This window comes from Hyperolius riggenbachi, chromosome 1, assembly GCF_040937935.1.
Source record: "Hyperolius riggenbachi isolate aHypRig1 chromosome 1, aHypRig1.pri, whole genome shotgun sequence".
Lineage (NCBI taxonomy): Eukaryota > Metazoa > Chordata > Amphibia > Anura > Hyperoliidae > Hyperolius > Hyperolius riggenbachi.
Genome location: NC_090646.1, coordinates 429,514,271 through 429,658,449, shown reverse-complemented (window position 1 = coordinate 429,658,449; position 144,179 = coordinate 429,514,271). Strand labels below are relative to the sequence as shown.

General features: G+C 44.8%; 1 protein-coding gene across 1 annotated transcript; it reads left to right on the top strand.

Annotated features, from left to right (window-relative positions):
- Positions 1–34,956: 34,956 nt before the first annotated feature.
- ISCA1 (iron-sulfur cluster assembly 1) lies at positions 34,957–88,000 on the top strand. The gene is made up of 4 exons (XM_068237184.1): positions 34,957–35,188; positions 66,371–66,424; positions 68,949–69,054; positions 87,705–88,000. Exons 1-4 carry the CDS (start codon positions 35,108–35,110, stop codon positions 87,851–87,853), a joined length of 390 nt encoding a protein of 129 aa, XP_068093285.1. The 5' UTR covers positions 34,957–35,107; the 3' UTR covers positions 87,854–88,000.
- Positions 88,001–144,179: the final 56,179 nt, after the last annotated feature.

The window sequence follows — 144,179 nt, the reverse complement described above, 5'->3', positions numbered from 1 at the left end:
CGGGCTCCACGGGGGTTGGATTAGGCTCATACCGGGTGACTAACCGTCCCAGGTCAGTACCCAGCAAAACGTTGGTGGGGATTTTCAGTTACCCCAACTTCTTTCAATCCGCTGCCGGCCCCCCAATCCAGGTGGACCAAGGCGGTGGGTATTGCAGGGGTGACACCCCCAACTCCTCTGACAGCAATCATTTTCCCAGGTATGTACTGCTCCGGGTTCACAAGCTGGGGATGTATGAGAGTCACTTCTGCTCCAGTGTCTCTCAGCCCAGTGGCAACTATACCCCCAACCGTGACAAGCTGCAGATTCTCTGCATAGCCAGTGGCATTCCTGGTAGCACACAGTCGTTGGGACTTCACTGGGGTTTGAGGCCTCACTGGATTTTGGGGCCTCCCTCTTCCTCTCTGAGCAAGTCGAGCTGATATGACCCACCCTGTCACATACAAAGCATTTCCGAGTGTCAGTGGTTGGTTGCCTGAATCCAGGAGACAGCAGTGCTTGCCTCCTCTGGGTGCTGGGTGACACAGGTTTAGCACTCTGTTCTCCCTTCCAGCTGGGTGTAGTAGTCCTCCGGGACTCAGGTGCTCTATGGGCGGTGTAGGAATCGGCCATTTCCGCAGCCTCATCCACTGTCTTTGGTTCTCGATCCAGCACAAACAGCCGGACCTCAACAGGACAGGTGTGTAGGAACTGGTCTTTTATCATCAGCTCCTGCAGGGCATCCAAGGTTTTGACTGACAGTCCTTTTAACCACTGCTGGAAGGCAGTGCGCAGGTTGCAAGCATGATCCAGGTAGCTGTCATTAGGACCTCGCTGCACTGTCCTGAAACGTTTTCGATACACCTCTGGCGTGAGGTGGTATTGCGCAATAATGGCTTTCTTAATCGCCTCAAAGTCTGTTTCTTCCTCCTGGGGGAGACTCACAAACGCCTATAGGGCCTTGCCTCTCAGCCCTGGTGTGAGGTATCTTGCCCACTGCTCACGGGGCACCCCATACTGCCGACAAGTCCTTTCAAACCCCTCTAGGAAAGTGTCTGTCAGAGTCCTTGTCCATAGCGGGGAACTTATCCAGGGGGATTCTGTGGACTCGCTCACCTTCACGTTCTGTGGGTCCAGCAGACCGGTTCTGCTGCTGAAGTTTAGCCAGCTCCAGCTGGTGTTGCCGTTCAGCTCTTCCCTCCTCTGCCCGGAGTCGCTGGGCAGCTTGTTCCCTCTCTGCTTGCCGATGTTCCAGGATCAGCTTTAGGCGCAGTTCGGGCTCAGCCGAACCTAGTAGCTGTAGGTCGGCTTCCAGAGATGTCATCTCCGTGTTCGGTGGATCATCCAGGACATCGTCTCTACTCGCATTCTGTGGCGGGAGTGATTCCTCCTCTGGCGTGTCGTGAGCTGCATCCGCTGACGTTTAAGGACGGGCTTGCTCTGCCTCATCATACTCCTCGAGCGCACTAACTGCTCCTTAGTCTGGCCGCTCACCGTCTCGATGCCTTTGTGCTCACACAGGTTGAGTAGTATCTCTTTGTTTTGCCTTGCATAGCTGGATGCTTTCTGAGCCATCGTGTTGCAAAAAATAAAAAAAAAGGGGGGGGGGGGGGGAGGGAAAGCAAAACACCAAGTGTGTATCTTTGAACAAAAAAAAAAGTATATAGATTCTGCACTGAGTAGACTTCTGTAGGCTAGTTGCTTCTAGCAAGCTTCCAGCCTTTAGTACTCAGAATAGCGAGCTAAACTGCGTACTAATGTACTAAACGTTCCCACCACTGCCAGCCAATTATGTCAAGAACCGGCCCGCGGCACGCCTGCGTATATGGTTCCCGACTGCGAGTTTGACCAGATTAAGCGCGGAACAGCCTTATTTAAGCTACAAACAAGGCTGGAACCCCTCAAACACTTCCCACTGCCACCACTAGCGTTGCTAGACACGTCCCCTCAGCTGTCGAGGGCTAAACACGCAATCTGCGTTTTCGTATTTGGGTCAGCTTTGCGCATAGGCCGAATACGAGAGCGCCACGCACCCACACACACAGTACAGTTGTACAGTAACGCAGCACAACCAGACAATGATTTGTAATGCAAGTTACACGGTCGTGCAGCAAAACCACTAACAGTCGTTCCGAACGATACTGTTAGACTTCTCACTCGGCTGTCGAGCGCAGAAGTGCCCCATACACACAATGCAATTACAATTTCATATGGTAGTGTTGCTCAAACATACAATTAGGCACGGACTTATACACAGCTACACTGCAGTCTCCTCTAGGCTATGAGTGTTAGTTTAGTACTGCAGAAGTCAAGCTTATTAAATAACGATTTAATATTCCATAAAAACATAGAACAATGCAGAAAATAATATATACAGAAGATGTACAAAAAACAAAGTAAAAAAGTTACAAGATAAAAGTTACAAAAATAAGAGGTTACAAAGATACACACAAAAGCGATTTGCTTACCAAATACAGGGATCCAGATAGAAGAATCTTGGACTTTTGTGGACGGACACAGTTCTGGCTTTGACCAGGAGCCCCTTAGCTTGGGCCGGGAGACCAGCTGCCGCTACCATCAGAAGAGAACTGATTTGAGGTAGCTGTCCCCCGGTTTTTATAATGAAATATTTGCCTCGAGGCTGTAAGCCTGTGTGGACGGGGGGAGCTAGATTTAATTACATCCTCAGTCATAATTGGATCTCCAGAGATCTAACATCCACCTGTGAAAAATGTACAATAGCCCACATACATGAAAAGACTTCCAATAGATGTAATTTACAGGGTATAGTTTGCACCTCCAGCAATAATTCAATTTCCTCACAATGAAATAGTGTTTAACACACATGTCAACTTTTGGTGCAGCTACTCTTCCTGACTTAGCCTACAGTTCTTCACTTCCTCAACAGAAGTGTAAATGTTTCAAGTGTCCAGGACTTCAACACTTCACTTCTGCCATTGTCTGATTACCCAAGCATTATTCACTGAAGTCCTCTTTAGATGCAAATGTAGGTCTTTGAGGTTCCCTGACTATGTCCTGATTTGTATAATGGGACAATAGGGCTTCTAATTAGCTCCCTGCTCTCAGAGGAACTGAGGGTAATTGTATTCCACACTGTCACACAGACAAGTACAGCTTCCCCAAAACCAGATGATGACCCATACATACGCATCTGAAGTACATAGCAGACAGGAAACTGAAAATATTATCCTTACATCATAAGCACCCCAGTATATTCCTGACAGTCTGGCTTAAAGGCATGCCCATGAGAGGTGCTTGGAGTTCCTTAACAACCGCCTAACGCCGATAGGCATCGGCAGGTCGTAAGTGGTATTACATGGCAGTGGCCTTTCCATGTCAGTTCACGGAGGGTGTCTGCGAGCCGCCGATCGCGGCTTGCACGCGTAATGTAAACACACGGGGAAGAAATCCCCGCTGTTTATATCATACGGCGCTGCTGCGCAGCAGTGCCGTAAAGGAGATCTGCGATTCCCGGCCTCTGGCCGGGGATCGGTGCCGCCCTGATAGGCTGAAGCCCATAGCCTGCGGGAGAAGCGGGTATGGGCAGAGAGGGTGGAAATCGCTGCGGAGGGGGGTTTTGAGGAGTCCCCACCCCGCAAATCACATGCAGCCGGCGGTGATCAGACCCCCCCCCCCCAGCAGGACATCCCCCTAGTGGGGAAAAAGGGGGGGGGGGGGGAAGTCTGATCGCCATGCTGAAAACCTGATCTGTGCTGTGGGCTGGAGAGCCCACGCTACACAGATCAGGCAAATTAGGCCTGGTCCTTAAGTGGTTAAAGGGGGCCCAAAGTAAAACTTGCACTGGGGTGCCTAGCTCTTTAGTTTGTTTTTTTTGTTTTTTTTTTGCACTGCTCACTTTCCAAAAGAGAATTACGGTAATCAAGATTACTGTACTTGAATTAACTTCTGCTGTACTATGAATTAAACTTATGTGCTGCCACACACACCAGGTATGAAGAAGACTCAAAGAATTACTTGAAATTTCTAGTGTGGTTTGCCACGCTCAGGACTTCTGTTAAACATTGCCACAAAGAAGCCTTGTGCTAACTGTAATAAGAATAAACTACAAACTGTCCCTGAAAATTATTGCTCAATTTTAAGTAAGATATTTACTATACCACCATAAACGACTGTAATTTTCAAGCTATTCCGCAATAATCTATATGTATAGTAGGCTTGCAGATGCCATTGTAGTATGGGTAACGCGTACATACACACCTCTTCCCTCCTTTTAATCAGCAGCAAATACCTCCTTTCCAATGAGAAATCTCTACCTTCTCGAATAGAGCAAGGGGGTCTGTATGGCTGATATTGTGGTGGATCCCCTCCCACAGTATGTCAGGACAGTCTGTGAACTTTTATTTCATACTTACTTAATCCTGTGTCTCCCACTGGAGCAAAGGGCCTCAACAAATGTATGCCACCGATTTCTGTCCTGGGTGATTTTTTTTTTATTTTATTTTTTTTTCTATCTCAGTCCATGATATCCCTGCCTTCATTATTTCTTCCTCCACACTTCTTCTCCAAGTTGTCTTTGGTCTTCCTCTTTTTCTGCTGCCTTCAGCATTTCTTTTTAAGGCTCCTTTCTCAATTTGATTTATCCTTGCGAAGAAGAGTATGGCCAATCCATCTCCACTTTCTGCATTTGATCTTCAAGTCCACTTGTTCTTGGGTTCTTTCCCACAACTCTTTATTTGAAATTACATTTGGCCACCAGATGTTTATTATTCTTCGAATATGAAAACCTTTTTGTTGTGTGTGGGCACACTATTCAAAGGTCGGGTGCTTGGTATTGTGGCATAGGCTATGCCCAACCGCTTCAACGAAATCAAATATACCAGCACACCGTGTGTATTCTTCGAAGGCAGCACTTTATAAAGGTTTGACGGCTTTTTGTTATCTCTGCTGTCATATTCCATGTCTCACATCCATACAGAAGTGCTGTCTTCATGTTACTCTGGAATATTCTCAGTTTGATTTTTGTGAAAATATCATGGGATCTCCAAATTTGATACAGTTGTACAAAGGCTGCATTCGCTTCTAGATTCCGCTTTTAACATCAGCACTGGCACCACCATCGATTGTCATCAAGCTGCCTAGATACTGAAACTCAGTCACAGTAGTGAACTTAATTGTATTGTGGGAAATAATGGCTTTTTCCAATTGCCAAGCAAGCCATATCTCCCTCTGTGCAAACAACTCTCTCAGTAACGAACATTTCATACAGATCACCTGACATAACTAAAGATGTCACCACCAGTGATACATTTCAGAATGTACGTCATGGACAGGAAAGATTGTACAGTGGGCAAACACCAACTAATCTAAAAAATGAATATTGTAAAAAATAAGCAACGTTAATTATTTTCATTACAGTTGCTCTTTAAAATATTTCCTGACAAATTTGATATTGAATTTCTATGAAGGTAACCTATACATAGTATCTACCTTTAGTATATTGCTATGAAATTCAAAATGTATAAATAGAATACAACAAAATCTTTCTGTTTGGCAAAAGTCAATACCATTACAAATGCAATACTGTATGAATTTGTACTATTCCAAAATCTACTTACCATTACTATCAGGCAAATACCTTTACCACTCTTCCCATAAGATACGTTGCATGGCATTCAATGCTCCGGCGCCGCTCCGCCTCCTGCATAGAGCAGAACATGTTGCTCACTTGCAAGCGAGCGACGCACCTGCTCAGCCTCAGCCCAGCAATGTTGTCTGAGGAATCGAGGTTCCGAAATGGGCTAATTCGAAACATGTCAGATCTGAGGCCACTAAATACAATCCTGACCCGAAGCTCAGGTTTCAAATAAGATATTAACCTGAAGAAAGTGAAGCCTCAGGATCCTATTGAGGCTTCCCTCGATGGTGCGATGTGCCCCATCGCTGAGCGTGGCCCCCCTCAATGTTGGGTCCGCGCTCATCCTCTTTATGAGCGTAGCCGTGCATATGTGGCTCCAGCTTACTGCACATTGGCAGGCGGGCGTGTACACTCAGCTGCTGCGTGGCCACGCTGAAGGAAGAGAAGGTGTGTGACTCCGATATGATTAGCAACAATGCGGTGTCGCTAATCGTCCGGGGGCCCCGCTCAGTGACTGGAGACATCGGAGCACTGAGAGAAGTTTCAATAAGATTCCAAGGCTTCCCTTTCTTTAGGTATCTAATTTTTGTACCCGAGCTTCGTGTCATGTACACTTTAAATACTTGCTATAAGTAATAGCAACATACCCGTACAATCATGTTTATATCACTGTTCACAGAGAAATCTACATCTTAGATGTATGTATTTACATGTTTAAATGTATTGTAACTTTTTTTTTTTCCAACGATGGTGGTTTTTTTTTTTCAAATTCTGAACCCCCACCACCTTGGCACTATATGCACAGGGGCACTATGGCGAAAAATTGTAAAATTTAAACTATGTGCAAACATATACAAATAAGTACATTTTTCTGTTATACTTTTGTTTATTGAAAAATTTTGAGCATACAGATGATAAGCATTGGATAATACAGAGAAATCGTTTCATTTATAGACAGGGTTGATAACATGAATCGTCTCCAGTTTGTTTATAGACATATAATGAGTAGTTATTAGAAGAGACCAGATTCCGTATAGGTTGGAGGTCCAATTAACTAGATTTAGATTGCTTTAGTGTCTAGCTCAGTGTCGGGACAACCAGAGGTTTCTGTCTAGATTGTAGAGTGTTGAACATAGAATGTTACATATTAAGTGGATATAATCTGCTTCTATAGATATACAGGTTCTGTTAACCAAAGAACCTGTATAGGTAACTGGAAACGGGTCACACCAATGATTGACGGCTATCTAAGTACAGGCCTATAAGTAGTAAGTAGGTAGAGGGTCCTGACAGGCCTATACGCGGAGGGGGGGATTGAAGTGGGGGATTGCAAGGGCTTGTTTAGTAATAAGTGACAAGGTGAGAAGCCTTGTATGGGCTAGTTTTATCCACATGATTGGGGGAGGTTGGCTAGACTAACATAGTTAGGCTCCTGGTTAATATCAAGGAGGCATGAGGTCTGGTGAGAATGAGGACCAAGGATTCCAGACCTTATGAAAGTGAGCTTCGGTGCCTCTTAAAGATGCCGTCATTTGTTCCATTTCTTTAGTCCATTCAATCTTGAGTTTAACATCTGATAGCGTTGGGAGGGGCGATATTTTTCCAGAAGGTAGCTATTGTCAGACGTGTAGCTGTTAGAATGTGGGTAATCAAGCGTGTAATATGCCTAGGAATGTCTGGGGGGGGGGGGGGGGGGGTTACCTAACACCATGTAGACAGGGTCAAGAGGCACTAGTATACCTGTTTTTATCGTGATAAGGTGTTGGACATTGGTCCATAGTGGGGTGATTAAGGGGCATGACCAGAAGATGTGTTCAAGGGTGCCCTTTTCATTACAACCTCTCCAGCAAAGGTGGGAGGAGTCTGGGTAAATTTTTGATAACCTGTCAGGAGTAAGATACCATCTAAATATAATTTTGTAGATATTTTCCCTTATTTGTATACACATAGATGAATGTTTAGCATTCTCCCAGATCTCCTCCCAGTCCTCTAGTGGAATTGGCTGGGAAAGGACTAAGGCCCATTTGGACATATGAGTGAGCTGGTGTATAGAGACCAGATTTAGTATGTAGCAAGTGGTAGATCTGGGAAATCAGACCTTTTTGATGTCCCTGTGAGTTGCAAATATGTTCAAAAGGTGTTAGGGGCGGTATGGAGGGTGAATCTCGTAGTAGAGATTGAAGGAAGTGTCGTATCTGGATATGCTCCATAGTGTAAATAGGAGTAGAGGGAATTCTTTCTTCTAGGGCATAGCTAGGTAGGGTTAATCCTGTGAGTGGATTCTTCCAATCCAGTAAGTTAAAAAATTTTAGTCTGTGCCATCTATCCATAAAGTCCTTAGATAGTCCAGGACGGAAAGTAGGGTTGCCCAGGATTGGCGTTAATGGGGAGGGGGAAGATTTTAGACCAGCTATGACCGATGCTGAGCGCCAAACCTGTAAGGTGAAATTTATAGTGGGCAAAAGTTGAGCTGGGAGTAGTTTTGGGGGGGAGTTTGACCATATCAAGGAGGCCAAAGCAATAGGGAGCATACTGACTGCCTCAATGAGACCCCATTTGGTGTGTACTGTAAATTTGGACCATTCTCTCAGCTGACGTAGATGAGCTGCTTGGTAATAATAACGGAGATGGGGTAGTCCTAGGCCTCCTTGCTCTCTAGGAGATAGGAGAATTGAAGCTCGAATTCTCGGTCGCCCGTGATTCCAAACAAATTTAGAAAAGGCGGATTGGAGTTTCGACAGCTGAGAGGAGGGGACCAATACCGGGAGGGTTTCAAAAAGGTAAAGCAGTCTGGGGAGTATATTCATTTTTAACGTGTATATTCTTCCTAACCAGGAGATCTTGTAGGCAGTCCACTTATGCAGATCTTGCAGAATTTGTTGGATAAGAGTAGGGAAATTATGTTTGTAGAGAGTGGAATAAGTGGGTGTAAGGTAGATACCTAAATATTTCAGGGAGTGGTTTTGCCATTTGTAGGGAAAATTGTGCTTTAAGGAGGCGAGAGGTTCAGGTGGAATTTTTATGGGCATTGCTTCAGTTTTATCTTGATTAAGACGGAATCCTGATAAGGATTCGTAAGTACTTAAGGTGCTGTGTAGAGCAGGTAGGGAGATTAGAGGATTCGTGATGGTAAGTAGGATGTCGTCTGCGAATAAAGAAATCTTGAATTCATGCTTATCTACTTGGACGCCTGAGATGTTAACGTTTAGTCTTATAGCACTGGCGAGGGGTTCAATACTAAGAGCGAAGAGGAGCGGGGAAAGAGGGCAACCCTGTCTAGTACCATTGTGGATCTGGAAGGGAATAGGGGAGGCCAGGGGAAGTTTTACACAAGCTGAAGGAAATGAGTAGAGGAATTTAAGAATGGTCAGAAAGGATCCATTAAAACCTTGATGTTGGAGGACATGGAAGAGGAAAGGCCATGCTAGACGGTCAAAAGCCTTCTCTGCATCTAGACTAAGTAGCAGAGAAGGTTTACCTATACGGGACATGTGGGATATAAGGTCTATCGCTCGGCGGGTATTATCACCTGCCTGCCTGCCTGTTTAAGATGAACCCCACCTGGTCATTGTTAATGAGCCTAGGCAGTATAGGGTTTAATCGATTGGCCAGAGTTTTAGTAATGATTTTGAGGTCAGAATTTAGGAGAGAGATGGGGCGGTAACTTTGTGGAAGCTGTGGGTCTTTTCCTTCTTTGGGTATAACTGTTAATAGGGATTTTAAGAACGAAGATGGAGGAGATTCCCCTCTCATGATCTTGTTTGCTAGTGAGGTTAAATGGGGTGAGAGAACCTCCTGGAAATTTTTGTAATAAGAGTAGGGGAGTCCATCTGGGCCAGGGGATTTAGAAGAGGGGAGTGATTTGAGGGTTGCCACTGTTTCGGTGATGGTGATTGGTGCGTTGAGGGAAATGCATTCCTCTTCAGTTAATTTAGGGAGTTGGAGTTGTTCTAGGAAGGAGGCTACCTTGTTTGAGTATGAGGGATCTAGGGAGGGGTCTGGAAGATTATAGAGTTGTTCATAATAGGTGTTGAATAGTTGTGCAATCTTTGATGGGTTGTAGTGGGTAGTACCGTCGCTGTCTTTCATGGCATATACCGCCTGAGAAGATCCCTTGGGGTTTAATTTGCGGGCAAGGATAGTGTGTGGCTTATTACCCCGTTCAAAAATTAATTGTCGTGACCATTTCAGGCTTTTTTCCAGTTGGGCAGATTGGAGGGATCTAATGTCCAGTTTTAGTTTTTGAATGTTGGCAAAAGATTCTTGGGTAGACCGCTGTTTGTAAGAGGCACAGGCATCTCCGAGGGCTTTGGTAAGTTCAACTAGTTTTTGTGAGGAGGTTCGCTTTCGCTTAGAGCCCTCAGCGATGAACAGTCCACGTACAAAAGCTTTGTGTGCCTCCCATGTCATTCCCAATGAGGTAATTGAGGGGATATTGGTGGAGAAGAAGGATTGGATTTCGTCTGTCATTTTGGATATAAATGTTTTATCTCTTAGAAGGGATTCGTTTAGTCTCCAATGTATAGGTTTGTGAGGTGTATGTAGCCAATCTAGTTCTATTGAAACAGCATGATGGTCTGACCAGGCCGTCGGATGGATATCTGCTGTAATTAGAGATGTAAGGGTAGGTAATTTGGAGAAAAAATAATCGATGCGGGAATGTGTTGCATGGGGAGGGGAGAAAAAGGTGTAATCTCTGGACGTAGGGTTGGAGATTCTCCAAAGGTCGAGGAAGCCGTATTTACGTGTCAGGGCCCTAAATTTTCTGGAGAGTCTTTCATGTGATGGGAAGGATTGTGAGTCCAAAGATATGGACCTATCAGTTATAGAGGAGAAGGCCAGATTAAAGTCACCTCCTAGTAGAAGGGTACCATTAGCCACCTTTTGTAGTTTGGTAAAGAATTTTGTGAGGAAGGGGATTTGATTAATATTCGGGACATATACATTTGCTAAGGTTATTGGTTTACCTGCTAGGGAACCTAATAAAATAAGATAGTGTCCTGCGGGATCCTTTATAGTTTTGGTTATTTGGAGGGGGAGTCCTTTTTTATATAAGATCGCTACACCTGCTTTTTTCTTAGGCCCTGAAGCTAAGAGGACCTCAGGGTATGCTTTAGAGCAGAGACGTATGGAATCCTGTATAGAAAGGTGTGTCTCTTGAAGAAAAGCAATGTCTATGGCAAGATTCCGTAAGTCCCTGAGCAAGGAGCTTCTCTTTTGGGGGATGTTTAGACCCTTGCAGTTTAAAGTATATAGCTTAACCATTATCTCTAAAATCAGCATAAATTACATGTAAGACATCAATCAATTGGTGTGGAACATAAACATACGATAAAATAAAAGGCAAAATAAACAGCCATGCCTTAAAAGAGACATGGCTATAGGCAATGATGAAACACAACAGCGGGAGGTAGAACAAACCACTGAGAACATCGTGGTCACAAAGTGTTACAACTAGAAATAGTTGTATCAGTGAGAGCTGGAAGAGAGTTCCTGGAGCCTCCCAAGTCCAGGGGTCCTCTAGAACAACTCTCCGGAGGAGCATGAGAGCAGTCCAAGAAGGTCGACTCAGACACCAAAACCAGGTGCCCCAAAGGTATGTAAAGTTGAAGGCCTGGATCCCAATGTTAGTGAAGCCTAAGGTCTAAATTCCCCGAAGGATATCTTTTTAGATATGAAGAGACACTGTTCAAGAGACATGGGAGTCCATCCTTTCAGGCGAAGTGGGATAGGTGAGACTGCGTATAGGTGCATGTGAGGAGTGAGAGATATGGCGGAGCTTTCTGGGAGGAGAAGTCTCAGAAGGTGAACGGGGGTGAGTATTGGAGATACTTGTGGGAAGGCGAAGGCCCATTTGTTTCAGAAACATAGGGGCGTTATCAATGTCCGAAAGCGTAAATACAGATCCGTTGCGATTCACTATAAGGCGAAAGGGGAAGCCCCATCTGTAGATTATTTTAGCGTCTCGGAGGAGTTGGGTGACCGGCTTGAGGGCCCTGCGTTTCGCCAGGGTGATGAGTGACAGATCATTATAGATGGTGAGGTCGTCTCCTTTAAAGGAGATTGGTGAGGTGTTACGTGAGGCTTTTAGAAGTGCCTCTTTTGCCTCATAATAGTGCATACGGATGATCACATCCTTGGGCCTCTGTGATGTTGTCTGTCTTTCACCTAACGAACGGTGGGCACGATCTATCCTCCAGAGTTCATCTGCGATGTCTGGGGATAGTGATTTAAAAAGTTCAGTTAAGTGAGCGGTTAGTTTGTCAGGGGTCACCGAGGTGGAGATACCTTTAACTCTCAAATTTTGTCGTCTGTCCCGGTTCTCTTGGTCTTCTTGCGCAGATCGCAAGTATTTAATGTCTGACTGCATCAGTTTTTGTTCCTCCTCCAAGTCTTTGTGCTGTATATAGAGAGTGTTCATTTTCTCCTCTAAGGTGGTGGTGCGCTCCCCTAAAGTGTTTAAGTCCTTTTTCAAGTCATTGACTGCTGTAATGATAACCTGTTGCAGTGAGTCATGTAGAGAGCGATAATGTCGCTCCAGCGTGGCTTCCAGCAGTTCTGCCGTCAGAGGAGCGGGTGATGGGGACAGAGGGGTTTGCTGGGTTGGAGCTGCGTCAGGCTGCGGAGTGAGGCCGGCGCCATCTTGGCTGTCTGTGTTGCGCAGGAAGCGCTCCATCGCGCCGGCTTGCGCGGACGTTTTGGGTGCCGTTTTTGAGGCCATCAGGTCGCCTGTGTGGTCTGGCGGGGATCCCGGTACCGAGCCGCGATTCAGTTGCGGAGAGGAGGCTTTGGGCGGCGGTAAGCTAAGCGTGAGGGGCCGGAGCTCTGTGCCTAAGCGGCCATCTTGGCGTAGCCGCGCATGCGTCCTCACAAATAAGTACATTTTTCCAGAGTAAAATGAGACCTAAATTACATTTCTCCTATGTTGCTGTCACTTACAGCAGATAGTAGAAATCGTGACAGAAGCGACCGGTTTTGGACTAGTTCATCTCTATATAGGGGATTCTCAGGGATTTATTTATTTTCAAAAACACTTAGTGAATGGCAGTTGCTCTGTCCAACTGCCAAAAAACTGTGTAGCGAGCAGGGAAGCTGGCCAGCATCATTGTTTAAATCATTTTTAGGGAATATCTTTATAAAGAATAAAAGCCTTGCTGAGAATCCCCTATGAAAAGATGGACTAGTCCAAAACCTGTCACTTCTGTCAGATATCTACGATCTACTGTAAGTGACGGCAACATAGGAGAAAAGTAATTTATGGATTATTTTACTCTGGAAAAAAAGTATTTCTTGTTTGTTTGCACACATTTTACAATTTTCCACTGTAGTGCCCCCTTTAAATTTACTAGAAGGGATTTGTTTGCTTATCAGTGCAGGCATAAAATCCAATGGATAAGGCCTTATGTTGGTAATCACCTACATGCTTCCTCCACATTAGTGTCCGATGTTCAGTAGTATGCTAGTCTGTACATGGGATCCTGGATTAGGACTTCTCTACCCTCACTTCTCTATGTTGCTTTAAAGACAGTCTTTAAAGCGAACCTGAACTGAGTAAAATTATTGAAAATAAACACATGACGTAGCTGCAAATGAATATTACATACCTACCTCACTATCAGTTCCTCTCAGAAGCTCACCATTTTCTTCTTACAGTGATCCCTTCCAGTACAGACATTATTTTGTCAGAACTGAAATATACCAGTTGCTGACAGTTATATAGCAGCAGCTGTCAGTTACAACTGAATGTGCAAGGTAATTTTCTATGGCTCAAGTGGGTGATATTACAGTTTAACAGTGTGCTGACCAGGAAGGGTAATAGCCATTTTAAAAATGGAGGACTGAGAATTTCATTGATCACAGTGGAAAAATGGGACGCAGGGGATGAGAAAGACATTGAGGAGTAGACTACACAGGAGGGAAGTATGACCTGTGTATGGTTATTTAGACTTTTTATTTTCAGCTCAGGTAATCAGGTTATCTCTATAGGTATACTTAAGCCGGCTAAAAAAAAAAGATTCACTTACCTGGGGCATCTACCAGCCCCATACAGCTGTCCTGTGCCTGCGCAGCCACTTACCGATGCGCCGGTCTCCCACCGTGGGTTAGTTTAGTTTTCACCTACTGGGAGTTGCCTGCGCAGCTCTGGCTACGCTTATCCTTCCCGCCCGCAATAGCGTCCTGTGTCTGCGCAGGATGCTGTTGCAGACAGTAACGTGACTGATATGCGTGGCCAGAGCTGCACACGTGCAGTTGCCGACTTACAGTCCGCGAAAACTAAACTAATCCGTGGTGGAAGACCAGCATTGGTGAGTGGCTGATCGGGCACAGGACGGCTGCAGGGAGCTGGTAGAAGCCCCCAGGTAAATGAATATCATTATTTATTAGTTTTATTTTTTTTAGCCAGCTTAAGTATACCTTTAAAGTGTACCTAAGGTGACTTAATGAGATAAACGTGTGTACAGTGCAAAACATACAGTGGGATGCAAAAGTTTGGGCAACCTTGTTAATGGTCATGATTTTCCTGTATAAATCGTTGGTTGTTATGATAAAAAAAGTCAGTCAAAGATATACACCCGCACACTACAGAAAGTGCACAATAATTGTTTAAATAAAATTAGGCAGGTGCATAAATTTGGGCACTGTTATTTTATTGATTCTAAAACCTTTAGGCCTCTTTCACAGAGTGACGTTAAAGTCGCACGTTATAAAATATTATAACGCAGAGTAACGCACCGCAATGCAAAGTCTGTGTGATGTTCACAGTGTGTAACGTGTAGTGTTATTAAAAAGTGCTGCAGGCTGTGCGTTTAGCAATGTATCTGCTGCGTTATGCGTGTTGCACATGCTCAGTAATGTGTTGTTGTGTTTTTTAAATGTAACGCATGTGCCGTTTTCGTTCCATCAGTATGCAACGAAAATGGCGCACCAAGAGACACACAACGCAGTGCAAAATAACATCCAATTTCATAACCTACATGCTCTGCGTTAGGGGCACGTTGTGCAACTTTAATGTCGCATCAAACGCAACGTCCCACTGTGAAAGAGGCCTTAAAATTAATTATTGAACTAATCAGTGACCCCTGACCTACATACATAAGTGAATCCAATTATGAGTACGAGTATTTAAGGGTGTCAATTGTAAGTGTCCCTCCTCTTTTTTTTAATTTTCTCTGAAGAAAAGCAACATGGGAGTCTCAAAACAACTCTCAAATGACTTGAAGACAAAGATTGTTCACCATCATGGTTTAGGGGAAGGATAGAGAAAGCGGTCTCAGAGATTTCAGGTGTCCGTTTCCACAGTTAGGAACATATTGAGGAAATGGAAGACCACGGGCTCAGTTCAAGTTAAGGCTCGAAGTGGCAGACGAAGAAAAATCTCAGATAGGCAGAAGGGATGAAGAACAGTCAGAGTGAACCCACAGACCAGTACCAAAGACCTACAACATCATCTTGCTGCAGATGGAATTGCTGTGCATTGTTTAACCATTCAGCACACTTTACACAAGGTGATGCTGTATGCGAGAGTGATGCAGAGGAAGCTTTTTCTCCGCCCACACCACAAACAGAGCCTCTTGAGGTATGCTAAAGCACATTTGGACAAACCAGCTTCATTTTGGAATAAGGTGCTGTGAACTGATAAAACTAAAATTGAGTTATTTGGGTATAACAAGGGGCATTATGCATGAAAGAAAAACCCAGCATTCCAAGAAAAACACCTGCTACCTACAGTAAAATATGGCGGTGGTTCCATCATGCTGTGGGGCTGTGTGGCCGGTGCAGAGACTAGGAATCTTGTCAAAGTTGAGGGACGCATGGCTTCTACTCAGTATGAGCAGATTCTGGAGACCAATGTCCAGGAATCAGTGACAAAGCTGAAGCTGGGCCGGGCCTGGATCTTTCAACAAGACAAAGACCCTAAACAGGGCAGTTTCTAGGTTAAAATACAGCCAGGGCGAGGGTTAAAATTGCGCCCCCCCCCCCGCGAAGCCAGGTATACATGTCCGCAGTGTAGGTTAGCCAGGTCTAGTTGCACTCAGTATAGGTAGCCAGCTATAGGTCCCCCCAGTATAGGTAGCTAGGCATAGTATAGGTAGCCAGGCATAGGTGCCCCAGTATAGGTTAGCCAGGTAGGTGCCTCCAGTATAGGTAGCCGGTATAGTTGCCCCCAGTATAGGTTAGATAGGCAGGTGCCCCCGGTATAGGTTAGATAGGCAGGTGCCCCTAATATAGGGAGTCAGAATAGTTGCCCCCATCCTAGGTTAGATAGGTAGGTGCCCCCAGTATAGGTTAGTTAGGTAGGTGCCTCCAATATAGGTAGCCAGTATAGTTGCCACCAGTATAAGATAGGTAGGTAGGTGCCCCCAATACAGGTTAGATTAGGTAGGTGCCCCCAGTGTGGTTAGATTAGGTAGGTGCCCCCCAGTATAGGTTAGATTAGGTAGGTGCCCCCAGTATAGGTTAGATAGGTAGCTTCCCCCCAGTATAGGTTAGATTAGGTAGGTGCCCCCAGTATGGTTAGATTAGGTAGGTGCCCCACAGTATAGGTTAGATTAGGTAGGTGCCCCCCAGTATAGGTTAGATTAGGTAGGTGCCCCCCCCCCCAGTGTGGTTAGATTAGGTAGGTGCCCCCCTGTATAGGTTAGATTAGGTAGGTGCCCCCCAGTATAGGTTAGATAGGTAGGTGCCCCCCAGTATAGGTTAATTAGGTAGCTGCCCCCCAGAATAGGTTAGATTAGGTAGGTGCCCCCCAGTATAGGTTAGATTAGGTAGGTGCGCCCCCCCCCCAATATAGGTTAGATTAGGTAGGTGCCCCCAGGGTTGTTAGATTAGGTAGGTGCCCCCATGTATAGGTTACATTAGGTAGGTGCCCCCCAGTATAGGTTAGATTAGGTAGGTGCCCCCCCAGTGTGGTTAGATTAGGTAGGTGCCCCCCAGTATAGGTTAGATTAGGTAGGTGCCCCCCAGTGTGGTTAGATTAGGTAGGTGCCCCCCCCCCAGTATAGGTTAGATTAGGTAGCTGCCCCCCAGTATAGGTTAGATAAGGTACGTGCCCCCCAGTATAGGTTAGATTAGGTAGGTGCCCCCCCAGTATATCTTAGATTAGGTAGGTGCCCCCCCCCAGTGTGGTTAGAATAGGTAGGTGCTCCCCAGTGTGGTTAGATTAGGTAGCTGCCCCCCAGTATAGGTTAGATTAGGTAGGTGCCCCCCAGTATAGGTTAGATAGGAAGCTGCCCCCCCATAATGGAGGGGGGAGCCGCAGCCGCGGGGAGGGCAGCCCGATCTCTCCCTCCCTCTCCTCTCCGGGCGCCCCCCTTCGAGTGTGACTGCACAGGAAGCGCTGTGTACCAAGTGCATTAGCGCAACTCACCTCCCTCCCTGGTTCCAATCGCCACCGGTCTCCTCTTCTGTCTTCTCCTCATAGCCGCTCATACACACGCTGCTTCCTGTTTACCCGGAAGCAGTGTGTCAGCGGCTATGAGGAGAAGACAGAAGAGGAGACCGGCGGCGATTGGAACCAGGGAGGGAGGTGAGTTGCGCTAATGCGCTCTGTACACAGCACTTCCTGTGCAGTCACACTCGGAGGGGGGAGCACGGAGGGCGCCCGGAGAGGAGAGGGAGGGAGAGGTCGGGCTGCCCTCCCCGCGGCTGCGGCTCCCCCCTCCGTTACTGCGCCCAGTCCTTCGGCGCCCAGGGCGCTCGCACGGGCCGCACGGCCCTGGAAACGGGCCTGACACTAAACACTGCTCAAAATCCACAGACATTCATGCAGAGGAACAAGTACAACATTCTGGAAAGGCCATCTCAGTCCCCAGACCTGAATATAATTGAAAATCTGCGGTGTGAGTTAGAGAGCTGTCCATGCTCGGAAGCCATCAAACCTGAATGAACTAGAGATATTTTGTAAAAACGAATGGTCCAAAATACCTACAACCAGAATCCACACTCTCATAGGAACCTACAGGAAGCATTTAGAGGCTTTAATTTCTGCAAAAGGAGGATCTACTAAATATTGATTTCTTCTTTTGTGGTACCCAAATTTATGCACCTGCCTAATATTATTTAAACAATTATTGTGCACTTTCTGTAAATCCAATAAACTTCATTTCACTTCTCAAATATCACTGTGTGTGTCTCCTATATGATATATTTAATTGGCATTTTTTATCGTAACAACCAACGATAAATACAGGAAAATCATGACGATTACCAGTAACAAGGTTGCCCAAACTTTCACATCCCACTGTATTAACCTGCTGGGCGGTCTGGACGAGCTCAGCTCGTCCAGTACCGCCGGAGCCTGCCGCTCAGGCCCTGCCGATTTGGCTCAAATAAAAAGCAGCACACGCAGCCGGCACTTTGCCAGCCGCGTGTGCTGTCTGATCGCCGCCGCTCTGCGGCGATCCGCCGCGAGCAGGGGCGAAAGAGGGTCCCCCCAGCCGCCTGAGCCCAGCGTAGCCGGAACAAAAAGTTCCGGCCAGCGCTAAGGGCTGGATCGGAGGCGGCTGATGTCAGGACGTCGATGACGTCACTCCGCTCGTCGCTATGGCGACGATGTAAGCAAAACAAGGAAGGCTGCTCATTGCGGCCTTCCTTGTTTATTCTGGGCGCCGGAGGCGATCGGAAGAACGCCTCCGGAGCGCCCTCTAGTGGGCTTTCATGCTTTCAGTTGGCTGCATGAAATAGTTTTTTTTTTATTAAAAAAAAACCCTCCCGCAGCCTGCCTGGCGATCTTAATAGAACGCCAGGCAGGTTAATAACTAGATTGGGTTTCTTTTTCTTCTTTTTTCTGCCTGAGATAAACTTCAGACATGCAAGTGACAGTTTCTCTCCCTTGTCAGATTGTAGTGTAACCCTCACTAATAAGGAATTACAGCCATACAGTTTTCTAAGTGCAGGGGATAGATAAAAAGAGGATCAGTACCGTAGTTCAAATATTTTAGCTCTGGAGCACTTAACCACTTCCCGACCGCCGTATTGACAATTGTCGGCCGGGAAGTGGACCCCGCAAGGACCGCCGTATTGACAAATGGCGGCGGTCCTTGTAGGGGCATGGGTGGAGCGATCGCGTCATCCGTGACGCGATCCTCCGCCGCCACCTGGCTCTGCTCACCCGCCGCAACATCCCGCCGGCCATACGGAAGCGTCGGCGGGATGTTAACCCGACGATCGCCGCATACAAAGTGTATAATACACTTTGTAATGTTTACAAAGTGTATTATACAGGCTGCCTCCTGCCCTGGTGGTCCCAGTGTCCGAGGGACCACCAGGGCAGGCTGCAGCCACCCTAGTCTGCACCAAGCACACTGATTTCCCCCCCCCCCCTGATCTCCCACAGCACCCCTCAGACCCCCCCTGCCCACCCCCCAGACCCATGTTTACACCCAATCACCCCCCTAATCACCCATCAATCACTCCCTGTCACTATCTGTCAACGCTATTTTTTTTTATCCCCCCCCCCCCTGCCCCCTGCTCCCTCCTGATCACCCCCCCTCAGATTCTCCCCAGAGCCCCCCCCCCAGGCCCCCCCCCATGTACTGTATGCATCTATCCCCCCTGATCACCTGTCAATCACCCATCAATCACCCCCTGTCACTGCCACCCATCAATCAGCCCCTAACCTGCCCCTTGCGGGCAATCTGATCACCCACCCACACCAATAGATCGCCCACAGATCCGACATCAGATCACCACCCAAGCGCAGTGTTTACATCTATTCTCTCCTCTAAACACCCACTAATTACCCATCAATCACCCCCTATCACCACCTGTCACTGTTACCCATCAGATCAGACCCTAATCTGCCCCTTGCGGGCACCCAATCACCCGCCTACACGCTCAGATTGCCCTCAGACCCCCCCTTATCAATTCGCCAGGGCATTATTTACATCTTTCAAAAACACTTTATATCAAATTCAATTCAGGTATAATCCTGCTTGCAGTAAACCAGGTGCAGACACTGGCAATATAAACCATAGACAAAAAACCTCCAACTACCAAGCCAGTATATGTCGCACACTATTAGCATAGAAAAAAAATTTCTTGCCATACACATATTGCAAAAATAGAAAAATATTTTATTCAGAAATAGTAAAGCTAATATTAGCATATATCAGTGAGTGCCAAGCCAAACATGGAGTGCACCTGTATCACCCATTCCATAATGAGGGAAAAACCCCAGCCATTCCTATCATAGACTATAGTGGTACTCCACAGAGACTCCTGTAAGTAACATGAGGTATCCTGAGTCCTCCCCAAATGGGATTTGACCAGGTATATGTCTGTATTTCCAGTGATACTGCAGATCACCGGTAATCAGATCCTCTCTGTGTTACACCGATCATTACAGGACCCCTTAGCGCAGTTAGGCTGCAAAAAAAGTGCCACACATGTGGTATTGCCGTACTCGGGAGAAGTAGTACAATGTGTTTTGAGGTGTATTTTTACACATACCCATGCTGGGTGGGAGAAATATCTCTGTAAATGACAATTTTTTGATTTTTTTTTTTTTTTTACACACAATTGTCCATTTACAGAAAGATTTCTCCCACCCAGCATGGGTATGTGTAAAAATACACCCCAAAACACATTGTACTACTTCTCCTGAGTACGGCGATACCACATGTGTGGCACTTTTTTGCACCCTAACTGTGCTAAGGGGCCCAAAGTCCAATGAGTACCTTTAGGATTTCACAGGTCATTTTGCGGAATTTGATTTCCAGACTACTCCTCATGGTTTAGGGCCCCTAAAATGCCAGGGCAGTATAGGAACCCCACAAATGACCCCATTTTAGAAAGAAGACACCCCAAGGTATTCTGTTAGGACTATGGTGAGTTCATAGAAGATTTTATTTTTTGTCACAAGTTAGCGGAAAGTGACACTTTGTGAAAAAAAAACAATACAAATCAATTTCCGCTAACTTGTGACAAAAAATAAAATCTTCTATGAACTCACCATACTCCTAACGGAATACCTTGGGGTGTCTTCTTTCTAAAATTGGGTCATTTGTAGGGTTCCTATACTGCCCTGGCATTTTAGGGGCCCTAAACCGTGAGGAGTAGTCTGGAAATCAAATTCCGCAAAATGACCTGTGAAATCCTAAAGGTACTCATTGGACTTTGGGCCCCTTAGCACAGTTAGGGTGCAAAAAAGTGCCACACATGTGGTATCGCCGTACTCAGGAGAAGTAGTACAATGTGTTTTGGGGTGTATTTTTACACATACCCATGCTGGGTGGGAGAAATCTTTCTGTAAATGGACAATTGTGTGTAAAAAAAAAATATCAAAAAATTGTCATTTACAGAGATATTTCTCCCACCCAGCATGGGTATGTGTAAAAATACACCTCAAAACACATTGTAATACTTCTCCCGAGTACGGCAATACCACATGTGTGGCACTTTTTTTGCAGCCTAACTGCGCTAAGGGGTCCTGTAATGATCGGTGTAACACAGAGAGGATCTGATTACCGGTGATCTGCAGTATCACTGGAAATACAGACATATACCTGATTATTGATGATCTGCAGTATCACCGATAATCAGATATGCAAGCTAACCTCTGGACACCTGAGTAGAGTGTTTGGTGCAAACAGTAATAATGAGAGGACTGGGCCTCAGAGCAGTAAGGAGTACTGCACAATTCCTTCTGGACTCTCCCGGAGGGAGGAGTCAGGCTGAGAGAAGGAGTGACAGAACGAGAGTGACACTCTAGAGGAAGTGTCACTATCAGGACTGGGAACCGCCTCTAACAGTAAGGTCGGTTCTCGAAGTCGGACAGATCAGGTCGTAACCACATGGACAGACAAGGTACAGATTCAGAAGGCAAAGGCGGAGTCTAAAGTACAGGCAGGGTTCGGCAACAGGGTATCAGAAATATCGGGGTACAAAATCAGAAGGCAGATGCAGAGTCTATGGACGAGCCGGGGTTCGGCAACAGAGTATCAGAATGACAAAGTACAGGATCAGAGTTCAGGAGAATGGTCAGGCAGGCAGAAGGTCATAACAGATAATCACAATCAAACTAGTACTTTAAACTATCAACAGAATCTAGCTAAGTGTAGGATTACAGCTCCAGCTGGTCCCGGCACACTTTCGGATCTGACTCAGGTCTGCGTGCTACCACGTAGTGATCACAACGCCAGACAAAGAACAACTGAACAGCCAGCAGTATATATACCAGAACACTCTCCAGGCCCCTCCCTAATTGCTGGACCAATGAGAGGTGTAACAACTGTCAGCTGACCGGCCTGGTCAGCTGACTCACTTCTGGCTGTTATATAAGCTCTGCCAATGCGGATTCCGCCGCTCTGTCTATGCGGCGGTTTTTCCGCGTTGTGACGCCATGCTGGACGCGGAAACAGACGCCTCACCCTGAGAAGCGGCGGCGGCTTTTCCGCGTTTCTTCACAGGTCCAAAGTCCAATGAGCACCTTTAGGCTTTACAGGGGTGCTTACAATTAGGCACCCCCCAAAATGCCAGGACCGTAAACACACCCCACAAATGACCCCATTTTGAAAAGTAGACACTTCAAGGTATTCAGAGAGGGGCATGGTGAGTCCATGGCAGATTTCATTTTTTTTTGTCGCAAGTTAGAAGAAATGGAAACTTTTTTTTTTTTGTCACAAAGTGTCATTTTCCGCTTACTTGTGACAAAAAATATGGGACAAAAGATATCCCCAGATACCCTTCGGTGGTGTAACCCTTTGAGTCCCTGTTTGAATATGCAAAGATGCAAGTGGTGAAATCACCAAGCATGGCATTTGTAATGTCTCCAGGAAGTTTATCTATGTTGTGGCAAATAAGTAAAATGTTAAGAAACACTGATGGACAGATTCAGAGCAGCAGAGGCAGTATAAGTAACAGTAAATATAACACACGTTTACATGTAAAGGGATGTCTGGATGCCTTCTATTGTTATCAGCTTGTAACAACACAGAGACATTCCAAGCTGCTCTGCACCACTCTGCTGTTATCGAACAGCCTTTGATGAACTGAAGCCGTAGTACTTCGGTAACTTAACAAACTTCTACCACACATGTGAAAATATTGATGAATTGGCACAGTGAAGTGTAAAATACCGAATGCGGTATTTTAAGGACTGGGATTTTGTTATCGAACACCCTTTGATGAATTGAAGCCAATATCTTTTATGAACTCACTATGCCTCTCAGTGAATACTTTGGGATGTCTTCTTTCCAAAATGGGGTCATTTGGGGGGTATTTATACTATCCTGGAATTCTAGCACCTCATGAAACATGACCATGGGGTCAGAAAAGTCATAGATGCTTGAAAATGGGAAAATTCACTTTTTGCACCATAGTTTGTAAATGCTATAACTTTTACCCAAACCAATAAATATAGGCTGAATGGGTTTTTTTTCATCAAAAACATGTTTGTCCACATTTTTCGTGCTGCATGTATACAGAAATTTTACTTTATTTGAAAAATGTCAGCACAGAAAGTTAAAAAAAAATCATTTTTTTGCCAAAATTCATGTCTTTTTTGATGAATATAATAAAAAGTAAAAATCGCAGCAGCAATCAAATAGCACCAAAAGAAAGCTTTATTAGTGACAAGAAATGGAGCCAAAATTCATTTAGGTGGTAGGTTGTATGAGCGAGCAATAAACCGTGAAAGCTGCAGTGGTCTGAATGGAAAAAAAGTGCCTGGTCCTTAAGGGGGTTAAAGCCCACGGTCCTCAAGTGGTTAATAGACTGCTATTAAGAGACAATAAAACATTAAAGTAAACCTGAGATCGGCGTTGTGAGATTATTTATACTTACCTGGGGCTTCCTCCAGCCGCATTAGGTGCGTGGGGGCCCTCGCCATCCTCTCCCGCTGCTCCGTTCTTTGTAAATTCCCCAGTAATCTGTACAGCAACGCTCTTCTGCGCATGCTCAGCTCGGGCATGCACACACCCCACGTTGCACTCCCACAGCCAGGAGAGTTCTGGACCTGCGCACAATGCTCCCAAGCATCAGAACGTGGCGTCCTCTTCAGCCAGCCCGATCCAGCATTGACAGCCTCAAACGATCATATCAATAAAAGCAATAACAGTGAGATACAGTGGCATAATAATGCAGAGTTGTTTATAAGGAACTGAGCGTTCCTTCATTTGGATGATGTAGTTGTCATGGAAGTTAATGTCAAAATGGGTAAACGAAAGATTTAAGTGACTTTGAGGGCTCATTCACATGGGCCAACATACCTCAGCATGAGTATCAGCATCTTGTTGAATACATTGCAAGAAAAATAACGGCTGTGATCAGAGCTAAAGGTGGACCAACTCGTTATTAGACGGTGATGGTAATTTGTTGGCCACTCAGTGTATAGAGGTGACCATACATCTAGAGATGTATGGACATATCGACCAAGACAGATCTCTCTCCGATTTGAATCTGATCAGAGAGAGATCTGTTGGCTCCCATACACGACAGGCGCATTCCCTATCCATTTCAGCATGAAATCTTTCAGGAATCTGCCTTGTGATGCTGCCTCACTACACAGGCCGCTGTACAGCGGACACTTGGGAGCAGCGAACATGTAAACTGTTTTCATGCACGGGCACTGGGGGTCACATCAGTGGCGGACACAGGCAGCAGTGGGCCCCTGTGCAAAATATCAATTGTGGGCCCCCTGACCTGCGGCGCGAAGCGCGCCGCGTCAAAAAATGGGTGCAGCTATAACCTGCGTCAAAAAATGGGCGTGGATAGAACCTGCGGCGCGTAGCGCCGCGGCAAAAAATGGGCGTGGCAATGACCGGATAAGGGCGGAGCTAACTGTAATTTAAAGTGATCCCGGGGTGAGAGTGATATGGAGGCTGCCATATTTATTTCCTTTTAAACAATACTAGTTGCCTGGCGGCCCTGCTGATCTATTTGGCTGCAGTAATAAACTGAATTACACCAGCAACAAGCATGCAGCTTAATCTTCTCAGTTCTGACAATATTGTCAGAAACCCCTGACCTGCTGCATGCTTGTTCAGGGTCTATGGTTGAAAGAATAAGAGGCAGAGGACCAGAACGGCAACCAGGCAACTGGTATTGCTTAAAAGGAGAGAAATATGGCAGCCTCAATATTATTCTCACCTCAGGTTCCCTTGAAAAGTGCAACGCAAAGACAGTGGGCCCAAGTTTTGGTGACCCTTTCCCCAGAAAATTCACATAATTGTGCAGGTTTTCTCAAGAAAATACACATAATGTGAGCAGATTTGCCCAGAAAATACATTCAATCATGTCGGCAGATATGCCCAGAAAATACGTGCAATGATGTCGGCAGATATGCCCAGAAAATACGTGCAATGATGTCGGCAGATATGCCCAGAAAATACGTGCAATGATGTCGGCAGATATGCCCAGAAAATACGTGCAATGATGTCGGCAGATATGCCCAGAAAATACGTGCAATCATGTCGGCAGATATGCCCAGAAAATACGTGCAATCATGTCGGCAGATATGCCCAGAAAATACGTGCAATCATGTCGGCAGATATGCCCAGAAAATACGTGCAATCATGTCGGCAGATATGCCCAGAAAATACCTGCAATCATGTCGGCAGATATGCCCAGAAAATACGTGCAATCATGTCGGCAGATTTGCCCAGAAAACACATGCAATCATGTAGCAAATTTGCCCAGAACATACATGCAATCATGTGGCAGACCTGCCCAGAACATACACGCAATCATGTGGCAGACCTGCCCAGAACATACACGCAATCATGTGGCAGACCTGCCCAGAACATACACCTGCTAAAATAAATAATAAAAAAAAACCATTTACTCACCTGCAGCAGCAGACCTCCTGTCCCAGCCTCCATCCGGCGCGCAGCTCCCATGGGTGGTTGGGTGGATAGGTAGCCTGGTGGGTAGGTAGGCAGCCGGGTGGGTAGGTAGGTAGCCCTTAGCCGGGTGGGTAAGTAGCCTGGTGGGTGGCTGGGTAGCCGGGTGGGTAGCCTGGTGGGTGGCTGGGTAGGTAGCCTGGTGGGTGGGTAGGTGGGTGGTTAGGTAGCTGGGTGGGTGGGTAGGTAGCCTGGTGGGTTGGTAGGTAGCCGGGTGGGTAGGTAGGTAGGTAGCCTGGTGGGTAGGTAGGTAGCCGGGTGGGTGTGTAGGTAGCCGGGTGGGTGGTTAGGTAGCCGGGTGGGTAGGTAGCCGGGTGGGTAGGTAGGTATCCGGGTGGGTAGGTAGCCGGGTGGGTGGGTAGGTAGCTGGGTGGGTGGGTAGCCAGGTAGATAGCCGGCAGGGTGGTTAGGTAGCCGGGTGGGTAGGTAGCCAGGTAGATAGCCGGCAGGGTGGTTAGGTAGCCGGGTGGGTAGCTAGGTAGCCGGGTGGGTAGGTAGCCGGGTGGGTAGGTAGCCAGGTAGATAGCCGGCAGGGTGGTTAGGTAGCCGGGTGGGTGGGTAGGTAGCCGGGTGGGTAGGTAGGTATCCGGGTGGGTAGGTAGCCGGGTGGGTGGGTAGGTAGCCGGGTGGGTAGGTAGCCAGCAGGGTGGTTAGGTAGCCGGGTGGGTGGGTAGGTAGCCAGGTAGATAGCCGGCAGGGTGGTTAGGTAGCCGGGTGGGTAGCTAGGTAGCCGGGTGGGTAGGTAGCCAGGTAGATAGCCGGCAGGGTGGTTAGGTAGCCGGGTGGGTAGCTAGGTAGCCGGGTGGGTAGGTAGCCAGGTAGGTAGCCGGCAGGGTGGTTAGGTAGCCGGGTGGGTAGGTAGCCGGGTGGGTAGGTAGCCAGGTAGATAGCCGGCAGGGTGGTTAGGTAGCCGGGTGGGTAGCTAGGTAGCCGGGTGGGTAGGTAGCCAGGTAGATAGCCGGCAGGGTGGTTAGGTAGCCGGGTGGGTAGCTAGGTAGCCGGGTGGGTAGGTAGCCAGGTAGGTAGCCGGCAGGGTGGTTAGGTAGCCGGGTGGGTAGCTAGGTAGCCGGGTGGGTAGGTAGCCAGGTAGATAGCCGGCAGGGTGGTTAGGTAGCCGGGTGGGTAGGTAGCCAGGTAGATAGCCGGCAGGGTGGTTAGGTAGCCGGGTGGGTAGCTAGGTAGCCGGGTGGTTAGGTAGCCGGGTGGGTAGGTAGCCAGGTAGATAGCCGGCAGGGTGGTTAGGTAGCCGGGTGGGTAGCTAGGTAGCCGGGTGGGTGGGTAGGTAGCCTGGTTAGGTAGCCGGGTGGATGGGTAAGGTAGCCGGGTGGGTAGCTATCCGGGTGGGGGGCCCGACTCCTATCCTCCCTCACTCACCTCGGGGCCCCCCTCCCGGTATGCGCTGCAGCCGGCGGGAGAGCAGAAAATACAGGAAGTCTCCGGCCGGGGATGCAGCAGACGCTAGAGGCAGCTGCTGCTTAGTTTCCGATATGTCTCCAAAGTTGGAGACCAAGCGGCAGCTGCCGCCCCGGCCGGAGACTTCTTGTATTTTCCGCTCTCCCGCCGCATGAGGGGGGGGGGGGGGGGCGAGGTGAGGGGGGAGGACAGGAGTTGGGCCCCCCAGGTTAAAAAAAAAAAACATAAAAAAAAAAAAAAAAAACCCTGCAATACTTAATGGGCCCCTGAAGCAGCAGAACTTCAGGGGCCCTTGTGCGGCGGCACGGCCTGCACGGCCGTATGTCCGCCACTGGGTCACATATAATGTTTGAGGAACAGTGACTGGGAGTCCGTTGTGTTCATGGCAATATCACATGCCATTAATATTGTCAGCCTAAGATTTCCCAACACGTCCAATCAATGCATTAGACCAATTTTGGCTCTAAATCAATTGAATTGTCGGTCAGGCATTTTGGTTGCGGCACCGATTTTTATCTGATTCAATATTGAATTGAATGGTCAATTGGCTGCAAAATCGTCAGATGTATGGCCACCTTATGAAGTGACATCACACAACTAGGTTAACCACTTGAGGACCCACCCTTTACCCCCCCCCCTTAAGGATCAGCGCTGTTTTAGCTGATCTGTGCTGGGTGGGCTCTGCAGCCCCCAGCACAGATCAGGGTGCAGGCAGAGCGACCAGATCGCCCCCCTTTTTTCCCCACTAGGGGGATGATGTGCTGGGGGGGTCTGATCGCTCCTGCCTGCCGGGTGTTGCGGGGGGGGGCACCTCAAAGCCCCCCTCCGCGGTGAAATCCCCCTCCTCCCTCTCCTACCTGGCCCCCCCTGGTGAACCGGGCTGCACAGGACGCTATCCGTCCTGTGCAGCCAGTGACAGGCTGTCCCCTGTCACATGGCGGCGATCCCCGGCCGCGGATTATTTCCGCTTGTGTTTACATTTAGCCTGCGAGCCGCCATCGGCGGCCCGCAGGCTATTCACGGAGCCCCCCGCCGTGAATTGACAGGAAGCAGCCGCTCGCGCGAGCGGCTGCTTCCTGATTAATCAGCCTGCAGCTGGCGACGCAATACTGCGTCGCTGGTCCTGCAGCTGCCACTTTGCCGACGCACGGTATAAGCGTGCGGTCGGCAAGTGGTTAACAAAAGTGAAAGGCAGCCTTTTTTTAAAAAGCTATAAGCTACATACACCAAAACACTTTAAAACTGTACAGTGCTCCAAAAATACGAGCTACCTTGCGCCAACAATCTCCCCCAGACACACATCCACACTGGATATCGGTAACATATGCTTCCGGGATACTCGGAGTGGGAAGATTAGGCGAGGGCTAGCTGTAGACGAGCATGTCAATTAGAGTGTAGGAGATTTGGTTGCAGCCGTCGCCACCATATTCCGTAATAGGAATTACAGTTATAGCGGCGCACATTGAGTAACTCAACAGTGTAACTCAGAATAACAGTGAGTAACTCAACAAACCGGGAACTTGCACCAATCTGCAGCATGGAAGCTGACTCGCTCAAAGTTCTGGGAAGATGGCGAATGGGAGCCCTCACCAGTTTTTGATCGATCATAACAATAGAAATGGACGTTCGATTGTCCGGGGGACTGAATCATCAATGGGCATCTTGAAGCCTTGTTTCCTTCTTAATGTTGTGAGCAATGCAGGTGGACGGCGCAACGCATGGCACGGTGTTGCTCCACGACTTTTCCCCGATGCGGTTAAGATTCCAATCATCATAATGAATGGATTTGTAAACCCGCCGGAATGCATACAACCATGCAACTCTGAAGTGAAGCACAATGCATGGATGGAAACATCAGACAGTGCAGTCTGTGTACTTTCTGATATCTCTGTCAATCACATTGTCCTGCGTTTCCAAAAATGTAGCTAAATCGAGCAAATGGAAACCAAGCCTTAGGGCTCTTTCACACTATAGCCCTTTTTCTGCATTTCAACGCAAAGTTTATACTTTGCGTTAACCAAGGTAAAATGGAAGTCCATAGACTTTCATTTTACTTTTCACACCCGACGCTGCGTTTCGGTGCATTGCGGTTCAACGCACCCGGGAGCGTTGAACCTCTGGGAGCTGGTGCTTTCCCGTTGGGTTCATTAATTACTACCGCTGCTGATTGTGTCGCACCGCAGATTCCTGACGACACGCCGCAGGCTATTCAACGCGTGCAGGAAACTGCTTCTGCACGCGTTGTCTAATGAAAGAGACCTTAGGGCTTGTTCACACTGTGAGCGTTTTTAAATTATTTTTAAGCGCTAGTGATTTTAAAAATCGCTTAAAAAGCTCTTCTGCAATGTTGCTCTATGTGAGTGTTCTCACATGAGCTATGAGCTTTCTTTCCAATCGGCTCCTGCATCATTTCCTGAGTGTTTAGGCTTCAATACAAAGTATAGGAAAATTGCAAAGCGCTTGAACAAAGCATACCAAACACGTTGTATTTATTCTGTTCCAGGTCAAAGAGTTCACTTCCTGAGTGTCATCAAGAAGAAAAAAAAAATCGCTGGACAAAAGCATTTTGAAAAGCGCTTAACAAAGTGCAAATCACTCTAAAAGTGCAGGGAAAAGCTCTTTCACAAAAGTGCCCAGCGCTGGCGATTTACAAGTTGTATTGCTATGGCTTTTTTAAATGAATCGGCTATAGGCATACTGTGTTTGGCTTTTTATGGAGCGCTTGGTGCACAGGAACTGTTGTAAAACACTACCTTCTACTGCTAAAGGCATTTACAGAAGGTTATCAATCATTTAGCAAATAACTCGCTTTTAAAAGCACACTGAATTCTGAGGGGGCTGCATCAATTACCGTATATACTCGCATACAAGCTGAATTTTTGACCCCAAAAAAGTGGCCCAAAAGTGGGGGTCTCGGCTCATATGTGAGTCATTAGTAAGTTGCCTGTGTTACCCGCAACTCCTCCATCATCAGAGTGACTCGCTGCTAATGAGTGGCTTCTTCCCTGCTGGGATATGCAGAGCGCATGTGTGCACATATCACTTGCCGGTCTGCGTATTGATGTCTCTGTTGGCCAGTTGCAGGTCCCTTGTTATTATGATGTTCTCTAGTGGCGCACTGGAGGGTGTCATAACAAGGAGCCTGCGACTGGCCAACAGAGAATTCAATACGCAGACCGGCAAGTGATACGCGTGCACCCTCGCTCTGCATATACCGGTGGGGAAGAAGTTACTCGTTAGCGGTGAGTCACCATGGTGATGGAGAATTTGCACCCCCTTCGGACGCTCGCTCGTGTACTCATGCTGCCTCCTTACTTCTTGCTTTCACTTGGTTTCTATGCTTATGGACAAAGGCGGGACACAAAGGCCACATTAAATGTATGGCTGCAGCAGATATTCCAATGTAGGAGAGCCGTGCTTCCTCCTCTCTCTTCTGCAGTAAAGCTGTCTCCAGTTCTCACGCTGCCTCCCTACTTCCCTCTTTCACTTAGGGCCCATTCACACTAGAGTGTTTTGCCGCTATTTCAGCAAAACGCTCAAACGCTAGCGCTTTTTAAAAGCGCTAGTGTAATGAAACCCTATGGGCCCATTCTTACTTGGGCGATTTGCGCTAATCGCAGCAAATCTGCCAAAAACGCTAAACGCAAACGCGTAGCCTGCACCATTTTCAGGTGATTTCCTGGCGATCGCCTTTCAGTGCTACAAAAACGCTAAATGCGATCGCGGAAAAATCGCCGCAGTGTTCAGTGATTTTTCTGCATGAAATCGCGGAAAAATCACTCCTGCAAAACGCCAGCAAAAAGTTTTTTTTTCTGGTCTGGCATTTTAACTTTGTTTTCTATTCACTGCCTCCTATGTGTTGTTTGTTGTTTGAGATTGGCCTCTCATCTTATGCATCTACACAGGGTCGAACTGGGACACCAAGGGCCCACCAAGAAAGTTTCAGCCTGTGGCCCGCCCGCCCCTCCCTCCCCCCAAAACGCAAACAGATTTTCCCACAAAATGCAATCAGATTGGTGGCAGATTTCCCCACAAAATACAATCAGATTGGCGGCAGATATCCCCACAAAATGCAATCAGATTGGTGGCAGATTTCCCCACAAAATACAATCAGATTGGCGTCTGATATCCCCGCAAAATGCAATCAGATTGGCGGCAGATATCCCTACAAAATGCAATCAGATTGGTGGCAGATTTCCCCACAAAATACAATCAGATTGGCGGCAGATATCCCCACAAAATGCAATCAGATTGGTGGCAGATTTCCCCACAAAATACAATCAGATTGGCGGCTGATATCCCCGCAAAATGCAATCAGATTGGCGGCAGATATCCCTACAAAATGCAATTAGATTGGTGGCAGATATCCCCACAAAATACAATCAGATTGGCGGCAGATATACCCACAAAATGCAATCAAATTGGCAGCAGATATCCCCACAAAATGCAATTAGATTGGCGGCAGATATCCCCACAAAATGCAATTAAATTGGCAGCAGATATCCCCACAAAATGCAATTAGATTGGCGGCAGATTTCCCCACAAAATGCAATCAGATTGGCCACAGATTTCCGCACAAAATACAATTAGATTAGCAGCAGATATCCCCACAAAATGCAATCAGATTGGTGGCAGATTTCCCCACAAAATACAATCAGATTGGCGGCTGATATCCCCGCAAAATGCAATCAGATTGGCGGCAGATATCCCTACAAAATGCAATTAGATTGGTGGCAGATATCCCCACAAAATACAATCAGATTGGCGGCAGATATACCCACAAAATGCAATCAAATTGGCAGCAGATATCCCCACAAAATGCAATTAGATTGGCGGCAGATATCCCCACAAAATGCAATTAAATTGGCAGCAGATATCCCCACAAAATGCAATTAGATTGGCGGCAGATTTCCCCACAAAATGCAATCAGATTGGCCACAGATTTCCGCACAAAATACAATTAGATTAGCAGCAGATATCCCCACAAAATACAATCAGATTGGCGGCAGATATCCCCACAAAATGCAATCAGATTGGCGGCAGATATCCCCACAAAATGCAATCAGATTGGCGGCAGATATCCCCACAAAATGCAATCAGATTGGCGGCAGATTTCCCCCCAAAATGCAATCAGATTGACGGCAGATATCCCCACAAAATGCAATCAGATTGGCGGCAGATATCCCCACAAAATGCAAATAGATTGGCGGCAGATATCCCCACAAAATGCAATTAGTTTGGCGGCAGATTTCCCACAAAATGCAAATAGATTGGCGGCAGATATCCCCACAAAATGCAATCAGAGTGGTGGCAGATATCCCCACAAAATGCAATCAGATTGGCGGCAGATTTCCCCACAAAATGAAATCAGATTGGTGGCAGATTTCCCCACAAAATAGAATTAGATTGGCGGCAGATATCCCCACAAAGGCAGGTCCCCAGTTAGTGCGGGCCCGCATGCTAGAAGGGGGGGCAGTGGGCACAGAGCGGAGGGGATGGGGAAGCTGCTGCTGGTCTCCGTCTCCTGCGCTGCACTGTCTAATCACGCTCTCACAGGAAGTACGAGAGCGTGATTGGACAGTGCAGTGCAGGAGACCAGACCAGCCCAGCGGCACGCAGAGCTATCGATCTGATGCCGGTAAGCTATTCCTCGCTGCTGCTGCCGTTGGCTGGCTGCAATTCTGGTGGGGGGAGCGCGAAAGGGGAGGCCCCTAGGTGAGGGAGGGGGGCTTCCCCCTCCCCGACGCTCTGTGCTCAATTTCCCCCATTCCTGCGCTGTGCTCCCCTCCTTCTCAGCTCTGGGGCTCCTAGGAGGCGGAGTGGCCGGGGCCCACCGATGGAAAAATCGGTGATTTGGTGGCTCAGTCCGAGCCTGCATCTACATGTATGCTGCTGAAGTACATTGCACTTTATAGGGAAGGTTTACAAATGCATTATTCATATATTAAGTTGTGCTTCTAGGTACAGGTTTGAGCTGGTGTTCATTTGTTTATGGAGCACTAGGTGTATTTATTATTGTCATCATAATGCATTCTATTAGTGTTTGACTTTGTTCTATGCCATAAGGCTACTGCATTTTGTACCCTCGGTTTATATTCGGGTCAATAATCTTTCCAAGCTTTTGGTGGTAAAAGTTGGGGGGTCAGCTTATATGCGAGTATATACGGTACCTCCCAGAAACTGTAAGAATTATCTGTGAAAACCAGATCTGCCACAGAAAAACACAAGTGTCTACCACAAAGGGCTCTATTCATAAAACTTTACCGCAAGTTTTCCGCTCAAAACAGCGGACTTTCCCGAAAGCGGACTTTCATAAAAGCTGTTCCCGCAAGAAATTCTACAATCCCCCAGCAGAGCGAGAAATTTCCGCCTTCTGCAGTGTTTTTCTAGATTTATCTAGAAAAAAGTAACAAAATGGCCATTCATAAAGATTAGAGGAAGCGGTATGTGGACGGGAAATACCGCTTCCTCTGATGTAGCGAGAAGCCTGCGGATTACATACAAGCGAATGGGATAGACCTCCCAGAGAGAGCAGCGCACGGAGGGACTCTGCCGCTTAAGTGTTTCCGCATGCCTTCCGACAGCTTACCGCCAGCCTTCAGCGGGAGATCTCCGCTCTGCTATCGCAGCTGCCAACATTTTAATAAATGCCCACCCAGAAGTCTAAAATACCGATGCGGTATTTTCCCTCCACGAGTTTTTACGGCACAATTTTTTTATGAATAGAGCCCAAACTCTTCTATGGCCTGGAACCCACTAGAGCGTTTTTTGAGCGTTTAGGGAGCGCTTTAAATCACTAGCGATTTCCCAAAAGTTCTGCAAATGTAAATGGATGGGACAGATTCCACTACATCGATTGCGACTAAGGGAATCACAATCGCAGGACATGCAGCATTCTGGGAGCATTTCCTTCTAATAAATTGTATAGGAGCAGGGAAATCGTTCCCCAAATCGCTTGCAAAACGCTATCACAAATCGCTAGCGATTGCAATAGCGCTTTCTAGTGGGTTCCAGGCCTATGAATGATTTTGTTAATTCAATGGAGAAGCAGTCAGCCCTGGGACTCACTTCAAAGCGCTATCACAATCGCTAGCAATTTGTAGTAGCGCTTTGCAAGCGATTTTCTAAGAAATGTCCCTGTTCCTATACTATATATTAGAATGAAAACGCTAATTGAAATCTACACCGTTTTGATGGCTATCTGGCTGCCAGGGTGTAGATTTCAATCCACAGACACCGCGTGATCGCAACGCTTTCGATGCTCCCGACATCTCGCCCGTCTCCCCGTCACAGCTCACTCGCTCTGCCGTCTCTATAACAGCAGAGCCATGTGAGTGGGTCAGGGCCCGATTTCATTGGCTCCTGACCCTGTCTACCAACATAAGCAACTCCCTTTGGCTTACATTGATAGGCAGGGTCAGGAGCCAATGAAAGTGGCTCCTGATCGGCTCACAGGAACTTTGTTGTCATAGAGACGGCAGAGTGGGTGGCTGAGATTCATGCCGCACGGCGATTGAGCCGGGTGTGTACGGCGATTTGCTCCGTGTCGGACTGGGGGCTGGTAAAGCTGAGGAAATCTACTTGCTGGCCAAGCAGCAGTAATCAGGTGTTGCTGCTCACAGTGAAGACGTGCTGAAGTTTCTATTGGGAGTGATAATACAGGGTTACTGCTGCTTGACCAGCAGGTGGATTTCCTCAGCTTTTCCATCTCCCAGTCCAACACTGGATTTGCTGGTATCCGTCGTTGTTCCGCCGCTTCTTGTTCCAGCGGTCTCTGGAGGGCAGAGATCACTGGTAACTTAAGTGGTGAAACAAACTAAAGAAAACTGCCACTATGTAAAGCAGCTCTAGTGTATCATGGGAATTATTTTGTATACATAAAGTTGAATAACTGTAAATACCAAGGAAAATCTATATTTGAACAATTATAATAATAATTAAAGCTCCCCTGAAGAGCAGCACGTGGGAGTTTTCCTAAAGGACACTCTTGTTGCTACAGCGCTATATCCTCATGTCACCAGCTAATCTATCCCAAAAACGCATCTAAAGCCAGCAGATATTGATAAACATCAGGCTGCGCATGCGCTCCCTGCCTGAAGGTGACACCGCCTTATCCAATAAGTTGGGCCGTCAGGGGTGGAGTCTCGCTGCAGCTACTAGCTGTTGTCTTGCTGTCGTCATTGTTCGGCTTACTTCCTCTCCGATTTAATTGGGGTCTGTACGTTCCCATGGGCGAGAGGGTGCCGATAACAACAACATGTCCGCCTCGCTTGTGAGAGCGACCATCAGGGCGGTCAGCAAACGGAAGCTGCAACCGACCCGGGCGGCACTCACTTTGGTAAGTGCCATGTTAGCGTATAGGAGTGAAAGAATAGCTGCCAGGCTGTGAGTGGCACTCCCGAGTCACTTGTCTGGTCACTGTGGCCTGTCATTATTAGCAACATACTGGGATGAGGTGACTTGTGCTTGTAGAAAAGACATAAACAAGGTGATGTGTGAACAATATGAGAACGTGTGGAGACTACATCTCCCGGCAGCCCTTGCGAGGCATACTCTCACATGCAGATTACATGCTCTGAGCTGTCATGGCTTAGGTATAGATAGAATGTTATTTTCTTGTTTGGAAGAGTAAAGCTATATTTTTGACACCTATACATATGATTATGGATGAGATGTGAAGTTCACAGTTTTTTTTCCCCTACATGAGTGGAATTAATGTGGTTTCAAGCAGACTAAACACATTCGTTGATTGATGTTTAAAAGTTTCAATAATCAGCCAGATGTCGAGTAGTCTTTGAACACCACTATCCCTGTGAAAAGTCCAGTCTTGGCACAGGTGAATTCTTGATTCCTGTTGAGCAGAAGTTACCCTAATGTTGAAATTCATGCTAATCTGTACATATATTGCATAAGCCTGTCAAAACCTGCTAGTGATATGCCCCTGCACTACATGAACTGAAATTAACAGGTATTAAATGAGAACTTTGCATAGCGAACCTTAGATTCAGAAGCTTAAATATTAAAGTAAACCTAAACCGTAGTCAATAAAACATTTCACTTACCTGGGGCCGTCTGTGCTTGCGCTGGTCCTCAACAGTCTTCCATTTCCCCGCCGTGGCTTAGTTTCGGTTCCGCTAACTGTTTAGTCGGCGGGCCACTGCCCTTGCGCATCCTTGTACGCGTTCACTTCGCTGAGAGCATCCTGCGCAGGTGTAGTATGAGGTTTTCTCATACTGCATCTGTGCAGGACAGTCTCACCGATGTTAACGTGTACAAGGATGCCGCGCAGGCGCAGTGGACCTTGAAACCAAGCCGCAGTACGGGAATGGAGGATTGTTGAGGTCCGGCGCATGCACAGGATGGCTGCAGTGGACTCGTAGAAGCCTAAGGTAAGTGAAACTCTTTATTGACTACTGTTTAGGTTCACTTTAAGGGCCTGTTTCCACTAAGTATGAATTTTTGCAATGCACATTTTTGCATTAACAATACAACCAATAAATGTTGATAGTCATTTCCTTTGAATGCAAATTTTTATGTGCAATGCAGATAAAATACGTATTGAATGCTGCAGATTTCTGCACCATGCATCTGTTTCCCAGTTTGCATTAAAAATCGCATAAAATTTGAATTTCCCTGCGGGTAAAATATATGTGAAATGTAATATCCTAGTGGAAATAAACTGTAACTGGCATATTTATTGTTAAAGCTGTTGGGAAATTAAAGCCAACCTGTGACTTGAAAAAAAGTAGGCTACCTAGATTGCACTTACCCCCACTGCTGCTGTCCAGGATCTTCTTCTTCGCAGCCCTTTCCCATGTATGTACTAGTGCAGCCAGAGGAAACAGCCGTGCACGAGTGGCTTCATGGTACTGCACAGGCACAGATCATAATTGAGCATGCACAGTACTGTCATGGCTGTTCAAGGACAGGTGTGCGCCCATGAAAGCGCATTTTAAAATGGACCCGAACTCAGAACTTCCTCTCTGCTCTAAAAGATACACAACAGCATAATAACCTTTAAAGAAAAACATTTTTGTTACAGCTGATACAAATCCTAAAATCTGTAGTGTTTATTCTTCCTGATTCATGGAAGCAGACATATTGCCAACATTGTGTGCTTTCAAATGAGCTTATCTGCCGTGGCAGTCAGGTGACACTGGGGAGTGATAAAATTATAACTTATTAGACACAAATGAGGGGTATTAGGCTAAACTCTCTAAATACATACAGGGTGCATTTCTCTGTTTTCCTTCTGTCCTGTGCAAGAGTTCAGGTCCACTTTTAACAAGCCCTTGTCAAATCTGCTAAGAGGAACAGTGGGCCACAGGAAGATTGGCTTACCTACTGAGATATGTATATAACTTTCTTCTTCTCTTTTTTTCTTAACCACTTACCGACCGCCGCATGTACAAATGGCGGGCGGAAAGTGGATCCCGCAAGGACCGCCGCATGTACAATTGGCAGCGGTCCTTGTACGGGCATGGGCGGAGCGATCGCGTCATTCGTGACGCGATCCTCCGCCGGGGACTGGCTCCGCCCCCCTCGCGCTGTAACCCGCGGGCCGTTCGGAAGCGCCAGCGGGTTACTAGCACCCGGATCGCCGCATACAAAGTGTATAATACACTTTGTAATGTATACAAAGTGTATTATACAGGCTGCCTCCTGCCCTGGTGGTCCCAGTGTCCGAGGGACCACCAGGGCAGGCTGCAGCCACCCTAGTCTGCACCCAAGCACACTGATTTCCCCACCCCACCCACCCCCCAGACCCCTGTTTGCACCCAATCACCCCCCTAATCACCCATTAATCACTCCCTGTCACTATCTGTAAATGTTTTTTTTTTTTTTATGCCCTAAACTGCCCCCTGCTCCCTCCTGATCACCCCCCCCACCCCTCAGATTCTCCCCAGACCCCCCCCCCCCCCCTGTGTACTGTATGCATCCATCCCCCCTGATCACCTGTCAATCACCCATCAATCAGCCCCTAACCTGCCCCTTGCGGGCAATCTGATCACCCACCCACACCAATAGATCGCCCGCAGATCCGACGTCAGATCACCTCCCAAGTGCAGTGTTTACATCTGTTCTCTACCCTAAACACCCACTAATTACCCATAAATCGCCCCCTATCACCACCTGTCACTGTTACCCATCAGATCAGACCCTAATCTGCCCCTTGCAGGCACCCAATCACCCGCTAACACGCTCAGATTGCCCTCAGACTCCCCCTTATCAAATCGCCAGTGCATTATTTACATCTGTTCTTCCCTGTAATAACCCACTGATCACCAGTCAATCACCCATCAATCAACCCCTGTCACTGCCACCCATCAATCACCCCCTGTCACTGCCACCCATCAATCAGCCCCTAACCTGCCCCTTGTGGGCAATCTGATCACCCACCCACACAATAGATCGCCCGCAGATCCGACGTCAGATCACCTCCCAAGTGCAGTGTTTACATCTGTTCTCTACCCTAAACCCCCACTAATTATCCATCAATCACCCCCTGTCACTGCTACCCATCAGATTAGACCCCTATCTGCCCCTAGGGCACTCAATCACCCGCCCACACCTTCAGAACGCCCTCAGACCCCAGCCCTGATCACCTCGCCAGTGCATTGCTTGCATCTATTCCCCCCTCTAATCGCACCTTGAGACACCCATCAATCACCTCCTGTCACCCCCCTAGAACTCCTATCCATCAGATCAGGCCCAATACAACCTGTCCTCTAAAAGGCCACCCTGCTTATGAGCGGTTACACAAAATTCGCCCCCTCATAGACCACCTGTCATCAAAATTTGCAGATGCTTATACCCCTGAACAGTCATTTTGAGACATTTGGTTTCCAGACTACTCACGGTTTTGGGCCCGTAAAATGCCAGGGCGGTATAGGAACCCCACAAGTGACCCCATTTTAGAAAAGACACCCCAAGGTATTCTGTTAGGTGTATGACGAGTTCATAGAAGATTTTATTTTTTGTCAAAAGTTAGCAGAAATTGATTTTTATTGTTTTTTTTCACAAAGTGTCATTTTTCACTAACTTGTGAGAAAAAATAAAATCTTCTATGAACTCGCCATACACCTAACTGAATACCTTGGGGTGTCTTCTTTCTAAAATGGGGTCACTTGTGGGGTTCCTATACTGCCCTGGCATTTTAGGGGCCCTAAACCGTGAGGAGTAGTCTAGAAAACAAATGCCTCAAAATGACCTGTGAATAGGACGTTGGGCCCCTTAGCGCACCTAGGCTGCAAAAAAAGTGTCACATGTGGTATCGCCGTACTCAGGAAAAGTAGTATAATGTGTTTTGGGATGTATTTTTACACATACCCATGCTGGGTGGGAGAAATCTCTCTGTAAATGGACAATTGTGTGTGTTAAAAAAAAAAAAAAAATCAAACAATTGTCATTTACGGAGATATTTCTCCCACCCAGCATGGGTATGTGTAAAAATACACCCCAAAACACATTATACTACTTCTCCTGAGTACAGCAAAACCACATGTGGGGCACTTTTTGCAGCCTAACTGCGTTAAGGGGCCCAAAGTCCAATGAGCACCTTTAGGCTTTACAGGGGTGCTTACAATTAGGCACCCCCAAAATGCAAGTAAACACACCCCACAAATAACCCCATTTTGGAAAGTAGACACTTCAAGGTATTCAGAGAGGAGCATAGTGAGTCCATGGCAGATTTCCTTTTTTTTTTTTTTTTTTTGCCGCAAGTTAGCAGAAATGGAAACTTTTTTTTTTCTTTCTTGTCACAAAGTGTCATTTTCCGCCAACTTGTGACAAAAAATAAAATCTTCTATGAACTCGCCATGCCTCTCTGAATACTTTGGGATGTCTTCTTTCCAAAATGGGGTCATTTGGGGGGTATTTATACTATCCTGGAATTCTAGCCCCTCATGAAACATGACAGGTGGTCAGAAAAGTCAGATGCTTCAAAATGGGAAAATTCACTTTTTGCACTATAGTTTGTAAACGCTATAACTTTTACCCAAACCAATCAATATAGGCTGAATGTTTTTTTTTTTTTTATTATTAAAAACATGTTTGTCCACATTTTTCATGCTGCATGTATACAGAAATTTTACTTTATTTGAAAAATGTCAGCACAGAAAGTTAAAAAAATCATTTTTTTTGACAAAAGTCATGTCTTTTTTGATGAAAATAATAAAAGTAAAAATCGCAGCAGCAATCAAATAGCACCAAAAGAAAGCTTTATTAGTGACAAGAAAAGGAGGTAAAATTCATTTAGGTTGTAGGTTGTATGAGCGAGCAATAAACCGTGAAAGCTGCAGTGGTCTGAATGGAAAAAAAGGGTCTGGTCCTTAAAGAGTAATTGTTAGGCAGAAAATACACAATAAGTTCTCTACTGCATGCTAATAGAGCAGTAGAAAGGATGCTAACTAGGCAATGTAAAAGTTTCAAATCATTCTTACTTTTGTAGATTTCTCTCCTCATGCCCCAGGCTCTAAAAGTGTACGCAAGCCGCAGAGAGAGTGACAGGCATGCTGAATCGGCCTGATTGGCTGATGCCTCTGTCACTCATCTCTCTGCACTGCGATTGGCCGCCTGGTCTCCCCTTGTCTGCCTGGTCGCCGCTGCTGTTAGAGCGCACGGAGGGGGGCCAGAGGCTATCTCCTGTCACTGTCCTCTGCCCCCCTCCTCCAGTGGCATGTCCGCGCCCCCCTCCGCCGTTCTGCCGCCCGCCGCATTCTCCTTTTTCCCTGCACTGAGCTTTGGGGAAGGATAAAGGTGGTGCACACACCAGGGCTGTGGAGTCGGAGTCGTGGAGTCGGGCAATTTTGGGTGCCTGGAGTCGGAGTCGGGAAAAAATGCACCGACTCCTAATGAATTTGTAACTGTAATTAAAATAGAAAATACGATAAAATGTTCTATTTCTCAGAAAATAGTCATTAAAAATAATGTATATATACAGTAATAGCTGTGCTTAGTCCACAAAAATGAAATAAACCAGTCAAAATTAGTTACTTGTGCTGCTTCAATAAAGCAGTCCCCGTATTTTTAAGGTCAGATATACATATCTGATTGTGACTGTATATATGATGTGTACACAGGAATCTTATATATACTAAATAACATCTATGCTGTAAGTATAAAGCCTGATGTGTAGCTGTGTCACTAATAGAGATGGTCAACGAGATGGAAATAATTCTGCATTGATGCTGATTTATGCAAATGTATGCACTCCCTTTGCTGATGAAATCAAATAATGTGATATGTTATTAAAATTTGGTTTGGTGACTACAAATTAAAGGGTAACTGAAACGGATGAAAAGTAAAGTTTTATACATACCTGGGGTTTCCTCCAGCCCCCTTCAGGCTAATCAGTCCCTCGCTGTCCTATAATAGTGCTGCACAGGTGTAGTATGCTCCTGGCGGCGGAGTGTGTGCATGCGCACTACGCCCGACTGGCTCAAGTACCTGGACTCATAGCTTAAGATCCAGGTGGTGGAGGAGGACATCGAGGGACTGATTATCCTGAAGGCGGCTGGAGGAAGCCCCAGGTATGTATAAAACTTTAATTTCATCTGTCTCAGGTTTACTTTGTTACACAGTAGTACTATACTCTACATATGCACTCCCCACAGAGCTGCAGGGAATCCACTGAGAATGCTGTCCACATTGAACACAGAGGTGTTGTCTGTTTACAATCTCCTCATTCCCCTGCAGAGTACCTGCACATCATTCTTACATGTACCCACACTTACATTGCCTAGGGCCTGATAGATGTTCTTTGTTCCGGTTTGTACCTTTTACAAGTACTCTTACCAAGGACTAGTTTTAGTCTAAAGGGAATAAATATAGTAGTCTACATATCCTTCTCACTTCAGTTGTCTTGTAAAATTCCTAAGCGTTGGCAGTTAAGAGACGAATTTCATGTTACATACTTTTAATCAACAAAATTGTAATATGCAAATTAGAGGAGTCGGAGTCGTGGAGTCGGTGGAATCCTAAACTGAGGAGTCGGAGTCGGTGGATTTTTGGACCGACTCCACAGCCCTGGCACACACACAGACTCCCGGAATAATGGTTCCAGGCGCTGCAGTATCCTACACTCTGCACTAGTGCAGAGAATAGATGGGAACGACAGCGCTTGGATCCATTATTAGGTGAGTCTGTGTGTGGCTGCTGCATTTATTCCTCCCCGCTGTGCTCAGAGTCAGTGCGGGGAGGAGGGGGATGCGTGGGGGGGGGGGAGAAGATCTAGCCCAGGCTTTCTCAACCAGGGTTCCCTGGAACCCCAGGGTTCCTTGAGGACTCTGCAGGGGTTCCTTGGCGTTTTACCCCATCATGGCGGAAGTGTAATAGAGCACACTATAATAGGTGGTACTGTAACAAGAAGCACTAAATTGGGGGCTCAGGAGACACTATAATGAGTGGCAGTGTAATAGGAGATAGTGAAATTAGCAGCCTAACCTATTTAAAGACCATGCCTCCTGAAAAATAAATGTAGGGGTTCCTCGAGACCAAAAAATTGTTTGCAGGGTTTCCTTGAGATCCAAAAGTTATTTACAGGGTTACTCCAAGGTAAAAAGGTTGAGAAAGGCTGATCTAGCCGGACACAAGATGGCCCCTGCCAGCAACAGGAGCCTTCTAATATATAAACATGAAAATGACAGAAATCAAAACGTGGACACTACGATACATCTGTCATGTAAGTAGAGCATGTATTTATCTACTTACATATGTGTTTTTTTGAGGGGGCATTTTAGAGCTAACAGTTGCTCTTTAAGGGGGGTAAAGCCCACCGTCCTCAAGTGGTTAAGGGGGTTGAAACTGCAAATTGAAAACTTTTGTACCTATTGCTAGGTACAAGAGTACAGGTAGTCCCCGGTTAACGAACGAGATAGGGACTGTAGGTTCGTTCTTAACCCGAATCTGTTCTTAAGTCAGAACATTGTGCCATCTCTGTCCCCTGTACCTCTTCTGTGCCCCCCTGTCCTCCAGTTTGCACCTCTGTGTACCTCTGTCACCTCTGCCCTCTGTACCTGCTTTATGTAAGCTTTACAAAATGTATAAACAAAATGGCTTTTAAAATCGATTTTCTCAAAAACTACAAGTTCAATTTGAAATATTTTTTTGGGGGCTTGTTCCCATGGAAACACTGAATCCACATTCGTAAGTCGGGGACTACCTGTAGTTGGTCCAGACCCCCTCCCTTTTTTTTTTTTTAATTTTTTTTTTTTAGTAGTTACATTTTATGCATTACCTGTGTCCACGTCCAGCACCTGTACTGGAAAGGTGGTGATCGGAAGTAAGCGGTCCTCTCTTTACAGCTCATTTTCCCCCACCTCCTCTCTCATAGAGAAACGCTGACTTGCTTTCCACTGGCCCAATACTGCTTACGTCACATATAATAGATCTTTCCTTTTAAAAAAAATGATGGGAAAACTATGTTGCATGAACGTCTCTTGTACCTAGCAATAGGTACAAGGGTTCTGAAATGGTGGTACCAACTAACTTTTGTCACAGGTAAAGTGTAACTGTTGGACATAAAATCAAAAATCAATTCTTTATTTTTATTTGGTAAACAAGTAATAAGGATGCTAACCAGGCAATCCAAAAGTTAAAATCACTATTACTTTTCTTGTCGATTAAATGGTCATTACCCAGTTTACCTGACTCTTATTTTGTACATTGCCGCATAAAGGAAGTTGCAGGGCATGTTGGGTTGTCACACAACTGCGTTAGAGGGCTCAGGCCCTTACAAATCCTAAGAAGTGTTTTTTTTTTTTTTTTTTTTTTCCCTATAGAAAAATCACTAAAATCAAACCCTGGACAGTGCAATACATATGTTATTTAACCATTTACCGCCATCCTAACGTATTAGAACGTCATGCTTACCACTATTAACGGCAACATGACGTTTTAATACGTCACGCATTCCCGCCGCTGCTACTGCCGTGTGCGCGCCGCTACCGCCGCTGTTTCCGTCGGGATCCCGTGCTGAGTGATTGGGGAAGAGGACCGAACGGTCCTCTACCCAATCGCAGTGCTTGGAGTGAATGGACGTGACCGCGAACAGCGGCTACGTCCATTCACATAAACAGGAAATGTAACAATTAAATAAAGTCTGTAAAAAAAAAAAAAAAAAAAATTAACACTTCCTATAACAAGTGTTCACTAGCGCCATCTTGTGGCCAAAAAGTATATTACATCTACAAAATACATACATTTTCAAGTACATACACTACATTAATAAAATTACACTTCCAACACCCCCCCCCCCCCCCCCAAAAAAAAAAACACTTGTAAAAAAAAAAATCAGCTTAAAAAAAAAAATACTTACCTTAGGGACTCAGCTTTTTTAATCTATATTTTATGGGGGAAAATTAATTTAAATTTCTTACATAGGGGCTTGTAATTATGGCCAGAACAAAAAAAAAAAATAGAATAGAAAAATAACACTTATATTTCAAAACAATATACTGTCGCCATACATTGTGATAGGGACATAATTTAAACGGTTTAATAATCGGGAAAACTGGGCAAATAAAACGTGTTTGTTTTATCCACAGGAGAATGTTTAATTTTAAAACTATAATGGCTTAAAACTGAGAAGTTATTTTTTTTTTTATTTTTTTCTCATTAAAACTCATTTAGAATAAAAACATTCTTAGCAAAATGTACTATCCACAGAAAGCCTAATTGGTGGCGAAAAAAACGAGGTATAGATAATTTTCTTGTGATAAGTAGTAATAAAGTTATTAGGGAATAAAAGGGAGGAGCACTGACAGGTGAAAATTGCTCTGGTCCGTTGGGATAAAAACCCTTGGGGGTGAACTGGTTAAAGAGACTCTGAAGCGAGAATAAATCTCGCTTCAGAGCTTATATTCAGCAGGGGCATGTGTGCCCCTGCTAAAACGCAGCTATCCCGCGGCTGAACGGGGGTCCCTTACCCCCCAAACCCCCCCCTTGCAAAATCTACGACCAAGTTGGTCGTAGATTTTGCTGCTGTTGAGGCAGGGCTAACGGCTGCAGCCCTGCCTCTCAGCGCCGTCTAGCAGCGGCGCATCGCCGCCTCTCCCCCGCCCCTCTCAGTGAAGGAAGACTGAAAGGGGTGGGGGAAAGGCGGAGATACGCGCTGATAGACGCGTGTGAGGCAGGGCTGCGTGCATTAGCCCTGCCTCAAACAGGAAGAGATCCCCGTGAGTAGACGAGGGGATTTGGGGGGTAAGGGACCCCCGTTCAGCCGCGGGATAGCGGCGTTTTAGTAGGGGCTGAATATAAGAGCTGAAGCGAGTTTTATACTCGCTTCGGTCTCTTAAGTCGAGCAAGTATTTATCTACTTATATATGTGTTTGTTTTTTTTTTTCTGTGATAGTATGGCTGATAGCTCCTCTAATCATTTGCTTTCTGAATCATTAGGCTTGTGCAAAGTTCATCTTCTGCAAATTATTCCAGTGTAAAAAAAATAAAATAAAAAAAAAACCTTCATGTAAAGTTGAATTTTAGGTTTATCTCGACTACCTGCTGCCTGAACAGCAGTTCTTAGATAAAAAACCTGTCCCAGGTTATTTACGTCAGGACTTTCCAATGCTGTCCAGGGACAGTTCTAATAATGGGCCTCCAAAATTAACCTAGGGGCCCCCCCAACATCGAAGCAGGTGGTTTTGCTGCACGGAGCCCACCGCCGGGCACCAAAACCAGGTGCCCCATAGTAGCAATGTTGCGCTACGCGGGGCACGTAGAGGCTAATTCGGGGCTCCAGTGGATTGGGACGAGAGTGGGCATTGCTGTACACTCAAATTGCAAGTACTCTACATAGTACCACAAGGGTGGGAAGCGATGTTTCCGGAGAGAGTGTTAAGTGGTGTAGGACCCTCTTAATTTGAGTGAGACTAGCTGTTCTAAAGAGATAAAGTTGCCTTATTTTACCACTGAGAGAATCCCTCTTTGTCTTTCTGGTGCACTGAGTGGCACATATATAGGCATCAAGCATCCAGGTGGGATCTCTGGAGGTGGAACAGAATTATGGTGTGCCTATAATCACCTTGCGCTGTGGCCTTTTTCTTACATATTGCTTCTGTGGATGAAAAGGATTTATCCCAGGCACGGCAGTGGTGTGTGTTTTGGAGAGCTAAAAGGCTACCATTTTGGGGCGCCTCTACGAAAGCACTTACACTTCTCTGTCAGTCCATGACTCCAGGCACTCCTGACTTCATCCTCACAGGGGCACTTCTCTTCCATGACATGGCGCATGCTATTACATAACGTGCCACAGGTCACAGAGAAGATGCAGCCAACGGTGGATCAAGACAGGAGTAAACTGAGCCATGGACTGACAGAGGAGCATGCCCGAAAGTACAGATGAGATGCTACTCTGCCAAAGACTCTGCAGAGGCCCAGGGAGCAACAGTTCATTTGGGGGTGGGGGACACCTTAGTGGCCCTTACAGGCTCTAGGGCAATTGCCCCCTTTGCCTCTATGGTAGCGCTGGCCCTGACACTGTCCTCTAGTACCACCAATAGTGTGTGTTTTGCAGGTAACCACAGACATTCACAGGTGGGGTAATTAGTGTCTCGGCAGTGTTTAACTGTTTTAGCCGTTTGGACGTGACTGGCCATGTTGTGGCCAAATAGTAAAACTACGTGTACATTTTTTTCCACATAAAGCGCAATAAATTACATTTAAAATTAACTGTTTATCCCCCACACCCAAAAAATACCCAAATAATTTTTTTTTACTAAAAACAAAAATAAAAAAAATTACAATTTGAATAAAATAGTTACTAGGGTCTAAATCTTTTTTTAATATGCATGTCAAGAGATTGTATTGCTGGTACTAATATTTTTAAAATTATAAGCTTGTAAATAGTGATGGATACAAAACTACACTGACCATATAGGGGAACACAGTAACCAATAATCACTACACTGACTATGTAGGGGAACACCGGAACAGCTAACCATTACACTGACCACTTAGGGCAGCCTTTCTCAACCTTTTTACCTTGGAGGAACCCTGTAAATAACTTTTCGATCTCATGGAAACCCGGCAAACAATTTTTTGGTCTCGAGGAACCCCTACATTTATTTTTCAGGAGGCATGGTCTTTAAATAGGTTAGGCTGCTAATTTCACTATCTCCTATTACACTGCCACTCATTATAGTGTCTCCTGAGCCCCCAATTTAGTGCTTCTTGTTACAGTACCCCCTATTATAGTGTGCTCTATTACACTTCCGCCATGATGGGGTAAAACGCCAAGGAACCCCTGCAGAGTCCTCAAGGAACCCTGGGGTTCCAGGGAACCCTGGTTGAGAAAGCCTGACTTAGGGGAACACAGGCAGGTGACATGCGAATAGCCAATCATTACACTGACCACATAGGGGGGCACAGGAACAGTCAACAACTGTTCCCGTGTCCCCCTATGTGGTCAGTGTAGCAAAACTGAAAAAAAATGCACCTATATTTCCAAATAAAATATTGGCACTATACATTGTGATAGGGACATAATTTAAATGGTGTAACAACCAGGATAAATGGGCAAATAAACTGTGGGTTTTAATTATGGTAGCATGTATTAGCTATAATGGCCGACAACTGAGAAATAATGTTTCCATTTTTTTATTTTTTTTTTATTTTTTTTTTCCCCCTTAATTTTCCTGTAAAAATGCAGTTAGTACAAAATAATTCTTAGCAAAAGGTACCACCCAAAGAGAGCCTAATTGGTGGTGGAAAAAATAAGATATACAGGGTGGGCCATTTATATGGATACTGCTTAATGCTGTGAAGATACGAGATGTGCAGCACCTGAAACTACGGATACTGGAAGCCTGTGCTAGCATTTCTCCTGCGGTTTTGCTATCAGTGTGTGAAGAGTGGGAGTAGAGGGTTGCATTGACAATCCAACACAATGGGCAGCACATTGAACACATTTTATAAGTGGTCAGAAACTTGTAAATAACTCATGAAAGAATAAAGTTACGTTAAAACCAAGCACACCATTGTTTTTCTTGTGAAATTCCCAATAAGTTTGATGTCACATTACCCTCTTCCTATTAAAAAAAACAAAAGTTGGATTCAAAATGGCCGCCATGGTCACCACCCATCTTGAAAAGTTTCCCCCTCACATATACTAATGTGCCACAAACAGGAAGTTAACATCACCAACCATTCCCATTTTATTAAGGTGTATCCATATAAATGGTCCACCCTGCAGATCAATTCATTGTGATGATTAGTGAAAAAGTTATTGGCAAAAGAATGGGAGGTGAACATTTTTTGGAAGCATAAAGTGAAAAATGACTGAAGGCTGAAATGGATAAAGGACAACTGAAGTGAAAGGGAGGAGGCTGACATTTTATTTATTTATTTATTTATTTATTTTAAACCATACCATTTTCCTGTCTGTCCTGCTGATCCTAAAGACTCAGTAGTGTCCGAATCACACAGCTGAAGCAAGCATTCTGCTAATCATGGCAAACATCTGATATGAATGCTTGTTCAGGGTCTATAAATAAAAGTATTAGAGGCAGAGGATTAGCAGGACTGCCAGGCAGTGTGCATTGTTTAAAAGGAAATAAGTAAGCTTTAATTACCTGTGGATTTCCATTAACCTCCCTGGCGGTATGATTCCTTCCTGATTTTAGGGTCTGAGGCCTGGAACCCACTGCAAACCGCAAACGCTAAACGCAACCGCTAGCGTTTTGCCTGAGCGGTTTGCAAGCTGATTCATGCGAGTTTTCGGTCGCGTTTTGCAACAGTGTATTTTTTTCCCCAGCGGGTGCCTAGTGTTTTGCGTTTTGCGTTTTTATCCTGATTGGTCCTGTGAATTATTTTTCATTTTGTTACAGTGTGCTGAACCGCAAAACGCTAGCAGAACCGCTCAGTTTAGGTTTTGCTGAGCGTTTCTGCTAGCGTTTCAATACTTTACATTGAAGCGCTAACGCTCCCAAAATGCTGCATGTCCTGCGTTTGCGTTTCTGGGAAACGCAAACGCTCCTGTGGAAGTTGCCCCATCCATTAACATCAGCTGAGCGTTTTGGCAAAACGCTAGCGTATCGCAGCGCTGCCAAAACGCTGCCAAAAGCGCTCCTGTGGGTTCCAGCCCTTAAAGCAGTACAATTTTTCATGTGCTTTTAGACCCTAAAAGCAAAAAAAAAAAAAAAAAAAATCATACCACGAGAGAGTCTGGAGAAGCCCCAGCACTTACCTACCTGGGATCCAGTGCTGCAGTTCTCCATCCCTACAGTGAGATTGCCGGCTGTCGTCATGACGAGAGTCTGCAATCTCACCAAAGGGGATGCAGAGCCTCCTCCGTGGACAGAAAAAGGAATGGCAGACAGTGCCTGGATCACCTGGGAGGTGAGTGAGAATGCCTGCTGTAAGCAATGCTCTGCATGGACCTCCCGGCGGCTACCACAAGTATAGCTCGGGGTTGCCGCTCTGAGCTGCGGTTTTCCATGCCAAATGTAGCTCGTGGTTACTGCTAAGGAGGTTAAAACAAGCGCTGTTAGTAGTATTTGAGGACTGGGCTTGGAAGCCCTGATTTAGGCTGTATGTTGGGGAAATGTTGTGTATCTGTAGCAAACTTGCCTGTTTTTGAATAGAGAACCCAACTGACTGCCACATTGCCCAAGTTTTTTGTTGAAGTCAAACTTTTAAATCCATACCAATGATGCACTGCAGTTTTTGCCTGTTGTGTGGATGGTATTATGCTGGTTTAACAGCAACATCAAAGCAGGGCTGTGGAGGCAGAGCAATTTTGGGTACCTGGAGTTTGTTGTACCAAAAATGCACAGACTCTTACTTCCAGGGCTGTGGAGTCTGAGCAATTTTGGGTACTCGGAGTCAGTGATTTTATAAATTGAGGAGTCAGAGTTGGATGATTTTTGTACACAATCCACAGTCCTGGTAAGTATTAGGCCACATACACACATCAGACCATAGTCTGTTAAAAATGAAAGATCAGACCAATTTTACCCCCTTCCATGGAGTATGAGAGCCATACCTTCATAGTCTTTTCTATGGAGCTGAACTCCCCATCAGAAAAAAATCTTTGCAAGATGCTGCACACACATGCTGTACAGACACAAAAGATCAGTATCTGTAAAAGATCTGTTCCTGCCAAAGATCCTTTCCTGCAAATTGCATTCATAGTCTGAGATCTGCAGATAATCATACACACCTTGTTTAACTGACATTCATCTGCAGATCAGACAATCATCTGCAGATCTGAAAATCCATCCTGGTGGATCTGATCTGCAGATGAATGTCTGTTAAACAAGGTGTGTATGAGGATCTGCAGATCTCATAGACTATGAATGCATTTTGCAGGAACAGATCTTTTGCAGATACTGATCTTTTGAATGTCTACAGCATCTTTGTGTGCAGCATCTTGCAAAGATTTCTGTTTGATGGGGAGTTCAGCTCTATAGAATAGACTGTGTAGGTATGGCTCTCATACTACATGGAAGGGGGTAAAATTGGTCTGTGATCTTTCATTTTCCAAAGACTATGGTCTGATGTGTGTATGAGCCTTTAGACTAATGCTTCATACACACTTGAGATAAAAGTCTTTGGAAAATTCAAGATCACAGACCAATCTTACCCCCTTCCATGTAGTATGAGAGCCATACTCTACACAGTCTATTCTATGGAGCTGAACTCCCCATCAGATAAAATCTTTGCAAGATGCTGCACACAAAGATGTCCATACACACTCAAAAGATCATTATCTGCAAAAGATCTGTTCCTGCAAAAAATCCATTCCTGCAAAATGCATTCATAGTCTATGAAATCTGCAGATCCTCATACACACCTGGTTTAACAGACAATCATCTGCAGATCAGATCCACCAGGATGGATTTTCAGATCTGCAGATGATTGCCAGATATGCAGATGAAGTCTGTTAAACCAGGTGTGTATGAGGATCTGCAGATCTCATAGACTATGAATGCATTTTGCAGGAATGGTTTTTTTACAGGAACAGATCTTTTGCAGATAATGATCTTTTGAGTGTGTATGGACATCTTTGTGTGCAGCATCTTGCAAAGATTTTATCTGATGGGGAGTGCAGCTCCATATAATAGACTGTGTAGAGTATGGCTCTCATACTACATGGAAGGGGGTAAAATTGGTCTGTGATCTTGCCTTTTCCAAAGACTTTTATCTCAAGTGTGTTTGAAGCATAAGGAGTCGGAGCCATTTTGGGTACCCAGAGTTGGAGTCGGTTTCATAAACTGAGTCAGAGTTGGAAGATTTTTGTACCGACTCCACAGCCCTGCCGACTTCTAATAAATTTCTGCTTTAATTAAAAGAAAAATATGATAAAATGTTCTATTTCTCAGATTATTGTTATATAGTATTTATATATCACCAACATCCTCTCAGACGCGTATCTAGAAGGGAGCAGGCATGGTTAGAGCCATGGGCGCTACCGCATTATGGGCGCCATGCATGCCACCAGCCACTTCTCCAGTGTCTGCCTCCCCTCCCGGTGCCGCTCGCTCCCACGCCGCTGCTTTAGCTGCGTCACCGCCGGCGTCATGGTAACAGGCATCATATCAGCGAGACACAGAGGGCGCTCAAGTTACCCGCTGTACTCCAAATGAGGAAGTGACGTCACCTCCTGCATTTGGAGTTCGCTGGGCGCGTGTAGCGTGTGTGCCTTCTGTGTCCCGTTTATATGTCTGTTACCATGACGCTGGTGGTAACGCAACTAAGGCAGCGGCGGGGGAGCGAGTGGCACCGGGATTCAGGTCTTTGATGGCACCCAGACTCGGCCATCTTTCACCCAGCCACCCTGTCACCTTACACCCAGCCCCTCTGCACCCTGTCCGTCCCAGCCACCCTGCGCCTAGACCCAGCCTCTCTGCCCCAGCCACCCCATCCCTGTCCCACCCTACGCCCAGACCCAGCCACCCTGTACCCAGACCCAACCTCTCTGCTCCAGGCACCCTGACCCAGCCACCCTGCACCCAGACGCACTCTGTCCCAACCACCTTACGCCCAGACCCAGCCACTCTGCCCCAGCCATCCTGAACCCAGACCCACTGTGCGCCCAGACTCCTCCACTTTGGATTTGCCACCCTTTACCCAGACCCAACCTCTCTGCCCCAGCCACCCTGCACTCTGCCGTAGCCACCCTGCACCCAGACCCAGCTACTCTGCTCCAGCCACCCTGTACCCAGACGCACCCTGTGCCCAGACCCAGCCACCCGGCACCCTGTCCTAGCTACTCTGCGCCCAGACCCAGCCACTCATCCCAAGCCATCCTGCACCCTGTCCCATCCACCCTACGCCCCGACCCAGCTACTCTGACCCAGCCACCATGCACCCAGACCCACCCTGTACCCTTCCCCAGCCACCCTGCGCCCAGACCCAGCTACTCTTCCCCAGCCATCCTGCACCCTGACCCAGTCACTCTGCCCCAACCACCCTGCACCCAGACTCACACTGCACCCTGTCCCAGCCACCAGACTCCACCTGCACCCTGCCCTAGCCTGCACCCAGCCAGCAATAGGGGGACAGCTGTGGCTACCTAATATCTAAGGGCACATCTTGCTACGGCACATGGCTACCTTATTATTTTATCTGGGGAACATGGCTGCTACTTCATTTTGTTTTATCTTGATGAACCTGCCTATTTAATTTGTTTATTGTGAAGCACCAGGCCACTTCATTATTTTATCTGGAGGTGTGTGACCACTTCATTATATTATCTGGAGGTGTGTGACCACTTCATTATTTTATCTGGAGGTGTGTGACCACTTCATTATTTTATCTGGAGGTGTGTGACCACTTCATTATTTTATCTGGAGGTGTGTGACCACTTCATTATTTTATCTGGAGGTGTGTGACCACTTCATTATATTATCTGGAGGTGTGTGACAACTATTTTATTGGGCAGCATGTGAATACTTAATTATCTGATGGCATGTCTCCTACTTTTGTCTGGAGGCATAAAACTATTTGAGTCTTTTATCTGGAAGCATGCGACCAGAGCTGGATCATCCACAAGGCAACTTAGGCAGTTGGTAAGGGCTGGAGAGACACTAGGGGCCTAGTTGACTCTTGCCTCCCTTCAAATCCTATTAAAAAAAAGCCAGGTGGTGTCCAAGGGTAGGCCCAAAAATAATACTTGCCTAGGGTCCTATCTAACCTTAAAGGGAACCTAAACTGAGAAGGATATGGATTTTTTTTCCTTTTAAAATAATACCAGTTGCCTGCCTCTCCTGCTGATCCTGTGTCTCTAATACTTTTAGCCAGAGCCCCTCAACAAACATGCAGATCACATGTTCTGACTCATGTCAGACTGGATTAGCTGCATGCTTGTTTCAGGTCTGTGATTCAGCCACTACTGCAGCAAAAGAAATCAGTGGGACTGCAAGGCAACTGGTATTTAAAAGGAAACATCCATATCCATCTCCGTTTAGGTTCCTTTTAATCTCTTTTTGCATGGGACTATTTAATTTTGATGCACATGGATACTTAATTCTAATATCTAGGGAACCCTGGCTTTAGAATTTATATATTCAGGGGCATTTTAAACTCTGGTATTTGGGTAATTCAGCTGCTTAATCTTGGTATCTAGGGACAACACGTGTTTTATCACAGTAGTGCAGCCTGCAGATAAAAGCTAAACTGCCTATCCAGCAGAAGTTGTAGTCTCCCATTTCTTGTTGGAATGAAATCTTCTAACTTGCCTTAGTGACCTTTCAACCAATAAAAATGGAAGGAAAAGAGATGTGTGTGTGTGTGTCAATTTCAGTGTTTGCTCTAGGCGTCATATTACCTAGATATTATAGATAACGTGTGTGTGGATGGATAGATAGTTATGTATTATAAATAACTTGTATATACAGTAACAGCAGCACTTAAGAGGAACTGTGGCGAAACTCTTAAAATGTAAAACCTACACAAATAAGAAGTACATTTCTCCCAGAGTAAAATGCGCTATAAATTACTTTTCTCCTATGTTGCTGTCACTTACATTAAGTAGTAGAAATCTGACATTACTGATAGATTTTGGACTAGCCCATTTTCTCATAGGGGGTTCTCAGGGTTTTCTTTATTTTATATTAAAAGCACTTAGTGAATGGCAGTTGCCCTGTCCAACTGCCAAAATAGTGTGCAGCGAGCAGGGAGGCTGGCCAGCATCTTTGTATTAATCATTTTCATGGAATGTCTTGATAAAGAATAAAGGCCATGCTGAGAATCCCCCATGAAGAAATGGACTAGCCCAGAACCTGTCGGTAATGTCAGATGTAAGTGACAGCAACATAGGAGAACATTAATTCATGTCTCAATTTTACTTTGGGAGACATACTTCTTATTTGTATATACATTTTAAGATTTTCGCAACAGTTCCTCTTTAGTCCACAAAAATGAAATAATAAACCAATCAAAAAACGGTTGCTTGTCCTGTGGCAATAAAGGAACTGTAAAAAAAAAACCTCACCCCCATAGGGTATTTACTGGTACCTTGGGAGGGGGAAGCCTCAGGATCCCAGTGAGGCTTCCTCCGTCCTCTTTAGCCAGGGGGATGCAAGTGCTGCGCAGGTGCTGCAATATTTGCCTTCCCCAGCTCCAACCTAGGCACAATAGCGGCTTTCCGATGGGCTCAGGCAAGTCACCTGCGCAGAAGAATGGACCGTATTTCAGCTTGAGTCCAAACGGTGGAAGCTACTACTGAACCTGTATCTACCTACAGGCTGGTTCAGCTACGAGGTAAATATTTACCTACCGCGAACCAGCCTGTAGGTAGATACAGGCTCAGTAGCAGTTCCCCGTTTGGACTTGAGCTGAAATACGGTCCACTCTTCTGAGCAGGTGACTTGCCTGAGCCCATCGGAAAGCCGCTATTATGCCTAGGTTGGAGCTGGGGAAGGCAAATATTGCAGCACCTGCGCAGTACTTGGAACCCCCTGGCTAAAGAGGACGGAGGAAGCCTCACTGGGATCCTGAGGCTCCCCCCCCCCCCCCCAAGGTACCGGTAAGTACCCTATGGGGCTGTTTTTTTTGTTTGTTTGTTTGTTTTTTACAGTTCCTCTTTAATGATGACTGCTTTATTGCCACAGGACAGGTCCGCAGTGCTGGATTGCCAGGACGGAGGAAGCCTCATTAGCAGCCAGAGGCTTCCTCCTTCCGATGTAAATATTCCTCAGAAGGTTTTTTTTTTTCCCTTACAGATTTGCTTTAAAATCCGATTTGCATAACTGATTGTGACTGTATAACTGATGTTTACTCAGGACATCTCTGCTGTAAGAAGTCCAAAGAGTAGTTGTGTCACTAGTAGGGATGGTCAATGAGATGCAAATAATTCTGTGTTGATACAGATTTATTCAGCTTGAAAATGGGCTAATCAGGGGTTGGTTGGTCCATTTTCAACCTGCATACAGTTTCATCTGCATCAACTCAGAATTTTTTGCATCTCATTGACTTTCCCTAGTCTTTATTGTGACATCCAGCTGAGCTATTTTGCAAACTGACATTCAAATTTTAATATAAAGAGTATTATTTTTTTACATGAGCTGTAATTTGTTTGTGAATTTGAATGTTAACACATGTAACTTTTGTCAGCTCCTGTACCAATTCTACACGATTTTCAAAATCTCTTTGCTCATAAAATCAATTAATTTGATGTGTTATTAAATTTAGGGTTTGTGACTACAAATTAAGTTATGCAGAAGTACTATAATCTACATATGCACTGCCTACAGGGCTGTTGTGCATCCACTGTGAATGTTGAGCACATTGAACGCTGAGGTGTTTTGTTTATCACCCATAAACCTGGTTCAGATCATGCATGAGGAATGTGTAATAGAGGAAGAATCCCCTCATGCTCCTGCAGAATACCTGCACATCACTCCGACATGTACCCACAGTTACATTGCCTAGGGCCCTCTGTCCATGCCCCCCCATGTCTCCGCTCCCCCTTTGTAACAATTACAGCAGTGCAACTCGCCTTCCTATGGATTTCAGCGTTGTGTGGTCCTCCGCCCCCAGCATGTCAGCACTACACCTGTTAAAGAAAAGTTAACGGCAGAGCGGCTCACCTACCCAGCGGCGGTCGATCTGCAGACATCTCGGTTACCAGGCGGCTTCCCCTAGTGACGGCTCCTGTTAACGACTCATTGAGTCATGGGAAATGACTCATTGAATCATTAACAGGCTCATTGAGTCATTTCCCATGACTTAATGAGTCATTAACAGGAGCCATCACTAGGGGAAGCTGCACGGCTCACCCTAGTGATGGCTCCTGTTAATGATTCAATGAGTCATTTCCCATGACTCAATGAGTTGTTAACAGCAGCCGTCACTAGGGGAAGCCGCCTGGTACGCGAGATGTCTGCAGATCGTCGCCGCTGAGTAGGTAAGCCGCTCTGCCGCTAACTTCTTTTATAGGTGTAGTGCTGACATGCTGGAGACGGAGGACCACTCAGCGCTGGAATCCATAGGAAGGTGAGTTACTCTGCCTTCATTGTTGCTAAGGGGGAGCGGAGACATGCTGGGGGCAGGCGGGCCACACAGTGGGACAAAACGGAGTCCCCGACAATGCGACGGATCAGCGGTTTCTATTGGCGGGCGGTTCTGAAGTCGGGGATTCCCTGCCTTTGGAATATGACGCAGGAACTTTTTTTTTTTTCCCCATGTCTGGGGGAGAAAAAGTGTGTCTTATATTCCAAAAAATACAGTACATTGCCACTCTGGGCTTGGGGGCAAAGGCAGAACTGTACCTCGCAGGGCTGTGGAGTTGGTACAGAAATACTCCAACTCCACGGGTTAGGATTCCTCCAACTCCTCTAATTTGCATATTACAATCTTGTTGATTTGAAAGTATGTAACATGAAATGCATCTCTTAACTGCCAACGGTTAGGAATTTTAAAATCTATGACAGCGCTCCTCTTCTCATAAGCTAGCACCTGTAAAATCAAAGAGACCTAAACATAGTGCATTACTGTTATATTTGCAAGATTTATATTCACAATCACCCAGGTGCAAAATCAGTGCTCCACTCGTGTGTTCACTCCTGGTGCTAATCCACTCAATCCCCTTAAGAAATAAAGGCTCACCAGATGTACTCCACCTGACAGGTGGGTCTATCGCATAAATCACACAGCCAGCATCTGTAGTAGTAGTAAACTTTCATCGGCTTTAATCCAAGTAATCCAATGCCAGAAAGATAAACGGGACCACCAAGCAACTGGTATTGTTTAAAAGAAAATAAATATGTCAGCCCCCCATATCCATCTCACTTTAGATGTGCTTTAAAAGGCAGGGCTGTGGAGTCGGTACAAAAAACATCCTCTTCCTTATGAAACCACCCACTCTGACTCCAGGTGCCCAAAACTCCACAGCCCTGTTAAAAGGTTCTGTGTTGTTGTCAGTATATGTGTGATGCTGTTACACAATTTACAGAGTATGTAGAAACAATTCACAGTTGGTGGATAAGCTTTTAGTTTAATGTCCATACCATAGGTATACAAGCATACTGTATAGCTAGCCGTGCAGATGCCACTTAACCTACCAGTATGTTTTGGCATTGTCATGAGGATTTATAGAATTGTCAGGAATCTTAAATGGATGCAGGGATTGCAAAAGTGACGTAGACATTGTAAGTGAAATCTGGTAGTCAGACGCCATACGCACACTTATCTCGGCAGAAGCAGCTGGTCAGGGCTGTCTCTGCTGAGAATCCAGCTAGTGTACAATGGCCTCAATGGGCTCTATTCATAAAACTTTACCGCAAGTTTTCCGCTCAAAACAGCGGACTTTCCTGACCCTTTAGCAAAGTGGGCATTCATAAAAGCTGTTCCCGCAAGAAAATCTACAATCCCCCAGCAGAGCGAGAAATTTCCGCCTTCTGCAGTGTTTTTCTAGATTCATCTAGAAAAAAGTAACAAAATGGCCATTCATAAAGAGTAGAGGAAGCGGTATGTGGACGGGAAATACCGCTTCCTCTGATTTAGCGAGAAGCCTGCGGATTACATACAAGTGAATGGGACAGACCTCCCAGAGAGAGCAGCGCACGGAGGGACTCTGCCAGAACTGCGATTACTACAGCAGATTGAAAAAGCTGCAGGTAAAAATGAGGTCATAATTATGGGCGACTTCAACTTTCCAGACATTGACTGGAGTATTGAGGCTACCCATTCTGGTAAAAGCAGCAGATTTCTGGCAGCACTACAGGACAATTACTTGACTCAAATGGTAACTGAACCAACTAGGGGGAATGCGTTACTGGATCTGATCATTTCTAATAGACCAGATAATGTATCAAATGTGCAGGTTCAAGAACATTTGGGAAATAGTGATCACAACATAATAACGTTTGATCTGGTGACTGATAGGCCACGGGGCAGCGGGACCACTAAAACTATGAATTTTAGAAAAGCAAAGTTCACTCAAATTAGGCAGGCACTAAGTTTGGTGAACTGGGATAATGTACTACAAGGGGAAGACACTGAAGGGAAATGGCAAGCTTTTAAACTTATACTCAATCAATACTGTAGTATGTATATCCCATATGGAAACAAAATGTCTAGGAATAAAAAAAGGCCTCTATGGATGAATAGAAAGGTTAAAGATAAAATGAAGAGGAAAAAGAATGCCTATAAGGTCTTAAAACAGGAGGGGACCGAGGCTGCACTAAGCAATTATAAGGAGTGCAATAAAAATTGTAAAAAAGAAATTAGGCAGGCAAAGATTGAAGCTGAAAAACAAATCGCTAAGGATATCAAATCTAACCCAAAAAAGTTTTACAAGTACATTAACTCTAAAAAAAGAAAGGTTGACTGTATAGGACTCCTAAAGGATGAGGATGGGAACTCAATGGTGGATGACCAAGGTAAGGCAGAGTTATTAAATGCTTTCTTTGCTTCTGTCTTCACAAAAGAAACAGCACTGTTGCAAACTACAGAGGCGGAAGAGTCTCAATCTTCTAACTGTAATATTAAATACTTAACGCAGGAAGAAGTGAAGGCAAGACTAAATAAATTAAAAATGGACAAGGCACCTGGCCTGGATGGCATGCATCCTCGGGTCCTAAAGGAATTAAGTTCAGTTATAGATAAACCCCTTTATCTTATCTTTTGTGACTCTCTTGCAACTGGCAGAGTCCCAGTGGATTGGCGTACAGCCCACGTTTTCCCATTATTTAAGAAGGGCAAAAAATCTGATCCAGGAAATTATAGACCTGTAAGTTTAACATCAGTTGTATGCAAACTATTTGAGGGGTTACTAAGAGATACTATACATGACTTCATAGTAGAAAATAATCTTATTTCTCAGCATCAACATGGGTTTACTAAAGACAGGTCCTGTTTGACTAACATGCTCAGCTTTTATGAGGTAGTGAATGCTAATATGGATATTGGGAATGCTGTAGATGTGATATACTTGGACTTTGCAAAGGCCTTCGACACTGTTCCCCACAAAAGTCTGGTGCAAAAGTTGAGGATGCAAGGACTGGGGAAGAGTCTGTGTTCATGGATAGGGAACTGGCTAATGGACAGAAAACAAAGAGTTGTGGTCAATGGATCGTACTCAAAATGGGAGACTGTTAGCAGTGGGGTCCCACAGGGGTCTGTTCTGGGTCCAGTGCTCTTCAATTTATTTATTGATGACCTAGTAGATGCAGTAGTGAGCAATGTTGCTATTTTTGCAGATGATACAAAATTGTGCAGAATCATCAACTCTCAGGAAGATAGTGTCATATTGCAACAGGATCTGGATAGGATGGCTATATGGGCACATACATGGCAGATGAAATTCAATGTTGACAAATGTAAGGTCATGCATTTTGGATGTACTAATGGTCTAGCACCATACAAAATAAATAGGATACAGTTGGGGACATCAAACTTGGAGAAGGATTTAGGAGTACTCATTGACAACAAGTTAAATAATCGTACTCAATGCCAAGCAGCTGCAGCTAAAGCTAACAAAATTTTGGGATGCATTAAAAGGGAAATAAAAACTCGAGATGCTAGCATAATATTGCCCCTGTTTAACTCTCTAGTAAGGCCACATCTGGAATATGGAATTCAGTTCTGGGCACCACATTACAAAAAAGATATTGCAGTTTTAGAGCAGGTGCAGAGACGAGCAACAAAATTGATGCGTGGGATGGAAGGTCTCACTTATCGAGAAAGGTTAGATAAACTGGGTTTATTTAGTCTAGAGAAAAGATGCCTTAGAGGGGATCTAATTAACATGTATAAATACATCAGAGGGCAATATAATACCTTTGCGGATGAGCTTTTTGTCCCTAGGCCTTCTCAAAGGACTAGAGGACATGATCTGCGCATGGAGGAAAAACGTTTTAACCATTTATTTAGGAAAGGGTTCTTTACAGTAAGAGTGATTAAGATGTGGAATGCATTGCCACAGGAAGTCGTTATGGCAAACTCTATACCTGCATTTAAAGGGGGCTTAGATGCTTTCCTTGCGTTGAAAGACATCCATGGCTACAATTACTAGGTAATGCCTAATGATGTTGATCCAGGGATTTTATCTGATTGCCATCTGGAGTCGGGAAGGAATTTTTCCCTTTAGGGGCTAATTGGACCATTCCTTGTAAGGGTTTTTTCGCCTTCCTCTGGATCAACAGGGATATGTGAGGGAGCAGGCTGGTGTTGTACTTTATACTGGTTGAACTCAATGGATGTATGTCTTTTTTCAACCAAAATAACTATGTAACTATGTGTTCCAACAGCTTAAGTGTTTCCGCATGCCTTCCGACAGCTTACCGCCAGCCTTCAGCGGGAGATCTCCGCTCTACTATCCCAGCTGCCAACATTTTTATGAATGCCCACCCAGAAGTCTAAAATACCGATGCGGTATTTTCGCTCCACGAGTATTTTCGCAACAATTTTTTTATGAATCGAGCCCATTGTGTCCCTGAAAGATCTGGAGTGCAGGAACAACTCTGCAGAGAGCACTGTTCCCTTCCAGAGATTGCCAAAGAGATGTGTATATAATTTCTCCTTGCATCTCTTAAACCATCTCTGTTCTCTCCTTGCCCCACCAGCTGAAATCCGCTCTCCCATTCGTCGTGCCGCCAACCCTTATTCCCCCTCCGTAGCAACAGAACATATCGTTAGGCTCTCAACTGTGAACAGTCATCCGAGGAATTGAGTCCCATTCACTGTAGGCGATAGTTCTTTTGTGTGTGTGATCCGGATAAAATACTTTATAAAAATGCAAAGTACTGCTTAAACCCCTCCCCCCGAGTGCGCTGACAGGGTCATAAGCATAGCGCCGCCCCCTGCACGCTCCTCGCAACATGACATACTGTCTGCTGGACAGAAAGTTTGCCACTGGGATTCCCGGGTTTCTCCATTGTATTCCTGTAGTTGTGTGCCACACTGCCACCACCAGCATGTTTAAAATACCTGCGTTGCCCATTGACTTACATTACTTCTGTCACCATGGAAGTCCGGTAATGCGCTGTTGGCTTTGCGGCGGCGGATAGGGCATTTCCGGCATTACGCCATAACTGTGCTAGTCCCCATTGCCTTGCATTGCCAGGGTACCGCAGCACAGGTTTGCAAGGCAAGTGTAAAAGGGGCCTGAGGATACAGAGGTTTTCTCATCTTGCAATGACATAAATGAAGGTGCAAACGCTTGCCCAATTGCGGTCAAAAGACACAGCCGTAAGTACTTGGATTTTGGAGATTCATTTTTACAAAATCTTCTATTGACCTCCTAAAGGATGGGTTAAGTGGCACCTCCACCGTGCCCCCCCTTCCTTTGTCCTGCTTGACCAGGTTCTTCTCCAAACCAGGTACTTTTCTATCTCCTCATGGAGGATTCTCAAGGTTTTATTGGTTGTTCAAAAGCATTCCTTGGGCGGCAGTTGCGAATAAACTACCAAATAGTGTGCCAGCTAGTAGGAAAAATTGGCAAGTAGCATAACTATTTTGGCATAGGGACTACTTTTTCAAGAGATAAAAGAAAACCTTCAGAATCCACCATGAAATCATGGACCAGATGCTTCTCCTCTTCCAACCCCCTTTCAATGTTGCTTTAAGAGCAGGTAAACTGCAGGGACAAAGTTAAGCCAACATAAGTACAGTTTAGGATCCCAAATGGCCAGTTTATTGTGCACACTGAACATGGTGCAGTAATGTTTGTTGCTACATTCCTGAAGGACTGCTGCTGAAGATCAAGAATGCAGTTACTGTAACCGACCAGTGGTAGACTTCTCCATCTCCTCATGAAGGATTCTCAGGGTTTTCTTTGCCCCCCCCCCCCCTTTCCTTTTTAATATTGTGTTAAAGAAAACCGGAGGTGGTTCTTGGGGGGGCGCAGATGGGACAAAGGGGCATGTTCTCTGCCTCATGACATGCCTCTGTGTCCCCACACTGCCACTCTATAGCCCACCAAGATTGGCATTATTTGTCATCTCGGAGGTAAACAACGCTCTCCGGAGGCATTCCTCCAGGGTTTCCAGAGCTGCCATTGAGCAGCTATCTCTCCCTAGCTGCGCTTCCTGCCACTCCCCTGCCTCCATGCCCGCTGGTGAGAGAATGAATCTCTTTCCAGCATTGTGACCTAGGGGTCATGAAAGTGGGCCAGTGCAGCCCACAGGAGCAGTGTGGAGCGGCGGTGTTTGAGGCTACTTGATCCGCTCAGCCCCCAGGATGAAGTAGCCTACTTTTTTTTTTTTTTTTTTTTTTTTTTTACATTTTATGAGCCCTTTTCGGGGTACAGTTAAAAATGGCACACCGTTCTGCCAATCAAAAAACGCCTTTTACCGTTTTAATATAAATACATTAAAACGGTAAATAACGTTTTATAAAAGATTTATGAGCAGAACGGTGCGGCATTGCAGGTGGGCTAGTGAGGCAGCGGTGGTCGGGGGGGTTATGAGGCAGCGGGACACTAGGCAGCGGGGCGGAGGATTAAGTGAAGGGAGGATTAGGTAGCATTGGTATACATTACCTTGTCCCGGCCGGCGATCGCTCCTTCACTTCATAGTTAGCTTGCAGGAGTCCTCGTCCAGCCAATCAGCATGCGGAAACTGAAGCCGCATAGTGATTGGCTGGATGCAGGGCTCCTGAAAACTAGCAGAAGAAGTGCAGGAGCGATCGCCGGCCGGACATAGGTAATGTATACCAATGCTACATAATCCTCCCTCCACTTAATCCTCTGCCCCGCTGCCTAGTGTCCCGCTGCCTCACTAGCCCCCCTGCAATGGCGCACCGTTCTGCTCATAAATCTTTTATAAAACGTTATTTACAGTTTTAATGTATTTACATTAAAACGGTAAAAAGCGTTTTATGATTGGCAGAACGGTGTGCCATTTTTAACTGTACCCCGAAAAGGGCTCATAAAATGTTAAAAAAAAAGTAGGCTACTTGATCCTGGGGGCTGAGCGGATCAAGTACTAATCCTACTCCCTGCTGCACCCGGCTGCCTCTCCCCCCGACCCCGCTGCCTAACGTTTTTAAAGATATAAAACTATAAATATCGTTTTTATATTACTCCTGTGCCCTTTTTTATACCGTTGGCGCTGTGTGCCATTTTTGCCTGTTCCGCCTTTTCGGGCTCTCATTAAGAACAGGGTAATGGCAGGAACAAAGGTCAACCATTAACCTGTTAAAAACACCGCTGTATCTTGTAACTATGCCCCTGTGGACTTCACATCAGCACCAGCGGTGTAAATACACATACCGTGGTGTTTACAGCAGCATGCGACCCCACCCCGCCTATCGCGACCTCAACAGTGGCAGAGTACTGACCGGTACTTACCGACCACTGTGCCAGCAGTGAATGATCTTCTGGCATCAATGAGATGCCATTGTCACTCACCACTCTTCACTACTTCCTGTTTGCTGTTCAGTACACAGGATAGTATAAGGATGAACAGAGGCGCTAAAAGGTTTAAAACATTCGGGTGGCGGTGGAGGACCAGCCACACCAAAAAAGACACGATGCTGTCGCTTGAGGTAGAAATAATTTATTCACATACTCCTAGGTAAAACTGCAACGCGTTTCACGGGCACAATCCCGCTTCATCAGGCAATAAACCGGAGTATCACACAGCTTCAGGGTCCAATAACAGCTTGGCACCTCAGAGGTCTGTCTGCCTGTTTTGGTGTAGCTGGTCCACCACCGCCACCCGAATGTTTTAAACCTTTTAGCATATTTTATCCTTTTGGCGCCTCTGTTCATCCTTATTCCGAGTTCTCCACCCCTGGTGGAACTGTTGTACACCCTTTTTTCTTCTATCTACAGAGAGCGACATCTTAGTCCTGAGTGGGGACAGGCTTAATCTCCCCACCTGCCTATACAGTGGTTGCCTCAGGGGTAACCCATTTTTGTAAGTATAATACTTACGATTCATTGTTCTTTTTCCCTATTCCAATACATACTACACCATATTGGGCTCTCGGTTTTTCTGCTTTATCTTCCCTACAGGATAGTATGAAGACATCTAGTGGCCAAAAGTAGAATGCATCAACAAATGTTAATTAATACACCTTCAAATATAAAATAATAAAAAAATACCCAATTTTAACCCCCCTCCTGTCTGTATAATTATAGTTATTTTTTAATAAAAAATTGTAAATGGTTACCTTTTTAGGGGCTTTCTTAACCACTTAAGGACCAGGGCTTTTTTCAGTGATCGGTGCTGCGTGGGCTCTCCAGCCCGCAGCACCGATCAGCAGTGAGCCTTGGCGATCAGACTCCACCCCCCCCCCTTTTCTCCCCACTAGGGGGATGTCCTGCTGGGGGGGTCTGATCGCCGCCGGCTACCCATGCTTTCCGGGCGGGCTCTTCAAAGCCCCCCTCCGCAGCGCTTTCCGCCCTCCCCGGCTTTCCCTACCTCTCCCTTAGAATCTGAGCGGCGCAGGACGGATATCCGTCCTGCGCCTGATAGGATAGGCTTCAGCCTATCATATGCCGGCGATCCCCGGCCAATCAGAGGCCGGGGATCGCCGATCTACGTCACGGTGCTGCTGCGCAGCTGCGCCGTATGATGTAAACAGAGGGGATTTCTTCCCCGCCTGTTTACATTTCGCCGGCGAGCCGCGATCGGCGGCTCTCCGGCTGTTCACGGAGACACACTCCGTGAACTGGCATGGAAAGGCCGCTCGATCCAGCGGCCGTTTCCATGCTATACCACTAATGACCCGCCGACGCCTATCGTTCGGCGGTCGTTAAGTGGTTAATATGTACATGTAGTCCCCGGTTAACGAACGAGATAGGGACTGTAGGTTCGTTCTTAACCTGAATCTGTTCTTAAGTCGGAACAATGTGCTATCTCTGTCCCCTGTGCCTCCAGTGTCCCCCTCTGTGTCAGCTCTGCCCTCTGTGCCTGCTTATGCAAGTTTAAAAGCCATTTTTTCTTTGAATTTTTTAAAATCGATTTTCTCAAAACTACAAGTCCAATTCGAAAAAAAAAATTTTGTCTTGTTCCCATGGAAACACTGAATCCATGCCGTTCGTACCGGCGGGTCGTTCGTAAGTCGGGCGTTCATAAGTCGGGGACTACCTGTATATCTTTACTACTTTTGCAAATTAAGGCTTGTAATTATTGATCTAGTCTAAAGAAACAGAAAAATATACACCTTTTTTATTTCCAAATAAAATATTGTTGCGGTACTTTGTACTAGGGACACATTTTAAACATTATAATAACTGGGACAAATGGGCAAATAAAACATGTCGGCTTTTATCTATCTCAGCACATTTTTATTTTAAAACTACAATGCCTAAAAACTAAGAAATTACTTTTTTTTTTATTTTTTTTTATTTTTATTATTACTCCCTTTAAAATGCTGCTAAGATAAAATAGTTCTTAGCTAAAAAATACCACCCAAAAAGACTAATTTGTGGTGAAAGAAAACTATGTATAGTTCATTTCAGTGTCATAAGTGGCAATAAAGTTATTGGCGAATTAATGGTAGGAGCGCGATGTGTAAAAATTGGTCTGGTTTTAAGGGAAAATAACCTGTGGTGGGGAAGTGGTTAGAATTAAAGTGGACCTGAACTCTTGCACAGCACAGAAGGAAAACGAAGAGAAATGCACCCTGAACGTATTTAGAGAGTTTAGCCTGTTTAATTCCCCCTCATTTGTGTCTAATCACAAGTTGCAATTTGATCTCTCTCCTGTGTCACATGACTATCTAGAGATGACAGAAAAGCTCATTTTGAAAGTGCAGGCTGTAAACAATACGTCCGATTCCATGAATCAGGAAGTAGAAACTGGCAAATTTATTTTAGGATTTGTATCAGCTGTAACATATACATGCTTTTCATTTAAAGGTTATTATGCTGTTGTGTATCTTTTAGTGCAGAGGGGAGTTCGGAGTTCAAGTCCACTTTAACGATTAGGAACAAGGAAACATAGTGCTATGTTTTGAACCACATGCACTGCACCAGGTTTTCTTTCGGATATTAAAAATGTTTGATGATCTAGGGAAGAAAAAGTACTTTTTAGAGCCCTTCAAACTGCCCTGTTCTGGTGTTATGAGTACTGCCAGTATGAAAAGTATGCATAGAAATAAAATGTTTTTTCTTTTTTTTTTCCAGACACCATCTGCTGTAAATAAGGTCAAAGTTCTGCTAGCTGAAAAACCAGACCACGTAAGCAGTTCCTCCGACTCTTCTAACTTAAATATAACCATGTATTTACCCTGTTAGTATGTAACATAAGAGGCATTACATCACTAACAAAGCTTAGGAAATGTAATGCAAACCTGTGATTTAAAAAGGATAAGAAAGTTAGATACCTTTAGTGGAGGGAAGTCTCTGGATCCTCCAGAGGCTTCTCCAATCAATCTTGAGCCCACCACTGGTCGCAGAGACCCTCTTCTCCATGGCTACACTCCAATCAATGAACAGGCGCACTGACGGCCTGTGCCATAGCATAGAGCCAGTCATGCACATAGGGAAAAAGCCAAGCAGCTTAGTATAACTGTGCAGACGTGGGCAGTCATGTGCTGGAAGAAAGTCCTTGTCGGATAGGTTCAGAGGGTTCCAGCGCTGGAACAGGGAGATGGGGAAAGCCTCTGGATTATCCATATGCTTACCTCTACTGAGGTGGAAATATACACTTTAACACGCATCTGAATTCTAAAAAAGGGAATTTTTACTTTACATTCAAGCCCCCTGTAGTGTGTCCGGTCCCTCAGCATCCTCTGGGTCTGCTCTGTTGCGCCATTGCCAGATCTGCAGCTGCATCATTGATTTCCTTTTACACAATACCAGTTGCCTGTCAGTCCTATTGATCTATTTGGTTGAAGTAGTGTCTAAATCACACTCCTGAAACAAGCGTGTGGTGAATCCAGTAGGACTTCAGTCTGATCTGCATGCTTGTTCCGGGTATATGGCCAAAAGTATTTGAGTAAGAGGATTCAGGGGCGTAACTAGAAGGGAGCAGCCGCTGCGATTGCAGGGGGGCACACAGTTTCTGTGGCTACACTTGTTTTGAAGATCATGATGGCCACACTTGTTTTATGACCCTTGTGAGATAGCCATGAAGGACACCAAGGGGAGGCCAGGGAAGGGGTGTGAACCTTGGGGGGGAGGGGGGGGCTGGCCCTTAAAGTTTTGCTTTGGCTCCATGAATTGTAGTTATGCCACTGAAAGGATCAACAGTGCAGCCAGGCAATGTGCATTGTTTAAAAGGAAGTAACTATGGCAGCCTCCACTCAGAGATCCTTTTTAACACTGCCATGCTGACGTGTCCTGTTCCTTCTGTGTCTGTAGTCCTACTACCCTAGTGATACTGAGCAGGACAAGTGAACAGTGCAGCAGTGTGTGAGAATGTTTGGGCAGGTAGCTACACTACATACACTTTGCCACACTTCAGTGCTGCTTCTACATCCGTAAAAACCCTGGGCCGCACAAACGTGCTGCGGGCTACATGCTTGATGGATATACTCTAGTCTAGACATGCTTGTTTCTGCATTGTACTGTATAGCAAACTACGAAAGAAAATGGTGCTGTAGTTCTTAGTATAACTAAAGACTTGCTTGTTGGTATTCTACACTTTACAACTTAAAGCGGAACTGAAGATTGTGCTAAAACGAAGTCTTTCACTTACCTGGGGCTTCTGCCAGCCCCGTGCAGCCTTCCTGTCCCATGCCGGTTCTCCACGATCCTCCGTTTTCCCGCCGCTAGCTACTTTCGTTACCGTCAACTTATAAGTCGACGGCGCCTGCGCGCTCTGAGCCATGCAGGATGCTATTGCGGGTTGGGAACGTGGAAAAAGATGCGCGTGGCTCAGGGCAAGCAGTTGCCGTTGACTTATAAGACGACAGTAACAAAAGTAGTTGGCAGCGGGAGAACGGAGGATCGTGGTTGACTGGCGTGGGACAGGAAGGCTGCACGGGGCTGGCAGAAGCCCCAGGTAAATGAAATACTTTGCTTTAGCACAATTTTCAGTTCCGCTTTAACTAGGCGACCTCACAAACGACCTCGTTTTTAGAAATCTGGTATATATTTGTATTTTTAAGTTGTTTGACTGAATCCGATTGTGTTTTTATATGCTCTGCTTTAGAAATTGTTACAACAAACTTGTTTATGGTAACCTTAAAATTTGTGATACTGTAAGGATTAAAAATGTTGGTACTTGTGTATTACTTCACGCTATCAAAAGCCTTGTGTGAAAATTCTATTTACTTCCCTGGCAAAAGCGAACTGAGCCTCCACTTTCGTTTGCACCAGGTCCAGAGTAACTGTGACACACCCTTCTTGAGTTGGAGGATGTTGGAGGGGGGCCCATGTGCATGGCTGCAAAGAGTGTTTAGTGGCGGACCGGACAAACTAGACAGGATGAGCAGCAGCCAGCTGTTTGCTTGCTACAGAGCACTGTAAAAGCATTTTAGGGGCCAATGATCACTTCCTATTCAAAGACTTGGACAGCCAGCTTTGCTAATTATAGCAGTGGAGGACACAACTATGGTCCCTTGTCTTCTCTTTTTTTGAGTGTCTCTGGTTTGATCTTGGCCAGGGGAGTGAATAGAATTTTGTCACTAAAGTTGGTTTCTTTTGTGCTGTCAACGAGAGTACATAAGTACTTAAATTTATTTGCCTGAACTGATCGTTTTTCAGTCCAGAACATTAGAAGTGTGCAGTCAGTAAGTATTCTCTCCCTATGCAACAGATTGGTTTGAAAGTAGGAGTTCGAACAAGAGGCTGCAATGGCTTGTCCTATTACTTAGAATATGCAAAGGTCAAGGGCGATTCAGATGAAGAAGTAGTTCAAGATGGTAAGACACATTTTTTTTTTTGTATTTTTTTTTTGTGTGTTTAAAATTTTTATTTTATTGTTCAAAAATGTACAAGCCAAGAAAAATCTTACTGTCTCCAACATGGAAAATAATAGAAAGCACAAATGTCATACAATAGGCATATCCATGAAATGTAGGCCCTAACATTGGCTAATGCATGACTGTAATATATAAGACATACACTGTATGTCATAGGGAAATAGACTAAGCCACCCTATGAGCCACCAGGAGCAATTGACCAAGCCCAAGGAGGTACTAATAAGAGGAGCAAAAATAAGCGTGACCTGGGGGCTATATAGGCCGGGCAGTTGAAGAAGGAGGGAATAGAGTCCCCAGAAGAAAAAAGAGATGAAGTGAGAGAAGAATTTGCCAGCCAGCAAAGCGTCAGAAAATCAGAAATTAGCTTCATGAACCCAGAAGTTAGTGACATTCCCCCATACCTTATCAAAAATATGCACTTTGTCTTGTAAAACGGCTGTCAGATGTTTTAATTTGTGTATATATATTTTACTCTATTGTATACTTCAATAATGTTTGGTGGAAGAGGGTCTTTTCAATGTTTTGATATTACACATCTCGCCGCAGGTAAGAAGTGATGAATCGAGCACTGTTGATGAGGTTTCAACTTGGGAATTAAGACACAATTGTTGCTTTTATTTCCCTTTTTAGAATCTGTCAATCAGCTTATTTTGGTTTTATCGAATGAGTTAAAGGATACCTGACCCCAGGCAAAGCTGCCTAAGGTAAGCACAGAGGTGTGTTCATGCTGGCTCCACTTACCTCTGTGCGTTCCTCTCTTTATTCCACCTTGGTCTCTGTAATCACCCCTTGAAAAATCTGACTTTTGGCTAAAAGAGGCAGGCTTGTGTCCTCATATCACGCTCTCACCTCCTCTTATTCCCTCCCCCATTCACTTACCTTAAAGAGACTTTGAAGCGAATAAAATTTTATTTTTACCTGCTAGTTAGCTTAATAGCATTCCAGCGGCAAAATGAGTGCTTAATACCCGAAAAATTCCGGGGCAAACATCCATGACTTTCAAAGTCGTGGATTTTGCTGCCTGGGGAGGCAGAGCTTAGCGCTGTAGCTCTGCCTCTAATAAAGTCAATCTCCGTGCTGATCTCCGCCTCTCCCCGCCCCTCTCTGTGAAGGAAGATTGAGAGTGGCGGCGATTGATTTCTGTAGAGGCAGAGCTACAGCGCTTAGCTCTGCCTCTTTCAAGAAGCGCTCCCTGGATATTCACCGGAGATTTGGGGGGTATAAAGCCCTCATTTTGCCGCGTGAATGCGGCATTTCATCTCTCCTTTATAGTCCTTAAGCTAACTGACAGGTAAAAATAACCATTTTTATTCGCTTCCTCTTTAAGGAACGGAGGAGGAGGAAATGGGAGGGTGATAGGAGAGAACATTGCAGCAAGCCGCCTTTTCCTGTCTGAAAATGTGATTTTGGCCAAAAGTCAAAATTTTCAAGGGGTGATTACAGAAACGAGGGGGGGGGGGGAGAATGAATGGACAATGCACAGAGGTAGGACGATTTAGCATGATGTGCTTTGTCTCAGGTCAGGTGTGCTTTAAGGTGGCCATAGTGCAGGGATTGGCAAAAACCACATTTTTCTGTAGAGAGGATAATTTTGATTGAGGCTGGGTGCACACTCTTTATGCATATGAGTTTGTGCGTTTGTATTGCATTTCCTATGCATTTGTGTTTTGCGTTTTTGTTTCCGCACATGCGTTTTGCGGGCGGTTTTCTATTGTGTTTTGTGTAAATCACTAGGAAGACAACAGGAAGCAGAAGTACATCAGAAAACACTGTTTTGTTTTTTAAAAAAGCATACAAAACACATTGCATTGCGTCACCATTGGCTTTTATTATGTGCGTTTTTTTATGCGTTTTTGAAAAATAAGCAACAAAACCAGCGTTTTTAAAAACTTATAAAACGCATATGCGTTTTTTTATGTGGTGTTTTTTTTTTTTTTTTTTTTTTTTATGCGGCCCATTGACTGACATTGCATGTTTTCCGCAACGCTAGCATTTCTGCTTAGTGTGTTCCCAACCGGAATCTGACAGAAATATTCTGTTGTCAAGAATCAATCAATCAATATTGTCCAATTGAAAACCCTTTTTGATCAGCATTCCAACTGCTGCCTTGAGCATGTAAAAAGAATGTAGGATGGAATACAAATTCACTCAAAATTAAACTACTCTTTTGTAGTAACACTAACGTTCAAAAAAATAGATTTCTAATCCCTTAAATCAACCCATGTATGGCCATTATTGTTATTAACGTGGTTAAGGGCTGTTACAAAAAAAAACAGGTTTTCATTACAACAATGCAGTTTTGTAAAATTAATGTTCTGTAAAATCCAAGCACATCCTGCTTTCTACACATCATACCTTGTTATAAGAGGATTTCCTCTGTTGTTGAGGTTGTCACCTCAGATTCAGCAGTCTCTGTTCCACATCTTATCGTCCTACACACTGGCATAAACTGCTGACACCTAAACTCCTTTTTTCTATTTTAAATTCAAATGAACATAGAATAATTTTACCAGGTTGTTCACAATGAAAATGTAGGCTTTATTTTGATCCGGAATATAAAATATTGCAGTTTTAGAGACAGTAAAACCCTTGTTAGCCAAAACTCACAGGCAACCAAAAATAAATAATCCCAAGCCTTACAGGGTACATGGAGCTACTTTTAAACTTATTACATTAAGTTTATTTCCTTGTCTTTATTTGTTTTTAATTACTGTATTCCAATATTAATACAGAGTTTATGGTAAATACACAGTGTGAGATATAGTTCTGTATTAGTTAGACCGATTGTTAACATTAGCTTTTAGGCTTCTTGCACACAGGGACGTTACAGGCGCACGTTAGTGCAGCCTGTAACGCTCCCCCAACGCACAGCAATGTAACACAAGTGGGCTGTTCACACTGCCCATGTTGCGTTACATTGTAACACAGCAAAGTGCTGCATGCTGTGCGTTCTACGCGACTAAGCAGCTTTAGACTGTTTGCACATGCTCAGTCATGTTGGGGTGGAGGGGAGAGTGGCTGGGCACATGGCTAATTAATATTCACTGCACTCAGTGACGTGCAGTGTTTACTTCCTGGAATGGCCGCTCTGTGCAGCAATTGGCCGGGCGGGACCACGTGATGCCGCATGCGTCCAAGAGTACGCATCACGGATGCCAGAGTGAGCTGCACAACGCGGCTCACTCCGACGTCCACACCAGAGAGCACCAGGCGTTGCGTTAGGGGCACGTTATGTGCCCTATAACGTCCCCTAAACTCAACGTCCTGGTGTGTAACTAGCCTTAAAGAACTTTAGAAACTTTACTTATCTGGCATCATTAAGGGGTTACTGGTCTGCACGGCAGATACCATGGCGGGACGTCATGCAGAGAGCCTCCATTCTAACCGCGGCTGGCTATCTCCGCATCCCTCCACCTGCCAGACACCTTCTCCCTGCCCCAATCTGCCTGCTGCTAGCAAGCTAGGGCCAAGCTGGTGCCGAAAGATGCTGCAGCAGTTCAGTCCTGGTACCCTTGGACACTGTAGCCAGCATCTTCTGCAAGGATTGCTGTCTGACCTCTGAACACCGCATCATAATGTCACCAAGGCATGAGGATGGCAGAGCAAGAGGCATAGAGAATGAGGAAGCTGGGGAGAAGTGTCAGCATGATGGTAAGCTGCTGCTAACACTTCTCACTAATTTCTGCTGTCCTGCGCTGTATTCAGACCACCAAACACAGTGACTTTTTCTCCCCACTTTTGAGGGAGGAAAATACGGTATGTTTTACACCAGAGTCCATGGTGGCCTGGAGGGAAATATGATTGGCCAATTTTACCATTACCATATGTACCTGCACAATCTGTTCATTATATTCAAAATCTGTTGGCCCTCGTGCTACATGGAGGTGGTAAAATTGGCCAATAAAAATTGGAAATGTGTATCAGGCTTTAGGCATCGGAGAAATTAGTGTTAGGCATCAGTGAGAGAAGGTGAGTGTGAGGTATACAGGATCTTCTCAAAAAATTAGCATATTGTGATAAAGTTCATTATTTTCTGTAATGTACTGATAAACATTAGACTTTCATATATTTTAGATTCAAATACACACAACTGAAGTAGTTCAAGCCTTTTATTGTTTTAATATTGATGATTTTGGCATACAGCTCATGAAAACCCCAAATTCCTATCTCAAAAAATTAGCATATTTCATCCGACCAATAAAAGAAAGTGTTTTTAAAACAAAAAGTCAACCTTCAAATAATTATGTTCAGTTATGCACTCAATACTTGGTCGGGAATACTTTTGCAGTAATGACTGCTTCAAGATTTCATGCTTCCATCTGCTGAAAAGCTTTATGGAGATGATTTCCTTTTTCAGAACGACCTGGCACCTGCTCACAGTGCCAAAACCACTGGTAAATGGTTTACTGACCATGGTATTACTGTGCTCAATTGGCCTGCCAACTCTCCTGACCTGAACCCCATAGAGAATCTGTGGGATATTGTGAAGAGAAAGCTGAGAGACGCAAGACCCAACACTCTGGATGAGCTTAAGGCCGCTATCGAAGCATCCTGGGCCTCCATAACACCTGAGCAGTGCCACAGGCTGATTGCCTCCATGCCACGCCGCATTGAAGCAGTCATTTCTGCATAAGGATTTCCGACCAAGTATTGAGTGCATAACTGAACATAATTATTTGAAGGTTGACTTTTTGTTTTGTTTTAAAAACACTTTCTTTTATTGGTCGGATGAAATATACTATTTTTTTGAGATAGGAATTTGGGGTTTCATGAGCTGTATGCCAAAATCATCAATATTAAAACAATAAAAGGCTTGAACTACATCAGTTGTGTGTATTTGAATCTAAAATGTATGAAAGTCTAATGTTTATCAGTACATTACAGAAAATAACTATCACAATATGCTAATTTTTTGAGAAGATCCTATATTAGAGGACTAGTTGGACATTGTAGAGGGAAGGTCTGTAGTTTTTTTTTTTTTTTTTTTTCCCTGCAGAACTGCAATTCTGCGGCAGAGACAGCAGGAAGATAAATGCCCTCATATAGATTCAAATTGGGGCGGGGGCTACAGAACACCCTTCCTAGGTAAGCAAATGAACGCTGCCCCCCACATATGTCCCTTAACCTCCTTGGCGGTATTCCCGAGCTAGGGTCGGGGCGGAAAACCGTAGCTCAGAGCGGTAATCCCGACCTCTGCTCGGGTAGCCGCCAGAGGCTGTGTGCAGAGCAATGCGCGCAGCGGGCGTTATTACATACCTTGCAGGGGATCCCAACATCGGCTGCCATTCCTTTTCCGCTCCTCCGAGGCTCTGCTTCCTCCGGGTGAGATCGCCGGCTGTCGTCATGACAGCTGGCAATCTCACTTTAGAGTTGCAGCGCCACCCGGAGGATGGAAGTAAAACTGCAGCGCTGGAGCCAGGGAGGTGAATCATTGTTGAACTGCTGCAGATCTCCCTGGCAGCATGATTTTTTTTTTTTCCAGTTTTCAGGGTCTGAAATGGTGCAAAAACATTGCACCGCTTTTTATACTCTAAAATTCGGAATTAATCAGAACGCCAAGGGAGTTGAGGGGAGGTTTTTTTTTTGTTTGTTTTTTATAATATACTTTCAAAAGGGCGTTCTCAGATGGCTTCAAACCTCGACTGGGATCCCAACCCTTCCCCACTTTTTTCACATGCTAAAAAGAAATTCTACCTAGGCTAGCACTGTAACAAGTGAGTGTATATTATTACAGATCTATCTTTTCTGAATTCAGTACCTGCAAAAGGATGGAATTATTGCGGAAATGAGTCTGGATGATTACTCATGCATATCCCACTTAACTGTAGAAACAAGCAAACCAGGATTGATTTGTTTGTGCAGATCTATAAAAGCAACAGAACACACAAGCCCATGTCTTTTCTTACAAATGCAGTTCTACGAAACAAAACGTTTTTCTTTATTAACATTGCCATAAAAGAACCACTTTGGTGAAAAATTATAAAGTTTAAAATACACACGTATACGTTTCTCCCAGAGTAAAATGTACCTGTCACTTAAAGAGAGACTGAAGCCATTTTAAAAACTAGTTTTTATCTTTTATTTAGCTTAAGGATGATGGTCACTGCTAAAACGCCTCATTCCTGCAGCAGAACGAGGGTTTTATAATCCCCAGGGCAAAAACCGGGGAGCGCTTCCTGATAGAGGCAGAGCTTATGGCTGTAGCTCTACCTCACTCTTCAATCCCTGCCGATCGCTGCCTCTCCTCGCCCTTCTCTGTCTTCTTTTACTGAGAGAGGCGGAGATCCGTTGGCAGATTGACGCGAATGGAGACAGAGCTACAGCGCTAAGCTCTGCCTCCCCGGGCAGCAAAATTCACGAAAATCCACAAGTTGTGGATTTTTGCCCTAGGATTTGGGGGTTATAAAGCCCTTGTTCTGCCGCGGGAATGCAGTGTTTTAGCAGTGACCATCATCCTCAAGCTAAATAAAAGGTAAAAGCGAGTTTTTAAACTGGCTTCAGTCTCTTTAAGTAGGCAGTAAAAATATGATGGATTGGACAGGTTTTAGGCTAGTCTATCTCCTCATGGGGGATTTTTAGTATTGTCAAACTCGTTCTCTGGAAAGTATTTATATAAATATGCTAGTCAGCCTCCCTACTGGCTTGCACACTATTTTGGCAGGTGGACTTGGCAACTGTCGTTAAAGCACTTGCGATGCAAAGTATGGAAAAACAGTTAAGTAGCTGTTTCACATTACAATCCTCCTAGAAAGCCATCCATGCCCTCCCTTTCACGTTCTTTAGCTTTATTTCCTTGCAGCAGGCTCCAAAGCAAACCCTGATTCTCCCCAGGGTCGCCTTCTCGGAGCTGGAATAAAATAGCCGCTTTAAATCTTGTAACTGCACAGTTCGCATAGCCGTGAATGTGCAGGTCTAGAGCTCTGTCCTCGCTCTCGGTGGTCTTGTGACATCATGCCAGCCCAGCTCACATGACTACTAGCAGTGCATGTGAGGCCACGCCCCCTCAGCGGAGACAAGACGAACTTTGCGAGGAAGGACGTGGGCATTTATTACTATATACTTTAATAGCAATGTAAGTAATCAGCGTAGCAAGAGGAAAAAATACAGTTTTGATACTGTTTACTGACATTGCCATTACAGTATATAGTAATAAAATGTAATGCCCACGTCCTTCCTCGCACAGCTCGTCTTGTCTCCGCTGAGGGGGTGTGGCCTCACATGCACTGCTAGTAGTCATGTGAGCCGGGCTGGCATGACGTCACAAGACCACCAGGAGTGAGGACAGAGCTCTAGACCTACGCAGCTTTAAGAGAAACATTAAAACATAAGGTGGGCTGGCTTTGCTATGTTACATAGTTACATAGTTATTTTGGTTGAAAAAATACATACGTCCATCAAGTTCAACCAGTACAAAGTACAACTCCAGTACAAAAAGAGCAGTCCGTGCACCGCTTCCTGTAACACATTTATTCGTCCAGTATAAAAATCAGCAGATGGATAGGCACAAGTACATTTGCAGTTCCGTTTATAATAAACATCTGTATAGATACGTCTGACCTGTGCCGTGGGTGGGTTGCGGGAGGGTGACCAGGGGAAGGTAGGACTGCGCGACAGCCGTTTCGCGCCGGTACGGCGCTTGCTCACGTGCAGTTGTCCTTGGCCCAAGGACAACTGCACGTGAGCAAGCGCCGTACCGGCGCGAAACGGCTGTCGCACAGTCCTACTTTCCCCTGGTCACCCTCCCGCAACCCACCCACGGCACAGGTCAGACGTATCTATACAGATGTTTATTATAAACGGAACTGCAAATGTACTTGTGCCTATCCATCTGCTGATTTTTATACTGGACGAATAAATGTGTTACAGGAAGCGGTGCACGGACTGCTCTTTTTGTACTGTTTACAACGTGTTCATCTAATAGTCCGACTGCACGCTTTCACATGCAAGGCTCCAGGTCACAGCAAGAATTTGAAAGGGACGGGATTGCTATATAGGTGCAGCAGACCCTTTCTTCCCCCGCACTGGGTGCCGGGTAGCCAGCATCTTTTGTGTACTACAAAGTACAACTCCAGCCCGTCCCCCACAGAACATACAGCTAACTTGGTAATGTTAGCTGTATGTTCTATCAATTGATTCACAGACTTACTGAAGCGCCTTGATTTATTTCCTAATAGGAGAACTGAAAAGTGAGCGTGGTTGGCATTTAAAAACATTGCCTTAGGAGAAGTTGGCGCTCACAAAAAATGTAAACCTTATGACATGACCACCAAATGTGGACCATAATCTCCTCCTCCGTGTATCCCCTAAAATATGAGCTGGCTTTGGATGAATCCCATTTTATTCTATCTAGTTAGCACCCAGTATGCTCCATGGAGCAGTTATAACTGTCTCTAGTCTGGAAAAGTAGGAATTGCCCTTGGTTAAGGAGTTAAAACTGTGAGTCCATCTGTTCTTTGAGGGGCAAAATCTGGCTCCCACATTTTTTTTCTTGCACTTTTAGTTTCACAAAAGAGAAAAGATGAGCAAGGATGGGGTACAATTTGGAGACTAGGCCTGTGGCCAGGAGAGAGTGTTGGCACCATGCCTCAAAACATGGAAAACAAAAGTTTGCTTTCTTAAAACAGAAAGTGTTTGCAATAATTCAGGTCGGAGTGAACTCCGAGATATCTCCCACTGCTGAAATATGGAAATCACGTATTGTCCCTGTAAGCTAAACACACCTCCAGATCCGCTGGAATGCAATACTGTCAGCTTGTTAAATATATAGAGCCACAATAATCCAAAATGTATACAAACGGTTTCAGACTGGTTGGTCTTCATCAGTGCATGACATGGCTTAATGTGGCTATGTGGGGTAGGACTTGAAACACCCAGAGTTAGAGTACCCAGCAAGCTCATGGTGAACCAGAACTCCTAGGAGTGTGTAAGGGGCTACATCTGGTCCATTGTAGCCCCTTACACACTCCTAGGAGTTCTGGTTCTCCATGAGCTTCCTGGGTACTCTGCCTCAAGCCATGTATAGGAAATATTGTGGCCACTAATGGGTTAGCCTTATGAATTATAATGCAATATTTTGAGTGATGGTGATGGGTTTTGTTTTGTGTTTGATTGTGACTGTTCTTCTCTAGGGAGATTTATGATTCATATGTGATAGTCATAAGCCCTCTGCTGTGGATTCCATTTCTTGATATGCAGCAGATTTGGCAGCGTTAAAATAAAACCCCCTGTTGACCGTTAAAATAAAACCCCCTGTTGACCATTTCAAACAGATGTTTGTTTTTTTTCTTTGTATATGTGTGTTATCTATGCTGCAAAGGACTTTTGGCTGCAGGCTTCCCAGAAGCAAAGCAAACATTACATATCATTGATGAAAAAATAGCTGAATGTATACTGTGTTGAACATGGAATCTGTGGCCGTGTTAAGCTATGGAGTTGTAATTCAGAAGCACAGTGACATTCCCCAAGGGTCATAAATAAAACATATGAGGGGATAGAAACGCAGCCACTTCACTGTTTACACACAATTTAGCTAGGGACTTGTGGGGAGAAACATACAGTGTAGGAGACTATATGAACAACAAAGTGCTCAATAGAAAATATAGAATTTTTATTCAGCACTAAGTATATGGTAACTACAAAAATGGACTCCGTTTTTTTTATACGAAAATTAACATTGGTTTCAGGAGTACATCCCAAAAAATGAACATAGTATTTGTCAGTATGCTGGAGTTGCTGGCTGCTAATAACTAATGCCTAGTACACACCATGCAATTTCCCTTCAGATCGATGGGCCGAATCAATAATTTCCAACCGGTCCAATCAGATTTCCAACCCTTTTTTGATCACTTCTGTACAAAATCGATTGGAAACCTGAATGCACATGTCGGAAATCATTGATTCAACCCACCGTTCTGATAGTAAATTGAATGGTGTGTACCAGGCATCAAGTGTGTACATTTTTTTTTTTTTTTAATAACCCAGGAATTGTTTGAACTTTGTCATCATCTTCTTTTCAGTTTCTGTGAGTGTAAGCCTGACCACTTGGTGTGATGGGACTGACTTTGCAAATTATGCCAATCTTCAGCTGTAGTAGTGTGGCAAACGTATTCAGAAAGCATTAAAGGACTTCGGAGGCCGAATAGGAAATCTTACTCTCCTAGGGCTTCCTCCATCCCCTCACAGCCGTCTCAGTCCCTCACCGTAGCCCCGGTCCTCCTCTGTGTTCTTGCTGTCCGCGCACAATGATGGCGACCCGCCCGCGGGTCAGGTCTTCTGCGCCTGCATGGACATTCGTGCTGGCGCGTCCATGTCATTTTGCGCGAACTGCACCTGCGCACAATTACTGCGTAGGCACAGTACGCGCGGGCACAGAAAAGCCAACCCCGCCGGCGGGTCACCATCATTGTGGGTGGCCAGCGGGCACACGGGAGGAGGACCGGGGCTGCGGTACGGGACTGAGACGGCTGGGGGAAGCCCCAGGTGAGTAAAACACAGATTTCCTATTTGGCCTCGGAAGTCCTTTAAGCAAAGAGATTAGGTATAACAGCAGGGCAAGTAGCCTTTATTTGGAGGTGATAAAATAGTAAAGATGTCTGCCTTTATATTCCTCTCACTGAAAGTGTCCTTAATGGGACGTAATATTTTTGGTGAACTGTTGAGGGGCCCAGAGACAGAATTTACAAATATCAAACATGCAGTAATTTGGTTAGTGATGCTTATGTCTAGGAGAGCACAGGGAGAAGAAAGTGATATTATTATTTTTTTTTATTTTTTTTTGATCAGCTGATAGATTTGCAGAGCTCTGATCACATCCTACTTTAGCACATTATCATGTCTAGCAAATCAGAGACTTGCTTATCCATCACCTGACCAAACTGATCACATGCTTCTCTGAGTTCTCCTAGACTTGGCCATCACTAAATTTGGGTGTCCAGAGGAAGCTTTTCTGTGCATCAGGTTGAGGCTGTATTCACAGTGGGACATTGCATTTCATTGCAACGTTAGTCGCAACGTGTCTGCGTTGAGAGGTAATGCACTGCAAGCAGTGAGTTACCATAACGCAACATTTTTCAACGCGACGTTAACGTTGCACTGTGAACGTCCCATAGGATTATCACTGTAGTGCGGTAAACTGTTATAAGAAATTATAATCCAATCCCAAATGAGTCAGCACCGTCTCTGTATAAAATAGCTCTTTATTCCATATCAAAGATTAAAAGGAAACAGCATGGTGTATAGCAGGACAGCGACAGCTCCGCTGTTTCGGGTCATCTACCCTTTTTCAAGCTGTAAAAGCATAACATCCACACTGAACATCAACATATCAGCTGTTTAAATAATAAACCTAATGAGCCAGGTGATCACCAGCCGACCAATCAGAGCCCTGCAGCCCCCAGCGGACCTGATGGGAAACCCCTCCAAGTAATATGTAAAACTAGATCGGCAAGATCCACACCCCATGGGAGGCAACAATACGCAAACACTTTGCATAGAAAACGCGGTGTATTACTCACTTACTTCAGTGTGGATGTTATGCTTTTACAGCTTGAAAAAGGGTAGATGACCCGAAACAGCGGAGCTGTCGCTGTCCTGCTATACACCATGCTGTTTCCTTTTAATCTTTGATATGGAATAAAGAGCTATTTTATACAGAGACGGTGCTGACTCATTTGGGATTGGATTTTACTAATCACCTGAGATTGCACGGGTGATTTGAGTCTTAGCACGTCAACTTCTTTGATTGTTTTTTTCCCCCATTGGTGCATGCCATACACAGAATTGCATAAGAAATTATAACGCAGCTCCACAATGTGCGACTGTGAATGCGACCTTAATCTGCATCTAAACCACCAAGGGTACCTGAGATTTTCTTTTATGTACCAAGAAATTGGGGTGTGACCTGATTTGCCCAAAACAATAAACCATTTTTGGATTACTCCAATTTTTTTTTATTTTATTTGGCTGGCTGGATTTGCAGATCTGTCTTATTGTTACTCTTGACAGGAGGGGACAGAGAAAGGAGAAGGGCAAGGCCAGTTGATGATTCTGTCCTGTGGGAAAACATTCTTAAGCCTGTTCCATACATTTTTGATTTTGATTGACCAATGACTAGGCAATCCTAACGCATGCATGTAGTGTTGAGGGTCACCAGATCTTGAATTCAATGAACAGATTTTGAAGATCAGCTCTCCTACTACATGGAAGTGGTCAATCATTGACATAGCAACAGTACAGTACAGTATCCTGATCTCTGCCAGATGACATGCCTCGTACGTGTGTACTTTAAGGGTGCATATACACATACAATTTTACCATTTCCATGGTATGCAAAATCTGGTGACCCTCATACCACATTGAAGTGGTAAAATTGGCCAATCAAATTTGGATGTATGTATACACCCTGAGGGTCCTGACACGCATCTAATTTTGATTGCCTAATAACTAGCCAATTTCCCGGATCGTCACTCGGACAGCACCCCTGGATGAGACTTGTCTCCCTCCCCACCGTGGACAGGAACTGCAAAAGAAACAATTTGCATAAGCAATAGGCAGCCAGGTATATAAGCTACTTACTTGCCACTATACTTCAGTATAGTTTCCTGTCCCGGACGGAGCGGAGGGAGAGGTCTCCAGGGAGCCATCCATGTCAGTTCGGCAGGGGCAGCGTGTGGCAGGACTCCCAATAGAGCTGAGCAGTGATCAGTGGGGAGTCCTGCAGCGTTTGGGAGGCTTCTCCGGAGAAGGCAGCAGTATTATGCGTGCAGGCGCGCGCATGAAGAGGTCACTTCCGGTTTACCCGGAAGTAGTCACGCGCTGGCGTCCCGCGTGATCTGAGGTCTGCAGAGCCGCAGGGGCCGCGGCGGGGAAATACTAAATCAACGAAACAGCTGATTACATTTGCATCACAATGACGCTGGACTAATTAAGCGGCAGGAGCCGCGGCGGTGTATGGTAATCAGCTTCAGCTGATGCATCAAGGTATGTGAAGCTGATTAATTATGCAGCAGGGCGGCGTTAGCTGTGGTCAGCTGGGTCTGTTTGAGGGTATAAATGTGGAAGTAAGTCCATGATTCAGATGTGGCTGGCAATCATGGAGGACGCTTCAGGTTCAGCTCCTTTGCAATCTGCTAAGTCTGGACAAGATCCCTCTCTGGCAAGTAGATGTGGTACCTGTATACTCCTGCTTGTTATGGTTTTTTACTATGTAACCTTTAGTAACGATTGTCCCTTGTTTGTGTTTTTTTTATAGCCTAGAAAACATGACAAGTCGGACAAATCTGATAAAAGTGAAAAAACTGACAAGGCTGCTGTTCAGACCAGTCAGCATAGTTCAAGCAGGTCGGAGAGGAAATGCGCAATTTGTAACAGTCGTTTTTCTTCATCTTCTTCTAAAAAATTATGTCAGAGCTGTACAGAGAAAGTAGTCAAGGATGAATCTCCGGTCATACTTAAAGATTTAATGGGCTGGATGAGATCTGAGATGTCTTCAGCGATTAAAGAGATCAAAGATTCTGCCATTGCTTCCAATTCTATAGTTCCTTCTGATGTCCCAGGAACTACTGGAAATATGGACACAATACCTGCAGTTGCTATCCCTGCTTCCCCTGTTTTGGCTCAACCAGGGCCCTCGGGATCCAAACGTAGAAGAGAGAGTGAGGTGGAGGGTTCTGAGTTATCTGAGGGGGAGATATCGGAGCTAGATCAGCTATCAGATATGGAGGAAGAGGTCTCAAATGTGGACAGATCAAAATTTGCTTTTTCAACCGATTTAATGAAGGATTTATTAAGCGCTATGTATGATACAATGGGTATCAAGACAGAAAGAAAATCTTTGACACCTTTGGATGAGATGTACAGGACTTTGGCGGACCCCCAGCCTCAGTTTATCCCAGTCCATTCCACCCTTAAGGGTATGATTAAGAAGGAATGGGATAACCCTGAGAAGAGAGCTTTTTGGCCGAGATCCTTGTCTAATCGTTATCCTTTTTCTCCGGAAGATCAGGAGTTTTGGGGTACTCCGCCTAGGTTAGACCCGTCTTTTTCTAGGGTGTCAAAGAAAACAGATCTGTTATTTGAAGACTTTGGTTGTCTGAAGGACCCAATCGACAAAAAAATGGACAATCTCCTGCGGAGAGCATGGGAATCCTCTTCCTTAACATTCAAGCCTGCAGTAGCGTCCACGGCAGTGAGTCGATCATTAAAAACATGGTTATTAGAAATGCAGGATAAGATTGCTTCTGGGGTCCCGCGAGAAGAAATTCTTAATGATTTTCCGAAAGTTTTAAATGCCTCTAATTATATGGTAGATGCATCAGACGACACTGTTAAACTTACAGCCAGAACTACTGCTTTAGTTAACTCAGCCAGAAGAGGTATATGGGTTAAAACCTGGAATGGGGATAATTCCTCAAAATCTAAGTTATGTGGTATACCATGTGAAGGCAGGCTGCTTTTTGGATCCAATTTAGATGATACTTTAGATAGGTCATCAGATAAAAAGAAAAACTTTCCAGAAAAGAAAAGACCTTTCCAGTATAAGCGGCCATTTCGTCCCCCCATCAGGTCTGACCAAAACCCCAAGTCCTCCAAGGGTAAACGTTGGGTCCCATACAGATCACAGAAACCGAAACCCAATTTCAATCCTGCCAGGAGGCAGGATAAGCAATGACGCCAGGATTCCAGTGGGGGGGAGAATTGCAAACTTTTTAGAAGTATGGCAGCCTCAGTTCACAAGTCAGTGGTTACTAAGGATTGTATCAGAAGGGTACCGGATAGAGTTCAATCATCATCCTCCTCTGAGGTTTTGCATTACTCCCCAACCACAAGATCAAAGAAAGTGTCGTGCACTACAAAGCGAGGTCCTATCTCTATTAGAAAAGGGGGTGATAAGATATGTACCGAGTTGTCAGAAACAGGAGGGGTTCTATTCGCCAGTATTTCTCGTAAAAAAACCACAGGGATCTTACCGATTCATCTTAAACCTAAAGAAATTAAATCTAGATGTAAAATACAGAAGATTCAGGATGGACAATATAAAATCTGTGATTCATCTCTTGCAGAAAGACGATTTTCTTGTTTCTCTAGATCTCAAGGATGCATATCTTCACCTACCTATTCATCCGTCATCACAACAGTATCTAAGATTTGCAGTCCACATGGGGGAAGAGGTAAGACATTTTCAATTTATTGCTCTTCCTTTTGGACTTTCTTCTGCCCCTTGGCTGTTTACCAAAGTCATGTCTGAGGTTCTAGCAGAGCTTAGGCTGATGGGAGTTAATATCCTTGGATATTTAGATGATTTTTTAATTTGGGGACCTACAGCGGAAAGGGTAAGATTGCAGATGCAGTCAACATTAGATTATCTGCAGCATTTAGGTTGGCTTATTAATTGGGAGAAGTCTTCACTAGTTCCTTCCCAGGTTCTTGAGTTTATCGGATTTAGCATTGATACTAGGAATGAAAGAATCTTCTTGCCTGATAGAAAGATTACTGCAATTCTAAATGCTATTTTTTCCTTTCAGAATGCAAGGACAGTATCACTGAGGAAAGCAACGGCAGTCCTGGGGCTCCTAACAGCCTCGTTTCCCGCAGTTCAGTGGGGGCAGTTCCACACAAGGATTCTGCAGTTATGGATCCTCAGATCATGGAACAGAAGCCTCACGGTATTAGACAAGAAGATCCCTATCCCTCACAGCATAAAAGTGTCCCTACTTTGGTGGCAAAACCAAGGTCATCTTTCATCAGGCCGTGTATGGAGTTATCCAGAGCAGAGGATAATTACAACAGATGCCAGTTTATGGGGTTGGGGAGCACATTTGGATGCTCTTCTGGCTCAGGGACAATGGTCAGTACAGATCAGCTCAAGATCATCCAACAGCAGGGAACTAGAAGCTGTATGGAGGGCACTGCTACACTTCAGGGATCAGATCAAGGGAACGCATGTGACGATAAGGACCGACAACAAGTCTGTGGTAGCATTCCTAAACAGACAAGGAGGCACGAAGAGCCAGATGTTATGGAAACAAACATCAAAAATTTTGTTCTGGTCAGAAAACAATATCATGTCATTACAAGCACGTCATCTAAAGGGGACATCAAACCAGTTGGCAGATTATCTAAGCAGGGAGAAGCTGGACCAGAACGAATGGTCACTCAATCCGAAGGTGTTTCAAACGATAACGTCACAGTGGGGATATCCAGAACTGGATCTATTCGCCAGGAAAAGGAACTCAAAATGCCGGAAGTTTTGTGCCCTGTTTCAGGAGGACTTACCTTGGGCAATGGATGCGTTCACAATCAGTTGGGGAGGCAGGATGATGTATGCCTTTCCGCCAATTCCATTACTTTCCAGAGTATTGAAGAAGATCATTCAGGACAGAGCGAGAATCATATTGATTGCTCCAATGTGGCCCAAACGTCCATGGTTCACATTACTACAGTCTCTAGCGATATCAGAACCAATAATCCTCCCACTGACTCAGGACTTGTTATCCCAGGGGCCAGTATTACATCCAGATCCGAGTCTACTTCACCTATCAGCTTGGAACCTGAATGGGAAATACTGAAGTCTAAGGGTTTCTCAGATGATCTGTCAGAAACACTACTCAATAGTAGAAAGAAGGTAACTCGATTAATTTACCGGAAGGCTTGGAGAGTTTTTAATCACTGGTGTATAGATAGATCCTGCAACAATAGATCGCTTAGATCAGTTTTGGAATTCTTACAGTGTGGCTATAAGAAGGGTCTTAGTATTAGTACTTTGAAAGTTCAGGTGTCAGCCTTGAGTGTGTTCCTAGAAAGGAAATTAGCACAGGAGGATTATATAATCCGTTTCTTTCAGGCTTTAAGAAGACTAAAACCATCTATACGGTCAAGAGTTCCTTCTTGGGATCTTAATACAGTGTTACAGGGTCTATGTGAGTCTCCGTTTGAACCCTTATCTCAAGTTTCGGACAAATTCCTGACATTGAAAACCATATTCCTTCTAGCAATTACTACAGCAAGAAGAATAGGTGAGCTACAAGCACTATCGATTAAGGAGCCGTACTGTGTTGTTTCAGAGGATAGAATAACATTGCGTCCGGACGCAACATTTCTTCCGAAGGTGGTTTCTTCTTTCCACAGGAACCAAGAAATTTATATCCCGTCATTTTGTGAGAATCTGGCAAATGATAAGGAAGAGAGACTACATTTGTTGGACGTGAGGAGGTGTCTGTTACAGTATTTAGAAAGATCTAATGCCTGGAGAAAGTCAGATGCAATTTTTGTCCTGTTTGCAGGAAAAACAAGAGGGAACAGAGCTTCTAAGACAACCTTAGCACGCTGGATCAAACAGACAATTGTATCAGCATACCAGATACGGGGAAAGACGTTAACCTCTTCGGTCAGGGCTCATTCTACAAGAGGCATTTCTACGTCATGGGCAGAGAGGGCAGGGGCCTCCATTGAGCAGATATGCAGGGCTGCAACATGGTCAAGTCATAACACTTTTGTGAAGCATTATCGACTTAATGTATCGGCAGCTACAGATTTATCCTTTGGAAGAAAGGTTCTGCAAGCAGTGGTCCCGCCCTAAGCCTGATCTTTAGTATATCGTCTCATCCAGGGGTGCTGTCCGAGTGACGATCCGGGAAAGACAACTTTACTTACGGTAACGTCTTTTCCGGTAGTCAGGAGGACAGCACCCCTACAACCCGCCCTTATTGGGTGGAATATCAGAGGTTTGTATAAGCATTATTAAGTGTCCGTATTATCTTTTATATTAACTGAAGTATAGTGGCAAGTAAGTAGCTTATATACCTGGCTGCCTATTGCTTATGCAAATTGTTTCTTTTGCAGTTCCTGTCCACGGTGGGGAGGGAGACAAGTCTCATCCAGGGGTGCTGTCCTCCTGACTACCGGAAAAGACGTTACCGTAAGTAAAGTTGTCTTTTAACACTTCCGTGTCATATGAGTACCAATAGATTTTGAATACTATGAACTGGAGGTCTGCGCGCCCTACTTTTTTTAAACCGGCAGCCCCCCTACCCACACCTGACCTGCTTTCTAATGTAACTGCTACCCGTACCTGCGAGCCTCAAGAATGCAACCAGACCCACAACTTGCTTTTTGGCCATCTAATGCAGCCATGATGAAACTCTCCCATCCCACCACCGGGTGGCGCATCATACCATGTGATCGAAAGCCAGTAGAGGATGTCGGGAGTGCAGCACCGCCACAAATGGAGGAAGAGGACAAGCCAGTCCAGCCATCTGGCCAGGTAACTATAACCGGTCCCTGCTGCCCATTCTACCCCAAACCTACCCGGCCTGAAATGAAAACCCCGAACATGGCCTGCATTTTGAGAAATCCGCTGGTACCTAACCTGATGCAGTCCTCTGTGGACATATGTGTAGGTAAGCTGTCATACTACATGGAAGTGATACATTTGGCTAATAAAAAGTGGATGTGCGTATAAACCCTAAACTTGGCAATATATATTGCTTGTCAACATTAATAAAATCCTGGTTTCTTTGTAGAGGTAGTAAGGCATTTCATATAAAAGACCTTTTATCCAGCTTTGATAAGTGTTCTGTTTTTATTTATTGCAGGCGTAAGAGTGTTCATAGAAAAGAAAGCACAGCTCACGCTTTTAGGAACAGAAATGGACTATGTAGAAGATAAGCTCTCCAGTGAATTTATTTTTAATAATCCCAACATTAAAGGAACCTGCGGCTGTGGAGAAAGCTTCAACATCTGATACAAAAGGCGGCTGCTTGCTGAACCCAACCGCTCTTCCCATCATAAAATCTTGCAATGTAAAGCACTTTCACCAGATTCTCAGGCTTTGTAAAACATCCTTCTCTTGATTTTGCCTAATAAAGCTTTAGATTGTTTTGCGTAGAAAGGATGTTGTTGTGTGCCATATCCCATCCTTGTATTTTTAGCATCATTAGTGGGACAGAATATGTATTCCATGGCGATTTTTCTTCTTTCATTTCCTTTAATTGGGTATATGCTTTGACAAGTGGGGTCAAAAATGCAGCAAAAATGATGGTCTTTCTTTAATCTCCTTTTATGCCAATTTGTTTCCAGCTATTTATTAGCAAAGGTCACTTTATTTCTGCGCAACCCCTCAATTATTATGCAGTAAAGGAGTCGGGTATTGTGACGCCATCATTTGACTATGTAATGACCACATTGTTGAGCGCTAATAACCAGCATGTGTCAGCTTTGCCTTACTTGCGATTTTATGGCCTGTCATTAAAGGGAACCTAAACTGAGAAGGATATGAATTTTTGCTTTTAAAATAATACCAGTTGCCTGACTCTCCTGCTGATCCTGTGTCTCTAATACTTTTAGCCACAGCCCCTCAACAAGCATGAAGATCAGGTGCTCTGACTGAAGTCAGACTGGATTAGCTGCATGCTTGTTTCATGTGTGAGATCCAGATACTACTGCAGCAAATTGGTGAGCAGGAGAGTCAGGCAACTGGTAATGTTAAAAAGGAAATATCCATATCCCTCTCAGTTTAGGTTTCCTTTAAGGAACTTGAAGCCATTTGCACAGCTGTGGATTTCTAATAGCTTGAATTGGCTAATGAACAATTTTTTTCTTAGGGAGGGTTTACACTTAGTTTATTATCTTGCTGCCACCTGACAGCAGCTCCCCACTGACCAAAGGAATTGCACGCAGTGTGCAGAAAAGTAATACATGCAGCACGGTTTTAAATGTGAATCAGCTCATTAGGGCTACGTTCACATTGGCTGTTGCATGCGTTATGTGTGTTGCAACAGTCAATGAAAACTATGCTTCCAATGTAATTGGTAATGTGCGTTTTGCGATAATGCAGTGCGTTTTGATGCCGCACACCATTACACAGCAATGCACACGCCACACGGTGAACGTCGCATAGGTGGTGCTTTGCAGTGAGGCAAGCAATGTTACAGAGCGTCCATTATGCCACAATGCACCACTGTGAATGTAGCCTAACATGGGCTGTCACATCTGGTGTGGGTCTGCATGTGGGAAAACCATTTTCGAATCCCCAAAGTGAGACCCGTTGCCTTTAAAGTCAATTCTGCTTAATATGCCTCCATTTTTTAACATTTTTGATAGAAACACCATTCTGACATATTGTGTATTTTATTATTTAGGATAGAAACCATTTTACGATCTCTTGCTACAATTGCTTAGAAAATTTTAAATGTCAAGGTAATATTTCTCAGGATTGACATAGAACTACCCAAAGTAATAAGAAAAAAACATTTTTTGTACGGCTAACCAATTATTTTATATAAATATGGCAGCCTCCATATCACTCTTGCTTTGTGTTCCTTTAAGTCTGGTGTAAAGGTCCTAAAGACCGCCTCTGCCGAGGATCTAATGTGTGTGTATAGCAGCCCCAACATTATGAGAGATTTGGGATGTCTGATCAGCTCACCAAAACGCTGTCCAACTGCATTGTTTTTCTCCAGTGCTCAGTCCCCTTTGTTGTGCACTGGCTGCCCGCCATAGTAACAGAACGTATCGTAAGCCTTCAGGCTAGAGACATGTCTGTACGATCTTCACAAAATGTCACCCAAAGGATAGTGCCCTGCTGGGCAACATTAGTCTGAAGTGTGTAGTTAGTCTGGATAAGCTGAGGAAAACAGAATTTGCTGCCTATTACTTGGCTGAATTCCATCTAATAAATCTGCTGCTGGAATGATGGTGCTAGATTATTTTTTTTTTCTTTAAAAGGCTACGTTCACACTGGGGCATTGTGGTGCTTTGCATCGCACAATAAAATTGTATTGTGTTAGCAATGCAGTTGTGTTGTAAAAGTACGCTCACTTCAGCGCTTTAGCAGTGCGGTGCGACTGATCTTTTGACCTAGCGTGAGGCAAGCTGTGCGATACCGGATAACACGTGTGTACAGTTGCAGTGAAGTATACTATTCATGTACTGTATGCTTAACACACAATACCGCGCAATGCCACTTAAACTGAGGCTGGGTGCACATGCAGCAGAAATGCTAGTGTAGTGCAAAACGTTGAGATTTTGCCGCTAATTGGTCTATGGGCTGCAGGAAAAACGCATATGCGTTTTTTTCATGCATGCATTTTTAAAAACGCTAGTTTTTGTTGCATGATATTCATACGTATGAAAAACACACAAAATGAAAGTCAATGGGAACACAATGGTATGCATTTTTCAGTTTATTGTTTTTTTTTTTTTTTTTTTTTTTTTTTTTTTGATGCATTTTTCCCAAAAACTACCTTTTTCGCTGTATTTTCGCTTCCTGTTGTCTTCCTAGTGATTTGCATAAATGGAAAACGCATACAAAAAGCATATGCGTTTTGTATATGTGGACCGCAAATTCAAGAAAACCGCATTGCAAACGCACACATTGACATAAAACGCAGCCTTTCATGTTATGACATATGTGAACCCAGCGTTAAGGTTTTCTCGGTTCAAATTTAATATTTAAGTTTTGCATGACCAGCTTAAGGGCCCGTTTCCACTAGTGCGACGCGATTTCGCCGGCATTCCGACGCTTGTAAAAACGCATGCGGGTGCGTTTCCGCATGCGTTTTACCCGCGATTTCGCGTGCGATTTCGCATGGCAGGGTGCCATGCGAAATTAACCATGACACTGCCAGGACAAAATAACATTGGGAAGGGTGCGAAATCGCACGCGAAATCGCGGGTAAAAACGCATGTACCAAACGCATGCGTTTTTACTATTAAATACATTAGCGGCGATTCGCACGGATTCCCGACGCAGGCGAAAACTGTGGGTCCCGCCGTGCAGATTTGGCCCGCTGCCAAATCGCTCCCGCACGCCGCACAGGTGGAAACAGCCCCATCCACTAACATTAGCTATGCGAATCCGCATGCAGTGCCCGCATGCGGATTCGCCCTAGTGGAAACGAGCCCTAATAACATGTTGGTAGTGATGGTCAATGACATGCATATAATTCCGTGTTGATGCGGGATTATGCAAATTATATATGCACGTTTACCTTTGATCCATTTTTAAACAGCAGAAATTTGCATACACAATTTGCATAATTCTGCATCAACACAGATTTGCATCTCATTGACCATCCCTACATGTACGGCACGGAAAACACACTTAGCTGTTTTCATGCACGTTTTCTGCACAGAAAAACGGAGAACTCGTGTTAATAGGCTATTACACACTTCATATGTTTTTTGCGCGCAGAATAAAAACTGCAATTCTGCATGATGACTATGCACATTCTGTCAGTTTTCTCTATCAATTACATTAGCTGCTGTGAAAAAAACGCATGAGTTTTCCTGCATAGAAACACACTTGGTGTGCAGAAAAAGTATGCAGAAAAACGCGCGCAGAAAACTGAAAGACAAGTGTGTTCCCTGCCGTAAGCTTCTTTTATTTCTCCAGTGGCAGCGTATTAATTCTTCTGCCTTGCTTTTGCCTAATGCTGGAAGCATTCTTGTCTGTCGGTTTTCTGTGTGCTTTTTTTTTTTTTTTTTTCCTCCCCCACAGTAGTGAATGTAATTAATAGTACAAACCGCAGTTCAAACTGTGTGTGTTTGCTGTTTTGTGCATGAGAAAAACACAAGAAACCTGTAATATCAGAAAAAAGTGTTTCACTTACCTGGGGCTTCTACCAGCCCCCTGCAGCCGTCCTGTGGGCACACCGGTACTCAACAATTCTCTGGTACCCGCCGCAGCTGTTTCGGATTTTTTTCAGTTGACTGCCACTGCTCTGGCACAGGCGCAGTAGACAAAATAAACCTTAAGCTGGCCACTAACGGTCCAATTTCTAGCGAAAAATCGTTTGAGCGATCAGAAATTCTGTTTGGAAGTGAAATATTGTAATACATCGTTCACTACACCATCAATGAACCAATCTTTGCTTCCTATCACAACCAACAAGAAAATCCAAATTTTGGTTAGACGAAAATTCATTCGGACGACATTTTTTTTTTCACTCGTTCATAATCGATTGTGTCCACCAATAGAGATTATTTACAACCGATCCGATGAGAATTTCTGATTGCTCGAACGATTTTTCGCTAGAAATTGGACCGTTAGTGGCCACCTTTAGCCGCGGCAGGGGACTGGAGGATCGTAAAGTACCGGCGTGGCCACAAGACAGTTGCAGGGGTACTGACAAAAGCCCCAGGTAAGTGAAACACTTTTTTTTTTTTTTTTTTTTTTTTTTTTTTTTTTTTTTTTTTACCTTACAGGTTTCCTTTAAGTATCAACTAGCTTACTAATTGACATTGGTTCTCAGTTTTCCTACGCAGAAAATGCACATGTGAAAGCAGACAAGTGTGCATTTTTTTAGATGTAAACTATACCATCAGTCAAGCTCAGACGGTGGTACCTTCTGAAGATCGTTAACCAGATGCTAATTCTAACTTGTGTGAAAAATTTTATGTAAGTTGTATGCAGTTTGGATTTGGCCCTATCAAATGCACTCCCTGCCTGTTCCGATTGCCCCAATTATAAACTGTGTTGAGTTTGCATTACCTTAACTAGTAGCAGCGTGTGACTGGAGGGTTGGGTGGCATGTAAACAGGTCCTGAGGAATAAGGTTTTCTTTATGTTGAAGCAATATTCTCCAGGATTATTTCAGTAACGCAAGCTACCTGTTTTTCTCTGTTTTGTCCCATTTTTATCTTTCAAGGGATATTATGTTAGTGTGTGAGACATAAAATATATATTACTCTATGGGCGTTTGTGTACTGTAAAAAAAAAAAATGTTCCTTCCTTTCCTGGTTCAGGAGTCTTGAAACGCACAATAAAATGTTATACTATGAACTTTCTCTGTATAGATTTTAAAAGCCTGTTTATGTATATGTAATATTTGTTTTTCTCGGTTTGAAAAATAAAGGTATTGTGTTGTGCAGTTTTTGTTTTTGGGATTTTTTTTTTCCAGTTTGAACAGTTGCACTGATATTTGGTAGAGTACTTTTCTAAAGATTGTATTTTTCCGTAAATGCAGTTTTTCAACCATAGCTATGTCATCACTTTGTAATTAGTAGGCATACCCCTGAAGTTTCCCTGAGCCCATTCTAAGGAGTCCAATAAGCCTTGGGGGTTCTGGCGTAAATTCTGGACAAAGAATACACTGCACCATGTCGAGGGCTGATGTGTATTTGTAGTGTGGATGCTAGACTGGGAGTTTGGTCACAAATTGTACTTGCATGCAGCTTCATAATCTCTTGGTTTTTCGGGCGCGTTCATGCTATGGGCATTGTGGGGCAATATGTTATAATCGCACAGCAATGTGCTGCAATGGGCCCATTCATATCTGTGCAATGACTCTTGGGTGCATTGGGTCCTGAAGTGATAACGCAAGCCGAGCTGTGCACTACTAAGCAACGCGCACATTGCAAATAAATGGTTGACAAGGTTCCATGCAGTGCGATGAGAGGTGGCTCAAAACTGGTCAGAAAAGATGGCTCTGTAATTCTGTGGTTGGGTTTATATTAGAAACACAAACCGTGTTGGCGCTACACTGGGGCACTGCAGCCCCCACCACTCAGTAACCTACAGTTAACGAGTTCCAGGTTCCAGCAGCATACTCTGAACAGGATAGGGTCTGTGTAAAAAAAAAAAAAACCTCTCCTGGTCACCCTGAGTCTATGTAGGCGTTAAGTAAACCAAGGGTCTTATCTGTTTGCCATAAATACCTCACAATCCTTGCAAGATCCCTTTTATAATTAATGTATCTGAATGACACTTATATTTGCTAAAAATCTTTCTACCTCCTTATTGTAGTCAACAGGAATAGTCTGAAGAATGCTTACTAGCTAAAGCTTACTGTTTTTTCTTTTAAATTAGCCAATACATGGTATCAGGGCCGGGAAGAGGCAGAGGCGAGAGAGGCTCCAGCCTCAGGGTGCAGTGTAGGAGGGGACACACAACTCACTCCGCTATCATTCCCATATTATTGTGTTTGAAGCGGAGATAAATAAGAAAAGTGGATATATGGCATTGACTGCAAGCCAGATAACTAGATATTAAGGTGTTGGGGAGGTTGTGGGCCCTGTGGCCCTCTTAGTCTAATAGCAATCCGTGTGTGACAGCTGAGGTGGGAGGGATGGAGGGGCGCACTTTGGTGTCTCAGCCTTGGGTGCTGGAGGACCTTGTCCCAGCTCTGCATGGTATTATCATGATTCACAACGCTTGTGAATTGATGTACAAGCAAATATTAGTAGAAAATTCAAATGGGAAATAAAGTAATGTTGTGGGCACAGTGGACGTTGAGGTTGCGGTGGTGTTTGAAAACTTTTATCGTAACCCTTAGATGGGAAAAGTTGACTTTTTTTTTTTTACTTACCTGGGGCTTCTTCCAGCCCCTGTAACGTTTTTCTACTATCACTTTACCAAACTTACTCCTCCCCTCTACTTGCAACTAACACTATCCTACCCTCCCACCTACACCTAGCACTAACGGATCATTGATCTACTCCTAGCACTTACCAATATACGTACCGTCCCTGCTGCTATTTGTCGCTTGGAAAATATTGTTTATACTGTGCGCCTCTGTTGCCCTAACTATACACTGTGTGCTGCTATAGCCACAATTAACATTGCAGTCAAAGTGGCATCTAAATCACCAAGCACACGAAGGTGCCCAAATCAGACTCTTGAAATTTAAATGTCATCCTACTCTGTTTCTCATGCTTTATAATTCCCTTAAGACTGCTTCGTGCATGATACCTCAGTGATCAGTATCAGTGATTATATAAAATTTGATTACTGTGCTAATTAGCACCATATAGGAGACAGCATTTGAATTAGAAACTAATGTCTTCTGCCATGTGATCCAGTTAACTAGCAGATGTGTTAAAGTAAACTTGATATTAATGAAAAGGAATGTATGAAGTTTTCTTTTTAATTCTTCTCAGGTACACTTTAACTGTTCAGTGGTTTCATAGCCCCATCTTTTCCCTCCTTCTGTATCTCATACCTCATTATACTGCAACTCTCTTTTAACCTATCACAAGCGTAGGATAGTAAGTGCTCAACACCAAGCAGCAGGGGACCATTAATGGCTGCAGCAAGAACCTCCCTGGCAGATTTAAAGGCAAAGGATGTGCAATTCTCTGCCGTACCAGAAATAGCAGGAGCTTAAACAGAATACACTATTACTCTTTCCTACAAAGAGACATTAGTTCCACATAATACAATTACCTGTTGGCAGGGGGGTCACGTGTAGGCTTTCTTGTGCCCCTCCAAACCTCTCTTGAGCGTTGTCCAAACTTTGGAAACATGGTTGCTATGTGACTTTGGAGCTACGCTACCTGGAGGCTGTCTTAGGTTTCTGAAGGTGGAGCTGTACAGGCAGTGCCCCCAAGCACTCTCACCACCTGCAACTATACCCCCAGGGTGGGGTGATGGAGAAGCAGCACAGGCAACATCCCAAGTGTTTCGCTCTTTGAAGTTTGCTGTTTTAACCTCTTGCCGACCGTGTCACGCCGACGGGTGTGGACATGGCAGCCCCAGGACCGCCTAACTGATGCATGCACATCTTGGCTTTGTAGGCAAAGCTCTGCTCCACCTTCAGCCTCCCAGCGGCGATCGCCGCTTTAAGACTTAGATGGCGAAACCGCCGTCTAATTACCTCGTACAGCGCTGCGATGTAAGACAGCGCTGTACTGCGGACAGCCATGTGACACGGCTGTCCCCTCTGTACCTGCGGAAATGATCCGCTGTCTATGACAGCCGATCACACTGATTGGCTGCCGGGGGAGGGAGGGGGGAGTGAAAAAAAAAGTCAAATTTATTTATAAAATAAGATGAATATTTGTAAAAAAAGTAAACATCTGGGGGGCGATCAGACCCCACCAACAGAAAGCTCTGTTGGTGGGGAGAAAAGGGAGGGGGGATCACTTGTGTGCTGAGTGGCCCTGCAGCGAGGCCTTAAAGCTGCAGTGGCCTATCTGTTAAAAAATGGCCTGGTCTTTAAGGGGGTTTAACACTGCGGTCCTCAAGTGGTTAAACATGATTAATTTCAAACATGTTGAAAAAGTTGAATGCTTGAAGTGCTTAATGGGTATTTGCAAATGGCATTATCTGTTTTTAACATCTTATAATAGTGTCTTCATTACACAAAGTAACATCTAAAGTGTCCACTAATAGGCATAAAATGACTAGTCTGTCTTTCAAGCATCCTCTCTACCAGCTATTTGTTACTATTTCAAACAAATTAATTCAAACAGCTCACATGTGACAAGGTATTGAAGTGTTTTAATGGATTGTTGAGAATGCATTTAATGATCCTAATATTTCATAACTAATTTCCACAGAGGTTCTCTGTGTGTGTTAACCCCTTAAAGAGAACCTGTACTAAGTAAAATTATTTAAAATAAACACAAGAGGTAACTTGAAATGAACATTACATACTAACCTCAGCCATCAGTTCCTCTCAGAAGCGCTCCATTTTCTTCTGACAATGATCCCTTCCAGTTCTGACAACATTTTGTCAGAACTGAAATAGATCAGTTGCTGCAGTTACAGCTGAGAGGAGAACTGATGTGTCCATGCTTCCCTATGGCTCAAGTGGACGATGTTACAGTTTAACTGTGTGCTGACCAGAAAGCTGTTATGGTGTAATGGCCATTTTCAAAATGGAGGACGGAGAATTCCATTGATCACAGTGGACAAACAGGACGCAGGAGAGGAAAAAGAGATTGAGGAGTAGACTACACAGGAGGTAAGTATGACTTGTGTATGTTTGTTTTGACTTTTAATTTTCAGTTCAGGTTTTCTTTAATAACTGGTTATTTAACCAGTTACTGCACCAGGTGCAGTATAATCACGGCCTGGGACAACTTCACTTGAAGTCCCAGGGCCGTGAATACATGTCTTCAGCGACGGGTGTCCGCCGCTTACTCCTGTTAGCGGGGAGATGAATGAATGGGAATGCCAGTCCCTGTGTCAATGAACACCAGCATCTATTAGATGCCTGCGTCAGTGTATCTTACTGGAGTCACAGTGTCATGCATTACTTCCAATTCACGTATTTACATATGCAAATCGGAAATAATGTGCAAGGACATCTTGTGGTAAATAGTAAAACTAAATCTAAATATTTTTTTTTAATATAAATACCAACACTTACATCTAAAATTGTTTCCCTCCCACACTCTCCCATAATACTCAAACATTTTTTTTTGTATAGAAAAAAAATTACATAAAAAAAAAAAAAATAATAATAATTGGCTTAGGGCAGGGGTTGAACTTTAATGTCAAGAGGGTATATTACTGTTATTTTTTTTTAATGTACGGGCTTGCAATTAGTGATGGGGCAAGTGATAGTTTAGGGATGAAGCTGTACAGAGTATTGTTAGCCTCCAGGCTAGCTAGGTGTTCTGTTGGAAGGCTGACTGAGCGCCATGAAGTGGGCAGAGTGAGTGAAAGAACATTGCTCTTGGTCTAGTTGATCTGCCTGGCCGATAACTCCTGGTGCTGAGGGGAATAGGGAGTCTCAGGACACACTTAAGATTTTTAGCAGAGGTGAACTTGACCAACCACCTCAGGCAAGAACCATCTCACATATGTACAAAACTTTAGACTGCGTTTTGAGTTATACCTGGTCTTTCAATGAGAGCTCAGTATAACAATATCTTGATCTGCATTTCTTTTTGTTGAAGTTTACCTATCTTGGCATCCCTAAATGCCTCAAAATGTGTCTCATAAAATCTACTTATTCTACCACAAGAGATGTGTTGCATGGATGGTGATTTTTTTCTCAATATATTTAAATTAATAGTTATTCCTATTTCAATTTCCAGCATATCAAAGTTATGAGGAAGGAATAGTTGTTCCTGTTTCGCTTTCCAGCAGATCAATGTAGACTTTTCCTGTTGTACTTCTAAAGGTACATACCCTCCAAGTAATTTAACCAAACGATCTTGCACAACGAATGATTCCCTACTTTTTATATGCCATACGGTTATCATATTTGCATTTGTGCATAAGTATTATTATTCATTTATAACGTATAGGTTCCCAAAAGTACAGTTTTTTGCTTTGTGAGCTGACTTTGCATTTTATTAATAACTGGTTTTGTTCATTCATTCAGTCAGGCAGACAAACCTTGACTCTCTCTCTCTCTGTGTCCACCAGCTTCTGCACAGTCGGAGAATGTGTCACATTCCACACTTGATACATTTAAGTAAACACAAGATTACATTGTTTAACCACTTGATGACCCACCCTTTACCCCCCCTTAAGGACCAGCGCTGGTTTGATTGATCTGTGCTGGGTGGGCTCTGCAGCCCCCAGCACAGATCAGGGTGCAGGCAGGGAGATCAGATTGCCCCCCTTTTTTCCCCCCTATGGGGATGATGTGCTGGGGGGGTCTGATCTCTCCTGCCTGCTGTGGGTGGCGGGGGGGGCACCTCAAAGCCCCCCTCCGCGGCGAAATTCCCCCTCCCTCTCCTACCTGCTGCCTCCCCCTGGTGTTCCGGGCTGCACAGGACGCTATCCGTCCTGTGCAGCCAGTGACAGGATGTGGTCTGTCACATGGCGGCGATCCCCGGCCGCTGATTGGCCGGGGATCGCCGATCTGCCTTACGGCGCTGCTGCGCAGCAGCGCCGTACAAATGTAAACAAAGCGGATTATTTCCGCTTGTGTTTACATCTAGCCTGCGAGCCGCCATCGGCGGCCCGCAGGCTATTCACGGAGCCCCCCGCCGTGATTTGACAGGAAGCAGCCGCTCGTACGAGCGGCTGCTTCCTGATTAATTAGGCTGCAGCTGGCGACGCAGTACTGCGTCGCTGGTCCTGCAGCTGCCACTTTGCCGACGCACGTTATGAGTGTGCGGTCGGCAAGTGGTTAAAATTTGGATGTGGCAGCTCTATTGGCAGGGGAGCCTGTGATTAACCCTTTGAATGATGTTCTAGTAAAAAAAAAATGCTAGTTGTATATAATATGCTGTGAATATTCTATTAGAGCAAAGAAGAAATTCTATATTCCGCTTTAAACGATGTGCAATGATGGCCCATTGCATGCGTTAATCCTTTGCTTTGAACGACTGTCATATAGAATCCGATCATGGACGGTCGTTCCAATTGCTATTGACCCCGTGTTAATGACCTCAATCATTCAGCGACGTGTTTGCACCCGTTGTTTGCTCCCATGTGCGCAATTGTGGAAGATGGATCGGGGAACAATCCTTCATCTCCCACGGTCTTTGTGCCGAGTATTCAGCTTAAGATTTACTGTGCTTGCAACATCATAAATGTTGGACAATTTCACATTAGGACCCATATGTGCCTGCTGTGATAGTGACCAAAATTCCCACATAAGTTGTAAAATTAAAAAAACAAACTAAAATGTAACCATGTTTGCCCAGTTTTGATCTGATAGGTAGGGGAATGGCCAGCCTACAGAAATGTTTCTTTAAAATTTAGTCCAAATCCTCATAACCCATTCCAAAGCAGAACATACTGTTAATCGCTCTTGCAATACATTTATGCTGCCATTCACATAATCTAGCTGCATCATCCTACCATATAATCCTGTTGCATTTATAAATATATGTACATAAAAATATGTACGTCTGACAAGATTACATCAGTTGAGTGTTGGGCCTCAAAGAAGACAGATGAAGCTGGTGGCAGCATAGAGAAGGAATACAAGCAAGCTACACAAGAGGAGCTCCAACTGCAAGTAAAATAATATTAGAAAAATAATAGTGTGAGGCATGGATGGCCTCCTTGTTCCTGACATTGAGTGGGTAGATGTTGCAGGAAAGGGTAGGATTACTGACCTTCTCCTGCAGAGTTCCTCCAAGTCATGGACTATTTTGGGCCACTATATTTCAGAATGGCAGAGCCCCATGCTGTATCAGAATCACTTTATTTCGCCAAACATGACTGGGTCGTGCCTGGAATTGGTCTTAGCACATTGCGTGGCTGAGAATAGAGGTGGAGCAGTGCAACAAGGCAGAGTGGGAATAGTACTCAAAAACAGAGTAATAGTACGATAGTACACAGAAACACAGTAATATTTCGATAAGGCACAGTAATAGTACAATAACAGTGCGTGATAGTGCAACGATGGTAGGCTAGTACAAAAACTATAGTGCAACAGTACAGCAAGGCACCGTAATGGTGCAGCAGCACAGTGAGAAAAAAACATTACGAAAATGAAGTGCTTGAATTTAAAGTTATGAAAGCAGCATTCAACTAGACAGTCTATTGAGGATCGGAAACGAACCCTCACACCATGGCCACAGCTTCCTCAGTCGGCTACCATAAGGGATCGCCCTTATGGTAGCCGACTGAGGAAGCTGTGGCCATGGTGTGAGGGTTCGTTTCCGATCCTCAATCAGCGGAGAGGAGTATCAGTCCTATCCCAGCACTCAACCTCATCCACTCTACCTGACTACGCTCCAGAGCATCTGGTAACTCATTGTAGTTTGTATCTGTCCCTGGTGAAAGAGCCAGCATACCAGACCAGGATTAAGGAGCAGAGGATGGACTCGACGGTGGCTGTGTAGAAGCTTGTCAGTAGCTCCTAGTTCATTCCAAACTTCTTCAGTTGGTGGAGGAAGAATAGCCTTTGCTGGGCTTTCTTCAGGGTGGAGGCAGTGTTTAGAGATGGCTTGAACCTCCGATTTTAGGTTTGCGAACCTCGAATGTGAACTTGCGAAAAAGTTTGCAAACCGGCGAACATCGTGATTCTGACCACAAAGTGATGGAAAAGATGTTTCAAGGGGTCTAACGCCTGGAGGGGGGGCATGACGGAGTGGAATACATGCCAAAAGTCCCGGGGAAAATTACGGATTTGATGCACAGAAGGGTTTTAACGGCAGAGTTTACATTGCATTGCTAAATTGGAGGCCTAAAGTGCTTTAAAACATCTTGCGTGTGTATACATCAATCAGGTAGTGTAATTAGTGTACTGCTTCTCACACTGACAGACCAAACTCACTGTGTAACGCACTGCAAACAGCTGTTTGTGTAGTGATGGCCGTGCTGGACTGGTGTGCACTATGGCGAGAGTGCAGGCGATGGCGGTTTTCAAGCCCATATGGTTAGGCTGAGGTAGCTCAATGACAGAACAACAGTGTCTGAATGTCCAGCTGATCGAATTTGGCTTGTCTACAATGAAGCATCGACCTTATTATATTGGGTCAGGTGTGCCCCCCAACACACTCATATAGCCGGTCATTGCGTCATTGTGATACGCAAGCCCCTTCACTGTGACAAGGTAACGATTACGAAGGAGAATTGACACATGTACATGCCTTTTGTTTTGTTGTTGCAGCCGCAGTGCAGCCAGAAAAAGTAGGCAGGCATGTGCACGCACCAGAAAAAAATATTGTTTTTGTTAGCGGCCGCTGCTAGCAGCAGCCTTAAAAATTCAGGAATCCACCTGGAGTCCTGAACCCTGTTGGTGGTGGTGGATAAGGCAGTCAAGCGGCTTTCAGGCAGAGATGCTGTGTGGGGACCGACTTAGTCTTGGGGCAGGCAGAGATGCTGTGTGTGGGGACTGACTTAGTCTTCGGGCAGGCCTGACCGTGTTTTGCAGACCAGGCATCCGTGGTCAGATGGACCCTTGACTTAACGCTGTGTGCCAGAGATGACACCACTTGCCTTTCAACATCACGGTACAGTTTGGGTATCGCCTTTTTTGAGAAATAATTGCGGCCTGGTATCTTCCACTGCGGTGTGTGGCTTTGGTTTTGTGTGCTGCTTTTCCTTAGGTGGTCATCCCATTGCAGTTTTTGCTTTTTCATCATGTGCCTTCGTAAGGAAGTTGTCCCTACGTGAGTCTTGGTCTTTCCACAGCACAATTTTTGGTGGCAGGGAGTACAGATGGCATCGCTCTCATCTGAGGCAGACGCACACAAAAACTTCCACACCGCTGAGCCCTGGGATGATGGCACTTTGGTGATGGCTGCCGACTGAGTGTTAAGTGGGGTGCCAGAATCAAAGCAGGAGGAGGAAGATATGTCACGGTTCCATGCGGAAACTGAGGAAGATGAGGTGTTCTGTGTTAAATAGTCAACTACGTCCTGACAATCTTGAGAGTTGATGGCACGTGCCTTCTGAACACTGTACTTTTGTCCAGGGCCGCACAAATACGTCAGCACGACCTCGAACAGACCAGCCGAGTGGCCTGCCTCTGGCTCTGCCTCTGCCCTTTGTTTTTGTCCATATGGGGGGGATGAAGTGAAAGGTATGCACTGACTTAACTAATATAATGTGCTGTCACACAGATGCAGTGAAAGGTATACACTGACTGCTGGTATAATACAATGTGCAGTCACACAGATGCAGTGAAAGGTACTGACTGCTGGTATAATACAATGTGCAGTCACACAGATGCGGTGAAAGGTATACACTGACTGCTGTATAATGATGAGACAAATACACTTGAAATCCTATAACGAAAATCTGTTATGGAGTCTGCCATCCATTCAAGTGAAAGGTATGCACTGACTGGTATAATGCAATGTGCAGCCACACAGGTGCAGTGAAAATGTATGCACTGTCTGCTGGTATATAAAACAGTGTGCTGTCACACAGATGCAGTGACTGCTGGTGGTATAATGCAATGTGCAGTCACACAGGTGCAGTGAAAAGGTATGCAGTGACTGCTGGTATAACAATGTGCAGTCACACAGGTGCAGTGAAAGGTATGCAGTGACTGCTGGTATAACAATGTGCAGTCACACAGGTGCAGTGAAAAGGTATGCAGTGGCGGCTGGTATAACAATGTGCAGTCACACAGATGCAGTGAAAGGTATGCAGTGACTGCTGGTATAGCAATGTGTAGTCACTGTGAAAAGGTATGCAGTGACTGCTGGTATAACAATGTGCAGTCACACAGGTGCAGTGAAAGGTATGCAGTGACTTCTATTATAATACAATGTGCAGCAGTCACACAGGTGCAGTGAAAAGGTATGCACTGAATGTGCTGGGCCTGGCACAGTATAGCAATTAGCAAGGGCCAGCTGCGACAGACAGGCTGTATATGCAGTGTCAGTGGGCCACACACACACACACACACACACACACACAAAAAAACATCACAAGAACATTAGCTCTCAAAAGAGCTGTTTTGGTGTGCTTTTAAGCAATAAATATCAACAAGGAGCAAGCTAACAGACCTCCTAACTATCGCTTTCCCTATCTCTCCAATGTCTCTCCCTAATAGCAGCAGCAGACAGAGTGAGAAAATGGCTGACGCTGCTGCCTTTTATAAGATGGGGGAGTCCAGGAGGGAGTGCAGCCTGATTGGCTGCCATGTGTCTGCTGACTGTGATGTAGAGGGTCAAAGTTTAGCTCAATGATGTATAGGGGGCAGGTCAAACTCGCATAAAGTTCACGGTTCGACGCGAACTCGCGTTGTTTGCGCGAACAAGTTTGAGTTTGAACCGTTCGGGCCATCTCTAGCAGTGTTTGCCTTCCAACTTAGGTCATTGGCGATGGTTGTTCTCAGGAGGCATACGTTGGCTGCATGGTCACACAAGCCAGCATGGGGTACAGTGGGTAAAAATGGTTTGGAATCTGCCAAAACCTGTATACCTCACAACCCTCTCCCACGCCCCCCACACTCTCATACACTCCACCCCCCCACACACACACACCACATTCGTCATTAGATATCTTACCATAATTGTTTCAAAGTAGCCCACTTAATAGAGCTATTCGTTTCTCTCTTCTCCTCAACTTTCCTTTCCCACACTCTATCATTCAGAAAGGACGAAATCTCCGCTCTCCAATCTCTAATAAAACAAGGTTCAAGGTCTTTCCACTTTAAAATAATACGTTTTCTAGCCAAACTTACCCCCACATCCACTAATGACCATTCTTGTGGGCACCCTCCAGACCTCTCTGATACTTGAATACCAAAAATTACCATTAAGGCCTCCAAATCAACCACAAGATTCAGATGCCATGAGAAAAAAATCCACTAATTTGTTTTAAATACCCTCCACCACCAGGCACTCCCATAGTATGTGTACAAAAAGACCTGAACTCTGATTACATTTCCAACAAATATCGTTAATCACTAGGCCATATCTGGCTATCCGTACTGATGACAAGTACCATCTATAAATTCATTTATAATGGGAGAGCTGTAAATGGGTATCCGGCATACTCCAAATTTTTTTTAAATATTCTAGGTCAAATCCCCCACTCTTGCTTAATTGCATCATTTTTTTCCCAGCTAACACAGAATTGCAGGAGGTCCCTGTGGACGGAGGCATCAATTACTTTGTAGATCTTTGATAATATCCCAGCCGGCCTTTGTTTTAACAAGAACCATTTTTCTAAATTATTGAGGTTATTTCTCAAAGCCCCATCCCTTCTTTCCGGCCTTTAGCTCTTTATCTGCAAAGCTCCATATTGATGAATCTGTTGTGTATCTTATAAGGGAGGGATAGCAAGGTCCTCATTACCTAAAAATATGAATAATTTTCAGATCCATGGGCAGGTTATTAACTGTGTTCCAGGCTTTATTTTCAGCCGGACCGAAGTCCGGATTATGCACAATAGAAACCAGAGGAGATAGTCCCACAAAATGATGCCACTTCTCTATAGTTTTGACAAACACCGACACCGTTGGAGTTATTAGCGGATGGAATGGTGCCCCAGAGGCATCCCAGATTTGGGCCGGGATCCAAGAGAAAAGAAGGTCGCAGCATAGGAAGCTACCCTCCATTTTAACCCGCAGTCTGTTTTTCTCATTTATTCTCCAGTCTAATACACAAGTTAAAGAGACAATGAAGCGAAGAAAAAAAATTATGATAAAATGATTTGTATGTATAGTACAGCTAAGAAATAAAACATTAGGAGCAGAGGCATAAGTCTGATATTGTTTCCAGTCCAGAAAGAGTTAAGAGAAACTCCAGTTGTTATCTATGCAAAAGAGCCATTGAGCTCCACGACTTTCAAGACTTTCAAAGTCACAGAGAGCGCCTCTTTTGAAGTTTGTTATCTCAACTGCAAGTCACTCTATTTTCTTTTTTTCTGCCAGAGGACGGGTCAAAAGTTCGCTGGGCTGCTCTGTAAAATCTTTTAGAATGCTGAGTAGCGCAAATATTAGAAAATGATGCAATGTTATAAAAAACACTATATAACTGAAAATAAAAAATATGAGACTATTTTTTTTTCTACTAATGTTCTAGTAATTATCCATACTACCCAACTAATTAATTATATCATAATTTTTTTTCCGCTTCAGTGTCTTTTAAATCATTTATGCCGCCTGGACTTGATCCTCACGTCCAGGCGGCTGCTGTGCTGCTGATGCGCACTTCGGGGAGCTCCCACGGCGATTGCGAGCGTGCCCATGCACCCCTGTGCCGCCCCCAGGTAGCCCAGAGATCAATGAATGGGAACATGGTTCCCGTTCATTGATCTATGTCCCCGGCAGAAAAACCGACGGCTCTTGTCAGAGACTTTCTGAAGAAAAAAAAAAGTTTCCCATCCTCTTCTCATTTCCCGGAAGCAAGAAAGTCCAAACAAAAATCTCAATGTGGCCAAATAGTAAAACTACATCTACATACATTTTTTCAATACATAAAACACACATTATTACATTTAAAATTAACTGTTTATTTCTGTGCCGCCCCCAGGTAGCCCAGAGATCAATGAATGGGAACATGGTTCCCGTTCATTGATCTATGACCCCGGCAGAAAAACCGACGGCACTTGTCAGAGACTTTCTGAAAAAAAAAAAGTTTCCCATCCTCTTCTCATTTCCCGGAAGCAAGAAAGTCCAAAAAAAAAATCTCGTATGGCCAAATAGTAAAACTACATCTATATACATTTTTTCAATACATAAAACACACATTATTACAATTAAAATTAACTGTTTTTTTCCCACACCAAAAATTACCAAATAAAATTTTTAATGGAAAAAAAAATTACAATTAAAAAAACAAAACATAAATCGTTACCTAAGGGTCTGAACTTTTTAAATATGCACGTGAAGAAGGTATATTACGAACATTTTTTTAAATTATAATCTTGTAAATAGTGATGGATGCAAAACTGAAAAAGTGCACCTTTATTTCCAAATAAAATATTGGCGCCATACATTGTGATAGGGACAAAATTTAAATGGTGTAATAACCGAGACAAATGGGCAAATAAAATGCATACGTTTTAATTGTGGTAGCATGTATTATTTTAAAGCTATAATGGCAGAAAACTGAGAAATAATGAATTGTTTTCCATTTTTTTCTTAATATTCCTGTGAAAATTAATTTAGAAAAAATTCCTAGCAAAATGTACCACCCAAAGGCTGCCTAATTGGTGGCAGAAAAAACAAGGTATAGATCAATTCATTGTGATAATTAGTGATAAAGTTATTAGCGAAAGAATGAGAAGTGAAAATTGCTCTGTTGCATAAGATGAAAAATCCCCGCGGGCTGAAATGGTTAAATGTATACTAATATAATACTTATAAATGTCTGGACCCGCCATACCCCAAGATTCCTTACCTCTTGAGATAGTGGAGAATGCTATCCTGCACCGTGGCCTTGCCCAAATAATGCTTTAAAATAGTCTATTCCATTTTACAAATCATTTGCTGGGAAAAGACGGGCAAACATTAAATTAGAAACAGTAGTCTCGGAAATATCTTCATTTTTAATATTGCTATTCTACCTTATATAGTGAAGAAAGGGAGATCCGAAGCGTGAAGTGTTTTCTTATTTTCTTGCATAATGTCCTTAAAGTTGCAATTGTATAAGTCTCTTGAATAAGCGCAAATTTGAACACCCAAATACTTAAAGTGGATCCGAGATAAACTTTTACTCATTGTCTAATTGTGTTCCTTTCATATAGTTTATAGGGCATTCCTCAAGCCAAATACTTTTTTTGTTTTGTTTTAATACTCTAATTCCCTATAAACTAAACAAGCCTCGCCCACAGCTTCAGAGAGCCTTGGCATTTTCAGACTCATGTACCAAGGGCTTATGGGAGCTCAGTCTGGGCAGGAGGAGGTTACTAACCATAGATTTCAAAGGCAGAGGGGAGGAGGGGAGGCTGAGGACTGAGATGCTATCAGCTCCCCTGTGTAATGAGACAAACCGAACATGGCTGCCCTCATTGTATCACAGGAATCAATAAACATAAACTATTGAAGCTGTTTGCAGATAGATTTGCTATGTAAACTAGCTAAACTTTAGATAAGATATATATACAAGTTACTTGTTATAGTTAGTTTTTCATCTCAGATCCGCTTTAATCGAATATTTATCCCATACAAACTTTTAGATATTTTGGATAGCCTTCATTTGCACTGTGCAACCTACGTCTACAATTGTGAATTTTTCCTCATTTAGTTTATAGTTCGTGGCAATGCTATATTTACTAAACCACTACAAACATCTTTTTAAAGAATTCTCAGGATTGGTTAGCGTGAGAAGAATATCGTCAGCATAGGCAATTACTTTTATCACCTTCTCGCCGAATGAGATATCCTCTATCTGGGGGTCGTCCTGGATTGCTCTAAGCACTGGAAAGCGAGAGAGAGGACATCCTCAATGCACACTATTTGATAACCTAGAGCTTTCTGACAAGTAACAATTGACTTTGACTCTCACTAATTGGTTGACATATATGTGGATTATTCTTTCAACACAACAAGGACCTAAACCAATCTTCCTTAGAATGTCAAATAAAAAGCCTCTAGACAGCCTATCAAAGGCCTTTCCTGCATCAATTGTTACTAGAATTGCTTTTTTACCTTTAGATGTACATGCATGTACCACATTCACTGCTGTATTTATATCTTTTACATGTCTATGTTTGTGAAAGCCCCCAGGACCAAATCCGCGATCTTCTCCAGTCTTGATGCTAGTATCTTAGAATAGATCTGAGCGTCACAGTTCATAAAAGATATTGGGCGGCGAAAGTTTTCACTCTCTAGGTGTGACTTTCCTTTCTTAGGGATCAAGGAAATGATAGCTTCATTAGTATTGTCAGAAAAAGTCCCTCCACTCCCCTTTTCATTCACCAGTGAACAAAAGTGAGGCGCCAACAATTCTGAAGAAAGTTCGAAGAACTCCACTGGGAATCCATCTGGACCAAGACAATTATCACCCGCCAAGCTTTTCAATGCTTCATGGAACTCTTTCTCCTGAATGGGAGCCTCAAGAGCTTCTCTTGTTTTCAATCTAGGATATGCATGTCGATCTGATCTATAAGGTCTTTTGTAAGATCGTTACATTTTCCTCCAAGTTATTCAGCCTTTGATGGAATTGTGCAAACACAGAACTTACTTTCTGTGTCGCATATTGAGTGATCCCTTTTTAATCACAGATCTTTTTAATTTAGTTTGTACTATTTTCTTTTTTGAGCAAATTCGCCAATACTTTCCCAGATCTATTCTTCCCGAGCTGATATTTTTTCCTTAGGGTCTTGTATTGCTTTGAGCAACATTCATCAAGTATTTCATTAAGCTCCTCCCTAATTCTGACCACAGTGTTCTGTTACCTTATTTGTTTTTTCTTTATGCATGCTTTTTCTGCAGAAACCATAACTAAGAATTGAACTTCATCCCAATCAGTAGCTGATACCCCCTTCCCCATGAGAAATCTTTTCCTTTTCTCAAACGGATCATCAGGGGGGGTCTGTATGACTAATATTATCCCCTTCCACAGTGTGATGTCAGGACCATAGTCCTGACAGTTTCTTGTCTATGAACCTTATTGCATTGTGGGAAATAGCTTTTTACAGCCATTTCCAACTGCCAAAAAAAGTAAGCAGCATCTCCTTCCACTGACATCACCTACCAGCAGTAAAAATTTCACCATGTGATAAATGTCAGAATGTAAATCAGGGATAGGAAAGATTTTGCAATGGGAAAACACTGACTAAATCATTTATACATAATTATTGTAAAAATGAAGCACTTTTTTATTACATTAGTTTCACTGGAGTTCCTCTTTAATTCCTGCAACATCCTCTTTAATTCCTGCAACAACCTATCCAACCTCTCCTTTACTTCTCTCTTCTTTCTAGACCCAAACTTCTAGCAGATTCCCCTTAGAACACATTCAAGGGTCTCCTACAGCAATTTTTACGACATACCTGGTTATCCTTATAAAAATCAACAATAGAGGTAAATATCACTTTCATTACTTTTTCATCCTCTAATAATTCTGTATTCTGCTTCCATGGTCTATAAGTGGATGCCTCACCAAAACCCCCTATGGTGATGGTCACTGGGGCATGATCGGAGAAAGTCCTCACCCCAATCTCCACATCAAGTATCTCTTGGATTTGATCCTGTGGATCAAAAAAAGTCCAGTCTAGAAAACATGTGGGCACCTGATGTGGTAGGTATGGGATGTGTGGTATGTGTAGTCTTTTAAGGGGTAGTATAGATATGTGTAGTATAAGGTGTTCTTGAGAAAAAAAAATTCTATATTAATCAAACTATGATGCAACTATTTCCCAACATTGAGAGGGTGCTGATGAAGCTAATTCTTTTGGTTGAGGTAAAGCACAGCGCTGCTGCTGATTGTTAAAAAAAATGAAAATAAAAAAAGGTTTGGAATCTGGGCCATCTGTTTTTTTTATTGTGATTAAAAGTAAAAAAAAAATGCTGAAACAAGTAGCAGTGTGTGGTGCTGAAGACAGTTCCACATCACAGCATCTCGCTCAGAAATCGCCTAACATCTCCCTTGTATTGCTCATACAGTTTGTTGTTTCACAATAACCTTGTTCTGTTCAGGCTAACGTCATTCAGACATCAGGAGTTAAAGGACTGCCTGGCTTTCCTGCTGATCATCTGCCTCTAATACTTTTATCCATAGACCCTGAAGATCAGGTGTTTCTGACATTATTCTGACATTATTGTCAGATCTGACAAGATTAGCTGCAAGCTTGTTTCTAGTGTGATTCAGACTGCAGCCAAATAGATCAGCAGGGCAACTGGTATTGTTTAAAAGGAAATAAATATGGCAGCCTCCATATTCCTTTTATTTCAGATGTCTTTTACCTAAGAAGAGGGAAGCCCTCTGGATCCTATAGAGGCTTCCCACACTGTCCTCCAGTCCCCCATTGCCAAGCGTGACCCCCCGAAGAATTACGGCAAGGTCATGTCGGAATGAAAATTTGAGGCTCTCTCCTCTTCAGGCACAAACGTGGTCATACTGCTGCACTTGTGCAAGTATGTCTGTGCTGCCCAATAAGCAGGAGCCACTCATGCATGAATTGCTCTGTGCTACTGTGCAGGCGTGGCCATGTCCATGCGGGTGCTGCACTGCCGCCTTTGTGCCAGAAGAGGAGCGCTGACCTAATGTTTCGGAGGGTCCCAGGGAGCAGCGGCAAGGATGCCTTAAGCAGCCTCTATAGGATCTAAAGGCTTCCCTCTTCCTTGGTATGTATGTGTTATCTTACCCTCTTCACGTTAGCCAGTTCTCATTTCCACTTTGGGCTTGTTTCCACTTAGTGCGCTTCTCTCCGCTTTTTATCAGCACATCAATGTTACAGATTGATACATGTTGCTGAAAAGCGAACAGAAGCGCACAGATGGAAACAAGGCCATAGGCCTCATTGACATCTAGCTAGCGCAGATGGCTGTGCGATTAGAACGCAATGCGTAAGATCGCACGCCATCTGCACCCCTACCCGCTGCGCTGCTGATCCCTTCCATTGACAGTGATGGGTCAGCTCTGCGCTTGCAGGCAAAATGCAGGAAGCAGTGTGCAGTGTCCGTTGGATTGTCTACCTTGAGACATTGCCACCAGCAGAGCCCAGATTCACCAGGATGGCCTTGGTGATGATCCTTGTATTCTTTTCCACCTCTCTCACTATCCTTCTGACCAGCACAGGTGTCACTTTTGGCTTACGACCACGTCCTCTGAGATTTTCCACAGTGTGGAACATCTTGTATTTTTAATACTTTACACTGTAGCCACTGGTACTTGAAAACATTTAGAAATGGCCTTGTAACCCTTTCCTAACTTGTGAGCAGCCACAATGAGCAGCCGCAGGTCCTCACTGAGCTTCTTTGTCTTAGCCATGACTGTCCACAAACCAACTGCAGAGAGCTGCTGTTTCTATTTTTACCTGCTGAGTTGATTAACACAGCTGTAATTAAATCAGGGTAGTTTAGGATGCTTTAGAACAGCTTAGATTATTTGGAATGGTATATAACTTTGGATTTTCCCACAGACTGACAGTTTGTGAAGGGTATGAATAATTGTGGACTAGACACTTTTTGCTCAAATGTAAATAAGAGCTGAGAAATGTTGTTTTCCCACAATAATGCCTCTTGTACATCGTCTTATTATCTTTTGGGAGACACCTACAGTATGTCATTTCTTGTCAAAAAATTACTTGCTGGTTGAATAAAAGTAACTTTAAGTCAGGGTATGGATATGTGGTATGAATAATTATGGGCAGCACTGTATATAAGCATGTAAATGTGTTCTTCCCTTTAGACAAACAGCAGGAATCATTAAGGGTTTAATTTTCTAACTCCTCTCTCCAAGCATCTTTTGAGGCACCTTAAAGCATCCTTATTGTGATGGTAGAAGGGTGGTTTAGCAAAACTGCAATTTTCTGTTGTTATAAAATATCTTTCCAATTTATGTTGCTTCTAGCTCATCAACAGCAACATTTCTCTCTGTACTTAAATACAGTTACTATGAGATTCTCCAGAAACTCCCAGCTCTTACTTCCTGTAAGAGTAATTGGCTGCACAGGGTAAGCGGTTTTCTTACTTATGCTTGCAGATCGCTAAAGAGCTGGCCCTAAGCAGAGCCGGATTGAGGCCAAATGGGGCCCTTGGCAAAGGGGCAGATTTGGGCCCCCCTTTCTCAAACCCATATATGTGTGTTTATATATATACATATATATATATATATATGTGTGTGTATATAGATATATATATATATATGTGTGTGTGTGAGATCATATTCCACTTCAATGTTGGATTGATGAATGGCTGCTGCCTGTCTTCTCTCTCCTCTACTCATATACACTGTCCTGCCTGCACTGTGTGCTCTAACACTACTGAGCGAGGAGGAAGGGGGAGGGCGAGGGGCAATGATGTCAGCAGCAGCTGACGTGATGACGAGCTCGGAACAGGGGGGAGGGGAGTGGGTCGCCGGCGCACGTTGATTCGCTCTTGCTAAGGACTGGATTGGAGAGCGTCTGTTTGCCATGGCAACAGCGATGCTCGGTCAGCCAGCCTCAGTGTTTCTTCCATAGCGGCAGCGCGGCGCGGGCACGGACAGGCAGGAAGATAATTGGGTACTGCAGATCATGCTGGTGATGGGGCCACTCATCCACACGCAGCGCCACAGCCTGCCTGGGTATACATTCTGTGCGGCTCAGAGGGGGCCCTTTGGACACTGAATGAGGCCCCAGTCAGGTGCTTGAGGTGCCTGGTTGATGGTCCGGCCCTGGCCCCAAGACTCTCTTTTTTAAAAATAAATCCAGGATGGTCTAAGTTTATTTGAAGGAAAAAAAATCTCTGCAGCTGCCTGCATAATGCTGAAATAACATAACTAATAATGTATCCAGGGACATCCAACTCCAGTCTAGTAGTATAGTATTTGGGAGAAGTGGAGTTTGCTACTGATCCCTGTTGGTGAACCACATACACCACTATAATCAGTATTGAATATCCATGGATAGATGACAAGGAAAAACAGGAAGCCAAAAAATACTTCACTTTTTATTTTAATGGCTCCCCAAAATGTTAACATAAAAATCAAGGGACATCCATCTAGCAACTATGTAAATGCAAAATTAACCGTCCAATATAACAAAGTTTATTAGGGACTTGTCCTTGAATAAAAACTGCAGCAAGAGGATACATGGCATATACTGTATAATATAGGTAATCCATAGAATAGTGGTCCCAGAATAAAGTAGTCAAAATATGGCATGTGACCAATCAATAGCATTCAAATAAACATATGCAAGGTAGGGCAGGTAATCAAAATAACCAACTGGCATCCCAGAAAGTTGATAATACAAAAACACATATGCTGAAGAATCTGTAAGGAAAAGCCAGGTTACCAAGAGGGTCATGTAGCACAAAAAAGCCTTTAGTCCACTGCTGCGTGCTTCTCACACATTCCGCAGTACTTACTGCTTCCTCAGAGATCTCTGAAATGCATGAGAAGCACGCAGTAGTGGACTAAAGGGTTTTTGTGCTACGTGACCCGCTTGGTAAGCTGGCTTTTCCTTATAGGTTCTTCAGCATATGTTGTTTTTTATTACCATTTTCCTGGGATGCCAGTTGATTGTTTTCATCACCTGCCCTACCTTGCATATGTTTATTTGAATACTATTGATTGGTCACATGCCATATTTTGACTGTAATGCCTGTATTATATATACTATGTATCCTCCTGCTGCAGTTTTTATTCAAGGACAAGTCCCTAATAAACTTTGTTATATTGGATGGTTTATTTTGCATTTACATACTGTATTTGCTAAATGGATGTCCCTTGATTTTTGTGTTGCTCATATTTCGCATCCATGGCGCTTGTTGTTTTGCCTGATCACATGATTAAGGCCGGAAGTGGCCTATATGCGTGGTGAAGGCGTATCACTCTCTGCACCTACGGTCCACAAGCCTTGCACAAACCTACGAACGGAGCCTGGTGCCGGCTGACCGGAGAGAAGGTATAATACAAGAAGGGTGGTGCGGATAATGTGTATGCATTACGGGAACACGTGTGCACACGTTCAAGCTGGTCCATATGCACACTAAAGGGACCCCACTGCTACTGCTGAGTGAAAGCAAGCATGTGTATGGCGAACAAGTTTGAAATGCAGCAGAGAGTTTCAACTACAGTGGGACGATCGACAGCCATGGACTCAAACTGCTGAGTGTTGAGAGCCTCAGTGAGGCAATACTCCATAGTTGTGAGACAAAAATCTCTGCTTTAATTGTGCTTATGCTGGATAAAATATGCAACTATTGCTGCACCATTGAACTTGCTCCATACTTCCATTACGAAGTGTTGCACTATTATTGTGCGAAACATACCACTGAGGTTTGCCTCTGTTCGAACTTTACCTTCATAGTGGCAGTTAGCTGATAGCATTTGCAGCAGTTATTTAAAGGGATCCCTAGGTGTGACTGGCATGTGTGAAGTGTGTTGGTAGTGTGAACCCAGCCGGCTGTGCAATTGCCATTATTGAGAGTAATGTTTATGGTTTTAAATTGACACATTGGTGTTTATACAGTGTTTTTCTACTTTTTGAATAAAGCATTGTTTGGTGAAGTTGATGCAGAGTCTGTTTCCATTGTATCTGCTGTACCTTTATTTTCAGACTCATGCTCCCCCACACCTGTGGGGTATCACCTTGCAACCAATACCAGTGAGTTCCACACATTTTTTGGTTTTTGTTGTTTTGGCTCTGCATGTTTGTTCTGAGACATCAAATACTGAGATCATGTTTCACTAACTTTTGTTGGTCAGATTGATTTCTTGTACCCAGAATTCTTTAATAACCAGACATAACTACCACAAGTGGTGGTGGTATGAACCTGTTTCTCCACAGTTCCTCCAATAAGCTTCTAGATTGTAGGAAGGTTTGATTACGTTTTTAAAAAAAAAAAAAAATGCTGTACTAACTGGTTACCATTTTATAGTTTTTTTCTTAGCTTATGGTTGAATAAAAGTAAATATTTTAGCTATTTGTTCATCTAATTGATTTCTGATTTCTTTTTCCCACTCAACAAAGTATCTTGAGTCAAAATATGGTCCAAGAAGTAGAAATTCACAGTGAAATGGCTGAACTCTTGTCTCAGAATATCTATCTATGCAATGTCAAAGCCTGAGGGAAGAAATTAAATCCATAATCCCTAGGGTGTTGGAATGCATATTTTAAATCTCATTTAGAATTGCCTACAAACTATGCCCCATACCTCTCTAATGAATTTTGACAGGTGCAGACAATTTTTATTTCTTCCTATGGAATGTAAGTAGCCACTCACTTTCCTTTTAAAAAAGTGACTTAAACTACTTCTTATGGAGATCCATTAATTATTCTTGTTATTAAAATAGCAGTCTAATATACTTGGTTAAAGACAAATAACATTTATATTGTGCTTTTCTCCTGGTGGACTCAAAGCGCCAGAGCTGCAGCCACTAGGACACGCTCTATAGGCAGTAGCAGTGTAAGGGAGTCTTGCCCAAGGTCTACTACTGAATAGGTGCTGGCTTACTGAACAGGCAGAGCTGAGATGCTAAACCAGGTCTCCTGTGTCAGACGCAGAGCCCATAACCAGTACACTAGCCAACCACATAATAATACAATTTCAAATTGGGTAACCTAATGCACAAATTTGTTTAGCCGTGGATTTATCAAATATAATCCAAACATATACCAGTGTTGAGCAATATAATACAAAAGTGGAAAATAAAAAAAAAAGTATAAAATCTGATAATTGTCACTTGATCACAGAAATGTTAAATACCGTAATGTTTACGGTGCACTTGTATTGTGTTAAGAAAAAATAAATTAGTAGTAGGAGGTTGCATAGGGTGCAGCTTTAACCTTGACGCAAACACTATGATCCTCTTGGTCAATAACAGAGAAAGTCAATCATTTCTCTGTCTACTTATGCAACCCACAAATGCAATAAAAAGTGCTCATTTGATTTGGAAGGAGAAATAGATGATAGGGATGAGTGGACATTAAAGCTCAATTACCACTGAAGCCAGTGGCAGAACCCTAAATGTATTCATGAATCGAGCTGTTCAATATCTCTGCAAACCTTGGTATTAGACGTCATGGTGCAGTGTGCTGCATCAAATGATATTCACTAATTAGGTGTCTCCCCAGATAGTTGCTCTTATGCTGTGATTGAACCATAGATCTCTCCAGTATAAAAACCAAAACATAGTAAGCGAGCTACAAGACAGACTATGCCAAGAAAACATGCTGGGTCAGATCTAGTTTTTATCATTAATTTAACGAGGAGTCCTGGAGCCCCATTTATGAAAGAAGGCAAGCTCACATACTATCCAACCACCTCAAACTCAGTGCATGCTGCTTTGTGCTCTTCAGATGCATTGCAAGTGCATACGTATGAAATCGCCGCCAGGAGACATGGGCGCAGGATACAGCCGATATATGGCTTATCGTGCAGCTGCACAAGTCCCGACGGCGCTAATTACTATTCCCCCTCCAGGTCTACGTGGCTAGTGGGGAATGATGTAATTCGGCTTCCAGCTATTGCTGGCGGCTGAATTACAGTGTTTTAAAAGTAACTTCAGCTTCGTCTTCTGACAGCGCCGAAGTTACTCACTGAGCGCCGCTATGCCTGTAATTCCTATTACGGTCTATGGTGGCGCTGGCTGTGTCCAAATTTCCTGCGCTGGATTCAGCATGCTCGTTGCAAGTACCTTTCTTAGCTATTAATGAGTAATCTAAGCAGTGTCCGCTCTAGAGCAGTCTCTTCATAACATTGTGCAGGCACACTTAACAATATTTTCACTCATATTATACTAATGATGGTTTCAATGCCCTTGATTTAAAGTGGTTTAATTTGTATTGGGTTGCGTTACCATTTGCATTAAAGCATTGAGCAAGGACATGACATACCGTAGTTAAAATACTACCTTTCCTGTCTATTGTACCATGCTTTATGAATAAAGTTTGTTAATAATAATAATACCCAGCTGCTTAATGAAAAAGTCCTTGCCATTATTCATGAATTTCATCAAAGTCAATTACTATTTGCCCAAAAAGTAAATTGTTTCCACATGATTATTTCCCATAGCTGTATACCTAAGGCCTCTGACACATGATAGAATTCGTGTGCGTTTTCCATTTTTGTTCCACGAATACATCATTCACGATCTCCCGATTTTCTGTACAAACAGTAGTCTATTAACAATTGTCGTCCAAAATGACCTGCCTGGCAAAATAAAGTAGAATTATCGTTTATCGTTCATCTTTAAAGAGAATCTGAAGTCAATTTAGTTTGCTGTAAAAAACATATCGTCTTGTAGCGTTATTTAAATAGAGGAGGTTTATTTCCTTACCACTGCTCCGTCTCCTTTTCGTCTCTGTTATTTTCATATTAAAAATATCAGTTTCTTCCCTTCCAAAATGGCTGCAACCCCTGTAACAACTTCTGGGTCGTGGTTCAAATTGGGACATGAGCGTGCACATGCTGCACGTTTCAGTGCGCCACCCTGCTCAAAGAACTGTGCATGGAGCAGGATGGGATGGTTGCTGTGCAACTCAGCTCACTCCTGCTCACATGATGGGCGAAATAATTATCAAAAGGGGGCGGAGAGGGGAGGAGATAGGCGGAGATGGCGACGATTGATTTGTGAAGAGGCAGAGCTATGGCAAACAGCTCTGCCTCTTCTGGGTAGGAAATTCTGTGACCTAGTGGGTCGAGTGATCTATTTTGTACATTTCTGTGGGCAAGAATGCTTGTTCTGAAGTGATGATGTTGCGAAACAGTTAGCAGTCAACTGCTGAAGAGGACTCCATTCTGAAAAGAAAAAAACACTGGCTTCAAAGTCTCTTTAATGGTCATTGGGGAAAATATTTTAAATGGTCGATGCACAATCGCTTATAGTTCATTTTAAGTCATTTAGATCGGACGTGTAAACAGGGCTTAAGGTAGAAGTGCAAATTGGGGCTCATTGATCATATATCCATGGGAATAAGTGCTCTGGCATAATGAAACTGGCCGCACTGTAGTCAACTACTGGTAGATCGGGTAGACTGATCTAACAGTTTCACCTGTTCTACCATTCTGAACCACTCAGTATGACAAGTTGTCTCACTACTGCCCAAGGCAGTACAAAGCTATGCAAACCCTCAGTCGCCAGAGCATTGCTGCCTGCAGCCCACCCCATGCTCCCAGCTTTAGGATTAATCACTGCAAGACCTGGCATTTTGGATGTATATATATATACACTTAATGTTTTGAAAAATGCCATGGGGTTCTATAGATTTTCATTTGATACCAGGTTTTTATCAGATCTAATGTCTGACCTATTAAAATAATTGACCAGTCTACCTTGCGAGTCTTTCAATATGTGAAATGGGTCAGAGGTATGTTAACAAATTGTGTGCAATGCAGTGCTTGTGCTATACATGATGGTGAGGGCTGTCACAGTATGCTTGTACCTATTGACGTGTTTATATAATATGCTGGGCATATCGAAAGTAACTATCTTTAAGAGTATTTTAATAATATTATACAGAGAATAGAACTGAATGACAGAGATTGATTAATAAATGCTAAGAGAAGGATCATGTCTATTTTAATTCTGAAATTGATGTTTACAATGCTCCACTCTTATGGGTCATTACTTTGGGAGCTGAAATAGTTTATTTAGTGAGGTGCCTGCTGTGCATATTCCATGATCTCTGATGTTGGCAGTGTGTAAAAGCGGTAGGGTTGGAGTTCACATGGCACCATACTGATAACCTACCCATGATCTTTTAAACAACGCACTTTTTTATTGTAGGGTACCCTGTGATTCGGGTCCCCAACTGTAAGTCTTCCTTTTAACCTGTGTTTTTTTAGCCTACTTGGTACAATTTATATTAGAATAAAAGTGCGCACTTAGATCAGTGGTTTTCAAACTCTTTTTTGGGTGAGGGCACGCTTGGTGACTTTGAAATCCTTTCGAGTCACTCTGATGGGCCAGTGATCTACCACCAAAACTGATTGACTGAAAACACACACCAATCAGCATCACCAGTTACATTAAACACAACCCTACCACATGCAATCATCCACAAAAAACCCCGCTCTCCCTAACAAAAACACATTTACCCCTCAGAATTACACACACACACACACACACACACACACACACACACACACACACACACACACACACACACACACACACACACTCTATTAAATGCTCAACCCATGTTCACAGAGTGCTTGGTGCCGTGAGGGTAACCATTATGATGGCTTCACCCTCCTCCGGACATCCCCCACCCATCGCTATTCCTGACCCCTATTAGCCCAGGCTCCAGCTCCTTACTTCTTAATTCCTCCCTATGGCTGGCAGTGCAGCTCCCAAAACAACAATTTACCATGCAGCTTAACCTCCTGCTCTGTATGCTGCCTAGCAACACACACTCCTGGATGGCTGAGCTCCACCCCTCCTTTCACGCTTTGTCCCCACTGCGCTCATTCATTAATGGGCTCTTAGTCCTCAGGAACATAGCTGCCGTTAGTTCAGAAACCTGAAAAAGGCCATCAGAAGTGACAGGGACAGATTGTGTGGCACCCAGTTTGAGAACCACTGACTTAGATCTTTCTATTCTTCCTATTCTTCCATTCATTACCCTCGCACACCACTCCTCCCATTCACCCCCCCCCCCCCCCCCCCCCACACACACACACTCACGAGGTATCATGGATGGGAGAAATACACCAATTTTGTGGTTACCACTACCTTATTTATGTTGGAGATACAACTGCATGTACTTTATATAGTACTAAGTATTAACACCACTAGACCAGTAGATGGCACTGTAGCAAGTTAACTAAGGTTAACGGTTATGTGTGTCTGTCTGAAACACTTGTTTTCTTTATCTCTTCCTCTATCTTCACAACTGAGATGTCTGCTGTTACAGTTTACTGAAATGCTCTGTATGCTTGCAACTTAATCCAGCCAAGTAAACCAAGTTCTGCCTCATCACAAGCTTCTAGTGTCTTCTCTAATACATAACCAACCATTTATGGCCACTGAGGATTGGTAGTGTATTGCGGAACATGAGATCAGGAGCAACTCAACACATTTTGCTAACAACTTTATAAGGTGGGTTGGTAACATCTGGTAATCCTTTATACTGTATTTTACCTTATCATCTTCAGTAACTAATTGTCTTGGAAATGTTGGAACGAAGCCAGCGCTGAAATATTTCATTTGTAGAAATTTGTTTATGCTCATCAACCGTATCTAGGATCTCCCTACTTCTAGTCCTTCAGTCCCTACACTAAAGTTGGGTGCCCACGCTATACTAAACCTGGCTGAGGTGGCCACGAATGCCACCTAAGCCAAGAATCAAGTGTATGTACAGGTGTCCCGATGCTCTGGAATGCCAGTTGGGTGTAACTACGGCTGACGGAGCCCCCTGCAAAACATGTAGAAGCCCCTTTCCTACATTCACCCCCCTTACCTCCATGCCCAGAGGGGAGGAGGGGCTTGGACTTCTTTCACCAGGGCCCCCCTTCTATGCCTCCCTGGCTCTGCCACTCAGACCTACAGATGGCAGTGGCAGTGTGGGAGCTTACCCCTTCCTGTCGGGTCTCTCCGGTGCTCCCGCTACAGCCACTAGGTGTCACTGTCCTCTCTGACTTCCACGTGGTATGAATCTCTCTGCACATCACACAATGTGCGTCAGAAGGCAGAGACTAGAGAGGACAGTGATACCTATACCTAGTTATTTAAAGAATGGAATAAATCAATATTTATAACTACTGACATTTATGTAGGTAACAGCCTCATTTGCACCTAAATTATCAGTAAACCCTGCAGAGTTAATATAAATTCCCTTTACTTCCCCTATTCTAACCATAATTATGTTCTGGTTTTCTGTGTATTCTTTGCAGGGTGAAATGTCAAACACATTATAACAGCAGAGAATACCAAAGAACACTTGTGATTTATGTCTTTTTGACCACTTCACATACCAAAGGTTACTTTAATGAATGTCTTATGTAGGTTAACCTAATTGCTGTATCTGCCAGCAATCAAAGTGATTACATCTATATAAACCCCCAATTGTCTTCGCTTATTGAAGCTCTTAAACTTTACTGTAACCATGGCAAGCAGTGCATGATTCATTCACTTACACCTTTCTTATGATTTCCTATTTAGAGAACTCACTGAATGGTATAATAAATGCTCGCATGGCAGATGTAGAAAATCTAAACCTTTATAGGGCAGAGCACATTAGCAATTTATGCTAATTACAACAGAGAGAAAATGTGTGCATCAACCAAGTGAACCTGACAAATCTGGCTTTTCTCTCTGGTGTAATTAGCATTGCATTTTCTTTCCTTTGGAGGCAAGTGGTGAATGGCTTGTTTTAGGAGGTGAGAGCCCTGGAGCAGGCTGTTTGCGCCTGTCCTCCCCTTATGTGTCGCGCCCAGGACATGCGCATGTAGCAGAATGCAATGGACGTTAAGGTAAGTGCCTGTTTTTAATCTTGGGAGATGTGTACGGGCGGCTCTTCCCGGTGCTGGCCACGCTGGGGAGATCGCCTGCACCTCCTAGCCTCCCCCTCCGGGGTGCCGCTGTGTGGGTTCCAGGCGGTGAGAGAGCCTGGGACCCCCACGGCCCCCCGGTTGTATGGGGGCAATGGGAAGCCTCCTCGTGGCGCCCCTGGATAGTGCTAATGTAGCATGAACTAATTCCCGCAGGGCGATTGTTTTGCGGTTTTGGTTTTTGACCCTGCATATTTAGGCATGCGAAAGCAAATGCATATTTGCATGAGCAATGTCTCGTGATTAGCCAATAGGCCAAATTTGCAAAGCCAGATTTGTCAGGTTCACTTGGTTGATGCACACTTTTTCTCTCTGGTGTAATTAACATTAGCAATTTATGAATGACAGAAATGAACAGGGATTTCAATAGCCAGTTAAAGAGTAACTGTCGGGCATAACATTAAAAATCAATTCTTTATTTTTATCTAGTAAACAAGTAATAAGGATGCTAACCAGGCAATCCAAACGTTAAAATCACTATTACAAACTTGGCCCTCCAGCTATTAAGGAACTACAAGTCCCATAATGCATTGCAGGAGTCTGACAGCTACAGTCATGACTCATAAAGGCAAATGCATTGTGGGACTTGTAGTTCTGTAACAGCTGGAGGGACGAGTTTGCCCATGCCTAGTCTCGGCTAGAAGAATATTACCAATACTCTGAAACTGAGCTGCAGCATGGTAGCTAAGACCAGTTTCAACAGGACAGGTTCCACTCAAAACAGGTCTCGCCATGGTCTACCAAGGTAGCTGAGTGCACATGCTCAGCATCATGGGTGGGTAAGTCTGTCAGTGCTCAGACCATACGCCACACACTGCACAAATTTGGTCTGTAAGGCTTTCCCAAAAGGAAGCCTCTTTTAACCACTTGCCGACCGCACGCTTATACCGTGCGTCGGCAAAGTGGCAGCTGCAGGACCAGCGACGCAGTACTGCGTCGCCAGCTGCAGGCTGATTAATCAGGAAGCAGCCGCTCGCGTGAGCGGCTGCTTCCTGTCAATTCACGGCGGGGGGCTCCGTGAATAGCCTGCGGGCCGCCGATGGCAGCTCGCAGGCTAAATGTAAACACAAGTGGAAATAATCCGCTTAGTTTACATTGTACGGCGCTGCTGCGCAGCAGCGCCGTAAGGCAGATCGGCGATCCCCGGCCAATCAGCGGCCGGGGATCGCCGCCATGTGACAGGGGACGTCCTGTCACTGGCTGCACAGGACGGATAGCGTCCTGTGCAGCCCCGATCTCCGGGGGGGGGGAGCAGGTAGGAGAGGGAGGGGGGAATTTCGCCGCGGAGGGGGGCTTTGAGGTGCCCCCCCCCCGCCAGCCACACGCAGGCAGAAGAGATCGGACCCCCCCAGCACATCATCCCCCTAGTGGGGAAAAAAGGGGGGCGATCTGATCTCTCTGCCTGTTACCTGATCTGTGCTGGGGGCTGCAGAGCCCACCCAGCACAGATCACTAAACACAGCGCTGGTCCTTAAGGGGGGGTAAAGGGTGGGTCATCAAGTGGTTAAAGATGATGCACTAGAAATCCCACAAACAGTTTGCTGAAGACAAGCAGACTAAGGACATGGATTACTGGAACCATGTCTTGTGGTCTGATGAGACCAAAATAAACTTATTGGGTTCAGATGATATCAAACATATGTGGAAGCAACCAGGCAAAGAGTACAAAGACAAGTGTGTCTTTTCTACAGTCACGCATGGTGGTGAGAGAGTCATGGTTCAGGGCTGCATGAATGCTGCCAGCACTGGGCAGCACTGGACCTTGGGCAGGTGCAGTCGAAAAAAGGGCAGCAAGCCATGGCTGCAAAAGGGGATCAGCACATGTAACAGGGGAGCTACTGCCCAAGGGAACTAAAAACAGCCGGCGCCACCATAGACCGTAATAGGAATTGAGTAACTTTGTCAGAAGACGGATCTTAAGTTACTTTTAAAACACTGTAATTCGGTCGCTAGCAATAGCTAGAAGTCGAATTACATAATTCCCCACCATCCACGTCGACCTGGAGGGGGAATAGTAATTAACGCTCCGGGATTTGGGCAGGAGCAGGATAAGCCATATTATGGCTGTATCCTGTGCCCAAGTCTCCCGGCGGCGATTTCAAAAAGGGTTGTTATACATTGATACATTTATATCGTAAGCAATCATAAGATTGCTGTGCCTTCAAAATAACTCAACACCCAGCCATTGATGTCTAAGCAAAAGTGAATGCACTCCTAAGTAGGGATGGTTGGAAATGCCAATTTCCGATTCCGCGGTAAATCCGCATTCCGCTATTGTCAAATACCGATTCCGCTTTCCGCTACCAATTTCCGCATTCCAATGCGTAATTTCCGCCGGAAATCACGGAAATTCCGCCCGACTTTAACATCGATTTTCTCAAAAACTATAAGGTCTTTTTGAAAACTTGTTTTTTCATCTTGTTCAGAAGATTCTGTTTAATAAACCCTGAAAATTTGGTGTTTCTAGGTCTTACGGGGGCTTTGCTATTAACCGCTAAAGTCGGCGGATTTTTACTGTAATGTAAATGCAGAAAATAAGCAGATGCAGATTTTCTGCATTTTACATTACAGTAAAAATCCACCAACTTTAGCAGTTAATAGCAAAGCCCCTGTAAGTCCAAGAAACACCAAAATTTCAGGGTTTATTAAACTGTATCTTGTGAACAAGAAGCAAAAAAAGATTTTCAAAAAGACCTTATAGTTTTTGAGAAAATCGGTGTTAAAGTCGGGTGGAATTTCCGCGATTTCCGTCGAAAAATCCGCCTAACGCACTTGCATTACCGATTTCCGCATTCCGATGCGGAAATGCAATTTCCGATTGGAATCGGAATGAGCATCCCTATCCCTACACCTAAGTGATATTATTTTCCAGCACTGCCTTAAAGGGATACTGTAGGGGGGTCGTGGGGAAAATGAGCTGAACTTACCCGGGGCTTCTAATGGTCCCCCGCAGACATCCTGTGCCCGCGCAGCCGCTCACCGATGCTCCGGCCCCGCCTCCGGTTCACTTCTGGAATTTCTGACTTTAAAGTCAGAAAACCACTGCGCCTGTGTTGCCGTGTCCTCGATCCCGCTGATGTCATCAAGAGCGCACGGCGCAGGCCCAGTATGGTCTGTGTCTGCGCAGTACACTTCTGGTGACATCAGCGGGAGCGAGGACACGGCAACGCAGGCGCAGTGGTTTTCTGACTTTAAAGTCAGAAATTCCAGAAGTGAACCGGAGGCGGGGCCGGAGCATTGGGGAGTGGCTGCGCCAACACAGGATGTCTGCGGGGGGCCATTAGAAGCCCTGGGTAAGTTCAGCTCATTTTCCCCCGACCCCCCTACAGTATCCCTTTAACTCTCTTGGGCATGATGGAATTCATTAGATCTTTGCAGGTTGCCACTGGAATCCTCTTCCACTTCTCTATGACAAAGCTTGTGCATGATAAAGACATTGCACTCCTCCACCTTCTGTTTGAAGATGTCCCACAGATGAGCAATAAAGTTTAGGTCTGGAGACATTCTTGGCCAGTCCAGAACCTTTAACCTCCGTGTCTTTAGCAAGGCAGTGGTCATCTTGGAGTTGTGTGTGGGGCTTTTATTATGTTGCAATAGAGCCCTAAGGTCCAGTTTCTGAAGAGAGAGGATCCTGTTCTGCATCAGTATGTCACAGTACATGTTAGCATTCATGGTTCCTTCAATAACTTATAGCTCCCCAGTACTGGCAGCACTCATACAGCCCCAAACCATGACACTCCCACCACCATCCTTGATTGTAGGTAACACATTTGTCTTTGTACTCCTCACCTGGTTGCCACCACATATGCTTCACACTATCAAAACCAAATTGTAACGATCGATGTAACACAGAGAGGATCTGATTATTGGTGATCTGCAGTATCACCAAAAATACAGATATATACCTGATTATTGATGATCTGCAGTATCACCGATAATCAGATATATTACTAACCTCTGGACACCTGAGAGATATGAGTGTTTGGTGCAACAGTAATACTTTGAGAACAATACCAGGAGGACAGGTACAAAGGCAGTAAGGAATACTGCTAGAGTAAGAGTACCTTTCAACAGCCTGAGAATCTCCCGCAGGGAGGAGTCAGACTGGGAGAGGAAAGGACCAGAGCGTGAGTGACACCAATAGGAGGATGTCACTGACTGATCTGTGAACTATCTCTTAACTGGGGAGATAGCTCTCAAGGTCGGACAAGCCAGGTCGGCAACACACGGACATACAAAGTACAAAGACAGGAGGCTGATTCAGTAATCCTAAGGCAAGCAGGGTTTGGCAACAGAGTATCAGATATAGCGAAGTACCAAATCAGTGAACAGGAGAGTGGTCAGGAAAGCAGAAAGTCATAACAGATAATAAACAATGCCTAGTCTTGGGTGTGAGCTCTGTGATCATCAACACCCTGGAACTAGTCTGAAGTATAACAGAATGGTAACACAAGTCCCTAATCTTGGGTGTGAGGTCCTTGATCATCAACACCCTGGAACTAGTCTAAAGTATAACAGAATGATAACACAGATTCCTAATCTTAGGTGTGAGGTCCTTGATCATCAACACCCTGGAACTAGTCTGAAGTATACCAGAATGATAACACAGATTCTGACAATAAGGTCTGAGTGCTTCCACGTAGTGATCGCAACGGCAGACAACCAGCGAATGACCAGCACCCAGTATATATAGCCTAGCGCTCTCCAGCGCCTCCCCTAAGTGCTGGACCAATGGGAACTGGTACAATCGTCAGCTGACCGGCTTGGTCAGCTGACTCCCTTCTGGCTGTCATAAAAGTTCTGCCTCAGCGCGCGCGCATCTTTCTGAATCTGTGTGGACTATCAGTCCCAGCCACACCAGACATGTCTTGCGTACCACCCGCCGCGCTGGACGCGGAGCCAGCTGCACCGCTATCAAGGCATGCGGCGGTTTCTCCGCGTTCAGCCATACTGGCAGATGTAGGCCTACGCGTGCAAACCGCCGCGTTGGGTGCGGAATCAGCCGCCTTGTTCTGAGCACACGCAGCGGCTGTTCCGCGTTTTCTCACAGTACCCCCCCGAGGAGTGGACTCCGGACAGCTTCTACGCAATTTTTCAGGATGTAGGGCGTGGAACTCCGTCTTCAATTCATCCGCATGCATGCGGCAATCAGGTACCCATGTTCTTTCCTCAATGCCATAACCCTTCCAGTGAACCAAATACTGTACTGAGTTCTGTACAATACGTGAGTCTAAAATCTTTTCCACTTCATACTCAGGTTGGTCATCCACTATTACAGGGGGAGGAGGAGTGGAATCTACATGCACTGCTGGCTTAAGCAGGGATACATGGAATGATCTCACACCCCGCATACTGGCAGGAAGATCAATGGCATAAGTAACATTGTTGATTTTCCTGGTTACAGGAAAAGGACCCACGAATCTGGGTCCTAGCTTGGGTGAAGGCTGTTTTAGGGCCAAATGACGAGTGGACACCCAGACCAAGTCTCCTGGCCGAAACTTCCACTCTATGGAACGTTTCTTGTCAGCTTGTCCTTTCTGACTCTGAAAAGTCTTCTCTAGATTCTTTTTCACAATTCCCCAAATGTTTTTAAATGACTTTTGCCAAGCCTCCAGAGCTGGAAACGGAGTAGAGGCTACTGGCAATGGGGAGAACCTAGGCAACCTTCCTGTTACCACCTGAAATGGAGAGAATCCAGAAGAAGAGCTTTTCAAATTATTGTGTGCAAATTCTGCAAACGGCAAGAACTTGACCCAATCAGTCTGTGCATCCGCAACATAACACCTTAAAAACTGTTCCAGAGATTGATTAATTCTCTCGGTCTGACCATTGGTCTGTGGGTGGTAGCCCGACGAAAACGAAAGTTCTATGCCCAGCTGATGACAGAATGCCCTCCAAAATTTAGAAACAAATTGGACTCCCCGATCTGACACTATTTTTTCCGGAATACCGTGTAGCCAGAAGATATGCAGGATGAAAAGATCGGCCGAGGGGAGTCCTTTCAGGGGCACGAAATGGGCCATTTTACTGAATCTGTCGACTACCACCCAAATGACCGACATGCCCTCAGACTTCGGGAGTTCGCCCACAAAATCCATGGACAAATCGGTCCATGGTTCACTCGGGGTGGGTAAAGGCTGCAATGTTCCCACAGGTGCCTGACGGGAGGGTTTACTTCTTGCACATACTGCACATTCTCTCACATACTCCTTGCAGTCAGTTGCCAATGAAGGCCACCATGCACACCTAGCAACAAGGTCCTGTGTTCTGGTGGCACCAGGATGTCCAGCATTTTTGTGGGAGTGGAATATCTGCAATATCTGGAGGCGGAATGGCAACGGTACAAACATGACCCCTTCAGGCTTTCCTTCAGGGACATCCTGCTGGAAGGGACTTAAAGTTTCAGTCCAGTTCCTCCAGTTCTCTGTAGCTGCCAACACCACTTTCTGTGGGAGAATAGTCTCTGGGTCTGAGGGCTGAGCTGTCTCTGGCTCGAAACATCTGGATAAAGCGTCTGCTTTAATGTTTTTACTACCCGGGGTATACGTAATTATAAATCTGAATCTCGAGAAAAACAGTGACCACCGAGCCTGTCGGGGACTCAATCTCTTAGCCCCCTCGATGTATTCCAAATTTTTGTGATCAGTGTAAACTGTAATCGTATGTTCTGCTCCCTCTAGCCAATGACGCCATTCTTCAAAGGCCAATTTAATGGCTAGGAGCTCCCTGTTGCCTATATCGTAGTTTTTCTCTGCGGATGAAAATCTACAAGAGAAATAGGCACACGGGTGTAACCTTCCCTGCAACCCAGAACGCTGAGACAGCACAGCCCCTACCCCAACCTCTGAGGCATCTACCTCCACAATAAAGGGATAGGAGATGTCAACGTGTCTTAAAATGGGTGCAGTACAAAACAATTCCTTCAGGGTGGAGAAAGCAGCAAGAGCTTCGGAGGACCAGTGGTTAGAATCTGCCCCTTTCTTTGTGAGACTGGTAAGGGGTGCGATGATTGTGGAGTACCCCTTTATGAACCTTCTATAGTAGTTAGCGAACCCCAAGAATCTCTGGAGAGCCTTCAGACCCACGGGCTGAGGCCGCTCCAGAACAGCAGAGACCTTGGCAGGTAGAAATTATGTACCCCAGGGCCCGAGGTAGAAATTATGTACCCCAGAAAGGTGACAGATGTTACCTCAAAAATGCATTTCTCCAATTTGGCATAAAACATGTTTTGTCTTAGCTTGCGCAACACAAACCTGACATGATCCCTATGCTCTGAGAGGTTGGCTGAGAAGATTAGTATATCATCCAAATATACCAGGACAAATTTCTCTAAAACCTCTCTGAACACCTCATTGATGAGCTCCTGAAAGACGCCCGGGGCGTTACACAACCCGAAGGGCATCACCAGGTACTCGTAATGCCCATCGGGTGTGTTAAAGGCCGTCTTCCATTCATCGCCCTCTCTGATCCGTACCAGGTTGTATGCACCCCGCAAATCCAACTTTGGGAAGATCTTAGCATTGGTGACCTGAGTAAATAAATCGTCTATCAAAGGCAATGGATAGCGATTTTTTACTGTGATTTTATTCAGGCCCCGATAATCAATGCACGGCCGAAGGCCTCCGTCTTTTTTCTTTACAAAAAAGAAACCTGCACCAGCAGGCGACCGGGAAGGGCGAATGAACCCTTTAGCTAAGTTTTCACAGATGTATTCCTGCATGGCCAACTTTTCGGGCCCAGATAAATTGTAGAGATGACCTCTAGGGGGCATACAACCAGACCGGAGATCAATAGGACAATCGAAAGGGCGGTGTAGAGGAAGTTTATCGGCCGATTTAGGACAAAACACGTCTGCAAACTCAGAATACTGATCTGGCAATCCTTCCACATGAATCTTGGTCTCGCCCAAGGTTACCTCCGCGAAACAATGATGAAAACACTGGGAAGACCAGCTCGTTAGGTGACCAGTGGCCCAGTTAATCTGAGGTGAGTGAAGTTGTAACCAAGGCATGCCAAGAATGATCGTGGAGGTTGTCATACGTAACCCAAAAAAAAACAAATTTTCCCTATGCAACACCCCGATAGTGACCCCCACTTCTGGAGTCTGTGACAGAGGACTGTTACCCTGCAGAGGGGAATCATCTACTGCAGTAACCTGTATCTGTGGTTTTACCGGGGTGACCGGAATACCCAATTTTTTTGCAAATTCAAAATCCATAAAATTAGCCGCTGAGCCCGAGTCAATGAAGGCTTCAGTGACTTCAGACCTATCTTCCCACGAAATAGTACAGGGAAGAAGCAAACGTTTATCATCTAGGGGTAAAAATTGCATGCCTAGGGTATTACCCCCGACTACACCTAGGCAGTAGCGTTTCCCGACTTCTTAGGGCAATTCTGTACTCTATGACCCCCCTCTGCACAATAAAGACAGAGACGCTCTGATATTCTGCGTTTCCGCTCCACTTGAGACAACTTTGACTGACCAATCTGCATTGGCTCCGGTGGAGGTGAAGCGGGTGGAGGTGGAGTCACTGGGGGTGCAGCGTGGGACACCATTCTCACGTGGTTTTTACCCCGGGTCTGTCTCTGATAGCGCAGCCGGTGATCTATCCTGATGGCCGATGAAATGGCCTCATCGATGGACTTAGGTTCCGGCTGACTTAACATAAGATCGGAGACCTCGTCTGACAACCCTGATAAAAAACAATCTAAAAGGGCAAATGTGTCCCACCTGGCCGATACCGACCATCTCCTAAATTCAGCAGCATAATCTTCAACCGGACTCTTGCCTTGACGTAAAAATTTGAGCTTCCGCTCAGAAGTCGAGGCAATGTCTGGATCGTGGTAAATTATAGCCATAGCTTTAAAAAATTCCTCTACAGAGGTTAGGGCCTTGTGACTGGTGGGAAGCCTATACGCCCAGGTCTAAGAATCACCAGATAACAAGGTTTTAATAAAGGTAACCCTTTGGGCCACAGTTCCTGAAGAATTAGGTCTTAACTCAAAGTATGATAACACTCTACTTCTAAAATTTCGGAAGTCAGATCTGTGACCAGAAAATTTTTCAGGTACAGGCATACGTATGTCTGTGCTAAGAGGAAATCGCACATGCTTCACAGCCGTCTGGAGGGTTGGTATAGATCCAGACAAAGCGTCCATTACCATCTGGTGGCTGCCCAGCACTATATTGATGTTTTCCACAGAAGTGGTAAGTGTGCCCAGACGGCTGGTGAGTGCGTCCATTTGCATTTTTTGGTCTGCCGTTCTGTAACGATCGGTGTAACACAGAGAGGATCTGATTATTGGTGATCTGCAGTATCACCAAAAATACAGATATATACCTGATTATTGATGATCTGCAGTATCACCGATAATCAGATATATTACTAACCTCTGGACACCTGAGAGATATGCGTGTTTGGTGCAACAGTAATACTTTGAGAACAATACCAGGAGGACAGGTACAAAGGCAGTAAGGAATACTGCTAGAGTAAGAGTACCTTTCAGCAGCCTGAGAATCTCCCGCAGGGAGGAGTCAGACTGGGAGAGGAAAGGACCAGAGCGTTAGTGACACCAATAGGAGGATGTCACTGACTGATCTGTGAACTATCTCTTAACTGGGGAGATAGCTCTCAAGGTCGGACAAGCCAGGTCGGCAACACACGGACATACAAAGTACAAAGACAGGAGGCTGATTCAGTAATCCTAAGGCAAGCAGGGTTTGGCAACAGAGTATCAGATATAGCGAAGTACCAAATCAGTGAACAGGAGAGTGGTCAGGAAAACAGAAAGTCATAACAGATAATAAACAATGCCTAGTCTTGGGTGTGAGCTCCGTGATCATCAACACCCTGGAACTAGTCTGAAGTATAACAGAATGGTAACACAAGTCCCTAATCTTAGGTGTGAGGTCCTTGATCATCAACACCCTGGAACTAGTCTGAAGTATAACAGAATGATAACACAGATTCCTAATCTTGGGTGTGAGGTCCTTGATCATCAACACCCTGGAACTAGTCTGAAGTATAACAGAATGATAACACAGATTCCTAATCTTGGGTGTGAGGTCCTTGATCATCAACAGAATGATAACACAGATTCTGACAATAAGGTCTGAGTGCTTCCACGTAGTGATCGCAACGGCAGACAACCATCGAATGACCAGCACCCAGTATATATAGCCCAGCATTCTCCAGCGCCTCCCCTAAGTGCTGGACCAATGGGAACTGGTACAATCGTCAGCTGACCGGCTTGGTCAGCTGACTCCCTTCTGGCTGTCATTAAAGTTCTGCCTCTCAGCGCGCGCCCTTCTGAACCTGTGTGGACTACCAGACCCAGCCACACCAGACATGTCTTGCGTACCACCCGCCGCGCTGGACGCGGAGCCAGCCGCACCGCTATCAAGGCATGCGGCGGTTTCTCCGCGTTCAGCCATACTGGCAGATGTAGGCCTACGCGTGCAAACCGCCGCGTTGGATGCGGAATCAGCCGCCGTGTTCTGAGCACACGCGGCGGCTTTTCCGCGTTTTCTCACAGTACCCCTCCCCCTGGGTTCGGTCTCGAGAAAGCCCTCATTGTGGGGCGAAACGGCCGTCGACTACACCTTCGCACCTCTATTTCATCTGCAATGGCCTGCTAAGTATCTTACATTTTTGTATTTTTAGCCGTGTGTTACCATTGTGTTTTTTACATGATAAGCAAATTGAAAGTTCAAGTTTTATATTGGATGAGCTGCTCCTGGAATGCTTTACCTCTCTTGATGTTATTGAATGGACTTTCTATTTGATTTTGGATGTTGCACCATCAGTAGTGTATATGGCACTCGGCTTTTTTTGTAGAGTGCACTCGCCACATTACATTCTCTCTGCGCTATTGAAATGTCTTGCGTACCACCCGCCGCGCTGGACGCGGAACCAGCTGCACCGCTATCAAGGCATGCGGTGGTTTCTCCGCGTTCAGCCATACTGGCAGATGTAGGCCTACGCGTGCAAACCGCCACGTTGGATGCAGAATCAGCCGCCTTGTTCTGAGCACACGCGGCGGCTTTTCCGCGTTTTCTCACACAAATAACTTTATTTTTGTTCTCATTAGACCACAGGATATAGCTGCAGTAATCTGTGTTCTAAGTCTTTCTTCTAGGATGACAGCCATGCAGACCAATTTGATGCAGTGTGTGGTGATGTTTGGTCTGAGCATTGACAGTCTGACCCCACCCACTTCAACCTGTGCAGCAATGCACCCAGCACTCATACATCTATTTGCAAAAGACAACCTCTTAATGTGATGCGGAGCATGTGCGCTCAACTTCTTCGGAAGGGGGGAGGTGAGGCCTGTTCTGAGTGGAACTTGTTCTGCTAAACTCCTGTATGGACATGGCCATCATGCTGCAGCTCAGTTTCAAGGTGTTAACTATTTTCTTATAGTGTAGGCTACCTTTATGTAGAGATGGATTGTTTGGCTGGATTACCCTTTGCCTCTGTTCATCCCTATAAGGTCAGAAAATCTGCTCTGGAATGTGTGGTACTGCTGATCTTCAAAGTTGGGCTCAAAGAGCTCAATGTTTGCACATGTTATCCTGCTATAATCAAGCTATGCTTCCTTTCAATTTAAATTAAGGTGATTGTTTTGAAATTTCCCTAGATTAAATGCTAGTATTGAATCAGTTTGGCTTAATCCAATATCCTCCAATATACAGACAAGTAAAGAAGTGTTAAAGTCGCTTACAACCACTGTCAAATGACAGATTTTGCCGTATTGGTCGACAGGCATGAGGAAAAATGTTGCGTATTTTTCTCAATCCATCCAGCGGATCAACAAGATGACTGTTGGGCAGATATCAAGCAATTGGCCACATGTGCACAATGTTGTATGAACTTCATTATTCTACTGGGCACATGTCATGCATAATGTCGTTTCTTCGTGCAGTATTTAAATGAGTTGGTCGTTCGAGGAATCAGCATGCGGAAATTACAAGTTTTTCCAATGACTTTGACAGTTAAGCTGTTTCTGAGACATCTCTTTTTGGTGACTGTTGTTGGGTGTGTGTACAGACCTTAACTTTTGTACACTGCTAATTAAAATCTATGCCATGCTTGAGAGCCGTTATCCCTGTCAGGACGTAGATTTTAATTACCTTGCCTCACGTTACCACCCATCGTGTCGTTCTAACACTGCTGCATCCCACTCGCCCTACTGTCGGTATGACAGCAGAGCTCCGTAAGCCAGTCCCTATGATCACAATCAGTGAAATCGGCTCATGACCGACTCACAGAACCATCATAGCGACGACAGAGCGAGTGAGTTTCAGCGACAAAAGAGCGGTGTGATTGGCGGTAATTGCAAATCCGTGCAGCGTGAGGTCATTAGGCCCTGTTTTCCGTACCAGTGGTCTCTGGTCCTTAAGGGTCCAGAGACTGCTGGTACCAAAGTGGTTAAGATTAAGCTGTCTGGTTAAATGTAAATTTAAAGAAATGCATTTCAGTTGAAGAAAACAGCTCAGAAGATGAGCTAAACATTTTTGCAAAATTCTTAATAGAAAACATGAGCAAATAAACAGAATGAACACAGTTATCCCAAGATACAAAGGTCCTGATATCTAACTGCACAGAGTCTATCCACTGAGGAGATTATAAAGAGACACAGAGAATGGGAAAGCCCCAGGAGCAGATAATATACGGTAATTCCTGATGTGATAAAGGTGGACTTCAGTGCCTAGCCAACATCAAAACCCCTATTTGAAAAGATTTGGAATGAATAGAAATTGCCTGCAGAATGAAAGAGTTAATGGTTAAATATGTAAAAGGGGAAATTCTATGGATAATAAGATGTGTAGAGAAATTACTTTCTTCTAGGCTTAGTAAGATTTTCCCCAAGGTAATTATAAATTGTATTAAGAATTGTGCCATAAAGAAAAAGCAAGAAGGATTTGAAAAAATATTGCAGCTGTGTGGATGTAATAAACATACTCTGCCTGCTAATAGAACAAACCAGTAACTGGAAAAGCTTAGATAGAAAAGCTTTTGGTTCTGTTAATAAAAAGGAGATATGGTGGATATCAAAGAATATAGTCACAATAAAGAGCATAAATATCATTCAATATACTGAAAGGTGTACATGACATTATTAGTTTGAGTTTTTGCTCTGAAAAGGTCCCAGAGGATTTTTGTTGCAGGTTAGCAACTGCTCTACTGCATAGATTTCTTTGGGACCTGCCATTAGTGTGCACTGGGTGAAGGATGGTCCTTACAAGCCGTACCTTCAAACCCAGGCCACAGTTTAGAAGCATCCGGTGTCATCAGCTTACCTGGAGCAGTTCCATAATGAGTCAATCGACTGTGTAACTGTAGAAAGGCTGATGGAGTGAGCTGAATTCCAATACTGTGGATCTAGGCGGGATCTGGACCAATGAGTGGCAGAAAGTGATATCAGATGTGAACCAGTGAGGCTGGTGGATGCAAAAGACTGACTGCCTGAAGTTGCAAACCAGTGACCCTGGAAATAATCTGTGGTGAGGGTAGGCGCCAGAGCCGGATCATCCACAAGGTAAACCTAGGAAGTTACCTAGGGCCTGAAGCGAATCTAGGGACCTGGTGGATGTTAGCCCCACCAAATCTTAGAAAAAAAACTAGGAGATCATCAGCAAAATCTGCCATCTTGCTTAGGGCCCCATTTCATCTTAATCCTTTTATGGTTGGTACACAGTAATTCTGCAGAATTTGGACATTCTTCACCTAGGGGTGTACTCACTTTTGTTGCCAGTGGTTTAGAGATCAATGACTGTGAGTTATTTTACTGTGACAGCAAATTTACACTGCTATACAAGCTGTACTCTGCCTACTTTACATTGTATCAAAGTGCCATATCTTCAGTGCTGTCCCATGTAGGGCCGCGCAGAGGCGAGAGAGGCTCCAGCCTCAGGGCGCTGTGTAGGAGGGGGCGCACAACTCACTCAGCTATCATTCCCCTATTGTGTTTGAAGCAAAGAGAAATAAGAAAAGGGGATACAAGGCAATGATTGCAAGCCAGATAACTAGAGATTAAGGTGTTGGGGGGGGGGGGGAGGTTTGGGACCCTGGGGAAGCTCTTACTCTAATAGCAATCAGTGTGTGACGGCTGGGGTTTGAGGGTTTCGGGGGGGGCGCATGTTGGTGTCTCAGCCTTGGCTGCTGGGGACTTGGTCCCATGAAAAGATAAATATTTAGAAAAATGTGATACTGTAAGGGGGAGGGGGGGTGCACATGTAATGGGAGGGCAGCTGCTGTACTTGGAAGGGGAAAACATATTGGAACAAAAATATTGGTCTATGGGTGGGAAAAGTATAAATCCAAAATGTCCATAAATGTCTTCTAAATATAAAGTAATTCCACATATAAAGTGCTCTTATTTTATGTGTTATTCAGTTCCCAGCCTATTGTAACCAGTCAGCCTCATTTATTTGCTGGCTTTATAACTGTACTTGTAAAAGCCATTCATTGTTTCAGTGCTTCCTATTGTGACATCAAGGCTATGCTTTCTTTGTTCAAAGCCCTTCAATTTGTTTAGTACAAGTATTTTAATTGCATTCATAAATGAATATAAACCACATGCAGTAAAAGGAAATAAGAGATAAAACAGATTTATTTTTTTAAATAGCTACATCTACAGATAACAATTGTTTTATCCATTCTTTAAAAAATATATGTAATGTTATGTTTCAAACAAAAATATTCACATGCATGTGGGTTTTACAATGAATTGAAATGTATGGCTGAATTTTTACATCATTTTATAATAGACTAATCTTTGAAAGATTTAGATGACTTAATTAGATTTAGATTATTTAGAGAGGGATATGGAGGGCTATGGAGGCTGCCATATTTATTTCCTTTTATGCAATACCAGTTTCCTGGCTGCCCTGTTGATCCTCTGCCTCTATTACTTTCAGCAATAGACCCTAAACAAGCATGCAGCAGATCAGGTGTTTCTCACATTTTTGTCAGATCTGACAAGATTACCTGCGTGCAGGGCCGGATTTGTACTTTTTACCGCCCTAGGCCCACTATCACCAGCTGCCCCATGACATCGGCAGGGTTAGGATAGTGTTATTGGATGGGGGGGGGGGGGGGGTTAGGGATACTAATAGATCAGGATATCAGGTCAGGGTTAGGAATTTACAAAAAAAAAAAAAAAAAAAAAAGAAGGTGGTTAGGTAATTTGTCAATTTAGGGTGAGGCTAGGCATATAGTGCTGCAGCAGATGTCAGTGCTATACTGAATCTGTGAGAGCCTAAGCCAGGCTTTCTCAACCAGGGTTCCCTGGAACCCCAGGGTTCCTTGAGGACTCTGCAGGGGTTCCTTGGCATTTTTCCCCATCGTGGGGGAAGTATAATGGAGCACACTATAATAGGTGGTACTGTAACAAGAAGCACTAAATTGGGGGGTCAGGAGACGGTATAATGAGTGGCAGTGTAATAGGAGATAGTGAAATTAGCAGCCTAACCTACTTAAAGACCATGCCTCCTGAAAAATAAATGTAGGGGTTCCTCGAAACCAAAAAATTGTTTGCAGGGGTTCCTTGAGATCCAAAAGTTATTTACAGGGTTCCTCCAAGGTAACAAGGCTGAGAAAGGCTGGCCTAAGCGCTTTGAGTCCTATGGGAGAAAAGCGCTATAGAAATGTTATTGTATTGTATTGTATACGAATACATAATAATAATATGACAGGACATTAGACTATGACTATGGGAGGATTCAGTAGCGTTCCTACAATAGGGCGCAGGGGGGCGTGGCGCACCGGGTGACAGCCAGCCAGGGGGGTGTCGCCACGACCCCCCATGCAGCCGCAGCAGGGGAAGAGCAGCGCTAGAAGGAGGGGTGACAGGGATAGCGGCGGGGAGGGGGGAAAGATCCCCCCCTCCCTCACCTGGGTCCCCTCCTTCCGCATCTCTTCCCCTCCAAATGACAGCGGGGGCAGCGGGCAACTTAGAGTAAGGGCGGGCGGGCCTGCGGACAGAGACTACTCACTTTACGTCTGGCTGCGTTCCAGCAGCTGGAGCGCTCCGTCGCCGTCACATGCCTCTTCTCCGCCTCCAATGCTGTGACACGCATTGGAGGTGGAGAAAAGGCACGTGACGGCGACGGAGCGCTCCAGCTGCTGGAACGCAGCCAGACGTAAAGTGAGTAGTCTTTGCACGCCCGCCCGCACTCTAAGTTGCCCGCTGCCCCCGCTGTCATTTGGAGGGGAAGAGAGGCGGAAGGAGGGGACCCAGGTGAGGGAGGGGGGATCTTTCCCCCCTCCCCGCCGCTATCCCTGTCACCCCTCCTTCCAGCACTGCTTCCCCTCTCCTGGAGCAGCTATACTGGGGGCAACTAAACTAGCTATACTGGGGGCAGCTATACTAGCTATACTGGGGGCAACTAAACTAGCTATACTGGGGGCATCTATACTAGCTATACTGGGGGCAACTATACTAGCTATACTGGGGGCAACTATACTAGTTATACTGGGGGCAACTATACTAGCTATACTGGGGGCATCTATACTAGCTATACTGGGGGCAACTAAACTAGCTATACTGGGGGCATCTATACTAGCTATACTGGGGGCATCTATACTGGGGCAACTAAACTAGCTATACTTGGGGCAACTATACTGGGGCAACTATACTAGCTATACTGGGGCATCTATACTAGCTATACTGGGGCATCTATACTAGCTATACTGGGGCAACTAAACTAGCTATACTGGGGGCATCTATACTAGCTATACTGGGGGCATCTATACTAGCTATACTGGGGCAACTAAACTAGCTATACTTGGGGAAACTATACTAGCTATACTGGGGGCAACTATACTAGCTATACTGGGGCAACTATACTAGCTATACTGGGGCAGCTCTGGAGGCAACTATACTATCTATACTGGGGGCAACTATACTATCTATACTGGGGGCAGCTATACTATCTATACTGGGGGCAGCTATACTATCTATACTGGGGGCAGCTATACTATCTATACTGGGGGCAGCTATACTAGCTATACTGGGGCAACTATACCAGCTATACTGGGGGCAACTATACTAGCTATACTGGGGGCAGCTATACTGGGGGCCACTATACTAACTATACTGGGGACAACTATACTGGGGGCAACTATACTAGCTATACTGGGGGCAACTATACTGGGGGCAACTAAACTAGCTATACTGGGGCAGCTCTGGGGGCAACTATACTAGCTATACTGGGGGCAACTATACTAGCTTCACTGGGGCAGCTATACTGGGGGCAACTGTACTAGCTACACTGGGGGCAACTGTACTAGCTATACTGGGGGCAACTATACTAGCTAATACTTTAAATTACAGTTAGCTCCGCCCTCATGCGGTCATGACCACGCCCAATGTTTTTTCCCGGTTGTGGCCACGCCCATTTTTTTAAGGGGGGGGGGTGTCTTTTAATACCCAGCACCGGGTGCCAAATGCCCTAGGTACGCCACTGGGAGGATTCAATTGTGAGCTCCTCTGAGGGCAGTGAGTGACGTGACTTATGTACTTTGTAATGTGCTACAGAAGATGTCAGTACTATATAAATATATAATAATAATATGGTGGGACATTAGACTATGGCTATGGTAGAATTACATTGTGAGCTCCTCTGAGGACAGCCAGTGACATGACTATGTACTCTGTAAAGTGCTGTAGATGTCAGTACTATATAAATACATACTAATAATATGGTAGGAAATTAGACTGACTGTGGTAGGGATTAGAGTGTAAGCTCCTTTGGGGACAGTCAGTGACATTACTTTGTACTCTGTGCAGGCAGCGCTGCAGAAGATGTCACTACTAAATAAATACATAATAATAATAATAATATAGTAGGACATACTATGACTATGGTAAGATTGGATTGTGATCTCCTCTGAGTACAGTCAGTGACATGACTATGTACTCTGTAATGTGCTGCAGGAGATGTCAGTGCTATATAAATACATACTAATAATATGGTAGGACATTAGACTGACTGTGGTAGGGATTAGATTGTGAGCTCCTCTGAGGACAGTCAGTGACATGACTCTGTAAAGTGCTGCAGAAGAGCAGGGCCGGGCCGAGGCATAGGCTGGAGAGGCTCCAGCCTCAGGGCGTAGTGTAAGAGGGGGCGCAGAATTCATTCAGCTCTCATTCCTAATTGTGTTTGAAGCAGAAAGAAATAATAAAAGGGGATACATGGCAGTGACTGCAAGCCAGTTAAATAGATATTAAGGTGTCGGGGAGGTCGTGGGCCCTGTGGCGCCTCTTAGTCTAATAGCGATCAGTGTGTGACGGCCGGGGTGGCAGGGATGGAGGGGCGCACTTTGGGATCTCAGCCTTGGGTGCTGTAGGACCTTGTCCCAGCTCTGCAGAAGAGGCCAGTGCTATATGAATACATAATAATTTAGTAGGTAAATAAATAAGTAGGTCATTATACTGTGACTATGGTAGGATTGTGAGCTCCACTGAGGATAATCATTGACATGACCTTTTACTCTGTAATGTGGTATGGAGGACATGAGCACTAAATTATACTTAGAGCTGGTTCACACGGGCAGCGGCGGTGCCATTGTTTATGCAAACCCCACGTTTGGAACCAGATTTTTCCCATCATCTGCCCGGCACTTCTGTGGTCCTATAGCAGGGGTTAACAGCAATACATGACACAGTAGTGGGATGCTTTTGGAGATGTAAAGAGGGAAAGACAGATAGGATGAGAGAGTATGAAGTTTAAAGACTAGAAAGGGGGGGGGGGGGGGTAAAGGGGAGAAGCAGTGAGAGTGACAGGAGATGGGAGAGGACATCAGGATGAGTGTTGAGGTGGCATGAAATACAGCATTCTGGGAGTAAAGGTAGGGAGCACTGCGGATTATGATCAGGCTAGCAGGATTCTGTCTTCAACGAGCAGTACCATGTAAGATCATTTCTGCTGTCAGAGTCGCACAGACTTCAGTCATGGAAGGATCATCACAGCCTGACTTTGCTCTCCTATTAGTTCTTGTGTGCTCTCCTCTTCACACAGAAAGCCAGGCAGCTCTGTTCCGCTATCTAATTGATAGATAAGGCTGCAGTGATTGCTGGGCTCGCCCCACACAAGTGTGCAGCAGCCTCACTTTCTAGAAGTCACTGGCTTGGGGGAAGGAGGGGGACAGACACAGAAAGCTTCCAGATAGGCACTCACTCCATAGTCCGTAAGGGCTGAGTGATTGTGAGTAGTACAGTGAGTTAGCAGCAAAATATTTACTGAGAGACACACTTCACTAAGAGACACTTGCTGTGCACGTTGTTTCCCCTCCCCGCAGCCCCCTCCATGCTTACAGTGCCCCCGCATAGTTACAAGTTTTCTTCCTCGTTTGAATCTCCCGGCTTGGCTATGGGGCTAGCACAGCGCTCAGCCCCTCCTTCACTCAGTGTCATCAGAGTGGAGAGGAAAGGAGTGCGCTCTCGTGCTGCATGTATGCAGGAGAGTCTAGAGAACATTGCGGCTGGAGCAGACAGCTGATTGCCGAACAACGGCCGATCTGCTGACTGTATGTGACAGCCGCCCCAGCTCTCTTACTACTTTTCATCCGCCCTAGGCACGGGCCTATTTGCCCTGTGCGGAAATCTGGCCATGCCTGCGTGTTTTTTTCTGGTGTATTATTATTAGTGTTATTAAGACACTGCTGCAGCCAAATAGATCAGCGAGGCTGCCAGGCAACCGGTATTGTTTAAAAGGAAATCAATATGGCAGCCTCCATACTATTCTCACTCCAGTTGTCTTTTAAGAAACAAATTGAGGTGTTCATGCCATGTTTTGCTTTCCTGTTCTTTTATTTTGCTATTTACCTCCCAAATCCCTCTATTCTTTACCTTTTACCTCTCCTGTCCCAAATGTATTCCCCTCTGCCTTTTTTTTTTTTTTTTCATCTAATGATAAACTTTACTGATTAAAGTAGAAGTTGCATGCAAAAGTTATTTTCCTCCCAGAAGTACAAAATAAATGCATAATATCATAACACATTTATGCATCGGACAATACAGGAGATACAGATTGGAAGCTACTACAATAAATGTAATAAACCTTCCCTCAATTATTTATTCCAAAATCATCATTTCATTCTATTTTCTTTTCTTTTTCGGGCTCATATCTGTATTTTTATTCTGTCTATTCTCCATTTTTTCCTCTTGGCAAAGTGCATCACTGATGGTAAAATGGCTAATGTACTAGTTGCAATTATGTATTCCTAGTAGTGTACTGGTGAAAGTCCCTAGTGGTGTAGTGGTTAGGGCCCTTCTCCATTGATAAGTGATGCGAAACCGGCTCCCTCGCTGCATCGCATCACTACCACTAGCGTTCGCGTCACTTCCGCATCAGGAGATGCGGAAGTGTATCGAAGGGACGGTGGGCGGATGCGGCTGTGCGAGAATTTGCAGCATGCTCCAGATTCTCTTATCACTCTGCACTGCTGAGTAGAGATGGCCTGAACCGCCGATTTTCGGTTCGCGAACTTCCGCGGGAGGTTCGGTTCGCGCGAACTTTCGCGAACCGCAATAGACTTCAATGGGGAGGCGAACTTTGAAAACTAGAAACACTTATGCTGGCCACAAAAGTGATGGACAAGATGTTTCAAGGGGTCTAACATCTGAGTTTTTGCATGGATGACTGGGATAGACGCCAAAAGTCCTGGGGAAAAATCTGGATTTCAGAGCAGCGTTTTAAGGGCAGAAATCACATTTAATGCTAAATTGCAGGCCTACACTACTGCATGTGTATACATCAATCAGGGAGTGTAATTTTCCGTCCTTCTCCTCCATCTTGTCTTCCAGGGATTTGTAGAATGTCAAAAGCATGCTCACATACATTGGCCAGGAATCGAACCCGGGTCAACTGCTTGGAGGGCAGCTATGCTCACCACTATACTACCAACACTACAGGCTGAAGCCAGCCTAGCTGGCCTGGGAAGGGTGAAAAGCTAGGTGGCCATGCAACCATTCCTGCTAGCCTGCTAACCTAAAGCTTACTTGTGTCTTACAACACATTGACTTAAGACTTTACCAAATCTAATGCTCCAATATGGGGAAGCTTCTCTGTTTGCTGTTTTTTGTTTTTTTGTTTTTTTTTAAAGTGGATCCGAGGTGAACTTTTACACATTGCATAATTGTGTTCCTTTCTTACTGTTTATAGGGCATTCCTCAAGCCAAATACTTTTTTGTTTTTGTTTTAATACTCTTATTCCCTATAAACTAAAAAAGCCACGCCCACAGGTTTTCAGAGAGCCTTGGCTAATGGCTAATGTACTAGTTGCAATTATTTACCACATATATATAACCACACTATTTAATGCTGGAGGGCCCGTCCCCCCTCCCCACCAACATGCCACCAAGCTCTCCCCTCATGCTGCGACCCCTCCAGCCCCCCAAAGCGGCCCTGAGCGGGCCCGGGGGGAGGGGCGGCCTAACCTAACCTGGGAGGTGCTGCCTGTCACTCACTACCTTACCTGGAGGTCCCTGTCACTCACTACCTAACTGGGGGTCCCGGTCACAAACTAACCTGGGGGTCCCTATCACTCACTACCACACTGGGGTTCCCTGTCACTCACAACCTAACCTGGGGGGCGCCTGTCACTCACTACCTAACCTGGGGGTCCCTGTCACTCACTACCTAACCTGGGGGTCCCTATCACTCACTACCTAACTGGGGGTCCCTGTCACTCACAGCCTAACCTGGGTGGCACCTGTCACTCACTACCTAACCTGGGGGTCCCTGTCACTCACTACCTAACCTGGGGGTCCTGTCACTCACTACCTAACCTGAGGGTCCCTGTCACTCACTACCTAACCTGGGGGTCCCTGTCACTCACTACCTAACCTGGGGGTCCCTGTCACTCACTACCTAATCTCGGGGTCCCTGTCACTACATACACTGGGGGTCCATGTCACTACCTGCACTGGGGGGGGTCCCTGTCACTACCTGAACTAGGGGGCACCTGTTACTACTTACACTGGGGGGCTCCTGCCACTACCTGAACTGGGGGACTCCTGTCACTGCCTGAACCGGGGGGGGGCTCCTGTCACTGCCTGAACTGGGGGGCTCCTGTCACTACCTGAACCGGGGGGCTCCTGTCACTACCTGAACTGGGGGGCTCCTGTAACTACCTAAACTGGGGGACTCGTGGCGCTACCTTAACTAGGGGGCACCTGTCACTACCTAAACTATCTAGGCCAGCCAACCCAGCATCACCACCAGACAACCAGCCCAGAACCACTGTCAAAAAGGCCACAGCAGCACCACCAGTCAGGCCAGCATTTACTTCAACCAGCCAAGCACAGCCCAGCATCACCGCCAGCCAGCCCAGCCACAGCATCACTGCCAGCCAACCCAGCCACAGCATCACCGCCAGCCAGGCCACAGCATCACTGCCAGGCCTTTCAGCCCACACATCATCCCCAATCCAGCCAAAAACAGTATTGCCAGGCACAGCAGCCAGTACAGGAGAATTCAGAAGCCAGGTGAGAGGTGTCTACCATATTAAGGGGGCATTCTTCCTATTTATGTGAAATGCTGTCTATTTATGTGCCTCATGATTGCTGAATTTGTCTTGATAGGGGCCTCATGATTGCTGAATTTGTCTTATTGGGGGCCTCATGATTGCTGAATTTGTCTTGTTGGGGGCCTCACGATTGCTGAATTTGTCATGTTGGGGGCCTCACGATTGCTGAATTTGTCTTGATAGGGGCCTCATGATTGCTGAATTTGTCTTGTTGGGGGTCACATGATTGCTAACTGCGAGACTATGGGAAAAGCTGAATCATCATCATATGAGACAATAGCATTAAACCTACTTCTTTAGCCTTTTAAAACAGAAAATAAAACTGGGAGGTTCTAAA

What these genes read in the sequence shown, in the direction of transcription:
- ISCA1 (XM_068237184.1), top strand. Translation starts at nt 35,108, where the DNA reads ATGTCCGCCTCGCTTGTGAGAGCGACCATCAGGGCGGTCAGCAAACGG. An exon ending in CCCGGGCGGCACTCACTTTG is followed by an intron (nt 35,189 to 66,370) that starts GTAAGTGCCATG and finishes TTTTTTTTCCAG; the next exon opens with ACACCATCTGCTGTAAATAA. An exon ending in TAGCTGAAAAACCAGACCAC is followed by an intron (nt 66,425 to 68,948) that starts GTAAGCAGTTCC and finishes CCTATGCAACAG; the next exon opens with ATTGGTTTGAAAGTAGGAGT.